Source organism: Bidens hawaiensis, unplaced genomic scaffold (genome assembly GCF_021521415.1).
Source record: "Bidens hawaiensis isolate Kalapana, Puna unplaced genomic scaffold, B.hawaiensis_p1.1 tig00024868_1, whole genome shotgun sequence".
Taxonomy (NCBI): Eukaryota; Viridiplantae; Streptophyta; class Magnoliopsida; order Asterales; family Asteraceae; genus Bidens; species Bidens hawaiensis.
The window spans coordinates 77,224-210,430 of record NW_027493951.1 but is presented as its reverse complement, the minus strand read 5'-3'; the positions used below and the strand labels follow the sequence as shown (position 1 = coordinate 210,430).

The 133,207-nt window shown below is 39.7% G+C and overlaps 6 protein-coding genes and 4 pseudogenes across 6 annotated transcripts; 9 read left to right on the top strand and 1 right to left on the bottom strand.

The window, feature by feature from the left end:
- Positions 1 to 28,798: 28,798 nt before the first annotated feature.
- Positions 28,799 to 53,635, top strand: LOC143570316 (G-type lectin S-receptor-like serine/threonine-protein kinase LECRK3; annotated as a pseudogene).
- On the bottom strand, positions 43,203 to 44,389 carry LOC143570323 (protein TIFY 6B-like; annotated as a pseudogene).
- A 1,774-nt stretch (positions 53,636 to 55,409) lies between the features above and the next one.
- LOC143570317 (G-type lectin S-receptor-like serine/threonine-protein kinase LECRK2) lies at positions 55,410 to 58,595 on the top strand (annotated as a pseudogene).
- A 27,304-nt stretch (positions 58,596 to 85,899) lies between these two features.
- On the top strand, positions 85,900 to 88,394 carry LOC143570315 (G-type lectin S-receptor-like serine/threonine-protein kinase LECRK3). The gene is made up of 2 exons (XM_077055995.1): positions 85,900 to 86,480; positions 86,609 to 88,394. The coding sequence occupies exons 1-2, from the start codon at positions 85,900 to 85,902 to the stop codon at positions 88,392 to 88,394; spliced, it is 2,367 nt and encodes a 788-aa protein (XP_076912110.1).
- A 1,449-nt stretch (positions 88,395 to 89,843) lies between these two features.
- LOC143570314 (G-type lectin S-receptor-like serine/threonine-protein kinase LECRK2) lies at positions 89,844 to 92,221 on the top strand (annotated as a pseudogene).
- A 139-nt stretch (positions 92,222 to 92,360) lies between these two features.
- On the top strand, positions 92,361 to 92,987 carry LOC143570330 (G-type lectin S-receptor-like serine/threonine-protein kinase LECRK2). The gene is made up of 2 exons (XM_077056003.1): positions 92,361 to 92,376; positions 92,428 to 92,987. Exons 1-2 carry the CDS (start codon positions 92,361 to 92,363, stop codon positions 92,985 to 92,987), a joined length of 576 nt encoding a protein of 191 aa, XP_076912118.1.
- A 4,338-nt stretch (positions 92,988 to 97,325) lies between these two features.
- Positions 97,326 to 99,816, top strand: LOC143570313 (G-type lectin S-receptor-like serine/threonine-protein kinase LECRK2). The gene has a single exon (XM_077055994.1). It carries the CDS (start codon positions 97,402 to 97,404, stop codon positions 99,814 to 99,816), a length of 2,415 nt encoding a protein of 804 aa, XP_076912109.1. The 5' UTR covers positions 97,326 to 97,401.
- A 4,033-nt stretch (positions 99,817 to 103,849) lies between these two features.
- On the top strand, positions 103,850 to 106,428 carry LOC143570312 (G-type lectin S-receptor-like serine/threonine-protein kinase LECRK3). The gene has a single exon (XM_077055993.1). The coding sequence runs from the start codon at positions 103,908 to 103,910 to the stop codon at positions 106,302 to 106,304; it is 2,397 nt and encodes a 798-aa protein (XP_076912108.1). The 5' UTR covers positions 103,850 to 103,907; the 3' UTR covers positions 106,305 to 106,428.
- A 2,909-nt stretch (positions 106,429 to 109,337) lies between these two features.
- Positions 109,338 to 124,168, top strand: LOC143570311 (G-type lectin S-receptor-like serine/threonine-protein kinase LECRK3). The gene is made up of 4 exons (XM_077055991.1): positions 109,338 to 109,851; positions 122,286 to 122,810; positions 122,864 to 123,918; positions 124,098 to 124,168. Exons 1-4 carry the CDS (start codon positions 109,353 to 109,355, stop codon positions 124,128 to 124,130), a joined length of 2,112 nt encoding a protein of 703 aa, XP_076912106.1. The 5' UTR covers positions 109,338 to 109,352; the 3' UTR covers positions 124,131 to 124,168.
- A 2,991-nt stretch (positions 124,169 to 127,159) lies between these two features.
- Positions 127,160 to 128,209, top strand: LOC143570328 (G-type lectin S-receptor-like serine/threonine-protein kinase LECRK2). The gene is made up of 2 exons (XM_077056002.1): positions 127,160 to 128,026; positions 128,081 to 128,209. The coding sequence occupies exons 1-2, from the start codon at positions 127,160 to 127,162 to the stop codon at positions 128,207 to 128,209; spliced, it is 996 nt and encodes a 331-aa protein (XP_076912117.1).
- Positions 128,210 to 133,207: the final 4,998 nt, after the last annotated feature.

Sequence of the window (133,207 nt, the reverse complement as noted above, 5' to 3'; positions counted from 1 at the left end):
ATTATTTCCCTTGGGCCTATACATTCAAAACTAACAACTAAAGCCCAAAACATAATAAACACAATACAAAAGACTAATATAATAAAATGGGACTAACAATCTCCCTCTAGTCTTTAGTATTGGAACCCATCGGTGTCGTAATCCAGCCAGCCGTCCTCGGGTAGTGGAAGCTCAACAACTCTTTTAACAAACTTGTTGAAGGCTTCAATTATCCGGTCTGTGTTCTGACAACCAATATCCTCGACGTTTCCCAGGGGAGAGTTGTAGAGCTTCTTGATATCTTCTATATGCAGCCCCATTAGCTCGTGCTCGTCAAATACGCGAATCTCAGGCAGATCTTTGCAGCGTATGACGGCCTCCCCGGTCGTGTTGTCGAATTCCCAGCCAATGAAGTCTCGGAGGATGTTAGGAATAAAGGGTTCACCATGGTAGATGATATGACAGTTCTTTGGTGCCCTGTATCTCTACATTGTTCGCGGCTCTCCAGTGGCTAGGTCTATCTCCCTTGGGTTCTTGTACTTCCGACCCTTTTTCGGCTCAAAATCTTTGTAGTCGACTTTCGATTGTCGATGAAGATAATCCGGGATCCAACTCTCCAACGTACTCCCAACCGCACCATGGCCTAGAGCCTTTCGAAGATAATTAATGTCAAGCTCTAGTAACGACTTGAGCTCACGGTGGTTGAGATAGATCAGATCACCACTATATCGTCTGATAGCCCAACACGCGTTCTCCTTATTTCGCATAGACAATCAGCGAATCGTCGTGGTAAGGGTAGATGAGCTCGCGTGCGCATGAACGACTTGACACAATATGATTCTTCCTATTCTTCTTTGGTGGTTCCTGTGTCAAGTCGGCAGTTTGATTGAAGACGGGATCAGCAGCAGGAGTCTCTGAAGCTTGAACTTGAGCAGGAGGAGTGTCTGGATTAGATGAGTAGTTGATGTAGTCATCTTCAACCCCTTCCTCTGTATTCTGTTCAACAAGTTGCTCCAAGTTCTTTCCCGCTTCAATAAAGTCATCCATAACACCTGCAAAGTCATCAGGAAATAAATCTTTATACATATCAGCAATTTGTGTGTCGTGTTGCCTGACTTTGCCGGCTGAGTCGCGATTAGCAGGGTTTTGAACTTCATATTGAGCGTGTGGAGGTGATTGAGTGTTAAATCCACCTCCACCTCCCACTGATCCGGCCCCTCTATCTCCTCCATTTCCACTATCATCGTCACCATCGTCATCCTCACATAACTATCATGAACGTCATCATCGTCTTCTTCATCATCATCCTCATTCTCATCTTTGTCATCACCATCATTACTACCACCAACATCGCTAGACTGGCCGCCCTGTTGTACCAAACGACCAACAGTCGCCTCACCTTCAGACACTCCCACCCTAACTCCTCGCAAGGCCACACTCGGACCTGCGGTAGGCTGTGAACCACCAGCCTGAGAAGTCTCTCCCGACCTTCTCCAACTCTTGAAAACCTTATCAAGTCGATCCTCTAGACCATGAAAGTCATCCTCATGAATACCCATAAGGTCTGAGGCCGCTTGATACTTGCTTACCAGCTCCTCATTCGTTTTCAGCTGAAGCTCATTGAGATGATCATGTTCCTTGATCTTCTCTTGAACAACCTCCATTTCGGCTCTGTGTGTATCGAGGGAAGCGGATGAAGCGAGCTGATTCTCTAAGTTTGTGACTTTGGAGTTTGTAGCTTCATTCTCAACATCCCATCTTCGAGTGGCATCTTCAATCTTCTTGTTGACACTAGTCCTGAGAGCACTTGCAGATGGCAGGTTTCTTTCAAGAGTGGCCAATCTGTCTCCAAGTCTTGAATTATCTGCTCTTAGGTTTGCGTTTTCCGAAGCTTCTCGGTTCATTAGTACTTGAAGATTCTGGATTCGGGTGTGGAAGGAGTTCGTCAATAATCTTTGATTTTCAGCAAGTGCGTCGCTTGCTTCTTTCTACTCTTCCAACACCCTTATCCTTTCCCTCAGAGCCTCCTTCTCTTTCTCATCCTCAACCACCTTCTGTTTCATGTCTTTGATGAATCTGAGGAGCACAATTTCTCGTTCCGCCCTTTTAGCGTTGGATTCATCCAGTGTGACGATCCTATCGAGGATAGGATCGGCGTAAACTGTAGGTGTCGTATACTTTTGATGTGTGTCGGATAACCCTATAACAATAACCCTCACAACTAAGCTTTAAATATAAAACGAAAATCCTAAAACCACAGACAACCGGCAAGTGTACCGATCGCAAGTAGTATAGACCTAGGAAGTCCGAGTATCGAACACGTGGACACGTAAGAACGCTAATGATTACAAACCCTAGACAAGACCTACCTAAGAATAATATTTAGTTGATTTTTGATTTCTTTTAGCTTAACTGAACTAACTAGACTGACTGACAAAAGTTACCTAAAATAGAAAACTTAACGACAAACTAACTGTGTTAACTTAGGATGGAGAAAAACGTCTACCTAGGTCAGAATCAAACTGTAGGCCTAACAAGCTAATTGATTGGATGACATTAAGATACCGGTTCCTAAAGATGACACGACTAAGGATCGCTCAGGCTCACTGGATTACCTCTCGGTCTCACTCAACAAGCCTAAACTACTCAAAATCGACTAAAATGACCAAACCGGGAAACAATTGCTAACGTGTTCTAATGTTGACTCACCTCTTGGTCTCACCAACACTCGACTCCAATGGCAATGAATATTACACAACCAAGGATAGAGGAACAATTCAACTTAAACCAAAATAGATCAACTAATCGCTCAAAACACCTAAACCTGACAAGAAACGAACTCGCTCTCGCGCAATTTTTATTCTAGCATGCAAAGGCAATGAGACAACCCTAACTTCTTATCACCTCTCGGTCTCTAAGAAGGTGTTTAACCGCCGTAATTTAACCTCAAATTCATGCAACAAAACCCGACGGTTGTTCCTACCGCAAACAAACCCTAAACACAAAGTCTAGAATCAAACAAGCACCGATCAATCAATACAAAACTAATCAACCAACACAAGGAGTTTATGCAATGAATTACCAAAATTTTCAGCCCTTAAATACAACCTATTTCATGTCTAAATCAAACTTTACAATAACAATTAAAGTTTATTAATAAAAAAATCCAACAAACTCATCAAACACTGACAATTATCATCATTCCTAGGTAGAACTAACAAGTTTAGCCTCTAATCATATTTGGACAGCCATGAACACTTAATAAAATCATCATATAACTCATCTCAATAATCAATTCAAGCATTCAATGATCAGTACAAATCATAAACAAGTCAATATCTCAAGTAATTGCAAAACAATTCAACAATTAAGCAAGAAACTCAAAGTGTATGAACAATGAAAAAGATGTAAGGATATGAGATATTCCGGGGCTGCTCTCGGCTGTAAAAAACAGTGGTGAATGACCCCGAGGCTTGGTTCTTGTGTCTTCTTCCTTCCCTAGCCGCTACAACCTTCAAACCTTAAGCCGAAATTTTTTTTTCCCTTGCTTTCTTCCTGCCTGCTGCCGATCGCAACCTGCCAACCACTTTGGGTTTTTATTTTTTTTATAATATAATAATGTAAGACTTGGGCCTCCATGATGCATATGGACCGGGCTTTGAGCTTGGTCTTGAAATCGTATGCGTAAACGTCCATTAAGCTCCTCGAAAAGCTCGATTTCTTTCTTTGTTTCACCTAAAATCTACAAAATAATAAAAACTATGTAAAACCTATATAAAACAAGTTAAAACACATAAAATATAATACATAGATAAAAGGCGCGGAAAATAAGTGTGTTTTACAACACATCAAATATCCCCACACTTAAGACTTTTTTTCGTCCCTGAAAAAGAATACTACAAAGGATCATAACCGAGTTCAACCGATAACCCTTGGTTTTATTTATTTATTATTATTAATATATATATATATATATATTTTCTTTTTAAAGTATTAGAACAAGTGACCCGTTACCCAAATATTTCTTCCAACTTTCACCTAATAAGCTAGATCAGGTTGATTGCCGGTATTGCTGTCCACTTAAACCCATGCCCCAATACTTACCGACGCAAATAAGGCATGACAATTCTATTAGTTTGTATGACTAAGTGGAACCCACACCTAAAAGCCCTGCTGCCACTTCACCAATTCCATTATGGTTTTACCGGGCCGAGTCACCCCAACTTGACTTAAACCTATTGCCACATGATTAAAACATTTCGACTCATATACAAACTATAAACTCTAGCTATCTTTCAAGTGCACGCAATTACAAATGTATTTTTTTTTCTTCTGCCTTTTGGCTTTTTGCATTTTTTTTTAAATACTCATAGTACATAGCTTTGCATGAATAGAAACAAACACAAAAGATAAAACAACTAATATACAGACGATCATGTGACTCGAGGCTTGAGTATGACCCGGCTTTTCATTCCAGTCCTGTCACGAGTTTAGTTAAACAAACACAACCCCTAAGATGTTTCCCACTAATGTCAGGCCATTTAAAAGGTTCAATTAGGTCAACAACCAAACCGCCCTTTCATTCTCAGAGGTTGAGCCTACCGACACATCGATTACTGAGTCTAATCCGTTCGGTTACCAAACACTACGTGCGGATCTAATGGGCACTGTTCTTATTTATTATATATATATTTATATTTTTGAAAACACCAAGAAGTTATAAAATAACCACTACTCGGTAATAATATCATTTCCTGTTTAACGTAGAGAAAACAAATTTCAAGGGACTATTTTTTTTCAAATTTTCCAAAATTTTTTTTTCAAAAATTATCTACAACTAAGTAAAATAAACCCCATCCCCACACTTAGAACGAAATCGTCCTCGATGAGAACAAAGAAAACAAATAAAATAAAAATAAAAATAAAAATAAAACAAAAATTAAAAAGATAATATACAAGACTAAAACAAAGAACGGGTTACTCCCCTGGTTTGTGTGTAGAATCCTCAATAGCTGTGTAGTACCCAAACGACCGTAAAGCATTTCATTCGCGGCCGCAACCTCGGGAGAACCTGTTCCAAAACGCCATCGTAGCTACCATGCGCATAATATAACCTGCAAAACTCAAACTCACTCGCATGTAGCGGCGTACAACACGGAAAACCAAAACATAAAGAAATAAACATATTTTTGTGTTTTTGGTTTTTATAATTTTTATTTATTTTCTTTTTTATTAATAATAGAACACCCCTTAAATCGACCGACTCGAATGGAGATTGAGTAAGAGCGGTTTCATCTTGGAAAATCCTGAAATAGACAAAACAAATAAAACAGATAGCACAAACATAAAACAAAATACAAACTCTACAACTCGGGCAGTCTCCGAGTGGTGCATCCATCAGTCTACGTCTCGGAGAGCGAGTCAAGGTAGAATACCTCAACCGTCTGATCAGTCACCGGCTCGCCAATGTAGTGCTTCAGTCTATGATAGTTCACCTTAAACTTCTATCTCAACCGCCTTTATCTTCTATCTCAATCGTGCCATACGGGAAAACCTCAGTGACTGTGAACGGTCCCGACCATCAGGATCTCAACTTTCCCAGGAATAACCTCAACCGGGAATTGTATAATAACACCAAATCCCCACACTTGAACTGCATGTTACCCTTCAACTTTCTATCATGCAGTTCCTTCGTCCGCTCCTTATACCTGAACGACTGGGCGTAGGCGTGATCTCTCAGCTCCTCTAACTCGTGCAACTGGTGGAACCGAGTGGCCTCCGCGGCGGACATATCAAGATTTACCCTCTGTAGGGCCGACGACGCACAGTGCTCTAACTCAACAGGCAGGTGGCAGGCCTTCCCATAGATCATCCGAAATGGTGTGGAACCGGTCGGAGTTTTGTAGGCTGTACAGAAGGCCCACAACGCATAATCCAACTTTTCGGACCAATCCCGACGATTCGAACCAACCGTTTTCTCAAGAATACGTTTGATCCCCCGGTTACTCACTTCTACCTGCCCACTAGTCTGTGGGTGGTTGGCGGTTGCAAGCCGATGGGTCACCCCATAGCGTCGCAACGCCTTCTCCATCTGCGCATTGCAGAAGTGAGTTCCTCTATCACTGATCAACGCCTTCGGGACACCAAAACGAGCAAAAAGGCTATTGAGAAAACGGAGTACAACTCGGGCATCATTCGTGGGTAAGGCTTTGGCCTCAACCCACTTCGAGACATAATCAACAGCCACAAGTATGTACTTGTTCCCACGTGAAGATGGAAACGGTCCCATGAAATCAATGCCTCACACATCGAAAACCTCACAAACCTGAATAGCATTTTGGGGTATTTCATTTCGCGAAGAAATGTTGCCTACCCGCTGGCAACGATCATAACTCCTCACAAACGCGTGCGTATCTTTAAAAATCGAAGGCCAATAAAATCCACAATCAAAAACCTTCTTCGCTGTCAAACTCGCACTGTGGTGACCTCCTGTCGGTCCAACATGGCAATGGCCTAGGATCTGCCATCCCTCCTTAACGTCAACACACCTCCTGATCAACTGGTCAGCACTTATACGAAAGAGATACAGGTCGTCCCACAGATAAAACTTAACATCAGCAAAGAATTTCTTCTTTTGCTGGTAAGACATCTTCGGGTAGTACCCATCCACAAGATAGTTTGCGAAGTCGGCGAACCATGGAAAACCCTCATCCTGAGCCGAAACAAACATGAGACTCTCTGTCGGAAAGTGGTCATTAATCCTGACCCCCGGCTCTCCTAACTCAGCTCCCTCAAGCCGTGAAAGATGATCGCCCGCCACATTCTCGGCCCCCTTTTTATCACGGATTTCAATATCAAACTCTTGAAGCAACAGGATCCATCGGATAAGACGTGGCTTAGCATCCTGTTTGCTAAAGAGAGAACGAATGGCAGAATGATCCGTGTACACAATCGTCTTGGACAGAACAAGATAGGACCTGAATTTATCGAATGCAAACAACACAGCTAAAAGCTCTTTCTCGGTGGTGGTGTAATTCTCTTGGCACCATTCAGGGTCCGGCTAGCATAGTAAATCGGGTGGAAGTGTTTATCCTTCTGCTGTCCAAGAACCGCTCCGACTGCGAAGTCGCTCGCATCACACATCAACTCAAAGGGAAGTGACCAGTCGGGAGCAATCATGATCGGGGCATTAACGAGTTTGTCTTTTAAAATATCAAACGCCTCGATACACTGCTCAGAACACACAAACGGGGCATCCTTCTCCAGAAGTTTGGTCATGGGTCTCTCGATTTTAGAGAAATCTTTAATGAACCAAAGGTAGAACCCAGCGTGACCCAAGAAACTCCGAATGGATCTCACAGAAGTGGGCGGGGGAAGATTAGAAATGGTCTCAACCTTCACTCGGTCGACCTCTATCCCCGCACTCGAAATACGATGCACCAAAATAATGCCCTCGCGTACCATGAAGTGACACTTCTCCCAGTTAAGGACTAGGTTGGTGTCAACGCATCGGGCCAACATCCTCTCAAGGTTGGAGAGACAATGATCAAAAGAGCTCCCAAACACAAAAAAATCATCCATGAACACCTCCATGGAGTCCTCGATCATGTCATGAAATATAGCCACCATGCACCTCTGAAATGTGGCTGGAGCGTTACACAGTCCGAACGGCATACGTCGATAGGCAAACGTACCGTATGGGCAGTTAAACGTGGTTTTCTCCTAGTCATCGGGAGCAATAGGAATCTGAAAGTACCCGGAGAAACCATCTAAGAAGCAGTAGTACTGCTGACCTGCCAAACGCTCCAACATCTGATCGATGAAAGGTAAAGGAAAGTGGTCTTTCCTCGTGGCATCATTCAGTCTGCGGTAATCAATGCAGACTCTCCAACAGGTCACAGTCCTAGTGGGAATGAGCTCGTTCCTCTCATTAGTGACGACAGTCATGCCACCCTTTTTAGGAACCACTTGGACTGGACTAACCCACGAACTATCAAAAATGGGGAAGATGATCCCCGCATCAAGGAGTTTGATAATCTCCTTCTTCACGACCTCCTGCATCTTCGAATTAAGCCGCCGCTGCGGCTAAACGACAGTCCTAAAATTATCCTCCATGAGGATTTTATGCATGCAAAACGAAGGGTTAATACCCTTGATGTCGATAATCTTCCATGCAATGGCCTCCTTGTGCTCTCGAAGCACCCTCAACAATCTCTCTCTCTCTCGACCTCCGTCAAAGCAGATGCAATAATAACCGGCAACTTCCCCTCCTCGTCCAAAAACGCGTACTCCATATGGGTGGGCAAATCCTTAAGATCTAAGGAAGGAGGGGGGCTCTCGATCCAGAAGGTTGGTCCATCGGATCGTCTCGTGCGATCCCAGCAGACACTTCAGACTCAGGGGTATGTAACTCGGTGTCATCCTCCGTTGACTGATCGGTCATGGCAACCATCTCAATCTCCGAAATGTCCCTATCAAGAATCTGAGTGTCGGAGGCAGATCCTCCACAGATCTCGCTGAAAAACTCCCCAACATGCTCCATGATGGTATCAATAAAGTACAAGGAGTCACCAGCAGACTTGGGGTGTTTAAGTGACTGTCGAACGTCAAAGGTGACGTTCTCATCCCCAACTCTCAAAATCAACTTACCATCGTAGACGTCGATCAACGCCTGTGCAGTGACAAGGAATGGTCGGCCAAGAATAAGCGGTAGACTATCATCATCGTTCATGTCCAGAATGACAAAGTCCACCGGGAAGATGAACTTGTCGACACGAACAAACATGTTCTCGACCACCCCTCGAGGGTATTTCACAGAACGATCAGCAAGCTGGATACTCATTCTGGTAGGCCTCGGTTGGCCTAAGCCCAGCTTGCGATACACGACATACGGCATGAGATTAATACTGGCACCAAGATCAGCCAGCGTATGAATAACCGTATCATCACTCAAGATGCAGGGAATCGTGAAACTCCCTGGATCGGCCATCTTTTCTGGTAACTTCCTCTGTAAGACAGCAGAACAGCTAGCACTCAAAGGGATGGAAGCTACCTCAGCTAACTTCTCCTTATTCGAAAGAATATCCTTAAGGAACTTCGCGTGTTTCGACATCTGAGTCAGTGCCTCAAGGAATGGAATATTAAGGTGAAGCTGCTTCAAAGGATCAAGAAATTTAGAATTCTGCTCCTCATCTCTATCTCTGCGGAGTCTCCTGGGGTATGGCACTCTAGGTTTGTAGACTCTCGGCGGCTCGCTCAGTAACTGCTGTCTCTCAACCTGTGCTGAACTCCCTGGGCTGCTCCTCTGATGCACCTGGGTCGGTGGAGACTCCATCTGAATCTTCTCATCCACCTGCTCCTCTACAACTACTGCAGGCTCCTCGACTCCTCCTCCTCTAGACCTCTGCTAAATCCCGGGCCCCTGCACCGCTCCTCGTCGTCACAGCTTTCGCGAATCCCTTTGGGTTCCGCTCGGTGTTACTCGGTAGCGTACCCTGCGGCCTCTCATTCAATCGACTGGCTATCTCCCCCATCTGTCGCTCGAGACTTTGAATCGACGCTCCCTGATTCCTCATGAACTGCTCGTGCTCGCAAAACTTCTCCTGCGTCTTCTTGTGTCGGGAATCCTCACGCGTCATAAGCTGTGACAACATCTGCGTCTGCTGCGCCATAATGTCCTCCAAAGTGGGCTTCTTCTCCCCACTACTCGCTCCCTCACCGGCATCCTGGAATAAACTCTGACGCTGCTGAAAACCGGACTGATTGCCGCTCCTCCAGTTGGAATTCTGATTGCCTCTCCACCCCGATTTATAAGAATTAAAAGAATTTGGATTTCGGTTCGGATTTCCTATAAAGTCTACGGCCTCCTCCTACGAATTGACTGGGCGCTGAACGGTATCATGCTCTCCTCTGCATATCTCGCACAACCTGCTCTTCGTCTACAAGTCCTTCACAATCTGCGATAACGTCTCTACCTGTGCCGTGAGTGCGGTGGTCATGTCCACCGAATGCATGTGACAACTGCCCGAATCCGACCCGACCCAGGTACCCGTTTTCGAATCCGATCCTTTTTATGATTTTAAAGTTTATTTATTAATCTTTATAAATTTAACATTTAATTAAAATCAAATATATATATATATATATATATATATATATATATATATATATATATCACTTACTAATAATAATTTTCCTTTCCGCCGTCCCGCCCCTCTTTCTCTCTTGTCGCCGTCCCGCTCTTTTCTCTCTTGTCGCCGTCCCGCTCTTTTCTCTCTTGTCGCCGTCCCGCTTCTTTCTCTCTTGTCGTCGTCCCACCCCTTTGCTTAACCTTTACGCCTTGAAACCCTTTTTCTCTCAACTCTTTGCTTGTCCTTTAGTTCTTCCCGCCTAAGGATGCCTGCGCAGCTCTACGCACCAGACTCCTTACAAGGAAGCCTGCGTGAAGACCAGTTGTTCCTGCGATACGCGAGGCGAACTGTTCCCGCAGCGCGCTAAGGATTATAGTTCTTCCCGCAGCGCGCTAAGAATTGTAGTTCTTCCCGCGACGCGCTAAGGATTATAGTTCTTCCCGCAGCGCGCTATGGATTGTAGTTCTTCCCGCGACGCGCTAAGGATTTAGTTCTTCCCGCGGCGCGCTAAGAATTGTTCTCTGTCTGCCTTCGCCCTCGCGCGCGCTCGAGTCTTCTCGCGCTAGACTTGTATCTTTTTCTGTTTAGGTCAGCCTGTTTGCTTTTGTGATATCTTATCTTCTGTCTGAATAGTCACTTTCGGCGCAGCATGCGCACCAACCCCATTGGTTGGCAGAGAAAGTGACTGACAATCTTTTGAAATCTTCTTTTGCATGCCTTGAACAGTGTTTTATCTGACTCCTCCCATGCTTTATTCTGTAACCTGTCAGCCCTTTTTCCTGTTCCCCTGCTACCATATCTTTTGAGATCTTTTGCTTTTGGATTCTTGTGCTTTTGATATCTTTTGCTTGAATTGTTAAGATCTTTTCCTCTTTTTAAGGGATTGTGTTCCCTAGGGTTTGCCTATAAATATAGCTATTTTCTTGATAATTAACACTACACACACAACACTTTAACTCTCCCCAAAAATCTTCCTCCTTTGCTCTCTGCCCTAGTTCCTCAGCCGCCTCCATCTCCGTCTTCTCTTCTGTTCTGCCCAGATCTCGGTAAATATAAATATATATTTTTGTTTTAATTTGTTTAACTAACAAGAATCGATACTTACTGCATATAATCAAGACACTAAAACCAATCGTTAAACCAATAACTTCTTATTTATAGGTTAACTTTGCTTGTTTAAAAGTTGGTTCTTGCTTTATCTATCAACATACCGTTCACAAGTGAGTAATCTCGTACCTAATCCCCTTTTATTTTTAATGTTTTGGGATGTTCATGTGTTCGTACAAACTTGAGTCTTAAACTTGTTTATAAGCTTTCGTCGCGCAATATCCCATGTGTTATGGACGTTTACTTGGCTGTTTATTTGTATGTGTGAACCATTAACCGCTTTGACGGCCTATTCCGCAGTTTTCATGGATCCATTAGATGAACACGGGAGACCTATCGTTTATGATTTTCTCTTTTGTTTACACCTGCACAGATTTATTCGTTTTTGTGCTCAATTGGGAGCACGGATTGAACTATGAGCTATGATCTATTTAGGCTTGATCACAATCTGATTACACCCTTGTTAAACACCAGATATACACATGTTGCGCGCAATGTTTATTATTATCTATTTGTATCTATTAAACTTGATTTCTCACCGACACGCAAGTGTTGACGTTTTATTTTAACACATGTTCAGGTTTGCTGTAGCTGTTTCTGGAAGCTTGAGGACACGTAGGATGTTTTCTTTTCTTTTGGACCTAGTTTAAAATGTAACAAGACAAGTTTATGTTATTTGAATATTTTGAGTTATAATATGTTGCTTTATGTTACTTTATGTCATGTTCTGCGCTTGCGCGATAAAATGTATTTATTAAATATTGACACCCAAATAGTGTCGCGAGTAATGAAACAATACGTGGCGCCCCGATGTATAATCCGCCATCGGTCGGGGTGTTACAATGCATGCCGCGTGAAATAGAATCGACGATCTTACCACCCTTTGCGGGTGGTCCGTGGTATCCACTCGTAGCTAACCTGTTAAACAAAGTGATGCACTCATCTGGGTCCTTCGTCGTCAGCAAATTTCCTCCCGCCGCCGTGTCAAGCATGTTTTGCGTCACGTACGTCACTCCATTGCAGAACTTCTCGACAACCGCCCAATCTTGCAAACCGTGGTTCGGGCACAACGCTAACAGATTTTTGAAACGCTCCCATGCCTCGTAGAAACTCTCGGTGTCCTCCATCTGAAAAGAATGAATCTGGTTACGCAAACGAGCGGCCTTAGCCGGAGGATCGTATTTCTCAAGAAATAGGGTCTGCATGGCAGCCCATGCAGCTATGGAGCCCTATGGGAGGAACTCGAGCCACAGACTCGCTTTATCGATGAGCGAGAACGGAAAAACACGGAGTTTCACGGCTTCTTCGGATACGCCGGCAAGATGGAAGGTGTCGTTGATACGCGCGATGCGAGTGAGATGATGATGCGGGTTTTCGTGAAGTAACCCGTGGAACTGAGCAGAATGAGAAATGGTGTTCAGAATATTCGAAGGAATCTGCCAGTTCGCGTTAAGTCCAATGGCGGGTGGTGCGATGCTGGATCTCCCGCCAGCATTGGCCGGTCGGGCCCAGTCTGCAACTGTCCTCCTCGGTGGTGGATGGTCGCCCATGATCCTATCCCTATCGACGAAATCGGAAGATGTAGGTGATGAGGATAAACTGCCAACAGATGATGAAGTGGATGATGGTAACGGTGCGATGTCTTTCACGAAACTCTCTCTCAGGCTCGGGAAATGATTCAGTGTCAGGTGGTCCACGAGATCGAGTCTGTCGCATACAACTATACAAATCAATAAAAGAAGCCAAACTATCCTAATAAATAAACAAAACAAAAAAAAATAATTACAAGTAGCACAAAAAATAAGTACTAACTCAGATTACTCTCAAAACGCCTAAAACCGTGTCCCCGGCAATGGCGCCAAAAACTTGATGTGTGTCGGATAACCCTATAACAATGACCTTCACAACTAAGCTTTAAATATAAAACGAAAATCCTAAAACCACACACAACCGACAAGTGTACCGATCGCAAGTAGTATAGACCTAGGAAGTCCGAGTATCGAACACGTGGACACGTAAGAACGCTAATGATTACAAACCCTAGACAAGACCTACCTAAGAATAATATTTAATTGATTTTTGATTTCTTTTAGCTTAACTGAACTAACTAGATTGACTGGCAAAAGTTACCTAAAATAGAAAATTTAACGACAAACTAACTGTGTTAACTTAGGATGGAGAAAAACATCTACCTAGGTCTGAATCAAACTGTAGGCCTAACAAGTTACTGGATTGGATGACATTAAGACACCGGTTCCAAAAGATGACACGACTAAGGATCGCTCGGGCTCACTGGATTACCTCTCGGTCTCACTCAACAAGCCTAAACTACTCAAAATCGACTAAAACAACCAAACCGGGAAACAATTGCTAACGTGTTCTAATGTTGACTCACCTCTCGGTCTCACCAACACTCGACCCTAATAGCAATGAATACTACACAACCAAGGATAGAGGAACAATTCAACTTAAACAAAAATAGATCAACTAATCGCTCAAAACACCTAAACCTGACAAGAAACGAACTCGCTCTCGCGCAATTCTTATTCTAGCATGCAAAGGCAATGAGACAACCCTAACTTCTTATCACCTCTCGGTCTCTAAGAAGGTGTTTAACCACTGTACTTTAACCTCAAATTCATGCAACAAAACCCTACGGTTGTTCCTACCGCAAACAAACCCTAAACACAAAGTCTAGAATCAAACAAGCACCGATCAATCAATACAAAACTAATCAACCAACACAAGGAGTTTATGCAATGACTTACCAAAATTTCCAGCCCTTAAACACAACCTATTTCATGTCTAAATCAAACTTTACAATAACAATTAAAGTCTATTAATCAAACAATCCAACAAACTCATCAAACACTGACAATTATCATCATTCCTAGGTAGAACTAGCAAGTTTTGCCTCTAATCATATTTGGAAAGCCATGAACACTTAATAAAATCATCATATAACTCATCTCAATAATCAATTCAAGCATTCAATGATCAATACAAATCATAAACAAGTCAATATCTCAAGTAATTGCAAAACAATTCAACAATTAACAAGAAACTCCAAGTGTATGAAAGATGAAAAAGATATAAGGATATGAGATGTTCCGGGGCTGCTCTCGGCTGTAAAAAATAGTGGTGAATGATCCCGAGGCTTGGTTCTTGTGTCTTCTTCCTTCCCTAGCCGCCACAACCTTCAAACCCTAAGCCGAAAAAAAAAATTTCGTTGCTTTCTTCCTGCCTGCTGGTGATCGCAACCTACCAGCCACTTAGGGTTTTTATTTTTTTTATAATATAATATAATGTAAGACTTGGGCCTCCATGATGCATATGGACCGGGCTTTGAGCTTGGTCTTGAAATCGTATGCGTAAAAGTCCATTAAGCTCCTCGAAAAGCTCGGTTTCTTTCTTTGTTTCACCCAAACCTACAAAATAATAAAAATTATGTAAAACCTATATAAACAAGTTAAAACACATAAAATATAATATAATACATAGATAAAAGGCTCAGAAAATAAGTGTGTTTTACAAAACATCAACTTTCCTCGGGAAATGGGTTTGGGTGAGATAATGGTGGATGGTGGTGTGATGGACATTACGGGTTGTGAGGTTGTTTGCAAAGGCAGGGTGATGGGTTGAGTAAGGATTGGTGAAGTTGTAGTGGTGGGTGGCGTTGATTGTGAGACAGGTGGTGTTATGGTTTGGGTTGGGGAAGTTATAACGGTCTGGCTCCATAAGCTTGTTGTTTGGATTGGTGAGCTGAAGACGGATAATGTGATTATGGAGGAAGTTGTTGGTTCGGTGATTGTTTGAGTGAGTGATGTTGTGATTTGGGAAGGTTCGGGGTCGGTTTGGGTTGGTTGTGTTACTGGAGTTGTGGGTTGGTCTTGAGGTGGTGAGGGTGGTATTTGGGGTAGGAAGGTAGATATTGGTTGGTCTTTTGGAGTGGTTTCGGGTGAGGATTCAGGTGAGTCGTGGAGTTAGGTTTTGGTTTTCTTGGATTTGGATTTTTTTCTGGTCTTTGGCTTGTTGTAAGTAGGGATTTGGATTTTTGTTACATCTAAGGCTTTGAGGGCTTCGGCTAGGGCTTCTTTGGTGATTTTGGGTTGGTCAATTGGTTTGTCTTTTGAGGGAATCTTGACAAGAAACTTGGATGACTTCTGGGAGTCCCTAAGTTTCCTCAGACGCTTCAAGGGAGGCTGGTCTTCCTCTTCCTCCTCTAGCTCAATAATCTTTCCCTTCTTAGCCTCCTTCCTTTTTAAATCGTGCTTGGCCTTTGTGCAGTCCTCAAGAGGCTCATCAGACGAATCTTGTTCTGCCTCGACCTCTGGCTCAACATCCTCTTCACTTTCAACAGACGCCTCATCCCCAGTAGGCTCTGTTTCCTCAAACAACCCGAACTTAGGACCCGGCATTAGTCCTTCATATTGATGTCCCCTTCCTTTGGTGCTAAGCAACATACCAAAGATTGACGTCTTGATTTCATTCACATGATATGGCTTGGGAAGATATTTCTTGTCTTTAGCCTTCTTTGACCCCGGCCTTGGAACATCTGGGATCAAATCTTCCAGGAGCATCTGTATGAATCTCGGGTACATAAGCCATGTGGCTCCACTCCTGATGTTCCCCAAGATGCATAGGAATATTCTTCGAGAGTAATTGAACTTCTCTCGAGTCGTTAATGCAAACATGATCCTAACCCAGTCCACACTCATGCTATCAAATCCTCCACGAATATCCACAAAGCAATGAGTGACTATGTGGAATAGAAATCTCCAGTATGGTGGGAGATGTTTCTTCTCAAGGCTCTTCCACTCTGTATCATATCCCATATTCGCCACAAAGTCTTCCAAGTTCTTCCTGTCTCCTTTCTCATATTTGTAATCTGGCTCGTCAGCAATTTTTAACACCCTCCTAATATCTGCTTCAGTGATGGTCAACTCTTTTCTTGCAACCTTTGTTGTGAACGATAGGGAATCATCAGCAATCTTGGCAAATGCCCAGAAATCCAAGACCCACTTGTAGTAAATGGTTGGATCAGCAGATGTAGCATGTGCAAGGGGTGATTGCTTAAGTCCCTTGACCATAGATGTGAACGTTTTGTCCTTTTTAGACTTTGGAAGCTCAAGAGCACAAAATTGATTATGCCCCTAAAATTAATACCACAAGATCATGAGAATCATCATTAGATAAAAGCAAAATAAGATAAGTTGTATACATATGCCTTAAATATTTATCTATTACTTAATTTAATTAATTTGTTATAGTTAATTAATTATTTACATTTTAGACTTAATAAGTTAATAGGTTAATTTTAGTTTATTTATAGGTTCCTGATTCCAATATGTACAAAGTTCAAGTCCAAAACAGTCTGTGAATCCAAACAGTTCAATAGTTCAATATAGTCCAGTGGGTATTAGTCTGAAAACCAAAAACAAATAAAATTGCTAAGTAAGACTTTTTCGCATGGTCTCATTTCGCTTCGCATGAACCCAAGCAAAGCAAAACAGGTTTGTTTCGCTTCGCATGATCCCAAGCGAAGCGAAGCAGAGACTTTATTTCGCTTCGCATGAATCCAAGCGAAACGAAACGGAGACTTCATTTCTCTTCGCATGAACCCAAGCGAAGCGAAACAGATTTGTTTCGCTTCGCATGATCCCAAGCGAAGCGAAACAGAAATCCTATTCGCTTTCCATGAGACCAAGCGAAGCGAAGCAGTGACTTCATTTCGCTTCGCATGAACCCCAGCGAAGCAAAAAAGCCTTTTCATGCGAAAAAGTTTCACTTCGTCCCTTTTGATCTTCTGTACATTTCGCGTGTGTCGCCTAGACCCGAATTGGGTTTCTGGAAAGTTTGAGCCTGGAACTCTTTGGTTTACTTGGTCAATTGAACCTCAGAACCCATGAACAAACCCTATAACTACAAACTGTACAAAATCAAATCTAAAAGTAACAAATAATGATGATAAACATAAATCTAAGGTCCTAAGAACATATTATGACCATGAGAACACCAAAAACCATGAGATCTGTCTTAGATCTAGCCGACGGTTCATAAGAACCGCCGTCTTGATCCAAGAGAACCCAGAAACACATAAGAAAGGATGACTTTAGATGTTTATGATGTTATACCGAAGGAGCATGATCTGGATTCAAAGGCATATTTAATAATGAGGATCGGATCGTTTGAAGAATTTGAAAAGTTAAGGGTTTGAAGGTTTGAAGATGAGAGAGAAGAGAGAGAGTGAAAAGTAAAAGTGTTTGGTGAATAGTGAAAGATATTTTAGATTTCCCTCTTATATAGGGTCAGCCTATCTCGCGATAAGGTCAAAACACCGCGAGTATTCACCGAAAATACACTCTCAGTCCTCGGTCTTAAAAATATTTTGCATTTTCAGACCCGAAAAACATTTACTCACCGAATCCAAACACTTGTTTAATTTTATAGTTTTTCTTTTGTCGGTCCGTTACTGTTAATCTATGCACTAACGATCTCTTAAACATAAGCATAAAATAAAAATAAAAATAAAAATAAAAATAAAATAAAATACTAATAAAGATAAAAAAAATAAAAATTAAGACTTAAAATATTTAAATGTACACGTACTTAAAAATTTTAGAAAACAAAATAAACAAAAACTTTAGATGAAAATAATATTAAATTAATTTGCATAGTTCTTTTCTTATTTAATCTACAAAGAACGATCTTGACATGGAATCATATTGATTTGCAAAGCCCTAGATCACGTCTCCATTTTGAAGTTATTGTGACACAAATTCATCATTGACTGTAGATATTGTCCACCTTTTTAACTTGACAAGTGTTTTGATATCAAAGTGATACATTTGAAGTTCAATTAGGCATGGTACTTATGTGGTCCTCACTTAATCAGACATGTTACTGATTTCATCATATCTCAGGTTTACTTTGTGTTAATATATCACCTCAAATTGACTTAAACCTTTCTTAGTTGATCACAATATTCTTATTAAAACACTAGACACTTTGTCTTTGTACATACGAATCTTTGTACACTTGACTCGATCTAGAAAGATTAAAATAAAGCAAAAGTTCAGGCCATAACAAGCATAATACCATATTATCGAGCAGAGAAAGTCCAAGGCTTGAACAAAAGAAAGAAAATAAAACAAAGTAGAAGACTCAGGGCCTTAACAATCAGATCTTGTATGACTACAAACGTAGAAAGTCCAAGGCTTGAGTCGAAAATAAATGAAGAAATAAAGCAGAAGTTAAAATTCCTAGGACTGACTCTTTTTCTGACCCCTTTTCTTTTGTTTTTCTGACTCTTTTGTTTTTCTTTTTCTTGTTTTTCTTGATGTTTTACTTGACTCAATGAAAATTAGAATTGACACTGACTTTCATAAGACCACTGTGATCAGGTAAAGAGAGCCTTGGGTATGACATGTGTAATTACATTTCTTCCTTCATTGATATGACTTTTATGGAATCATATAACCACTTCTTAAACGTGTAGCCACTAGCAACGACAGTAGTTTAAGTTTATATCTCCCGACACGTACTTGTTTTTCAAACCTATCTACACATCAATGAATGACTTTGTAGCCTTTTGTTCTATTATTTTGACTTGCTAGGATCAACACATAACAATGTACTATCACTTTCCATATGGTCGGATCAAGTTCTTAATTGAAAATCTTAAATATCCGACTCCCTCTACGAAGGAGCTCCTTCTTAACGGGACAATACTTTTAGAGTTTTCTTAATATTTTCTTAAATAGGAGTAAAGATGAAATTAATATTATATAAAATTAAAATCTTTTTGTTAAGTCAAGTGACTAGATTTTTGTTTTACTAAAAGTAAATTTAAAATCTTTTTGGTGAGTTAAGGTTAACTCATTTTCTCCCTCTAAAATTGTGACATATTTGAAAAATATTTACTATTTTAAAACCTAAAAGATAAAATTTTACTCAAAGGAGATCATGCCTAATGACTCAATGAGAAACAAAAATCGGGCACGACTAAAAGCTTTAGTAAAGAGATCTGCAAAGTTATAGTCAGTATGGACCCTTTTTATGTTGACAAGCTTACGATCATAACAATCACGAATAAAGTGTATTCGGATGTCAATGTGCTTAGTCTTTGAGTGTTGGACCGGATTTTTAACAATTGCAACGGCCGCCTCATTATCACATTTGATCGTGGATCAATAAAAATTCAAACCGTAGTCCAGCAGCTGATGCTGGATCCATATCACTTGAGAGCAGCAGCTGGATGCGGCGATGTACTCGGCTTCTGCTGTGGAAGTGGACACGGTGACTTGTTTCTTGCACTGCCATGAGATCAAACGATCTTCCAGGAATTGACATCCACCAGATGTTGACTTTCTATCCAAGTTACATTCCCCATAGTCACTGTCGGTGTAAGCATGAAGTTCCAAGGGTGACTCCTTTGGATACAAAAGACCCAAACTTGGTCTACCCTTCAAGTATCTGAAAATACGCTTGACAGCCGTCATGTGGGATTCTCTCGGGTCAGACTGATATCTGGCACACTAACAAACAGGGAACATAATGTCCGGTCTGCTTGCAGTGAGATACATCAGGGAACCGATCATTGATCTGCAAAGGTGTTGATCGATTGGTTTTCCCAATGGATCAGGAGCGAGAACAGGTCGCGTAGCGATCGGAGTCATGAAAGATGTTGAGTCCTTGAAACCAAATTTCTGAACAATGTCGTGAACGTACTTTTCTTGGTGAATCAAAGTCCCGTCCTTCTTTTGCTCAATTTGTAAGCCCAGGAAGAAAGTCATCTCCCCTAAGGAACTCATTTCAAATAGCTGTTTGCACAGATTCTCATTCGTGAACCCGAAAATGATGTCATCAACATAAACTTGCACTAGAATCAGATCACCCTTGACCTTCTTGACAAAGAGAGTTTGATCAACGATTCCTCTCCTGTATCCATTCTTCACTAAATGATTGGCCAGTGTGGCATACCATGCACGAGGTGCTTGGTGAAGACCATAAAATGCTTTGTTAACGTGGTAAACGTGATCAGGATGATTTGGATCTTCAAGACCTGGAGGTTGACTGACGTAAATCTCTTCTCTTACTTTCCCGTACAAGAAAGCAGTCTTCACATCCATTTGATACACTTTGAAGTTCATGTACGAGGCGTATTCCAGAAAGATGCGAATTGCTTATAGCCTGGTTACCGGTGCATAGACTTCATCGTAATCAAGACCTTCACGTTGCCAAAAACCTTGCACAACAAGCATGGCTTTATTTCTTATGATCACCCCTTGTCATCTTTCTTATTTCAGAACACCCACTTTGTTCCAATCGGTTTCTTATTTTCTGGCTTTTTCACTAGCCTCCAGACATTCAGCTTCTTGAACTGTAACAGCTCTTCTTGTGTGGCTTCAACCCAAGAATTCTCTTTCAGTGCAACTTTGTAGTCCTTGGGTTCCACCTGTGAAATAAAACAAGCAAAAAGACATCTGTTAATGTTACCGGAAGTACTGCGTGTCTGAATGCCGGCGAACGGATATCCAATGATGTTCTTAGTTGGATGTCGACGATGAATTGGTAGCTGTGGAATTTGGTCGACATGCTCGACTGGTGTGGCCTCAAGCTGGATAGTCAGGCTCTCTATGGGATGAGAAACAGTGGTCGTAGGGACGGAAGCACTTGGTTGAGGATCAAATTCACCTTCTTGCTGTTCGACCAAGTGTTCTGGAGCAATGAGACCTTCCCATAGGTTGTCATAGAATGGGACAACTACTACTGGAACAGATGTTGTGTTGGTGTTATCAGAAGCATCATTCGGACATGGTTCAACCTGAACATTTGATGCATTGACCTCTATTGCAGGTCCTTGATTGTCTTCTTCTGAGGGAGGTGTGGGGACAGATTCCACCACACATGGTTCTGCAGGAGGTGGCTCTGCTTGATCAACTTGAACATTTTGATTGTTGTCGGCTGACACATATGAATCAGAATCTGAATCAGTCATGTCTTCAACAACTGGCATTTCAGTGGTGTCGGCAGAGGGCTGCTCATCATTAACCGGGGCTGTTTGATTCTCCATGGGTTGTACATTAAGTATGGGTGCAGCAACAGCTATATCAATATGTCCAAAATCTCTCAATATAGCATGCATCAGGATAGATTGATCATCAGCAGGTTGAACCGGTGGAGAAACAACAGGGGAAACCATTGGTACGTCGGGAGTCATGTACATTCCACGAAATTGCTTGAACAAACTTTCATAATCAAACATCCAGTCAGGACCATTGTGTGCATCAGTAGGGTTCAATTCTTGCCAATCAATGTTGAATGACTCCAACATTACTCTAGTTTTCTTGTTGTAGACCCGATAAGCACATTTGTCAGCAGCATAACCAACAAAATAGCACTCATCCGCCTTTTCAGCAAACTTGAAGGTTGTTCCAGCATTTGTTTCGAGTATGCTACAGGGACATCCAAACGTTCTGAAGAAATTTACCCTTGGCTTCGTTCCATAGAAGACTTCATAAGGAGTCTTGTTCAGCCTTTTGTTCAGAAGCACACGATTCTGGGTAAAACAAGCAGTGTTGATGGATTCACCCCAGAAAATCAATGGTAGTTTGGAATATGAGAGCATTGTACAGTTCCTTCTTTTAGCCACTCCATTTTGTTCGGGAGTGTAAGGTGCGCTGAGTTGATGAACAATTCCCTTGTTGTGACAGAATTCATTCACCACCTTGTTGCAGAACTCTGTGCTGTTGTCACTTCTGATACACTTCACCTTCTTGTTAATTTGATTCTCAACCAACACGATAAACCTGAGCAGAAATTGTGATGTCTCGTCCTTGTGCCCTAACAGAAATGTCCAACTGAAACGCGAAAAGTCATCAATAATAACAAGATAATAGGCTTTTCGACCTATTGCCATTGGTTGAATTGGATCGAAAAGATCCATGTGCAACAACTGAACAGTGGTATTTACAGAATTGACAGTTTTGAGTCTGTGTGGGAGTTTGTGCTGTTTGCATTTAGAGCAAGATAAACATTTTTCAGCATAGTGAAAAGATTTTACTGGTAAACCCCTCACATGGTCACCTTTAACCAGCTTATTCAAGTTCTTAAAGTTTACGTGACCCAAACGTCGATGCCATAAGGATGAATCGTTCTCCGAGGCCTTGGACATCAAACAAGAAGCGGAACACATGGAATAACTGCTTCTCATGTCCAGAATATACACATCGTTGTGCCTCGGAGTACGCAACATGATCCACTCTTCAGGGACCTTAAAACCTGGGTTTTAGAATGAGACATTCATTTTCTGTAAATAGGGTTGAGAATTTCTTATCACAGATTTGAGACACGCTGAGCAGGTTGTGGTTGAGCTGTTCCACCAGATGGACCTCATCGAATGTCAAAGTACCATTCGAGACCTTCCCTTGTTTGGTTATTTCTCCTCCAATGTCGCCGGCAAAAGAAACGTGTCCACCGTCGAATGATTTGATGTCGAACAACAGGGACTCGTCTCCTGTCATGTGTCAGGTGCAGCCACTGTCCAAGTACCAAATACTGTTGACAGGCCGTCCTGGCTGACCCTACACACACGAACAACTAGTTAGTGGAGGGTTTCCCGAGACGTACTTGTCTCGGGAAAATTAAACACAAAATCACCAAGTTTAAATTTATGATTTCTGAAAATGTAGTCTTTTGGTGAGTCAGAATCTGAAGAGCAATCCCTCGAGGAACTTGAATTATGATTTCCTCGGTTTGAAATGGTTTTCTTGATTGCCTTCGTTTTGGTTTAGGCTTAACCACAAAATATTCTTGATTAGCCTTTGAGAAAACCTTTGAAGGGTTCTTGGGCTTTTCAGCTTCAGATCCCTTAGCTAACCTCTTCCTTTCTCTTTGGGTTAGCCAGAAAGATTTCTTGGGTTTTTCAGTTCTTTTGGGTCTTAAATCTGTCTCACTGGCTGAAGTGTAAGTTTGGTTAGGCATTTTCTTATTTTGAGCAGGAAACTTAGAAAATGTATGACCAAACTTACTGTTTAGATCTCTTTGTTGCTTATGCTAGTTTTTGCAATGTCTTGCAAGATGAGACGTATTTCCACAAACAAAACAACGTTTTCTTTGGTTGCATTTATATATATCTTGGTCACTGACATATGTGTGATAGGGTGATGTAGTTGGGTTAACATTTCTATAACTTGTATCTGTCTTATAATGATGAACATTTGAAAATTTTGAAGCAAAATAGTTTGAATGTCTAGGTTTCTATTGAGAATAATAATAGTCACTATCAATCTGATCATAATATTGAGCACTATTGTTAAAACTTGTATATTAGGAAAATGAGGTTTTCTTCGGTGGCACGTATTTACAGGAAGTGCTTGGTTTTTCATTTTCAAATATGGATTTCTCTTTTACTAAGTTCTCAACATTATGATCAGTTGATGAGCAACTCTGACCAGTCTGTTCATTAACCTTGACTTCAATGGTTTCATCAAAAACAGTTTCACATTCTGAATCAGAAGAAGAACATTCACTTTCATTACAAATATTTGTACAACAGTCATCACCAGATGTTTCACAAAACACAGCTTTTGATCCTGACATTAAGCTTCCTAACATTGATTCACACACTTTATTACAAACAGGATTGTTAATCGTTTTTGTTAGATCCACACAAAATTCAAAACGGGGTTCTCATTCTCCTTTTGGTTTACAACCTTGGTTAACCTCCCCACAATCACCACTTACATCACCTGCTACACAAGACACGTTGACGTTAGACTTATCAGATGATGGAATTTGAGCTTTTGATGGAGAGGCAGCAGGAACAAATTTCACTGGTTTTGGTACCTTACCAATCCCATAAGCCATCTCTTCATCAAGAGAAGTATTATAGCTAAAATGGGGTAGGCAAGTGTAATTATCATTCATTGGTGGAGGCACCGCTGAATAATCATAACCTAGCCTCGATTTAACTTTAGTACTTCTCTGAGCTCCAATAAGGTCATCTAATTGCTCAGATGATGATTCAAATCTTTCAACTTGTTTTTCTTTTTCTTGTTTATTAGAAATATCAAGTTTCAACATTTGAATCTCATCTTTTAAATTATTAATTATGTTCTTATAATAGATGACATTGTGCTCCTTTTGAAAGATTTTAAGTTTAAGATTTGCAACTTCATCGTGATGAGTTTTAATCTTTTCAACATAGATCTTGTCAGGCTTTACATATTCAGTATTTAGTTGACGAAGTTTTGCATTTTCTTTCAAAACTTCATCCTGAAGATATCTATAATATGTAACTTTATTCACGCAAGCTTGAGAGCAAAGATTTTTATTTACCTCATCAGAGGGTGACGCATCAGAACTTGCAGCAGTAGACGAAGAAGCTTCATTGTTTGTTGTGAAAGCCATGCCAGCCATGTTGAGAGGATTCTGCAGCTCTTGGAATTGATCATCCCAATCCATACCAGTTTGGACCTCCGTTTGGGAGACAAGGGCCCTTGTGTTTGAGTTTGAATTGCCCTTGTGTGGATGATTGCCAATTCTTGGAGCTGAGCTGTTTGGCTTCTGTACCTCATGCTTCTTTCTAGCAGCTTTACTGTTTTCTTCCTCAGTCACACGAATGTCATTGGCTGGTTGTGTTGGATTCGTGCATTCTCGTGAGAAGTGACCCATTTCACCACAGTTGTAACACCTCAGCTGTAACACCTCAGCTTTGACTTATTGAAACCGATCCTCTTCCTGTCTGAATCCTCGAAGCTGTCTTTCTCGTACATCTTCATGATGTTTGTTGCTCTTTGCACAGCCATTTCCATCTGGTATTTGATATCCATCTTGTCAAGATCCTTTTGTTTGATATCTCTCATGTCCCCGATCTCAAATTGTGGTGGCAATAGATTTCCTTGCAACAACTCTTCATGGCTCGACAGAAAAGCATGAACTATTGAGACATTTGAATCATTTAGCAATGGAAGAGCTTCACAGTAACTTGAAGGTTTGCTTGGTTGAGGTTTTGAAGATGAGGAAATCCCTTGAGCTTTTAATGCCTGGGCAACCGCACTGTCGACTGCCTTTTGAAATGAACTTGTACTGGAAGAATCTGATTGATTGCTGGTTGAGATGAAAGCAGTTGGTTGTGAAGGCACACTTGGTGAGTACTTAAGAGTGGTCACAGGATACACATTCTGTTGAGTCTTGCTTATGAAGGTAGTTGGCATTGACGATGCAGTACTCACCCCAGTTTGATTCAGAGAACTCAGATGATTATTCATTCTCATTTGTTCATCCATTTCAAATGATTTGATAGTAGAAATCAAATCACTGTTTGTCATGGCATTTAGATTTGTAGTTCTCTTGATTGTGATTGTGTTTTTACTCCAACTGTAGGGCAACGAATTCATCAACTTGTGATTGACCTCAGACTTGGTTATGTTGACACTGGCAGCTCTGACTCTAACCATCAGCTTCTCAAATCTCTTTACCAAATCCAATACAGCTTCACCTTGTCGATGGTTGAACATATTGAACTCTTACTTCAATAGGGCCTTCTTTTTTTCCCTAATTTCAGCATTGCCCTCAATCTTATCAACAAGTGCTTCCCACAAACCCTTGGCACTTGTGTGTTCACGAAGAGTCTCAGTGATCTCATTTGAAAGACAGACGGTTAAAATGAGATAGGCTTTCTTGTCTTGTGCTAATAAGTCTTTGTCTGCTTGATCATAGTTGTCAACAGTCTTAAGTTGTTCCCCAGCATCAGTGCAAGTCACAGAAATATGTGGACCTTGTTCAAAACATCTCATTAGGTCAGTTTCAGTCAATGAGATGTAGTTCATGAACCTCCATTTGAAGTCGGCAAAGTTGTCATCTAAGGTCATAAACTTAGGAGGCTTCTGAGGGGTTTCCACTTGGTTTTCCAACAGCAAATAACCCTTTAACAACTCAGAATCAGTGCTCGTCATGGTCTTGGCAGTCTCAAACACTTAATAAACCTAAAAAAAACTTAAATTTTAAGACAGTCAACTTTTTCGCGCGAAACAGCTTTCAAGCGAAGCGAAAAAGTTGAGCAAGCGAAGCGAAAAAAATGAACAGTAACGCGAAGCGAAAAAAGTTCCAAGCGAAGCGAAAAACCAAGCGAAGCGAAAAAGTAGGCGATGCGAAACCCCAAGCGATGCGAAAAACTATGTGAAGCGAAAAAGTTCAGTTTTCTAGAAGAAATCTTTCTTGGGATCTGTTCCACCTAACTTGTCAGTACTAGGTCAAAGGTTGGTATACTGATTTTGATGCCATGAGAAGTGAAATTCTTAGCTTGTTAATTTTAACACTTTTCAACAACCCGTAACACCAAAATTTATCACTTTTAAGCCTAAGACTTTTTAGATTTAGAACTTGAATGCTTGTTATCTTCACCAAGAACACTTTCAAAGACATTTTATGAACTTGAAGCCGAATCTTTTTGTAGTTTTCTTGTTAAGAACACTTGTTTTCTTCTTCTCAAGATCAAAACCCAAGGCTGTGATCCAAAACCCTCAACTAGTGAGCCGATGGCTCTGATACCAATTGTAGGTCCCAACGCAGGTGGATCTAACAATAATCTTGGATCAACCGAGCTTAATGCTAGCAGAAATCACACTAAGCCACCTAAGCGGTCTCGGATCTTGAGAGGTTATTTTCGGTTGGTTAGAGAGAAAGAGGGAAAGCCGAGAGAGAATGAGAGTTTGGCAAAAATGTTTTTTTTTATTAACAATGAACCACCAACTCTCATGGCATGCGTCCTATATATATAGGAAAGCATGCATGAGAAGTAAGTCATATCAAATGCCCAATGGGCTTTACAACATTATTTCTCTTGAGCCTATACATTCAAAACTAACAACTAAAGCCCAAAACATAATAAACACAATACAAAAGACTAATATAACAAAATGGGACTAACACCTTGTAACTATGTTACATGTTTTCGATGTTATATTTCTCTGTTTTTATCATGCACTCTTTCACCACATACCGTTTTATTTGTAGCTGCCTATATACACACATACAAACACACACCTCATGTTTTTTTATATCTATTGCATGTTTTTTGAGTCGAGGGTTTCTCTGGAAACAACCTCTCTATCCCCATGGATAAAGGTAAGACTTGCTTACACATCCCACTCTGCCCAGACCCCATCAATAGCTTCACTATTTATCGAATTTAATAGGTTTGGTTGTTGTTGTAGCTTGCACTTATAAACCCTAGTCATCACATACAATCTAACAACAATAGCGATCGGAAACCCTAGCTGCCACCTCATGCCACTTCCCACAACAGCCATAATAACATATGGTTCACATTATGAAACAAAGATCGAAACTATAGAAAGTTGTCATATCACCATCCATAAAGTCATGTTGGATTTCATCTGAAAATAAATCTCTTTTGACTGTCGTCCATTTTTAACGTCCATACATTGCCTCGATTCTGTTATCTATTTCTAAACCCCCAAAACAATCTCTTTATGTTCCCAGCTACAAGCTTGCGAAAGAATTTTGTAATAGTTATATAATATTATATTTTGAAGGTATCCAAGTACATAAAGCTCATATGTATAACCATATTATACACAATATATATATATAGTTATTCTTTCTAGTTTACATAGGGATGCCAATGAGACGGATAGTTTAATGGTAATCCTAGTCCTATACCGACCCAATACCTCTAGCATTTCAGGTATTACTGCTAGTATCGGTTATACTCATTATTAGTTTATATTAGCCGATATTTGTATATCTAATATCTTGTATTGTTTTATATTATCTGGTATAACCAATGAAATGCAAAACATAAAAACAAGTTATGACTGGATTACTAGATTACTCAATTACATAAAAACATATATAAATAAAAGTAAAAACTGTTTACATATATAGTTTTGCGTATGTATGTTTTGGGCAAAAGGACTGATTATCATCTAATACCATACCCGTCCCATACCCACAATTTTTTAATAAGAACTAGTATTTGGTCCCATACCCAATGCTCGTTTAAATGTTACAAATGTACAAGATTTCAAATTTACCCTTCTTGAATCTTTCGGGTTTTGGGGAACATTATATTGAATAATGAAGACATATTCAATCAAACTTTCATAAGTGAGACCTAGTTAACAACTTCGTGAAGTTAATAAAAGTTATATAGAAATCAATAAGTTGGAAAAACTGATGACATGATGTGAGGTGTTACAATATTTAATACAAAATCAATATAAAATAGAAAATTACATAATCATTCATTAATCCTTACGTGGTTTTCCTGCAGAATTAATAAACATGCCATAAAATATGGTTTACCCTTTTTTTGTGGAACTTTGGTTTAAGTCTCGATCACCTTTTTACAATTTTGACTAATTCATAGGACGCCATATTGTTATAACATGATTGGATTTTCTTAATAAATTAGCCATCAGTACATAGAAACTGGCCAATATACTTGTTTACAATATGCTAGCTAGAGGCTATTTAATTGAAGTAGAAGTCTTAGTGTTATATAACACAAGACACGATATCTTTACGACTTTATAATCTTTATCTTTATCATTATCTTTTTGCAGTCGATCGTCTAGTTTTTACTGTTTTACAATGCAAAGAGTCTCATCACTCATATGTCTGATATCATTAACACTTTTCCTTCCATTTTTAGTTTCTTCACAACGAACAAATGTTGCTATACGCGTCGATGCATCACTAAAAGCAGCACCAGATGTCAGGCCATGGCTTTCATCTTCTGGTGAATTCGCCTTTGGTTTCCGACAAACCCAAGGGAATGATAGCTTCTTGTTATCCGTATGGTATGAAAGAATACCCAAAAAGACCATCATCTGGTATCCGGAAGGCGGTCCAAAAGTGTCTGCAGGATCAAAACTTGAGTTAACTAGTGGAAGTGGGCTTCTACTAGGTGATCCTCAAGGAAGAAACATATGGACTTCAGGGCCTGCTTCAGATATCGTGTATGCTGTTATGAATGATACAGGCAACTTTATGTTTTTGGTAATGATTCTCGCAAGATATGGGATAGTTTCAATTTTTCAGCAGATACAATGTTGCGAACTCAAGTTTTGGAGAGAAATGGAGTTGTTTATTCAAAAATGAGCGAAGTAAACTTTTCTAGAGGAAGGTTCCAACTTCGTCTGCTTCAAGACGGGAATCTTGTTCTTAATACACGAGATATAGCATCCGGTTATGCTTATACTGATTATTATTCCACCAAAACCAATGATCCTGCAAATGAATCAAACTCTGGTGAGCAGTTGATCTTTGATTCAACAGGGTACTTGTATATAGTTACTAGAAATGGAAAAAGATTTGATCTTACTCCAAAACAAGAACTTCCATTTGGAAGTTATTACCATAGAGTTACACTAGATTTTAATGGGGGTTTGACTCAATATTATCACCCGAAAGACCCCACTGCCAATTCGAGTTGGGGAATTGTATCACTACTAGAAAATTGAGCAATTGCGACCAAAATTTGATACTGAAAAAAACCGGTAGCAAATTTAGCGACCGATTTAGTAAATTTGCTACCGAAATTGCCAATTACTTGATATGGTGGCTAAGCGGTCGAAGTTTTTGCAACCGGTGGCTAGGCGGTAGGATTTTTTGCAACCGATGGCTAGGCGGTCAGAGTTTTTTGCAACCGGTGGCTAGGTGGTCGGAGTTTTTTGCAACCGGTGGGTAGGTGGTTGGAGTTTTTTTGCAACCGGTGGCTAGGCGGTAGGAGTTTTTGCAACCGGTGGGTAGGTGGTTGGAGTTTTTTTGCAACCGGTGGCTAGGCGGTCGGAGTTTTTGCAACCGGTGGCTAGGCGGTCGGAGTTTTTTAAACCTTTTACTTAAAAAAATTGATTTGAGGTCGTTGTCTTAGCGGTAGCAATAGGTTATTATTAATTAAACAGCGCACACTGAACAAACTGATTTCACAAAAGATGGAAACTCCATTGCCATGCGCGCCCCTTGATTCAGCAGTTTACACTTTACAGCATACCTTCATCTACAACAATTTGTGTTTTTATGAGATGTGCATTGATTGTATTGGCTTAAGTGACAGAAATTACTTTGTTTTTTCACTTGATTCAATCGCGAATACCAGATGTATGATGGAATGAATGCCCAAGTGATATTTTGAATCAGAAAATGTTGTGAAAGAAACATTATTCAGGCCAAGAAATCTAAATATTCTAAGGGGAATATGGGAAAAGGGTAGTCAGGGGTATTTTGGTCGTTTAGAATAACTCAGATAATATACTAATTGTTAAAAGTCAACAGCTACGCTAGGGCAATGGTATTGGATGAAGTGTTTTCTGGTATTTTGGTAAGGCTAAAGAGATTAGAGGAAAACTTGTAAGGAAAGTCAAACTATTTGGTCTTAAATGCCAAATGTCAACAACTAAGTCAATGGTATTTGAAGAAACACTAACCTGACCCCGGGCAGATTACTGGTAACCTGGGGGTTGGATAGCTGTTTCCCACGAGGGGTTGGACCCTGAGAAGATGGTTCTTCTGATAACCTGCAAAACAGACACCGTGAGCTCGTCACTGAGAAGGGGGGGGGGTTCCTCCTTGTGACCACCCTCCGGCGTGAGAATCAGACTAGATTGCTCTTTAAATATAAAAGTATATTAAGAGATTGCTAGAGCAGATATCAGGTATAATATGATGATATAAGATAAGATGTTATGATAATGTGATAAGATATGATAAGATGAGATGGTCATACCATTTGTGGTATTTATAGCCGAAGGTAGGTTTCCAAGGAGGTATGGCCGGCTGCAACAGTGTTCCTGTTCCACCAACAGTAGCCTACGCACGTGCCCTGCTGGTAGTTGGTGGGTAGGTAGCGGCTGATAGCGACCAGGCCTGCTGTATACTATTCCTTTTCCACCAACTGCCGGCTACGCACGTGGTATGACAGGAGTTGGTGAGTAGGCAGCGGCTAATAGTGACATACAGTGTAGGAGCATGCTGCTCGCCATACTGTTGTCCATAAGCTGTCCTCTTTAGTCAGATCTTTTTCCCATACCTCGTCAGGTACAGTACAGAAGATCTTCCCGTATCGTACGGACTGGCTTATTTGGGCGGGAGTATTCCCCCTCCCGCCCTTGTGCGGGATTGTTCCCGGCTTCGCTCATTCCTTCAGGTGACACTGAATGAGAGCTAAGTGCCTTGTGCGTGTAGCCTTGCTGCGCGGGTGGCCTTCCCTAATGGCTTGTATCCGAGGCTGCGGGGACAGGCGGAGTCCTTCACCATTGGGAGGCATTTCCTGCGGGACCAGCTTGCGTACTGCGCGTGAGGAGGTCACGTCTCTGAGCATGGTTGGTCCTGCAGATCCAGTTGGTTTCTGCGCAGACGTTCCTGTTTAAGGTGAGTCTTGCAGGTCCAACTGGGCTCTGCTGGGACCTACCTCTTCAAGTCCCCCCAGTCCAATGTTCTTCTCAGGCGTGTTTAATAAAGTGAGGTGAACTTTTGGACTTAAGCAAAGGGTTTTGAAAAGGGTTTTTTAAGGTTTTCCATGGGGATTCTTCCCGCGGAAGTCCTTGTCACTTGCAGAAATTCCCGAGTTTCCTGCTTGGTCTTTGGGTATGATGCGGGTAGGTCTGTAACCTCCTCGCAAGTCAGGAGCGTTGAGTCCCACTTGTGTGGACTTTCCATGAGGTTTTGGTAGTTTTGAACATAGTGATCAATTATGTTAAAACCACCAATTCCATCCTTGAGCTTCCAACAACGTAGTTCTCGACGTTCCCGCTATGCGGGGATGTTATTTCCGTTTCCGCAAGCATTGCCCAGAAGATCCTTCTTGGTTTCAATTCCCAGCGGAGCGCTAGGTATGTGAAGGGTTTTGCCTTAACACTGTACCAGCGCTCGTCTTACGGTTACTTTACTTCCAAGGTATTCCTGGCGTCAATTCCCTGCGGGTGCTAGGTATGTGAAGGGTTTTGCTTTTACACTGTACCCGCACCCGTCTTATAGTTACTTGGTTGCCGAGGAATGTTTGGCTTCAATTCCCTGCGGGTGCTAGGTATGTGAAGGGTTTTGCCTTTACACTGTACCCGCATCCGTCTTACGGTTATTTGTTCGCCAAAGTTGGCTTCAATTCCCTGCGGATGCTAGGTATGTGAAGGGTTTTGCCTTTACACTGTACCCGCATCCGTCTTACGGTTACTTGTTTGCCAAGGTTTTACTTGGCTTCAATTCCCTGCGGGTGCTAGGTGCGTGAAGGGTTTTGCCTTTACACTGTACCCGCATCCGTCTTACGGTTACTTGTTTGCCAAGGTTTTACTTGGCTTCAATTCCCTGCGGGTGCTAGGTGCGTGAAGGGTTTTGCCTTTACACTGTACCCGCATCCGTCTTACGGTTACTTGTTTGCCAAGGTTTTACTTGGCTTCAATTCCCTGCGGGTGCTAGGTATGTGAAGGGTTTTGCCTTTACACTGTACCCGCATCCGTCTTACGGTTACTTGTTTGCCAAGGGGTATTTTCCCGCTTACTTTTAATATTTTTAAATTTTGAATTTTGAAATTCGAAAGGTTGGTGGAAAGATAGGAACAGTCCAAACCTCTGAAACGTCGTGCGACGGTTTCTTCTGACTGTGTCAGGACGTGCAGGAAGTTATGGTGACGTGACATTATATGGTCATTCCAGACGCTTTTTCAGGCGCGTGGGCGCGATTTTTCGGGCGCGTGGCCGCGAAATTACTGGTACACGTCCTTTCAACAGCTGTTTCCAGCTTGCTTTTTGCCACGTGTCATAGTTTCATTGCACCTTCGATTTCTCTCTCCTCCGCATTAAATTCACCGCATTAATTGCGATTACTATATAAAGGGGGAGAGGGTTCTTTGTAATCCACACTTTCACCCTTCTCTTCTTCTTCTTAGCGATTTCCGGCAAATACTCCCCTTTTCAGGCAAGCATTTTCCCGAAATAGTTTTCTTCTTCCTCTGCAATATGTCTTCCCATGATGCTGAAGCTGTAGCCGACGATAGGAGTACTGCTGGCGAGTGCCAGTGTGCTCTACCTGTCGATCAGTACCAGTATGTCGTCAGGAAATTCATGCTTGAGTCTCTTGAGCCTGAGTTTCCTGAACCCCACCAGACTGTGTACGATGCCCCCAGTGGCAAGATCGGGGTATATGCTGCATTCTTTGTTTATGGGAACCTTAGGTTCCCATTGACAAAGTTTGTGTACCGTGTCTTGGAGAGGCACGGTGTGCACCTGACCGAGGTGCATCCGATGGCGATTGCCAAGATCCGGCACTTCGAGTGGGTGTGCCGGATTCTGGGTATTGAGCCCTATGTGGATCTCCTGATGACCTTCTATACTTGGAGGTGCATCCAGGGGTGGTACACCCTGACAACCCGTATTAAGGGTTTGAAGATCTGCGTGACCGAGCGCAGTCTCCGATCGTGGAAGCGGGAGTTCTTCTACATTTCTGCCCGCGCCATCCCCATTGCCATGAAGTTTAAGAAGGGACAAGCGCTTCCGAGCCTTCACGCTTCCAGCTACCAGGAGGCGGAATGGTTCGCGAAGATATCCCGGGTCCAATCTCTGGTTTACCGGTTTGCGGAGTCCGGGATGGTGATGCTGGGGATGAGCCGGGTATGGAAGGATGCGTCTCGGTTTCCCATCCTTCTCGAATACGGTTTGAACTCTATTCCTTATGGTATGTCTTGTCTTTCTTGCTGATATGAGTTTGTCTTCTAACCGTTTCTTTTCTTTCAGAGGGGAACGATTTGGAGTCGCTCCTGTACCCGCGGGAAGCTGACGGTCCCGTGCGGGTGGGCACTCGTGCTCTAGACGAGAACGAGTTGCCCATCCTGGAGCAAACGGCGGATCGGTTTGTGGAGGTCTATCCGCTGGGCCACGAGATCCTGAGCCAACGGCGGCCAGGTAAGGCGATACTCTATCCTCAACCCCTCAATGCTGTACCCGCTGCTGGAATTCCTGACATCCTGTCTTCTTCTGAGGAATCCGCAGATGGTCCTCCGCTGGTGCGGAAGAAGAAGGCTGCCGGCGGGAAAGGGAAGGAGAAGGTGGCCTCCACAGCTGATCCGGTGCTCCTATCTGACACCGAGTCAGATAGTGAAGAGGTGGCGGGGAACCCCGGTGGTGAGAAGACCACTGCTCCGGAGGCTACGACTGTTACCTCCGGAGAACCAACGACGACGACGGTGACCGGCATCAAGAGACCGGCTCCATCGGGATCGTCCCCGCCCGTCCGTACGTTCAGGCTCAAGAAAACCCGTAAGTACAAACATCCTTGTTTTTGTAGATTTATCATACTTCATAAATTTATTGTTAACACTTATCTTCTTGTGCAGGCGTGGATGTTGACGCATTCCAGGGTGGGGCGCAGAGGAGTACCTCTCCGCCGATGACGGTAGGCTTGGTCAGCCTACCTGAGGCGTCGACCCAGGCGCCTGCGCCTGCTCCCGCTGGTTCAGTTGCCCACTCTGAGCCGACTGATCCAGCCGAGTTGACGTCACCGCCGGCCGTGAGTGCGATTTTTACAGCATCCTTCACCGAGCCGGCGGTTACGATTGCTGCGGATTCTGCTGCGGCAGCGACTGCGGCGGCTGCCACCATGCCCCCGCCACCGGCACCGACGGCCGGCCCATCAGGTACGCATGGGAGTACTCGCCAATCTTTGCCACCTTCCCATCTGCCTGACCTTTTGGATGGGTTTCCTTTGGGTTCAGGTGATGGGTTCGGCGGCTATAGGCCTGTTGTAGACCCTACAGGTGCGTAGGGTTCCTTTGGCCCTTTTTCACTTTTATTTTTTATCATCTTTTTCCTAACTGCTTTTTTGTTTTTTTTTTGAAGTGTCGGATTCCAATGAAGTGTATGTTCCGCGATGGAACATACGCCGAGGAACAACCCTTCGTACCCCTGTGGAGTGTGTGGAATGGGCTCGCCACGCTGCTCCCCATGGTGCGTTGGGGGAAGCCATGGCTAGCTACCAGGAGGGTAGGCTAACCAATGAGCTTCGGGTTCTCCAGGCCCGGATGCAGCCGCGCGTCGAGCTGCTTTGTCGTGAAAACGACAAGTTAAAAGCAGCTCGCGCCAAGGAAGTATCTCAAGCGCGGGCTCTTCGGGAGGAGAACCAAAAGTTGGCCGCAGCTGCTGCGGAGAAGGAGAAGGCCTTCAAGGCCCTCGAGGTTGAGGTTCAAGCGCGACTCGAGGCCCGCTCCAAGGCTGCCCAAGCTGTTAACGAACAGCTTCGGCTGGCTAAGGAGACTGCGAGGAACGCAACCGAGAGGGCCACCAAGGCTGAAGCCGTTGCTGAGCCTTTACGCGTGGAGAACGAGGAGCTCAAGGCCAAATTGGAGGCTCTCCAACGTGCTCATGATGCCTTGGCGATGGAAGATGCCAAGAAGCTCCAAGAGATCCTGGACCAGAGGGGCGTGCTTGATCACACCGAGCGGAAGCTTAAGGGCGTTGAAGAGGCTGCTGCAAAGGAAGTGCTACTTGCCAACCTTAACAAAAGCGAAGCCGAACGCGCCCGCACCCAAGCTCAAGCCGCCCTCCAAGAAGCTCTGGTTGCCAAGGAATGGCTTCTTCGAGAAGCGTTGCCTCAGGTAATGTTTAGCTTTACGTCTTCACGCTTTCCTTTGTACATAGAAAAGGTGTTTGACACTTATATTTTCTTTTGTAGGTTGTGCATCGGGTCTTCTCAGAGACATCCTACGACGATGCTATGAGCGCAGCCCTCAACGCTTCTCACGAGGATGGGGAACGGGCCGGCTTCCTGCTTGGTCTAGGGTTCGTTGAGAAAGGCTTCCCGCCTTCCAACTTCCCTTTGTACAATGTTGATACTGAAGCCATATATGACCAAGCAGTAAATCAATACGCCGCCTTCCCGCATCCAGTGGTGGAGAAGGTGAACCAAGTAGCTGCTGCTGATGATGGGTTAGCTATCCTTAAAGCTTTCCTCGAACCGCCCCGTTCTTCTGATGGAGCGGGTCCAAGTGGAAGCGGCCCTGAAGCTTGATCCTGAAGATCCCTTCCCATTGCTAGGATAGTCTTGTACAGATGTATTTATTTTCTTTTCGTAGGCCGGGTAATTCTTGTAATAATTCGTTTGTGAAATATTAATCTTTTTGCGTATAAGATTGTTATTTCCTTCTTTGGGTTTCTTGCTTTATAAACTTATGACTTGCATACTTAGTTTAAATTAGCAATTTTCCAAGTGTAGAATAAGTTAACCTGTTGAACATGGTTGATAATGGGTTAAAGTTTTGCTTCCTCTTTCGTGATTGTGCGGGTAGAACCGTCACTTGCACTTAGTAAGATGGCTAAACTTTAACCTTCATCTGACCTGCGTGTAGGTTTTCCTCATCTTTTGAGGATAAGTTAACCTTTGAACGTGGTTGATAATAGGTGTGAAGTTTTGCTTCCTCTTTCGTGATTGTGCGGGTAGAACCGTCACTTGCACTTAGTAGGATGGCAAAACTTTACCCTTATCTGACATGCGTGTAGGTTTTCCTCATCTTTTGAGGATAAGTTAACCTTTGAACGTGGTTGATAATAGGTGTGAAGTTTTGCTTCCTCTTTCGTGATTGTGCGGGTAGAACCGTCACTTGCACTTAGTAGGATGGCAAAACTTTACCCTTATCTGACCTGCGTGTAGGTTTTCCTCATCCTTTTAAGAATTTTGTTTTGGACCGTTCGACGCGCGGTTGTCAATAGGTTAGTGTTCAGTTTCCTTTCATGATTCATGCGGATAGACCGGCACTTTCATTTAGTGGGATAATTGAACTCTTCCCCTTCAACTGACCTGCGTGAAGGTTTGTCACGTTATTGGGTTGTGCGGGTAGGACCGCCTTCCCACGCAACGACTTCACGTAATGTGAATGCCGTCACCAGTGTTGCATAGTTTAACCGTTCGACGCGCGGTTGTGGATAGGTTATTGTTCAGTTTCCTCATTATGATTCGTGCGGATAGACCGGCACTTTCATTTTTGGGTGCTGAACTTTTCCCCTTCAACTGACCTGCGTGAAGGTTTTGTCCTTTTTGGGTTTATGCGGTCTTTTGCCGTCTTCCCCATACCACGATTCTTCACGTAATTATGCGGTGAAAGCCGGCATATTAGTGTTCAGAAAAGTATAAATGTAAAATCATCAGCTTCGATGTTCTAAAGAGAATCATTTCCATTAGAAGTGGCTCTTGGCCTTTTCTTTACAAATTGGAATTGATTTACATGCAAACTGTGTAAATGAGCTCCCTTCCATGTTGTTGGGATGGGAGTGCCATCGAGCCGATACGCACCTGGTTCGGGATCTCGTTCTTTACGCAGCATGTAGTCTCGACATTGAAGCTGGAATTTTTATTCGTGTTTTCCCCAGCTGGGGCTCTACACGCACCCGCCTGCTCAGCCTTTATTGCGCCACGAGGTGCGCGAGCGTCCCATCTCTGACAAATGCTTCGACCATGTCTTTTACGTCTATGCATTCTTCAGTGTTGTGGACTTTTGTCTTGTGAAAGTCACAGTATTTGCTCCGATCAGCATCGTGACGATGTCGGATTATTGGAGGCTTTGGCCACGGGAGCGTCTCAGTGGCGAATATCTCAGTGACGCTTTTGGTGAGTGGCGTCCATCTGGAGTTCTGGTGCGGCTGTACATTATCCCTTCCGCCCAATCGATGTTGCAAGCCGGATGAGGTGTCAAAGTTTACCCTTGACTGCCAAATGCCTAGCTTCCGCTTTTTATTTAATCGGGCGGTGAGGACGTTGTCTTATCTCGTCTTCTGAGTGTAGAGGTTTGTGCTCTGTGGGAGATCTCTACCCAGTTGCTTCTCCGTTTCCGCATAGCGTTTTGCTGCTGTCATGATGGCATCCCATGTGAATGGCATGCCATCTTTACCCGTTAGGGTGCGGATGAGCTCTGGGTCATGCGCTCCCTGGATGAAGGCAGCGCGAACAAGATCTTCGCTGATATTGCCCAAACTTAGCTTCTTTGAGTTGAAGCGAGTGATGAAGTTTGGCAGAGATTCATCTTCTTCTCGTATGCATTTGAGGATTGTCCATTGCTCCTCGGTATACTTCCGTTGCTGGCTGAAGTGTTGGCTAAACTTCTGCTGGAAGTCTGCCCAGTCGTAGATGTGGTTGACCGGTAGACGATCAAACCAAGCTCTAGCAGCCCCAACAAGCGTCATTTGGAACATGTAACACCACGTGGGTTCCGTCCAATTGCTGACGGTTGCCCCCGCTATGAACCTGTTCAAATGATCGTCTGGATCAGATATACCGTCATATGTGCCTATGTTAGGCATTTGTTTGGCACTCTTTGGGGCGATTGCTTCCGCAATGTCCCTTGCAAATTTGGACGTTCCTGCATTTGCAACGTTTGGTTCGAACGTTTTGGAGAAGTCTCGTGGACTTCCACCTGTGCTTTTTGGTTTGAAGGCTTGTCCAAAATGCCTTTTCGGTTGGGATTCCATTTCCTTACGCTTCCCTTTTGCCCTATGGCGAGGGTTCGCGTCGGAGTCGGATTCCTCCGAGTCATCCTCCCAGTATTCGAATTCGTCGGCCTGTTGTACGGAACGCAAGCGTTCGTCCAACTCAGCCTGGAATTCCTTTTGTCGTGCCTCCGCCCATGCCTTAACTTCATCGAGAGTTTGGCGGGGGAGTCTTCGTTTCTCAACCTGGGTATCAGTGGATCCCAGTAGGCGATCATTTACTGCACTTGCCCCAGCATGAGTAACTGGGGTAGTGTTCGTAAAATTTACTTCACTTGCCCCGGCTTGGGTAACCGGGGTAGTGTTTGTAAAAACTGTGTTACCGGTATTCCCCCCAGTAGCTGGGGTTGTGGTTACCGGAATTTCTCTAACCATCTTTGTAGAAGTTTGAAAAAACTGGAGAAAAATGTAGTTCTAGCTTTATGCACGGATGGCGCCAATGAAGAAACACTAACCTGACCCCGGGCAGATTACTGGTAACCTGGGAGTTGGATAGCTGTTTCCCACGAGGGGTTGGACCCTGAGAAGATGGTTCTTCTGATAACCTGCAAACAGACACCGTGAGCTCGTCACTGAGAAGGGGGGGGGTTCCTCCTTGTGACCACCCTCCGGCGTGAGAATCAGACTAGATTGCTCTTTAAATATAAAAGTATATTAAGAGATTGCTAGAGCAGATATCAGGTATAATATGATGATATAAGATAAGATGTTATGATAATGTGATAAGATATGATAAGATGAGATGGTCATACCATTTGTGGTATTTATAGCCGAAGGTAGGTTTCCAAGGAGGTATGGCCGGCTGCAACAGTGTTCCTGTTCCACCAATAGTAGCCTACGCACGTGCCCTGCTGGTAGTTGGTGGGTAGGTAGCGGCTGATAGCGACCAGGCCTGCTGTATACTATTCCTTTTCCACCAACTGCCGGCTACGCACGTGGTATGACAGGAGTTGGTGAGTAGGCAGCGGCTAATAGTGACATACAGTGTAGGAGCATGCTGCTCGCCATACTGTTGTCCATAAGCTGTCCTCTTTAGTCAGATCTTTTTCCCATACTTCGTCAGGTACAGTACAGAAGATCTTCCCGTATCGTACGGACTAGCTTATTTGGGCGGGAGTATTCCCCCTCCCGCCCTTGTGCGGGATTGTTCCCGGCTTCGCTCATTCCTTCAGGTGACACTGAATGAGAGCTAAGTGCCTTGTGCGTGTAGCCTTGTTGCGCGAGTGGCCTTCCCTAATGGCTTGTATCCGAGGCTGCGGGGACAGGCGGAGTCCTTCACCATTGGGAGGCATTTCCTGCGGGACCAGCTTGCGTACTGCGCGTGAGGACGTCACGTCTCTGAGCATGGTTGGTCCTGCGGATCCAGTTGGTTTCTGCGCAGACGTTCCTGTTTAAGGTGAGTCTTGCAGGTCCAACTGGGCTCTGCTGGGACCTACCTCTTCAGTATTGGATTGTTGGAAGTGTTTTCTGGTTAAATGTTAACCAGGGGTATTTCTGGTATTTTGGTAAGGCTAAAGAGATTAGAGGAAAAGCTTATAAGGAAACTAAGGATCAAATGTCAAAAGTGTTGCAATAAGCAAGGTCAATTGGGCAGATGTTTGTTAATACCATTTGTGAGGCTGCCAATTATTAATAATTAGGGGCATTTACATATATCCCCTTACTAACCATATTAATTACATATATATCCAACCTAAAAAATTAATTACATATATGCCCTTGCTTAAGTCTAAAAGTATCAAATTTATCCATTCTAGTTTATCTTATTAAATATATACAATGAACTGACCAATTTACCTCTTTATAACTTCTTTCTTGGTTATTTTTTCTGTTCTTCTATTTTCACTTCCCTTTTCTTTTCTCTTTCTTCCAGAAGTTAGAAAAGATCCATAACCTTTTATTTATTCTTCATCCGTAGCCTACCAGTTGAGTAATTTGTTTTAGTAATAATCTAAGTAAATCAAAAGGTGTTTCGATCGTACAAAAGGAGGTCTGAATCGCTTCATAAAAAACGCAGCAGAAACCATCATCCATAATAACAGTTCTAATCTGGACTCGAAAATTAGTTGCAATATGAACACGATTCATGTTATAATCTGAACTCGAAATTTGTTGCTGGTTAGAATTGCCGACACCGGCAAGTGTTAGATTTCTATGCAAATCCGTTGATTGGAATTGTCGGCGCTAGAGTTAGGTTTCTATGGAAAACTGTTAACTGGAATCGCCGGCATCGTTGGTTAAAATCTCAGACTTCGGTTAGCCTGTGTTCCCGAGTCTCATTTAACAAGGGGAGGGGAAAGAAAAGAAAGGAAAATATTAAAAAACCATGTTCTAGAGATTTTTTAAGAAGGGATGGGGAGGGGAAGGGAGGGAAAATGATAGAAAATTTAAACATATATCATCCTCCCAAATTGGAGAGATTATGAGAGAAAATATTTTTGTCTTATAATAACTTCCTATTAATTCCTAAATTACCATCATATCTAACTCCCTAATATAGTTTAATTAAAGGGTATAATAGGAAAATTATATCTTTCCTTTCCTTTCCTTTCCTCTTAACTCAAGAACACCTAAAATGTTTAATTTCCTTTCTCTTCCTCTCATTTTCATTAAACTCGGAAACACGAAATAAAGTCACACATTTTCCTTCCCCTACATTTCTTTCTTGTCCTAATTCTCCTCCCTTCCCCTCCCATCGTTAAACGAGACTCGGAAACACAGTGTAAGAGTTGGGTTTCTATGGAGAAGATAATTGATTGCTGATTGGTTTCAGATTTTACAAGGGTAGTTTAGCCATTATGTGTAATTTTAATTAATGAGGGGATAGATGTAATTAAGGTTTATAGTTGGGTATATATGTAATTAAGTAAGTAAATAAGGGGATATATGTAAATCTCCCTAATTAAAACATATAAAAATAATAAGCTTGTTTAGGCTCGCAAGCAGACTCAAGTTCGACAAGTGAAGCTCGGGTTCGTTTAGGCACGGCTCGTTCGAGCTTTTTCACGAGCCGATCTCAAGTAGCATGCGAGCGGCTGGCTCGTTTGCACCTATAGTTAAAACATGTCACTTTTTATTTTGTAATCGAATTTTGTCAATTGTCACCACATAAAGTACTTTAAAGGTTATTATTACTATATAACAAATAAGAAGTTTGGTGCCACAAGTGTTTTATTGGGCCACATGGCTGCACTGAACTGTTCCGCAAATTTTCTTTTTGTTTTCTTTTTCCAGTTCAGTCATCGTAACGAACGTAACAAAAACTGATTGAACGCCAACTTTTTTTTATTTTTTTTTTCAGTTCCGGTACCATAAAGAACGTGGCGGTAACCGACCGAATTCCCATAGACTCACTGCCTCACGCCCGATATCGACAACGGTCAGGTTTTACCAACGCTCAAGTTTTACCGACCGACGCAACCCCATTGGTACACCTCAATTTTTATAATTTTTTTTGTTTTATATTTGGTTCTAATTTTGGTACACTAACACACATCACCAAACCGGCTGCTCAATGCATGGTTTTACCACCATCTGAGTTTAATCGAATTGACAGGCGCAATGCGCGGGATAAAAAGTTAGTTTCCATATAACTATCAGTTTGTTACTTCGTTGTTTCTAAAACTTGTAGGGGTATATTATTAAATTATCAAAAAGTATAAGGTGTAACTTCTAAAGTTTATATCAATTAAATTAAACTATCAGCTCATTTCCTCATTATTCCGTCATCGCCACCGCTACTCCCGTCCACGACGATCACCGCCACCGCTGCCGTAAAACATCACTCCGACGATCATCACCACCACTTCATCCGTTAATTCATCTGGTCTGTTTTCTCATCACTCACTCTCACTAACAATCGGTTAATTGAACATTTGTTAGTGTTAACGATTATATTGATTGCTCAGTAGTATAATCGATTAGGTTAGATTGTTAAATCAGTAGTATAATTGATTGTTTAGTATTGCCGGTTATTGTTAGATTGTTAAATTAGTAGCATAAACGGTTAGATTAGATTGTTAAATCAGTAGTATAATCGGTTAGGTTAGTTTGCTGATTAGTTATTTTTATTGAGGCTATTGGCTAGCAGTTTAACGTTTTTTGGTAAGTTATTTACAACTAGTTTATTGATTAGCTTTCATAGGTTTGGTCTCGTTTGGAGATGCACACCAAGTGCTCGATGAAATGCTTCATCCAAGTTTTCGAGATGTAGATTACTGGCCTCTTCCATATTATCACTCTATTTTGGATGTAATTATAATTATTTACTAACTTGTATTTTTCCCGTCCGGTGGACGGGAATATCAATGCAGGAATGTGATGCTACACTATTCAATAAAATGAACGATAACTATACTTACTAAATTCCCATAAAGATACTTGGCAAAAAAATAACTATATATCATATAATTGAAAGTGGTTCAATACACCACAAAGAAAGTAGATTACAAGTTTGCATGAGAACAAAACATTAAAAAAAAATAATAGTAATCTACTAATCTTGTGCAACAGTAGATTTCATAATTTCTTCCAGTGAACTAATAACTCTTGGGCTATCCACTTTGCTAACATGTAAACATGAGCCGCCGAACGTTGTAGCACCTTCATCTTTGTAAGTGGGGCCAAGAGGGTGTGAGGACACCGACATCAGGCTCGAGATGGCTAAGCAAGGCTGCGGGTTAACCGGTTGGGTCACATAAACCGCGTTTCCTACGGGTGTTCCTGAAACTGGCACCTGGGCTTGAACCCTTGCCTGAGGTGTGCTTGTGGATGCACCATTTTCTACCAACAACATAATAGGTTGAGCCTAAATAAAATAGTCAAGAAGATAATAAAGATAATAAAGACTCAAAAGTTTTTTTCATCAAGATTTAATTTTTGACAATAAAGATTTGATTTATATACCTTCTCAGGGGAGATATCATCATACGCATTCACCATCCTGCCATAAAAGATGGTTAGTTGAGCGGGAGCACAAGAAACCTTGGAATTATTATACCTTCAATTGACCCAAAAATAATAATTAAAAAACCATCATCTCAAAATGGAATAAATGTATAAAACAACACAAAATTCATACCAAGGTTCGGTGGTTCCAGCAAGAAAGAAACCAGTAGATGGAACCGGAACTCCATGCTACTTAAAGGATGCACTGTCAAACTTTGACAAAGCTCGGTAGAACGGGTGGCTCACGAGTACAGGAATTGCTTGCTTACCAATGCTTTTCAGAAAATAGTAAAATGAAAACGTAAGCAATAAATATATATTAGTTGCTTAATATATCGAATAATGTTGTACTAATTATTTTGTAACTTATAATATTATTTCAAGAAAATCTTTTAATGAAAGATCAAAAACTAACCTGAAGTTCACTAGTTTAACGGTTTCTCATGCCTTCAGAACCATCTGCACGCACCTGATTATACATCAATCAACCAAAAAAAGTTAGTTTCAACTGTTCATAAGGTTCATTAACAACCTTAAAATGCATTCAACTATTTGAGAATGTTTTTACAGTTTAGACAAAGATCTTTGCCTGATAGAGACCATTTGACTGCAGAGTTCTTTTGAGTATGAAGTACGGACTTGGAAAGCCTGCGTAAGGACTTGGAAATGCAGAATAGCTGCAGCCTTATCAATCACCAACACGGCCCGAATCAACCCAAACAAAGATAGAACCATTTGACTCGCTTTAGCACACGTTTGAGATTGAACACAACCCAAATCAACCCAAAATTCAACAGCCCAATATTGGTTGGTTAACTTGTATCAGATGGTGAATACCTTGTAATGCCTTTTAGCTCTGAAACCCATAAAATAAAAAATAGAATCATATTTCTATAAATTTTTATGGAACTTTGAAATGTGTCACGTAAACAAAGAATTATATCGTTCAAATGATAATCTAACTTTGAAAATTAAAAACCATGAGTATTCTATGCGTTAAAAATACACTTTTGGCAAGTTTATCATTGTAGTGTTTCATTTTATCTTTCTATATTATTTGGTTTTTATGTTAACCTAATTTAGAAAAAAACAGAAAAGAAAGAAAAAAGATTTATGAGTTTTTATGCATTAAAAATACACCTTTCCGCAGCGTTCGACCCATTTGACCCAATTCCTTTTAAGCTTACATTTCTGATTTTCCTGGTGAAGATAAGTCAAAATTGCCACCACAAAACTAATTCTTGACGTCAAGTGACATCTCTAAATTGATTTAAGGAGCACATAAGTACTTACTTTCTTCGCGTCTAACTTCCCCCGCTGCAAAAACTTTAGGACAAATGTCACTTCTTAGTTACTTGCAGAACAGGTACAAAAAAAAAAAAAAAAACAGCCACCGATACTTACCTCCAAATCTACGTGTATTTTCCATAAAAACCCGTTGACAGCATCACATATAAGTTCTGGTACAAGAAAAGTTCTATCATCACCATTTAAATTAAGTGTTGCACAATTTGTCAGTACGATTCTGAACTTTGTGTGTTTCTCCTAGTGAAATAAATGCACCATTTTACTTCTGCCATTTTCTTAATTAGCTTTTATACTTCCGCCAAGTTGAACACTCTAATCCTCCGTATATTCAAACTGAGCTTTGGTAAACAAAATTTAAATAGCTATGATCATATAAGTTGAAAATAAAGATAATTAAATAGATTTTAGTTGTTGACGTCACATGGCTCCTTGAGTTTAGTTCGCTAGAATCACTTATATTTGGAAGAAAGAAAAAATATATATTGGATAATTAACCAAACTTAACCAAACCGACCCGTAACCGAGGGTTAACTCATCATTTATGGTTATGGTTAAGCAGACTTCTTTAACCGAAGCTTGGTTATGGTTAATTAGTAGTGTATTTTTAATGAATTTTCAGTATGCATACCCTTTTGTTCTGTGAGTGATTGTAGCCGCTTCTAGAATGAGCTATCCTTTTATATAAGCCGGTTAGAAAGTAGCACTGTTTACTCACAACATGCGTTCTTCACCCGGATTTTGAGACGATAATTGGAGGAAATTAAGTCGGAGATGCAAGATAAGGTAGGAACATCAAACATCCGTTAAGAATGAAGGATTGCAAATGATGACGATAAACATACAAAATTAATGAATACAATATGGATTAAATTAGTAAACCAAAATCGGTAACACAAACCTTTTTAATGTCTTCATTTCTTCCTGTCATTTTCACATGGGTAGGGTAGTTGATAAATTTGGTTGAGGTCCCCCTAGCCTATTGAAATTAAAACCATTAGTCAACTAATTACAATACAAAATAACAATACCAAATCCGAAATGAACACCAATGTCTCTCAAACGGATTTGCCTTAGAAAATTTGAGTTTGTAAAGATTTAGACACACTGAATTGTACCTTCATCAATTCTACATCATGTCATGGCCTCTTATCTGATCTAAGACATCCACCTTCCTTCAGGCATGAACCCGAATTGCCAAGAAAATTTGGCAAATGCACAAGAAAAACTGAAACAAAGATGCAGATGGTCAACTTTAATCACACGAAAAAAATCAATCTGTCAACTTTAAAACATCTATCATATCACAAAAATTATCAGGTCATTTGTTTACTTTAAAATTTTAATGTTTCATGAATCAAACAAATTGGGTCAAAGAAGAATATACGTGGGGCAGTTTAGCAAATTAGAACCAAGATTGTTTCTGTGACATTCGTCAATTTCGGGTCTTGTTTGTATTCGTTTTTGTATTTGTTTATTATGTAAACCGACCCGATTTGTAAACCGAAGCTTATGTTATAATCAAAATGATGGATTTATGTTACAATATTGTTTCACACTTGTTGGGTCTTGAAAACATCCTACCTTTATTTTTATTTTTATTTATTTATTTATTTTTTTGTTGTTTTGTGTTTTTGTCTTGATCCATTTTGCATGAAAACTCTTGTGTCTCACACCCATATTTGACCACCAACATTACACTATATATACACCACATTTCCTTTTTATTTTCCCTTGCTACAACTCAAAAAAAAAAAAAAAAAAAAAAAACTCTCTCAAACATTAAAGATTCAAGGTTATCTTCTTAAGTGTTCTTGAAGGTTTTTAGTCTTTCATCTTAATTAGTTTATGTAGCCTTATTAATACTTGTTTATGGTTGTGCAACATATATATAATATACACCCCTTGTTTACCTTTGGTAGTTACTTCTCCGATTCCGGTCGGTGAGGTTTCGGACCTCATAAGGCAAGGCTTCATGGAGGACTTCGTGTCATTGATATATATACATCTATATAACTTGTTCATAAATATTAATCTTGCTTATTTTAGTTTGTTGGTCATGTTTACAAGTTCCATGGTTATGGGTTTTTAAGAGTCCATGCTTCGGTTTAACCGTAAATATTCTAAACCGTAAACCAAACTTTGTTACTAGTTTTGTTAAATAATTGTTTAAACATACTTATTGTTAGATCTAAGTTTCTAAAATCATTTTTACAAATTCTATGGTTATGGTTTTGTAGAATCTTACCTCGGTTTTAACCCGAAACACGATCCGAACCGAAAACCGAACTTTTGTTTAAAGACTTTATTGTTAACTTTTGGTTGTAAAACTTAAAGTATTTGTTTTATTTGTACATTATTATACAAGTTCTTTAGTGGTTGGACATGTGGAAACCAAACCGATTCTTACTCGCTTAAGACACACAAGTGTATTTTTTTAGCCATCAAGACTTGTATATTTCTTTAAAAATAGTTACAAATTGATTTTTAAATATTTTCTTAAGTACTTGGAAATGTTGGATCCAACTTGATCTCATAACAAAGTTTGGACCGACAAAACCGAACACTTGCTTAACGTGTATTGTTAGTTCTAAAACAATGGAACTACATACATGGTTAAGTCTTATTAAATTTTATTGAGTTATCTCATAACATTCAATATTTTGGAAAGTTGACTTTGGGTTTGACCAATTATCAAGACCCGAACCGACAACCCGAACACTCGATAAAAAAAACCGTTTTAGTATCTTTATTCCAAAGGGATTTGCATTCTTGCATTTTACCCACCTTATTACTTAACATCAGTTGAGTAAATATTAAGGTTAGATACTTTAACCCGGTTTCGAGCAAACTTACATTTTTAAAGGGTTATTATTATAAATTCTTAAATAGTTACATTTTAAACCTTGAACTTTAATTATTTACATTTCTCAACATTTATTTTGTTTAAAGACCTTCAAGACGACCTTTTTAAATTCAAGACTTCTTTTTTTTTTCGGCATTGTGCGTTAAACTCGTCGTTCCGACAAATCTCCAAATTATCATCTTTCAAGTTTACTACTTGAAGGTGAGTACTTCATACCACATTTTCCATCTTTTATTTTGGGGGTGACATTTCATACTTATTCAACAAAATGCTTTATATTTGAATCTTAAACCACAAACGTAGTTGTATACTTTACCTAAATAATTGCTCGATTTGGTGTTCTATGCTTATATGCCTATGTGTTTATCGCTTTTGGTTGGTGGAACTATAAAATCCTAGACTATTTGGCATCCCCTTATAGCAAGGTGTCGTTAACGTAATGCAATTAACGATAACTATAAAATCCTAGACTATTTGGCATCCCCTTATAGCTAGGTGTCGCTAATGTGTTTAGCGATATCTATTTATCCAAATTACCACTTTTATTTATCGCTTTGTATGCAAGTTTTGTGGCTATCTTTATTATATACTAATATGATTAAACTTATGAATTTCTCACCAACCTTTGTGTTGACAAACTTTATTTTATGAAATGTTACAGGTTTGCATCTTGGTTGATTTATGATTGTGAAGAAAACGACATCAAAGACCTTAGGATATTAGTAAAAATGAACAATATCAAATTTGCCATATTTTGTGATATCTTGTTTATGGTTATTTTATGGATAATTGTTATATGACATTTTCGATGTTGTGAAATGAAATGAGTTTATTAAATACTGTCACTTTAATTAGTGTCATGTGCTTATGGACAATCGTTACACCTCGGCATGTTCCGCTGCCTTTAGTCGGGGTGTGACAGTTTCAACTAATTGATTGACTAACTGACTGAGACTTGTAATACCTTCCTTAACAAAATTAGGGTGAAAGCAGATTTGAACAGACATAATTAGGAAAACATAATTATGAACACCCAAAGTAATGATACCTGAAAGTTTGAGAACTGAGAACATAATTCGAATTAGAACTTTAATTTCATGCTCTTCCTCTCTGGCATCATCAATCAAAATATATCACACATTGGAAAAACCTTTTAAGACCGATCCATCAAGTGTACAAAATTAATCCAAAATTAAATATCAGAATCATCAAACAAACACCAATTTCTCAATGAAAACAGAGCCCTAAATCAAATGGTTGTTTCCGATTGTCGGCGGTTAAAGCGATCACCTTCCGGCCGCAATTTGGGTTAGCTACGGAATTGAAGGATTGACGGTGGGTGTAGCAAAACTGAATTTGGAAGATGAATGAATGTGAATTGATTATACGTCGATTAGGATTCTGAGATATGAATATGCCATGGATGCCGGAGCAAAATATGGGGGTGGGGTGGGGGAAAACCGCTGGTAACTGCAGTAAACCTGATAACACGTAGAGGGAAAAAAACTGTTTTTTTTTTTATCTTATCGGAGGGCTAAGAATCAATCTTGGTTCTTATCGGACGGTCAAATTTAACTTTCACTATAGGCTTATCGGAGGGCTGAGAATGAATCTTGAATTTTTATCCAATGGTCAGGTTTAAATTACACTATATGGTAACCTATTATATTAATTTTTTTTATTTATAAATGCATCTTGTGCATAGATTAATGGTAAAAGTGTCGTTTATCTACAGAGAGGAGAATGCTTTTAAACTAGGCCTTCATGTCTATGCTCAATCAGGCTAATGATAGCCAATGCTTAGGTAAAACATTTTACATTTTGATTTTCTAACACCACAGCTCAAATGCAAAGAAAAGTTGCAGAGTATGCCGCCTATATGTAACAAATATTTTGTTTTATGAATGTTAGGACTTAGAGAGTTTTTCTAACACATGGTTTTACTTCATCTGCAACAAATCGTACTCCATGCTTGGCTTGTGAATGTTTATGCTTTGTTTTAATGTGGTTACTTTTACAATATTATTTTTAACAAGGAAAAACTGAATTATAATATATAAAACTGGACACACACACCTTTTCTTTTACAAATATTGTTTTTACATTTCGATTAGTTTTTTCAATATAAATCGACTGTAGTACCTCAAATATATTATGTTTATGAGTTACTTTTACAATTCCCATTTTGTACATTTTTTAGTTGTATTGATATATGAACTGATATGTTATTTGCAGTTTGCAGCTTAATTTCAATATTTAAAAGCCAATGAAGAACAACCTGTTACATGGACATGAGCATTCGAAATCAATTGGTGTGTAGGCCATATGTGAAAAGCCTCAAGGTTTGTATGTAAAGATTTTACTAGAACGGAAAAAATATCCCTTCATTATAAGAACTAATAACCACAAACAAGAGAATTTAGAACTCAAAATAGTAATGCTGGAGTTTATAAGTTTGTCTTAGGTGTTAAAATTCGGTGTTATTGCGTTAGGCTAATTCTGAATTATATGATATGTTGTTATTTTAGGAAACCAAAAAAGGTTGGAAACTTAGTATAATGCATTGACCAATGACCATGACCAATGCAACTTTGTGTTCTTTAATGCAAACAACACAAACAGTTATACGTATATTATACCTGCATATGTTTATGCGTTAGGATAATTCTGAATTAAATTTGTTTATGCGTATATAATACCTGCATATGTTTATGTGTGTGCTGCATTCTTGATTTGATACTGTTAGATTTTGATTATTGTTGCATGTTTTAGGTACATGTGTTGTTAATCGGTTTAAATTTTTGATTGGAGATTGAAACTGGTAGGGTTTAGCTAAAGGAGTTGGAGGTGAAGGTGATTATGCAGAAGCAATTGTTGGCCAGGTATTTCTAATGTTATTGTAATTATCATATTCAAGTGCACAATAATTGGGTTCATGCTAAACGAGCCCAACTAGGCTCGAGCTCGGCTCTTTTATGATTTATTATTTAGTTTATATATGTTTTTAATTACTTTTATATATTTTGAAAAAAACTTAAAATGAGTCTAAGCTTGGCTCGAGCTCGTCAGTACCTTAAACGAGTTAAAGATCGACTCTAGCTCAAATTTATGACTTCTCAGGTTATTTTAATCATTAATTTAGTTATTTAGTAGTATTTTAGTGTTTGTTATAAACTTCACCATGTATTTGGACTAATGATTTGGTCTCATGGTTTTCAGTTGCAAGTTTATGAAAGAAGCAAAACCTGTTCTATTCTTTGCAATCTTTCAGTGCTTTTTGGTTCTTAAGATGTGTCTCAACTTTTAACTCATGCAATAATAATGAAAACCATAAAAAGATTTAGTCTTTATAGGGTGGTCTAAGTGATGGATACAAGAATTTTACATCTATGAAGGTCGCATTTAGTACCAAGGTTTACCATCCAAACATTAACAACACGGTAGCATATTTTAGATACTCTCAAGGAACAATGGAGCCCAGCAGTAACATTCTCCAAGGTTTGATCTATAGCTCCATTTCTTCATTTGTGTAATATTTTAAACTCATTAGAATTAATAGGTTTGGCTTAATGTATGTAATAACACGGAGTATGTGTTTGGCAGGATTGCTTTCCATCTTAACAGATCCAAACGGGTTGACTAGTTGGTGCCAAAAGTTGCTCATAGTTAACTAGTAACTAGATACAGTAGAGTGCAGTTAGTTGCTCATATGTAACTAGTAACTAGTAACATGGAGTATGTGTTTGGCAGGTATTGCTAGAATACTATTTTATTTAATTTGTTTATAGATCTTGAATAACGTTTTGATAGAGATTTTAGTTTCATTTGTGTATATGATTATATAAATATTTGTGTGTGTTTGTGTGTATATTGCGATGTTTTTTTTTGGGAAAAAGCTTTTGATGGCCTTACGACCAAAAAGTGGTCGCATAAAGAAGCAAAGCGGTAGCAAAATTTCCGACTGCAGCAGCGGTCGCAGACTTTCCGACTGCAGCGGCGGTCGCAGACTTTCCGACTGCAGCAGTGGTCGCAAGATTTCTGACCGCAACACGATTTCTGACAGCTGTTGCGGTCGTAATGAAACAGCAGTCGCAAAATGGTAGCAATAGAGCAATTGCGACCTGTAATTTTCTGACCGCATTTTTTGTTGCAAAGCAGTCGCAACAGAGCAATTGGCGACCGGAAAAATGGTCACAAATGCCTAGTTTTCTAGTAGTGTATGGTCATATCCTGAAAACATATGCCATAGTTTTCATGGTTCTGAAGATAGCGGTGCTTGCGGGTTTAACAACGTTTGCAGCCTTAGTCGGTAGTCGACCGAAATGTGAGTGCCCGAAAGGGTTTTCATTGGTTGATCCCAGTAATCCATATGGTGACTGCAAGCCATATTTCATTCCAAACTGTCAGGAAGGTGGGCCCAAGGGGGCTGATTTCGATTTCATTGAGCTCACGGATATCGATTGGCCGTATGCTGATTATTCCATCTTGAACCCAACTAGTGAAACCGACTGCAAAAGTTCCTGCTTGAATGATTGTTTATGTGCTGTTGCAATTTACAGAGGGAATAAATGTTGGAAGAAGAAGATTCCACTCTCCAATGGAAAAGTTGACTATTCATTTCGAGTCAAAGCTTTTGTGAAATTCCCAAAAGGAGATATTAATCCTCCGGGAAGCACTCACTTTCCGCGACCGAAAAATGATCGACAAAGTTTGATAATTGTGGGATCAACCCTCTTGGGTACTTCTGTGCTTGTTAACATTGTTTTAATTGTTGCAATTTGTGTTGGTATGTTCCTAATCTACAATAAAAATATTAGAAAGTTCGACCGAGGCGTTGAAACGAATCTGGTTCGTTTTACATATAAAGAACTTGTTCAAGCTGCTAACGGGTTCAAGGATGAACTCGGGAAAGGGGCGTTTGGAATAGTGTATAAAGGGGTAATACGGACAAAGACCGTGGCAGTTAAGAAACTAGACAGAATGGTTCAAGATGGTGAGAAGGAATTCAGAACAGAAGTGAATATTATCGCAAGAACTCATCACAAAAACTTGGTTCAACTGCTTGGGTTTTGTGACGATGGCGAGCATCGACTACTAGTTTATGAGTACATGAGTAATGGAACCGTAGCAAGCTTTCTTTTTGGAAGCATGAGACCTGGTTGGAACCCACGGTGCAATATAGCATTAGGAACAGCAAAGGGGCTATCATACCTTCATGAAGAGTTTAGTACACAGATCATTCATTGTGACATAAAGCCTCAGAATATACTTCTTGATGAATATTATAATGCTCGGATTTCTGATTTTGGATTAGCAAAGCTGTTGTTGATGAATCAGAGCCGAACGAATACGGGAATAAGAGGAACAAAAGGATATGTTGCTCCCGAGTGGTTTAGGAACACACCTGTTACGGTAATGGTCGATGTGTATAGCTTTGGTGTGTTGTTGTTAGAGATAATATCTTGTAGAAAGAGTGTGAAGGAGAATGAAAGTGGTGATGAGTATGGAGCAATATTGACTGACTGGGCGTGGGATTGCTATCAAGAAAAGAGATTGGATTTGTTTGTTGAGAATGATGAGGAGGCTTTAGATGATGCTAAGAAACTAAAAAGCTTTTTAATGGTTGGTCTTTGGTGTGTACAAGAAAATCCTTCTTTGAGGCCAACCATGAGGAAAGTAATCCAGATGCTTGAAGGAGTTGTGGAAGTGAACGAACCTCCTTGCCCGTACCCTAACATTGTATAACTGTTTTTATTTATCGTTTAGTCTGTTATGGTCGTCTATGTAAATATGTCAAAGTACGTTTAGTTAGTATTTATCATATATGTAATTAGAAGGGGTAAACTTGTAAAACATCAATCAGTATGTTCTGAACCGATGTGTTGCTTATAAAGGTGTCGATACAATCACAATCCATGGAATTATCATACCTTTTTTTGCAAATTGTTTTATTGTTATTATTGTCAATCTTCTTGAGATAATTTTACTTGGACAACACCATCTAAACCAGTTAGCAGATTAAAGGTTTAATGTGCATTTGGTCTGTTATTGTGACAACTTTGTTAATAGAGTATTGATATTTTTTTATCTGTTTGAGCTGCCACTAATGTTTTCGTTTACCTTCCAGAACCTGCACTTAGGATGATTATTTTAAAATCGCGGGTTGAGTACTTGAAACTCTCTTCTTCACTCAAAGGTGTGTTGCTTTGAATTGGTTTACGAAATGATGAATAATTTTGCACTCAAACCTGAAGTCTTTTACTTGATTTGGTAACTAAAGAGAATTTATAGGTTTCTTTTTATCAATTTTAAAGGGCTCTAAACTTCAGGAATTTCTTTTAAAATGTGCAAAAGAATTATGTGGTTTTGAAAAGTGACACCAAATATGACAACTGGAAGGATCCAAGAAAATGACACGTAGATGTTACAAAAGAATCATGTTCAGTTTTGTTCAATTCCCAGATGATTGGCCAATGAATAAACATTAATAATTGAGCTAAGATTTTGACTACTTTTAAGTGCTGCTGATATCTAGGGTGTAAATGTGGGCAGGTTGAACTAGAACTGTTATATCCAAATTGGACGTATCAATTCTGCTCAACAGAAAGGTTGCATATGTGTCAAATGTGTTGGTGGGTTGTAATCAATGGTTTAGATGAGTTGTATGCAAGATTTGGTATAGCCTTTATGTGAATTTATCAAAGAAAATTGCAAGAACAAGAGATAGTCGAATGGAATCGTTTAATTAATTGAATGACTGACACCATGCTCAAACTATTACTGAGATAATTTTCGACTTTGGAATGCAATGAATAAACTAAAACTGAACATAATTAAATAAAAGATAGCCTAACGCTCACAAAGTAGACGTTGAAGCTTCTAACCTGGTCATTCAACTAACATTGTAATTGGGCTGATGTTACAGTTTTAAGTTATAACTTAAAATGGGCTGTTTTAAGTAAACAAGTTGATCAAACACTATGGTTACATGACAACCAAGTCTGAGAAACTTCAATGTGAGAAACTTCAAAAGCCTCATAACCGTAGATTTTATTTTCCACAAGAATTTTAGATTCTTCATCTAGAACCAAACGGAAATTCATCGCATGCACACAAGTGTTTAAAAGTCTTTCAGTTGACTTAAAAGCAATCATCTTTATTATTTAAAATTCTTATTACTGTTATTGCTGTTAACCGTTTAAGCATTTTCCTATGGCCTTAGCCTCAATTTGTCTCATCATCTTTCTATCTATATTGCTACGTTTTGTAGCAGCAGAGCAGACTGATGGTTATGTATCTGTTGGGGCATCACTCACAGCTATACCAGATGCCAAACCATGGCTCTCATCGTCTGGTGAATTTGCCTTTGGGTTCCAGCAAGTTCAAGGCCAAGATAACTTCTTGTTATCCATATGGTATGACAAGACACCTGAGAAAACCATCATCTGGTACCCAGAAGGTGGTCGAACAGTGGCTACAGGATCCAAAGTTGATCTGGTTGATAGGCGTGGGCTTGTACTCTCTGATCCTCTAGGCAACAAGGTATGGAGTTCTGGGAACTTTTTGGATTTTGCGTATGGTTGTATGAACGACACGGGCAACTTTGTAATTTTGGGTAGCAATTCTAGCAATATATGGGAGAGTTTTAATTATCCTGCAGATACCATACTGCCTACTCAGGTTATGGATTTAGGTGGAGTAATCAACTCCAAAATGGGCGAAACAGATTTTACTGGTGGAAGATACCAGTTACGTCTGCTTCCAGATGGGAATCTTGTTCTTAATACTCGAGATATGTTTTCGGGCTCTGCTGGTAATGCTTACTTTGTTAGTGGCACACGTGATGTATCCAATTCAACGAATTCTGGTTTCCAGCTGGTTTTTGATGCAATGGGATACATGTATGTACTGAGAAGAAATAGAGAAAGAGTTAATCTTACTACTGAAGGCTCGCTTCCTTCGGGAGATTACTATCACAGAGCTACTCTTGATTCTGATGGGGTTTTTACTCAATACTACTACCCCAAGAATCCGACTGAAGACACAAGCTGGAAAGTTGTATGGTTTGTGCCAGAAGACATATGTATAAGTCAATATAGTAAAGCTTGTGGGACAAACAGTTTTTGCAGTTTAGATGGCAATCGACCAAACTGTGAATGCCCACCGGGGGCAGGGTTCTCATTGATTGATCCCAATTATCCAACTAGCGGCTGCGCACGGGATTTCAGACCAATCTGTAATCACATGGGAGATGTGATAGATTTCATTGAGCTGACAAATATTGATTGGCCAGGATCTGACTATGAGACCCTGAACCCCAGTGATGAACAAACCTGTAGAAATTCCTGCTTGAAAGACTGTATATGTGAAGTGGCAATTTATAGGGACAACCAATGTTGGAAGAAGCAGCTTCCACTTAACAATGGGTTTAAAGACCTTCCGTCTAATGTGAAGGCCATCATAAAAATTAGGAAAAATGATGGTTCTTCTGTATCTGTTGGTGCATCACTCACAGCTACACCTGATGCCAAACCATGGCTTTCATCTTCTGGTGAATTTGCCTTGGGGTTCAAACAAGTTCAAGGCAGACATAGCTTTTTGTTATCCATATGGTATGACAAGATACCTGAGAAAACCATCATCTGGTATCCAGAAGGTGGTCCAACTGTGGCTACAGGATCCAAAGTTGAACTGCTTGATAAGCGTGGTCTCGTACTCAGTGATCCTCAAGGCATAGAGGTATGGAGATCTGGGCCTATATCTGATCTTGCATATGCTTATATGAATGATACTAGTAACTTTGTGATCGTGGGTAGCAATTCTTCAAATATATGGGAAAGTTTTAAGCATCCAGCAGATACTATGTTGCCTACTCAGGTTATGGCTAAAGGTGGAGTAATCAACTCCAGAATGGGCGAAACAAACTTCACTGGTGGAAAGTTCCAGTTACGTCTGCTTCAAGACGGGGATCTTGTTCTTAATACTAGAGATAAGTTTACTGGATCTCCTGATAATGCTTACTATAGTAGTAAGACAGGTAACAACTCCAATGAAATGAATTCTGGTTCCCAACTGGTTTTTGATGCATCAGGATACATGTATATATTAAAAGGAAATGGCAAAAGTGTTAATCTTACAAAAGCCTTACTTCCTTCTGAAGATTTCTATTTCAGAGCTACTCTTGATTCGGATGGGGTTTTTACTCAATACTACTATCTCAAGAATCAGACCGAGGCTACAAACTGGAAGGTTTTATGGGTTGAGCCAGAAAATATATGTACTACTAGAGATAGCAAAGCTTGTGGGCTAAACAATGTTTGCAGCCTTAATGGCAATCGGCCAAAGTGTGAATGCCCACAGGGTTTCTCATTGCTTGATCCCAACGCTCCAAATGGTGACTGCAAGCTTAATTTCACTCCGAGCTATGACGAAAACGAGTCAGGTCATGGTGGAGATGTGTTTGATTTCATCGAATTCACTAACATCGATTGGCTATCATCTTACTATGTGAGCCTGAACATGAGTAACGAACAAAACTGTAGAAGTTCCTGCTTGAAAGATTGTTTTTGTGAAGTTGTAATTTACAAGGACAACCAATGTCGGAAGAAGAAGCTTCCACTTTCCAATGGGTATAAAAATTCTTCATATAATGTGAAGGCTTTCCTGAAATTTAAGAAAATCCCGTCTGGAACAGGAGAGAAAAAAATTGGAAGAATTTTGATATTCGTAGGATCAGTCCTCGTAGGTACATCTGTGTTAGGAATTCTCGTAGTGACTGGTATGATTTATGTGTGTTCCGTTCAAATACACAAGCAGAAAGCGGTAAATTCATTTCCAGATGGTACAACTTGTAAAACTAATCTGCCTCGTTTTACATATCAAGAACTAGTCAAAGCGACTAATGGGTTCAAGGATGAACTGGGAAAGGGGGCTTTCGGGATAGTATATAAAGGTGTAATAGGGACAAAGATCGTGGCGGTCAAGTAACTGGAAACTATGCAGGTTAAAGACGGCCAAAAAGAATTTGAAACTGAGGTCAGCGCGATTGCAAGAACTCATCACAGGAATTTGGTGCAGCTTCTGGGCTATTGTGATGATAGTGAGCAGCGGCTATTGGTTTATGAATATTTGAGTAATGGCACTTCGTCATTTTTTCTTTTTGGAAACATGATCAGACCTAGTTGGAAACATAGGAGTTATATAGCTGTTGGCATTGCAAAGGGACTCGCATACCTCCATGAAGATTGTAGCAATCAGATCATCCACTGTGACATAAAGCCTCAGAATATACTTCTTGATGATTACTACAATGCTAAGATTGCAGACTTTGGATTGGCGAAGCTGTTGATGATTAATCAAAGTCGGACGCAGACTGGAATTAGAGGAACAAAAGGATATGTTGCTCCTGAATGGTTTAGGAACACCCCTGTCACATTCAAGGTTGATGTCTATAGCTTTGGTGTCTTGCTATTAGAGATCATTTCATGCCGAAAGAGTCTGGTTTTTGATGATGATGCCGAAGATGTGTCAGTTTTAACGGATATGGCGTGGGATTGCTATCAAGAAGGCAGACTGGATGCACTTGTAGAGAATGATTTGGAGGCCTTAGGTGATTTCAAGAAACTTACAACATTTATGATGGTTGGTCTTTGGTGTGTACAAGAAAACCCTTCATTGAGACCAACCATGAAAAAGGTCACCCGGATGCTTGAAGGAGGAATTGAAGTGCCCAAACCTCCATGTCCATTTCCTTTGTCTGTTCCATTCTAATCTTTAAATCTATATATCTGCCATGTTTTTGTACGTCGTTCTATATATTTTTTCCTTATGCATAATTCATGCCAATTCTAATCCATAAATAAAGATGGTTAAATATGATTTGGTCTATGGACTTCATTATCACATCTTGAGAGTTATACTATCTCATGATTACGAATGTATGTATTCATGTTTTCTCTATATTAGTTATAATTTTCCATTCTCATTTTAACCCGGGTTTATTAGTTTTTAGTAAGACATAGATAATCAGAGTATGGCGGTAGTAATTTTATGCGAACATTTATGGCAATAGTGGAATGGGGGCGGTGAAGCCTTGTGTCTTGTAGTGTCATGCATATTTCCCTTACTCAACCACACTTGCTAGTTGCTAGTGTAGTTTATGCACATAAGTTCAGTAAAAAATGTTCCGCAAAGATATAGTTGTGAGTCTTTTAAAGAAAGTAATGTTAGTATACTAGAGATCTGTTTAGAAATTGAATCATATTGAAGAACTTTGATTTCTTTTGATGCTGGTCCTATACGAAAGAAGATAAGCTTTTAGCTATTATATTTATATGTGTGTGATCTACTAAACATTTTCATAGAATGAAAGGTGCTTGTTTTGAAGAACAAATAAATATTTGGTAGAATGGTTTGAAAGGTATACGTTTCTAGTCCATGAATATTATCGTGATTTATTAACCCAAGTTTAAATGTTAAATAGCGGTTAAAACTTTTATTCAGGTAATATTCGTTTGTTACTTTTTAAAATTCTTTTATTAGTTATTAGATAACCACTTTGAGGGACCCGACTGGTCAATTTGCAATGTAGTATGGTATGAGTAGAGTAATTTAAGTATACTCGTATCACTAAAACTCAATCCACTTGAGGATATTGTTTAAAAAATCGATACATTTTATTTTCGTAATAATTTATAAAAATGCAAGTGTTTATGATTTATACGGGTATAAGGGTTATTATTTGCTCCTTTGATTATGATGTTTATTTTGCATTGCTATGATGATTAAGTTGTCTTTCCCACTTTATATGCTACATGATACTTTATAAGTTACGAGAAAGTTGATGGCCTCAAAAGATTAAAGAAAGACTTAATGAAGATATTTAAACTTTTAAAGAAGAATAAACAAACCAGGAATAAGTACTAGTGGGGATGGGTTTCTCAATAAAGATCTGTAGGTCCCAACGTGGGTGGATCTAGCAATAGTCTTGGATCAATCGAGCTTAGTGCTAGCGGAAATCACACTAAGCCACCTAAGCGGTCTTGGATCTTGAGATGTTATTTTCGATTGGTTTGAGAGAAGGAGAGAGAGAGCCGAGAGAAAGTGAGAGAGTATTTGTATCAAAAGGTTTTTCTTTTAGACTATCAACAACCAACCTACTTCTCATGGCATGCTTCCTATTTATAGGGAAGCATGCATGAGAAGTAGGATACATCAAAAGCCTAATGGGCTTCTTTACACTTTTTCTCTTGGGCCTAAAATACACAAAGTAAACAAAATGGCCCATTACATAATCACCAATACAAAAGACTAATATAAACAAAAAGAGACCTAACAATCTCCCTCTAGTCTTTAGTATTGGAACCCGTCGGTGTCGTAGACCAAGCATTCGTCCTCGGATAGTGGAAATTCAACAAGTCTTCGAACGAACTTGTTGAAGGCTTCAACTATCAGGTCTGTATTTTGACGTCCCAAGTCCTCGACGGTTCCCAGTAGTTTATTGTAGAGCTTTTTCACATCTTCAATGTGTAGACCCATAAGCTCATGCATATCACGGCAGTGGATGACGGCCTCACCGGTTTTATTATCAAACTCCCAGTCAATGAAATCTCAGAGAGTGTTGGGAAGATAAGGCTCGCCGTGATAAATCTCGTGACAGTCTTTCGGTGCCCTGTATCTCCACATGGTGCGAGGCTCTCCGGTAGCTGGATCTATCTCCTTTGGGTTCTTGTATTTGCGATCCTTATTCGGCTCGAAATCTTTGTAGTCCACCCTTGATTGACGATGGAGATAGTCTAGGACCCAGCTTTCTAACGTACCCCCAATAGCACAATGGCCTAGAGCTTGACGGCGATAATTGATGTCAAGCTCTGGTAGCGATTTCAGCTCATGGTGGTTGAGATAGATCAGATCTCCGCTATATCTTCTAATGGCCCAACAGTTGTTTCGCTTATCATAATTCACGTAGACAATTAGTGAATCGTCATGATAAGGATAGTTGAGCACACGGGCACACGCACGACTTGACACAATGTGCGTCTTTCTCTTCTTCTTTGGTGGTTCTTGTGTCAAGTCGGCGGTTGGATCGGAGATGGGAGCAACGACAGGAGTCTCTGGAGCTTGAACTTGAGCTGGAGGCGTATCTGGATTTGGCGAGTAGTTGATGTAGTCGTCTTCTACTGCCTCCTCCGTGTTAGCTGTAATAATCTGTTCCGAGTTCAATCCAGCCTCTATGAAATCGTCCATAACACCTGCAAAATCATCAGGAAATAAATCTTTATACATGTCAGTGATCTGTGTATCATGCTCCCTGACTTTGCCAGCTGAGTCGTGAGCAGCAGGGTCTTGAACGTCATGTTGAGCTGGAGGAGGTGATTGAGTGTTATCTCCACCTCCACCTCCTGCTGCCCGGCCCCTCCATTTCCTCCATTTCCCCATCATCATCACCGTCGTCAACATCATCAAAACTATCATGAACGTCATCATCGTCATCGTCTTCTTCATCATCATCATCATCTTCGTCATCACCATCGTCACTTTCAACATCAACACCTTCCTTCTCACCCTCATTACTACCACCAACACCGCTAGATTGGCCGCCCTGTTGTACTAACCAACCAACAGTCGCCTCACCTTCAGACGCCTCAACCCTAACTCCTCGCAAGGCCACACTCGGACCTGCGGTAGGCTGCGAACCACCAGCCTGAGAAGTCTCACCAGACCTTCTCCAAGCCCCAAACACTGCGTCCAGCCTATCCTCCAGACCATGAAATTCATCTTCTTGAATGCCCATAAGGTCTGAGGCCGCCTGGTACTTACTCACCATGTCTTCATTCGTCTTGAGTTGTAGCTCATTCAGACGATCTTGCTCCTTTATCTTTTCTTGTATAGCCTCCATCTCTGTTTGCAGTGTATCGAGAGAGGCGGATGAAGCAAGCTGATTTTCTAAACTTGTAACTCGGAAGTTTGTAGCTTCTTTTTCAACATTCCATTTCCTATTAGCATCATCAATCTTCTTATTTAAACTTGATCTGATGGCACTGGCACTTGGTAAGTCTCTTTCAATCGTAGCCAATCTGTCACCTAGTCTTGAATGATCTGCTCTCAAATTCGCGTTATCAGAGGCTTCACGGTTCATAAGTGCTTGCAGATTCTGGATTCGAGTGTGGAAGGTGTTGGTCAATAATCTCTGATTTTCAGCAAGTGCATCGCTTGCTTCCTTTTGCTCTTCCAACACTCTTATCCTTTCCCTCAGAGCCGCTTTCTCTTCCTCATCCACCAACGCCTTCTGTTTCATTTCTTTAATGAACTTGAGGAGCACAATTTCTCGCTCCGACCTCTTAGCGTTGGATTCCTCCAGTGCGACGATCCTATCGAGGATAGGATCGGCGTACACTGGAGGTGTCGAAGACATTCCTCGGGAAATGGGTTTGGGTAAGATAATGGTGGATGGTGGGGTGGTGGATATTATGGGTGGTGAGGTTGTTGGCAAAGGTAGGGTGATGGCTTGGGTAAGGATTGGTGAAGTTGTAGTGGTGGGTAGTGTTGGTTGTGTTATAGATGGTGTGACGGTTTGGGTTGGGGAAGTTATAACGGTTTTTCTCTATAAGCTTGTTGTTTGTATTGGTGAGCTGAAGACTGATGAAGTGAATATGGATGAGGTTGGTTGGGTAGGTGGTGTTGTGATTTGAGAAGGTTCGGGTTGGGTTCGCTGTTGTGGTGGTGAGGGTGGTGAGGATGGTATTTGGGGTAGGAAAGTTGATATGGGTTGGTCTATTGGTGAAGGTTCGGGTGAGGATTCTGGTGAGTCGTGGAGTAGGGTTTTGGTTTTCTTGGCTTTGGTTTTCTTCCTAGTTTTTGGTTTCTTGTAGGTGGGAATTTGTATCTTGGTTACGTCTAATGCTTTGAGGGCTTGGGCTAGGGCTTCTTTGGTTATTTTCGGTTGGTCAGATGGTTTGTCTTGAGAGGGAATATTGACAAGAAACTTGGTTGACTTCTGGGAGTCCCCAAGCTTCCTCAAACGCTTCAAGGGCGGCTGGTCTTCCTCTTCCTCCTCAAGCTCAATGATCTTCCCCTTCTCAGCCTCCTTTCTCTTTAAATTGTGCTTTACCTTTGTGCGATCCTCGGCCGGCTCATCACTAGAATCTTGTTCTGCCCCGACCTCTGGCTCATCCTCCTCTTCACTTTCAACAGATGCCTCATCCCCAGTAGGCTCTGTTTCCTCAAATAATCCAAATTTAGGACCCGGCCTTGGTCCTTCATACTGGTGTCCCCTTCCTTTGGTGCTAAGCAATACACCAAAAAATGACATCTTGATCTCATTCACATGATAAGGCTCGGGATAAGACTTCTTGTCCTTAGCTTTCTTTGACCCCGGCCTTGGAACATCTGGGATCAGATCATCCAGGAGCATCTGTACGAACCTCGGGTACATAAGCGATGTGGCTCCACTCCTGATATTCCCCAACATGCATAGGAATATCCTTCGAGAGTAATTGAACTTCTCTCGAGTCGTCAGTGCAAACATAATGCGGACCCAGTTAGTACTCATGCTATCAAGCCCTCCTCTTATGTCTGCAAAGCAGTGAGTCACGATGTGAAACAGAAATCTCCAGTATGGAGGGAGATGCTTATTCTCTAAACTCCTCCATTCAGTGTCGTATCCCATACTCATCACAAAATCCTCTAACTTCTTCCTGTCACCCCTTTCATACTTATAATCTGGCTCGTCAGCTATCTTCAATACCCGTCTAATATCAGCTTCAGTAATCGTTAATTCCTTCCCAGCAACCTTCGTAGTAAAGGACAGAGAATCATCAGCAACCTTCCCAAAGGCCCAGAAATCCAAAATCCACTTGTAATATATAGCTGGGTTGGCTGTAATTGCATGTACAAGGGGTGATTGCTTGAGCCCCTTGACCATAGACGTGAAAACTTTATCCTTCTTGGCCTTTGGTAACTCGAGAGCACAAAACAAATTGTGACCTGAAATCAGACCATATGATCATGAGAATCATCATTAAAACAAACAGAACAAATAAGTTATATATATCTATAAGCTTTAAATATGTATACATTATATAATTTAATTAATTACTAGTAGTTAATTAATTATGTACATTATATAAGTTACTTAGTCCAATATTTACAATTATGAAGTCCAAGACAGTTCAAAAGTCCAATCAGTCCAGTAGCAGAAAAAAAAAATTTCAAGTGTGACTTTTTCGCATGGGTCCAGTTTCGCTTCGCATGGTCATGCGAAGAGAAACATAAATCATTTCGCTTCGCATGGCATGCGAAGCAAAACAGAAATCATTTCGCTTCGCATGGGCATGCGAAGCGAAACATAAATCATTTCGCTTCGCACGGGCATGCGAAGCGAAAAAAAATGCCCTTTCGCTTCACATGGGTATGCAAAGCGAAAAACCTCTTATGCGAAAAAATCCAACTTGTCAATTTTGTTTCCTTTTCCATCCATTGAAGTCGCCTAGCCCTGAATTGGGTTTCTGGAAGGTTTGAACCAGAAACCCTTTGGTTTGCTTGGTCAATTGAACCATTGAAAACATAAAATAAACCTAGATCTACAATCTGTACACAAAACACATCTAAAAACTAAAACTAATGATGATGAACATGAATTGAAAGTCTAATATCAGTTTCTAAATGTGAAAACAACACAAATTTTGAGATCTGATCTCCAGATCTGGCCAGCGGTTCATATTAACCGCCGCCTCGATTTAAGTGAACCCAGAAACACAGAAGAAGGGATGATCTAAGGAAATTATGAAGTTATACCGAGGGTGGATAATCATTATTCAACGGCATGTTTGATAATGAAGGGTCGGATCGTTGAAGAATTTGAAAAATTTAAAGGTTTGAAGGTTTGAAGATGAGAGAGAAGAGAGAGAGTGAAAAGTAAAAAATGTTTGGTGAATAGTGAAAGATATTTTAGGTTTCCTACATATATAGGGTCAGCCTATCTCGCGATAAGATCAAAACATCGCGAGTATACACCGAAAATACACTCTCAGTCCTCGGTCTTTAAAGATATTTGCATTTTCAAACCCGAAAACCATTTACCCATTGAATCCGAGCACTTGTTTACTTTTTATGATTTTCTTTTGTCAGTCCGTTACTTATTAAACTTTGCGCTGTCGATCTCTTTGACAAAACATAATAATACAATAAAAGAAGACAATAAAGTGAAATGAAAAATAAAATTAAAATTAAAATTAAATTAAATTAAATTAAAAATAAAACTTAAAATATTAAACTGTACAGGTACTTAATATTTTAGAAAACAAAACAAAATAAAATAAAATAAAATTTAAAATATTTTGAATTTAAATATAATACTTAATTAATATATATAGATCTATTCTTTATTTAATTTACAAAGAACGATCACGACATGGAATCATATTGATTTGCAAAACCCTAGATCGCGTTTCCATTTTGAAATTATTATGACACAAGTTCATCATTGACTGTAGATATTGTCCACCTTTTTAACTTGACAAGTGTTTTGATGCTAGAGTGATACATTTGAGGTTCGATTAGGCACGGTGCTTATGTGGTCCCCACTTATTCAGACATGTTACTGATTCCATCATATCTCAGGCTTACTTTGTGTTAACATATCACCTCAACTTGACTTAAACCTTTCTTAGTTAATCACGGTACACTTATTAACATACTTGACTTATTGTTCACTGTACACATTACACTTTGTGCTTTGCACACTTGACTCGATCTAGAAAGATTAAAATAAAGCAGAAATTCAGGCCATAACAATCAGGTCGGATAATACCATATTATCACGCAGAGAAAGTCCAAGGCTTGAACAAAAGAAAGAAAATAAAACAAATCAGAAGACTCAGTGCCTTAACAATCAGATCTTGTATGACTACAAATGTTGAAAGTCCAAGGCTTGAGTCGAAAATAAATGAAGAAGTTAAAATTCCTAGGACTGACTCCTTTTCTGACTCTTTTTCTTTCGTTTTTCTGACTCTTTTGTTTTCTTTTTCTTGGTTTTCTTGACTTTTTACTTGACTCTTTTCTTGACTCAATGAAAATTTAAAATTGACACTAACTTTCATAAGACTACTGTGATCAGGTAAAAAGAGGCTTGGATATGACATGTATAATTACATTTTTGCCTTCATGAATATGACTTTACGAAATCATGCAGCCGCTTCTTAAACGTGTATCCACTGGCAACGGCATTAGTTTAAGTTTATATCACCCAACACTTACTTGTTTGTCAAGCCTACCTACACATCTATGAATGATCTTGTAGCCTCTTGTTCTACTCTTTTAACGCGCTAGAATCATTACATACCAACGTACTATCACTTTCCAAAGGCGGTCGGATCAAATTCTTAATTGAAAATTTTAAAATAACCGACTCCCTCTATGAAGGAGCTCCCTCTAAGCAGGACAACACTTTTTTAATTTTCTTAAGTTTTTCTTAAATAGGAGTAAGGATGAAATTAATATTATATATAAAAATTAAAATCTTTTTGTTAAGTCAAATGACTTGATTTTTGTTTTACTAAAAGTAAATTTAAAATCTTTTTGGTGAGTTAAAGTTAACTCATTTTCTCCCTCTAAAATTGTGACATATTTGAAAAATATTTACAGTTTTAAAAACTAAAAGATAAGATTTACTCAAAAGAAATCATGCCCAAAGAATCAACGAGAAACAAAAATCGAGCACGACTAAAAGCTTTGGTAAAGAGATCTGCAAAGTTATAGTCAGTATGGACCCTTTTTATGTCGACAAGCTTACGATCATAACAATCACAAATGAAATGTATTCGGATGTCAATGTGCTTAGTCTTTGAGTGCTGGACCGGGTTATTAACAATAGCAACGGCCACCTCATTATCACATTTGATCGTGGATCCATAGAAATTCAAATCGTAATCCAGCAGCTGATGCTGGATCCAAATCACTTGAGAGCAGCAGCTGGATGCAGCAATGTACTCGGCTTCTGTTGTTGAGGTGGACACGGTGACTTGTTTCTTGCACTGCCATGAGATCAACCGATCTTCCAGGAATTGAAATCCACCCGATGTAGATTTTCTGTCCAAGTTGCATCCCCCATAATCACTGTCGGTGTAAGCATGAAGTTCCAAGGAAGACTCCTTTGGATACCAAAGACCCAAACGTGGTCTACCCTTCAAGTATCTGAAAATACGCTTGACAGCCGTCATATGGGATTCTCTCGGGTCAGACTGATATCTGGCACACTGACAAACAGGGAACATGATGTCCGGTCTGCTTGCAGTGAGATACATCAGGGAACCAATCATTAACATGTACAGGTGTTGATCGACTAGTTTTCCTGATGGATCAGGAGCTAGAACGGGTCGCGTGGCGATTGGTGTCATGAAAGATGATGAGTCCTTGAAACCAAATTTCTGAACAATGTCTTGAACGTACTTTTCTTGGTGAATCAAAGTCCCGTACTTCTTTTGCTCAACTTGTAAGCCCAGGAAGAAAGTCATCTCCCCTACGGAACTCATCTCAAATCGTTGTTGCATGACCTCAGAGAACTCCTTGCACAGATCCTCATTCGTGGACCCGAAGATGATGTCATCGACATAAACTTGTACCAAAATCAAATCACCGTTGACCTTCTTGACAAAGAGAGTTTGATCGATGATTCCTCTCTTGTAACCATTTTTCACTAAATGATCAGCCAGTGTGGCATACCATGCACGAGGTGCTTGGTGAAGACCATAAAGTGCTTTGTCAAGGCGGTAAACATAATCAGGATGAGTTGGATCTTCAAAGCCTGGAGGTTGACTAACGTAGATTTCTTCCTTTACTTTCCCGTTCAAGAAAGCAGTCTTCAAGTCCATTTGGTATACTTTGAAGTTCATGTACGAGACGTATGCCAGAAAGATGCGAATTGCTTATAGTCTGGCTACTGGTGCATAGACTTCATCGTAATTAAGACCTTCACGTTGCCAAAAACCTTGTACAACAAGCCGGGCTTTATTTCTAATGATCACCCCCTTGTCATCCTTTTTATTTCGGAATACCCATTTCGTTCCGATAGGCCTTTTATTTTCTGGTTTCTTCACTAGCCTCCAAACATTTAGCTTCTTAAACTGTAACAGCTCTTCTTGCATGGCTTCTACCCAGGAATTGTCTTTCAGTGCAACTTTGTAGTCCTTGGGTTCCACCTGTGAAATAAAGAAAGCAAAAAGACATCTGTTAATGTTACCGGAAGTACTGCGTGTTTAGATGCCAGCGGACGGATCTCCGATGATGTTCTCAGTCAGATGTCGACGATGAATCGGTAACTGTGGAATTTGCTCGACATGCTCGACTAGTGTTGCTTCAAGTTGAATGGTCATGTTCTCTATGGGATGGAAGACAGTGGTCGCAGGGACAGAAACACTTGGTTGAGGATTAGTTTCATCTTCTTGCGGTTCAACCAAATGTTCTGGAGCAATGGGACCTTCCCATAGGTTGTCATAGAATAGAACAGCTACTGCTGGAACAGAGGTAGTGTTGGTGTCATCAGAAGCATCATTTGGACTTGGTTCAACCTGGTCATTTGATGCATTCACCTCCATTCCAGATCCCTGATTGTCTTCTTCTTAGGGAGGTGTAGGGACAGATTCCACCACACTTAGTTCTGCAGGAGGTGGCTCTGCTTGATCTACTTGAACATTTTGATTGTTGTCGGCTAACACGTATGAATCTGAATCAGTCATGTCTTCAACAACTGGCATTTCAGTGGTGTCGGCAGAGCGCTGTTCATCAATAACCGGGGCTTGTTGATTAGCCACGGGTTGTACATTAAGTATAGGTGCAGCAGCAGCTATCTCAACATGTCCAAGATCTTTCAAAACAGCATGCATCAGGATAGACTGATCATCATCAGGTTGAACAGGTGGAGAAACAACAGGGGAAACCATTGGTGCAGTTGGTGTTATGTACATTCCACGAAATTGCTTGAACAGGCCTTTATAATCAAACATCCAGTCCGGACCATTGTATGCATCAGTAAGGTTCAATTCTTGCCAATCAATGTTGAAAGACTCCAAGATTACTCTAGTTTTCTTGTTGTAGACCCAATAAGCATATTTGTCAGCAGTGTGACATCTGCCCTGATCCGACCCGACCCAGGTACCCGTTTCTCTGACCCGATCTCTTTCTTTTATGATTTAGTATTTATACTTTATTTTTAATGTATTTTCCTTCCCGCCTTTCGTTTCCTTCCCGCTGTCCCGTCCCTCTCCTCTCTTTCCGCCTTCTTTTCCCTCTTGTCGCCGTCCCGCCCTTACGCCTTGTTTCCCTCTTTCTTCTAACTCTTTGCTTGTCCTTTGTTCCTTCCCGCCTAAGGTTGTCTGCGCAGCTTCACGCGCCAGACTCCTTACAAGGAAGCCTGCGTGAAGACCATCTGTTCCTGCGATACGCGAGACGAACGCTTCCCGCGACGCGCTAAGGATTTGTAGTTCCCTCGACGCGCGAAGAATTATAGTTCTTCCCGCAGCGCGCTAGGAATCTTAGTTCCTCCCGCGGCGCGCTAAGAAATGTGGTTCTTCCCGCAGTGCGCATGGAAATATAGTTCTTTCCGCGACGCGTTAAGGTTGTTTTTGTCTGCCTTCGCGCTCGCGCTCTCTTGACCTTCTGTGTCTGCCTTCGCGCCTTAGCCTTCTCGCGTTAAACCCTTTGAGTTTTCTTCTGTTTAAGCTAGCCGTTGCTTTTGAGTTGTCTTATCTTTTGAGCTGTTGACCTAATCTGCTTTATGTCTGAAAAGTTACCTTCGGCGCAGCATGCGTACCAACCCCATTGGTTGACAGATAAAGTGACTGACATAATCTTTTGAGATCTGCTTTTGCCATGCTTGACCAGTACCTTTATCTGATCCGCCCATGCTTTTTACTGTTCCCTGTCAGCTTTATCTTGCCCCCTGCAGCTGCCATATCTTTTGATATCTTTACTTTTCAGAACTTTTTACCGTTGATATCTTTTCTTTTACTTTTTGAGATCTTTTCCCCTTTTTCTAGGGTTTGTGTCTCCTAGGGTTTTCCTATATATAATAATAATATTTTCATAACACATCACACACAAACACTTAATCTCTCCTGTTCTCTTGCTCCTTGCTCTCTCTGCCGTCTTCCTCTCTGCCTCCGTCTTCCTCCCTGTCCTGCCCTGCTTTTCCGGTAATATATATATATTATATAATAATTTACTTATTAATTATGCTAACTTATTATCAAGACTTAAAACAGATCGTTAAAACAATAATCTTAATTATAGGTTAACTTTGCTTGTTTAAGAGTTGATTCTTGCATATCTTTCACCGCATCGTTTATCAAGTGAGTTATCTCGTATCTAATCCCTTTTTATTTTAAATGCTTTGGGATGTTCATGTGTTCATACAAAACTTGAGTCTTAAACTGTTTATGAACTTTAGTCGCGCAGTATCCCATGTGTTGAGGACGTAGACTTGGCTGTTTATTTGTATGTGTGGATCATTAACCGTATGGACGGTCTATTCCGCAGTTTTCATGGTACCATTAGATGAACACGGGAGAACATTCGTTTATGATTTTCTCTTTTGTTTACACATGCACAGTTAGTCTTGTTTGTGAGCTCAATTGTGAGCACTGGCAGTCTTGTCTCTTAGAGTTGGTCCCGATCAGATTACACCCTTGTTGAAAACCAGACATACACATGTTGCGCGCAGATTTATTGTTATCTATGTATTGTATTAAACTTGATTTCTCACCAACACGCAAGTGTTTGACGTTTATTTTAACACATGTTCAGGTTTGCAGTAGCTGTTTTGGAGCTTGTGGACACGTAGGACGTTTTTACTTTTGGACCTAGAATTAAAATGTATCAGGACAAGTTAATGATGTTTGAATGTTATAATTTATAATATATTGATTTATGTTTGATTTATGTTCTTTATTTTCCCCGCTGCGCGTGCGCGATAAAATGTGTATTAATAAATATTGACACCAATAGTGTCGCGAGTAATGAAGCAATATGTGGCGCCCCGATGTATAATCCGCCTTTGGTCGGGGTGTTACAGATTGGTATCAGAGCTCGTTGACTTTAGGATAGGTGGTTAGACGTAACGGCCTAGAATACCTAAGAGTCCCTTCTCGCGCATGAGAGAAATCTCATGTTTGCGCGCTTATTGTTAATTACTCGTTATTTATAAATATGCTCGCACTTGCGCAGTATATGATTTTATGTTTTATTTCGCGATATTTCGATTTTTGTTGAATTTCGATTTTTATTGATTTTTCTTACATATTCGTTTGTTGGGATTGAAAATCCGAAAAGTCATGGTGATACGTGAATAGTTGATTTTCAATTTCCATTTACGATTATGTTCTGAGGTTGGAGACTTGAAAAGTCATGGTGATACATGAATTGTCAACCTCCAATACTCGTTTTCTTGTATGTTTTATATTGAAGATTGAAAAGTCATGGTGATACATGAATCGTCAATCTCCAATACTCGTTTGCTCGTATATTTTAAATTGGGAATTCGGAAAGTCATGGTGATACATGAATTGTCGATTCTTGATTCGAATTTGTTACCTTTATTAAGTCTGCATTTAGGGTCATTTATTTTACTTTAACTTTTGACAGTAACTAACTCCGTGAAACCAAGCTTTATAAGATTAAAACTTTGCGCTAAAACCAAGATATTAACTAAAATTAAAAACTTTTATAGAATGCCTCCGCTATCTCGCCGATTTCAGAGAAGAGAAGCCTCGCGCATGCGTAGACAGCAACGTTCCCAGGAAATGGCCGCCGCAATAGCCCAAGCCTTGAGCCAAAACAATACCCCCAGTTATAACATTAAATCCTTCAACGCGGGTAACCCTCCAAAGTTCACAGGTCTTGAAGGAGCCACCGTGATGCTCCAATGGCTCGAGAAGATTGAAAACACTTTCCTCCATACCCAATGCCCCTCAGACAGACGAACCCTATATGCTTCCAGTGTCCTGGAATCCAGAGCGCTTACATGGTGGAATGGAGTAGCTCATGCGCGTGGCGCAGAGGCTGCTTCTAGCATGACATGGGAGGAATTCAAGGAAATTCTTACGCGAGAATTCTGCCCTCCCAACGAAGTTAAGCGCCTGGAGGAAGAATTCTGGAACTTGAAGCAATACAGTGGCGAAGCGCGCGAGTACGCGACGCGCTTCCACGAGCTAAGCTTACTGGTCCCTCACCTTGTTACCCCTTCACGCCGAGCAATCGAGAAATTCCTTGGGGGTCTCCCCATGGAAATTCAAGATTCTGTATGGGCCAGAAACCCAGTAACCCTCTCTGACGCCATCGAATTGGCCGCTGTGCTCAGCGACAACCATGTCAGAGCAGGAACCCTGTTCCTGCGGGGAACAGAGAAGACCAAACCCACCAAGACTGTCCCTGAACCAACAGAAACCAAACCTGAACCCTCAAACCATAACCAGAAACGTAGGCGCAGACAAGCCTATGCGCTTACCAACCCGCCCATTGTCCAGCAACCCGTTTACCAACCCCCAGTTTACGCGCCTAACCCACTGTCAACCTACCCAGCACCTCCTGTAGTCCATAACTATGCCTTAACCAATCCAGCACTCCCTGCCCCGCCTCCTAAGAAACCTTACACAGGAAACCATCCCTTTTGCCCAACCTGTAGATTTCACCACCCAACCCAAACCCCGTGTCGACTTTGCAACCGATGTGGCCGCGCTGGTCACACTGCTGAAAACTGTAGAGTCCTTCCCGCCAATCCAATTGTACCAACACCACCAGTCTACCCGCAGAACCCACAACCAACCTACCAAAACCCACGACCCAGATCGTGCTTTAACTGCGGTGATCCCAGTCATTTCCGGAACGCGTGCCCGAGACTACAAGTTCAGATTACACAGGCGAATCCGGTGAACCAGATTTCAAACCAAGTGACGCGTGGACGAGCTTTTAATATAACCGCGCACCAAGCGCAAGCGAATAATGACGTAGTTAATGGTACATTTTTACTTAACGGATTTTATGCTTCTGTACTTTTTGATACTGGCGCCGATCGAAGCTTTATCTCTCGCGCCTTCGAGCAGAAGCTTGCGCGACCGCGCAACGATTTAAAAGAAGATTTTTCAGTTGAATTGGCTAATGGTGAAATTATTTTAATTAACTCAGTGATTAAAGATTGTACGCTTAATCTTAACGAAAACGATTTTCTAATCGACCTCATCCCTATGCCCCTTGGAAGCTTTGATGTTATTATTGGTATGGACTGGCTCTCGCATAATCGCGCCGAAGTTATTTGCGCCAAGAAATTGATTCGCATACCTCGAGAAAATGGTGATCTTCATATCTACGGCGAAAAACCCTCCAGTGGTCTTAAACTTATGTCTTGCGCCGAAGCCCAAAGACTCATGCGGAAGAAGTGTATTGCATTTCTAGCCCATGTGGTTAAACCTGCTGAAGAAAAGAAGCTTCGCGATATCCCCGTCGTGCGTGATTTCCCTGAAGTTTTTCCTGATGATCTTCCTGGTATCCCTCCCGCTCGTGAAGTCGAGTTCCGTATTGATCTTGTCCCTGGTGCTTCCCCCGTAGCTAAATCTCCTTATCGTCTTGCACCCGCTGAGATGCAAGAATTGGCCAGCCAACTTCAAGAGTTGACTGCTAAAGGATTCATTCGCCCTAGCTCTTCGCCCTGGGGTGCTCCGGTGTTGTTCGTTAAAAAGAAAGATGGATCGTTTCGCATGTGTATTGATTACCGCGAGTTGAACAAACTCACCATTAAAAACCGGTATCCCTTACCGCGTATTGACGACCTCTTTGATCAACTCCAAGGTGCCTCTTGTTTCTCGAAGATTGATCTCCGCTCTGGCTATCACCAGTTGCGCATCCGCGATGAAGATGTTCCGAAGACTGCTTTTCGAACTCGTTATGGCCATTTTGAATTCTTGGTCATGTCCTTCGGTTTAACCAACGCACCCGCCGTTTTCATGGATCTAATGAATCGGGTGTGTAGGCCTTTCTTGGATAAATTCGTGATTGTGTTTATCGATGATGTTCTGGTGTATTCTAAGACCAAGGCCGAGCATGAGCAACATCTTCGGTTGGTGTTGCAAAAGCTTAAAGCTGAGCAACTCTATGCTAAGCTTTCCAAGTGTGAATTCTGGTCTGATGAAGTACAGTTTCTTGGTCATGTTGTTAACAAGATGGGTATTCATGTCGACCCATCCAAGATTGAAGCAATCAAGAACTGGATTACGCCATCCTCTCCTTCTGAGATCCGTTCCTTTCTGGGCTTAGCTGGTTATTACCGGCGCTTCATTTCGAACTTCTCGAAGATCGCTTTGCCTTTAACAGCTCTTACGCACAAAGGTAAACCGTATATTTGGGGCTCGAAGCAAGAAGAAGCCTTTCTAACGCTCAAGCGTCTGTTGTGTGAAGCTCCTGTTCTTGCGCTACCTGAGGGTAATGATGATTTTGTCGTGTATTGCGATGCATCCAACCAAGGTCTCGGTTGTGTTCTTATGCAACGAGGCAAGGTTATCGCTTACGCATCAAGGCAACTTAAGGTTCACGAAAAGAATTATACAACTCACGACCTCGAGCTTGGTGCAGTAGTTTTTGCCTTGAAGATCTGGAGACACTACCTTTATGGTACTAAGTGCATCCTCTACACTGACCATAAAAGCCTTCAGCATATCTTTGATCAAAAGGAACTTAACATGAGGCAACGCCGATGGAACGAACTCATCAGCGATTACGATTGTGAGATCCGGTATCATCCTGGTAAGGCTAATGTGGTAGCCGATGCGCTCAGCCGAAAACCCTGCCAACTTAACTGTATCTTGCCGCGCACCCAGCTTCACTTCGCGCCGATTCAAAGCAACCTTGAATCGCGTATTCGTGACGCGCAGCGCGCATCCATCAGTAATGGTAACCTTCGCGCCGAGTTAGCGTGTGGCGCGGAAGCGCATTTTGTCCCTAATCTGAGTGGAATTCTCTGCTATCTCAATCGCATCTGGATTCCCTTTGATGAGAATCTTCGCGCTGATATCCTGAGTGAAGCGCATAAATCTCGATATTCTATTCATCCTGGCGCTGATAAGATGTACAAGGATTTGCGCATTACTTATTGGTGGCCCGGTATGAAAAAGGATATTGCTGTGTTCGTAGCTAAATGTCTGACTTGTTCTAAAGTAAAAGCTGAACACCAACGCCCATCTGGTTTGCTCGAACAACCAGAAATTCCTACGTGGAAATGGGAATGTGTAGCGATGGACTTTATTACCAAGTTACCTTTGACAGCAAGCAAACATGATAGCATTTGGGTAATAGTGGATCGATTGACTAAGTCTGCTCACTTTCTGCCCATTCGTGAAAACTACCGTGTTGAGCAACTCGCGCAGCTTTATGTCAAGGAAATTGTCTGCCGCCATGGTACTCCTTTGAGCATCATATCCGATCGCGATGGCCGTTTTATATCTCGCTTTTGGAAATCCCTCCAATCTGCGCTAGGAACTCGCTTGGACATGAGTACGGCGTATCATCCTCAGACTGACGGTCAGTCTGAGCGAACTATTCAAACTCTTGAGGATATGCTCCGATCTTGTGTTCTTGATTTTGGAGGTAATTGGGATTCGCACCTGCCTTTGATCGAGTTCTCTTATAATAACAGCTATCATTCCAGTATCGGTATGGCCCCATTTGAAGCACTTTACGGTCGTAAGTGCCGCTCCCCGATTTGTTGGAGCGAAGTGGGTGAAGCTCAAATCACAGGACCCGAACTTGTTCAAGAGACAACCGATAAAATCGCCAAGATCCGTGATCATCTGCTGACTGCCAGAAGCCGACAGAAGAGTTACGCAGATCGTAGGCGAAAGCCTCTCGAATTTCAAGTTGGTGATCTTGTTCTCCTCAAAGTGTCGCCTTGGAAAGGTGTTGTCCGCTTTGGGAAGAAGGGTAAGCTTGCTCCTCGTTATGTTGGTCCATTTAAGATCATCGCGCGTGTAGGAAAAGTTGCCTACAGACTTGACCTGCCGCCCGCTCTCAGTAATGTGCATCCAACGTTCCATGTATCCAATCTCAAGAAGTGTTTAGCTGACGAGAACCTTCACATTCCACTTGATGAAGTTCAAGTTGATGAAACTATGCATTTTATTGAGAAGCCTGTTGAGGTTATGGATCGCGAGGTTAAGCAAACCAAGCGCAGTCGTATCCCTATCGTGAAAGTTCGCTGGGAGTCCAAGCGCGGAGCCGAGTTTACATGGGAAAGGGAAGATCAAATGAAGATCAAGTACCCGCACCTGTTCTCTGCGCAACCTACTTCGAGATAAATTTCGGGACGAAATTTCTTAAAGTAGGGGAGACTGTGACATCTGCCCTGATCCGACCCGACCCAGGTACCCGTTTCTCTGACCCGATCTCTTTCTTTTATGATTTAGTATTTATACTTTATTTTTAATGTATTTTCCTTCCCGCCTTTCGTTTCCTTCCCGCTGTCCCGTCCCTCTCCTCTCTTTCCGCCTTCTTTTCCCTCTTGTCGCCGTCCCGCCCTTACGCCTTGTTTCCCTCTTTCTTCTAACTCTTTGCTTGTCCTTTGTTCCTTCCCGCCTAAGGTTGTCTGCGCAGCTTCACGCGCCAGACTCCTTACAAGGAAGCCTGCGTGAAGACCATCTGTTCCTGCGATACGCGAGACGAACGCTTCCCGCGACGCGCTAAGGATTTGTAGTTCCCTCGACGCGCGAAGAATTATAGTTCTTCCCGCAGCGCGCTAGGAATCTTAGTTCCTCCCGCGGCGCGCTAAGAAATGTGGTTCTTCCCGCAGTGCGCATGGAAATATAGTTCTTTCCGCGACGCGTTAAGGTTGTTTTTGTCTGCCTTCGCGCTCGCGCTCTCTTGACCTTCTGTGTCTGCCTTCGCGCCTTAGCCTTCTCGCGTTAAACCCTTTGAGTTTTCTTCTGTTTAAGCTAGCCGTTGCTTTTGAGTTGTCTTATCTTTTGAGCTGTTGACCTAATCTGCTTTATGTCTGAAAAGTTACCTTCGGCGCAGCATGCGTACCAACCCCATTGGTTGACAGATAAAGTGACTGACATAATCTTTTGAGATCTGCTTTTGCCATGCTTGACCAGTACCTTTATCTGATCCGCCCATGCTTTTTACTGTTCCCTGTCAGCTTTATCTTGCCCCCTGCAGCTGCCATATCTTTTGATATCTTTACTTTTCAGAACTTTTTACCGTTGATATCTTTTCTTTTACTTTTTGAGATCTTTTCCCCTTTTTCTAGGGTTTGTGTCTCCTAGGGTTTTCCTATATATAATAATAATATTTTCATAACACATCACACACAAACACTTAATCTCTCCTGTTCTCTTGCTCCTTGCTCTCTCTGCCGTCTTCCTCTCTGCCTCCGTCTTCCTCCCTGTCCTGCCCTGCTTTTCCGGTAATATATATATATTATATAATAATTTACTTATTAATTATGCTAACTTATTATCAAGACTTAAAACAGATCGTTAAAACAATAATCTTAATTATAGGTTAACTTTGCTTGTTTAAGAGTTGATTCTTGCATATCTTTCACCGCATCGTTTATCAAGTGAGTTATCTCGTATCTAATCCCTTTTTATTTTAAATGCTTTGGGATGTTCATGTGTTCATACAAAACTTGAGTCTTAAACTGTTTATGAACTTTAGTCGCGCAGTATCCCATGTGTTGAGGACGTAGACTTGGCTGTTTATTTGTATGTGTGGATCATTAACCGTATGGACGGTCTATTCCGCAGTTTTCATGGTACCATTAGATGAACACGGGAGAACATTCGTTTATGATTTTCTCTTTTGTTTACACATGCACAGTTAGTCTTGTTTGTGAGCTCAATTGTGAGCACTGGCAGTCTTGTCTCTTAGAGTTGGTCCCGATCAGATTACACCCTTGTTGAAAACCAGACATACACATGTTGCGCGCAGATTTATTGTTATCTATGTATTGTATTAAACTTGATTTCTCACCAACACGCAAGTGTTTGACGTTTATTTTAACACATGTTCAGGTTTGCAGTAGCTGTTTTGGAGCTTGTGGACACGTAGGACGTTTTTACTTTTGGACCTAGAATTAAAATGTATCAGGACAAGTTAATGATGTTTGAATGTTATAATTTATAATATATTGATTTATGTTTGATTTATGTTCTTTATTTTCCCCGCTGCGCGTGCGCGATAAAATGTGTATTAATAAATATTGACACCAATAGTGTCGCGAGTAATGAAGCAATATGTGGCGCCCCGATGTATAATCCGCCTTTGGTCGGGGTGTTACAAGCAGCATAACCAACAAAATAGCACTCATCCGCCTTTTCAGCAAACTTGGAGATTGTTCTAGCATTTGTTTGGAGTATGGTACAGGGACATCCAAACGGTCTGAAGAAATTTACCCTTGGCTTCGTTCCATAGAAGACTTCATAAGGAGTCTTGTTTAGTCTTTTGTTTAGAAGCACACGATTCTGGGTAAAGCAAGCAGCGTTGATAGCTTCACCCCAGAAAATCAATGGTAGTTTGGAATATGAGAGCATTGTTCTAGCGGCTTCCACCAAAGTACGGTTTCTTCTCTCAGCCACCCCATTTTGTTCGGGAGTGTAAGGTGTGCTGAGTTAATGAATAATTCCCTTGTTGTGACAGAATTCATTCACTACCTTGTTGCAAAACTCTGTGCCGTTGTCACTTCTGATACACTTCACCTTCTTGTCAGTTTGATTCTCAACCAACACAATAAACCTTAGCAAAAAATGTGACGTCTCGTCCTTGTGCCCTAAAAGAAATGTCCAACTGAAACGCGAAAAGTCATCAGTAATAACCAGACAATAGGCTTTTCGACCTATTGCCATTGGTTGAATTGGACCGAAAAGATCCATGTGCAACAACTGAAGAGTGGAATTGACATAATTTATAGTTTTGGGTCTATGTGGAAGTTTGTGCTGTTTGCATTTAGAGCAAGATAAACATTTATCAGCACAGTGAAAAGATTTTACTGGTAAACCCCTCACATGTTCACCTTTAACCAACTTATTTAAGTTCTTAAAGTTGACGTGACCCAAACGTCGATGCCATAAAGATGAATCATTCTCTGAGGCCTTGGACATCAAGCAAGAAGCAGAACGCATGGAATAATTGCTTCTCATGTCCAGAATGTAGGCATCGTTGTGCCTCGGAGTACGCATCATAATCCACTCCTCAAGGACTTTAAAACCTGGTTTCAGAATGAGACATTCATTTTCAGTAAATAGGGTTGAGAATTTCTTATCACAGATCTGAGAGACGCTGAGCAGGTTGTGGTTTAGCTGTTCCACCAGATTGACTTCATCGAAAGTCAAAGTACCATTCGAGACCTTCCCTTGTTTTGTTATCTCTCCTCCAATGTCACCGGCAAAAGAAACATGACCACCGTTGAATGGTTTGATGTCGAACAACAGCGACTCGTCTCCTGTCATGTGTCGGGTGCAGCCACTGTCTAAGTACCAAATACTGTTGACAGGCCGTCCAGGCTGACCCTACACACACGAACAACCAGTTAGTGGAGGGTTTCCCGAGACGCACTTTTCTCGGGAAAATTAAACACAAAATCCAAGTTTAATCTTATGATTTCTGAAAATATAATCCTTTGGTGAATCAGAATCTGAAGAGCAATCCCTCGAGGAACTTGAATTATAATTTCCTCGGTTTTGGAAAGGTTTTCTGGATTGCCTTTGCTTTTGTTTTGGCATAACCATAAAATCCCTTTGATCAGCCTTGGTGAAAACCTTTGAAGGGTTCTTGGGCTTTACAGCTTCAGACCTCTTTGCTAACCTTTTTCTTTCTCTTTGGGTTAGCCAAATGGTTTCTTTGGTTTCTCACTTCTTTTGGACTTGAAATCCGGCTTACTGGTAGTGAAGTGAGTTTGGTTAGACATTTTCTTAGGTTGACTCTTAGGAAATGTCTGACCAAACCCACTGTTTAGATCCTTTTGTTGTTTGTGCCAGTTCTTGCAATGTCTCGCAAGATGAGATGGATTTCCACAAACGAAGCAACATTTTCTTTGGTTGCATTTATAGACCTCTTGCTCACTGAGATATGTGGGATAAGATAATGTAGTTGAGTTAACATGTTGGTGTCCTCTATCTGACTGATAATTGTAAGCATTTGAATGATGAGTTGCAAAATAATTTGATTGCCTAGGTTTCTGTCGAGAGTCGTAATAGGCGCTATCAAATTGATCATATTATTGAGAACTATAGTTATAATTTGTATTTTGAGAAAATGAAGTTTTCTTGGGTGGCACATATTTACAGGAAGTGCTTGGTTTTTCATTCACAAAACTAATTTTCTCTTTTAATAAGTTCTCAGCATTATGAACAGTTGACAAGCAACTCTGACTAGTCTGTTCATTAACCTTGACTTCAATGGTTTCATCAAAAACGGTTTCACATTCTGAATCAGAAGAGGAACAATCACTTTCATTGCAAACATTTATACAACTGTCATCACTTGATGATTCACAAAATACATCCTTTGATCTAGACATTAAACTTCCTAACATTGAATCACACACTTTGTTACAAACAGGATTGTTAATTGATTTTGTTAGACCCACACAAGACTCAAAATGGGGTTCTAACTTTCCTTTTGGCTTACAACCCTGGTTAACCTTCCCACAATCACCATTTAAATCATCTGCTACACAAGACACGTTGACATTAGACTTATCAGATGATGGAATTTGAGCAGTTGATGAAGAAGCAGCAGAAACAAATTTTACTGGTTTTGGTACTCTACCAATACCATAGGCCATCTCTTCATCAGGAGAAGTATTATAGCTAAAATGGGGTAGGCAAGTGTAATTATCATTCATTGGTGGAGGCACCGCTGAATAATCATAACCTAGCCCCGTTTTGACTTTAGCACTTCTCTGAGCTCCAATAAGATCATCTAATTTCTCAGATGATGCTTTAAATCTTTCAACTTGTTTTTCCTGTTCTTGTTTATCAGAAAGGTCAAGTTTTAACTTTTCAATCTCAGCATTTAGTTGACGAAGTTTTGCATTTTCTTTCAAAACTTCGTCCTGAAGATATCTATAATAAGTAACTTTATTCACACAAGTTTGAGAGCAAAGATTTTTATTTACCTCATCAGAAGGTGATTCATCAGAACTTGCAGCAGTGGATGAGGATGCTCCTTCATTTGCTGTGAAAGCCATGCCTGCCATGTTGAGAGAGTTCTGCAACTCTTGAAATTGATCATCCCAATCCATACCAGTTTGGACCTCCGATTGGGAGACAAGGGCCTTTGAGTTTGAGCTTGAGTTGCCCTTGTGTGGATGACCTCCAATTCTTTGAGATGAGCTGCTTGGCTTCTGCACCTCATGTCTTTTTCCTGCTGCCTTGCTGTTCTCTTCCTCTGTCACCTCAGTCACAGGAATATCATTTGCGGGTTTTGATGGATTCGTGCATTCTCGGGAGAAATGACCCATCTCACCACAATTGTAGCATCGTAGCTTTGACTTATCGAACTCGATCCTTTTTCTGTCAGAATCATTGAAGCTATCTTTCCCGTACGTCTTCATGAAGTTTGTAGCTCTTTGCACCGCCATTGCCATTTGGTACTTGATATCCATCTTTTCAAGATCCTTTTGATTGATATCTCTTAAATCCTCAGCCTCAAACTGTGGTGGCAATAGATTTCCTTGCATCAACTCTTCATGGCTGACAGAAAAGCGTGAACTATTGCAATGTTGGAGTCATTCAACATGGGTAGTGCTTCACAAAAACTTGAAGGTTTGCTTGGTTGAGGTTTTGAAGATGAGGAAATCCCTTGAGCTTTTAATGCTTGGGCAACCGCACTGTCGACTGCCTTTTGAAACGAACTTGTACTTGAGGAGTCTGATGGATTGCTGGTTGCGATGAAAGCAGTTGGTTGTGAAGGCACACTCTGGGAGTACTTAGGAGTGGTCACGGGATACACATTCTGTTGAGTTTTGCTTATGAAAGCAGTTGGCATTGAGGAAGAAGAACTCACTCCAGCTTGATTTATGGAACTTAGATGATTATTCATTCTCATCTGCTCATCCATCTCAAATGACTTGATTGTGGAGATCAAATCACTGTTTGTCATGGCATTCAGATTTGTAGTTCTTTTTATTGTAGTTGTATTGGTGCTCTAGCTGTATGGTAGTGAATTCATTAACTTGTGATTAACCTCAGCATTTGCAATGTTGACACTTGCAGCCCTAATTCTTACCATCAACTTCTCAAATCTCTTAACCAAATCCAAGACAGCTTCACCTTGACGATGATTAAACATATTGAATTCTTCTTTTAATATGGCCTTCTTGTTTTCCCTAATTTCTGCATTGCCCTCAACTTTCTCAACAAGTGCTTCCCACAGACCCTTGGCACTTGTGTGTTCACGAAGAGTTTCAGTGATCTCATTTGAAAGGGAAACAGTTAAAATGAGATAGGCTTTCTTGTCTTGTGCTAACAGGTCCCTGTCTGCTTGATCATAGTTTTCAGGAGTCTTAAGTTGTTCCCCAGCATCAGTGCGAGTCACGGGAACATGAGGACCTTGTTCAAAACATCTCATCAAATCAGTCTCAGTCAATGAGATATAGTTCATGAATCTCCATTTGAAGTCTGCAAAGTTATCATCCAAGGTCATATACTTTGGTGGCTTTGTAGGTGTTCCCACTTAGTTTTCCAACAACAAATACCCCTTCAACAGTTCAGAATCTGTGCTTGTCATGATTTCAGAAGTCTCAAACACTTAGCAACCTTCAAACAGCTTAAAAATCAACACATGCAACTTTTTCGCACGAAAGAGTGTCTCAAGTGAAGTGAAAAGGAACAGTGATGCGAAGCGAAAAGATGAGAGAGGCGAAAAAGTATGCGAAGCGAAAAACTAAGCGAAGAGAAAAAGTGAAGCGACGCAAAACAGTGAACAGTAAAGCGAAGTGAAAAAGTTCTATGCGAAGCGAAAATGGTTCAAGCGAAGCGAAAAAAATGAACACTGATGCGAAGCGAAAAAGATTCTATGCGAAGCGAAAATGGTTCAAGCGAAGCGAAAAACTTTTAAGCTTCCAAAAGCAATCTTTCTTGGGATCTGTTCCGCCTAACTTGTCAGTACAAGGTCAAAGGTTGGTATACTAATTTTGATGCAATGAGAAGCGAAAATTTTAACTTGTCAAATTTAACACTTTTCAACAACCCGTGACACCAAAACTAATCACTTTTAAGCCTAAAACCTTTTAGATCTAAAACTTGAACACTTGTTATCTTCACCAAGAACACTTTCTAAAACTTTTATGAAGATTTTGCTCGATTCTTTTTGTATTTTTCTTGTTTTGTGGTTTTTGTGAACTTTCTTGCAAGAACACTTGTTATCTTCTTCTCAAGATCAAAACCCAATGTTATGATCCAAAAATTCTCAACTAGTGAGCCGAAGCTCTGATACCAATTGTGGGTCCCAACGTGGGTGGATCTAACAATAGTCTTGGATCAATCGAGCTTAGTGCTAGCGGAAATCACACTAAGCCACCTAAGCAGTCTCGGATCTTGAGATGTTATTTTCGATTGGTTTGAGAGAAGGAGAGAGAGAGCCGAGAGAGAGTGAGATAGTGTTTGTATCAAAAGGTTTTTCTTTTAGACTATCAACAACCAACCTACTTCTCATGGCATGCTTCCTATTTATAGGGAAGCATGCATGAGAAGTAGGATACATCAAAAGCCTAATGGGCTTCTTTACACTTTTTCTATTGGGCCTAAAATACACAAAGTAAACAAAATGGCCCATTACATAATCACCAATACAAAAGACTAATATAAACAAATAGGGACCTAACAAGACCCAAGTTTTATCCCCACTCACAGCACTTTGAAGGGATATCGGTGGCTCAATGAAGGAAGATTGGGATCATTAATGTTATCTCCAATTCTATCCTGAGAGCGTTCGGGTTTTACCACCAATAGGTCTTTGGATAGGCGGGTTTCCCCGTTACTGAAGATAAATTGGAGATGCTTAAGAGCTCCGTATGGCTGGGTTGGGCCAGCTGGCGCTGGCATTTTGCCATTGGATCATCCCGTACGGAGTACCTAGGCATTCTATGTTTGTTGGCATTTAAAAGAAAGACTGAGAATAAGTACAAACCATGGATCAACCCCCATGACTTGGTGTGGGTATGACTGTGTGCATGTACTCATCAGGACGCACTGTGCAACCCTTAATTTTTAAAGACATGCTTGCAAGCCTCACATGCGAAGTGTCAAGCGATGCGAATTCTCAAGCGATGCAAATTCTTTGTTATCTTCTAGAAGCAATCTTTCTAGGGATCTGTTTTGTACATCACCTAACCTGTCATTCTTGTCCAAGGTTAGTACAACTACTCCTTTGGTACATGCGAATGCGAATACACAAAATCACAATTTTGAACAACTTTTAACACCCGAATGCTTGAAATTCAACACTTTTGATGTTTATGATTTTCACCAAGAACACTTTTAAACCATTTTGTAGCTTTCTTAACCCGAATATTTTTGTATTTTTGTAGATTTTCTTAGCAAGAACCCGTGAAAACACAAGTTCAAACAATACTTTCTTATGCACTTTCACAAGATCAAAACCCAAGGTTGTGATTCAAAACCTCAACTAGCTGAGCCAAAGCTCTGATATCAATTGTAGGTCCCGAAGGGTGGATCTAACAACTATCTTGGAGAAACCAAACTCGGTGCTAGCGAAATATCACACCAAGTCACCTTTGGTCTCGGATCTTATGGGTTTATTTTCGGCTTTTTATATGTGAGAGTGAGAGAGAATGAGAGGATAAGAGTTGATCAAAAAGCTTGTATTCTCATACCATGCTTCTCTATTTATAGGAAGCATGCATGAGAATGCATTTCATATCATCACATGCCCAATGGGCTTCTTTACATGGCCTTAGGCTCCATTACATACATATAACATATAAAAGCCCAAAAGATAACTAACAATACAAAAGACTCTAAATACATAAAACGAGGCCCAACACTCTACAACTTAGAGTTCACTGGTTTTGGTGGAACCCGTTGCTAGCGGAGAATCCGTCGTCAGTGCATGTCCATATTAAGGTTGGCGTATCAAATCAGTAATTGGTTTATTTTGTATTAGCGAAAACTTCTTTGTGCACATACTTGAATATGTCGCGCGTGTGCATACTGTGTTATGTGCGCATACTTTGTTATGCTTACACTAGGAGTATGTGCAGATTGTGCACATACTTGATGCACATGAGACCCAAGCACTATTCTCTATATGGTTTGTTAAATATTCTTTTGGCGTGGTTTTGAAACCATGTCTAAAAATGATTAAAAGAAAATACTACACCTTTTTGGCGCGGTTTAGTGGGCATTTGACGTGGTTTCCAAAAGCCGACTAAACACCTAACTATCTTTTGTGTCACCATTTTTTTTCCACAATCTAAAACCACATCTAAAAAGGACATTTCTACTAGTGCGCCTGCACTCGGGCCTACTTAAGCTCGACTTTTTTACACCCTAGATTGGTTTGGTGAATCCAAACACGGCCTATATATTTATTCGTGTCAAAGGCATCAATCATCACCCGAACACACTTAAAATGGTTTAAATGGCGATGCAAATGAGTCAAATGAGTTGGGGGTACTTGCAATAAAAGGTTTAAATGGGTCGAATACATGGGTCGATCTTATAGTTTTTTATTATAAATTTAAATGAGTTGTTTAACTAAACGTACAAGCTAAACAAACAAGGTTATGCATTACAACCTAAAGCCTAAAATTTTCATGTCGTGTAAGGAATTATTGTCATGGTTCTAAATTTCCACGTACATTGAATGCCTCCTGCCGTGTTCGAGATTCTTCATATGGAACAAAATGAAAATCAATCACAAGGAAATTGTGGCCACATAAGTCTAGTCATTATGTTAGGATCTTTTGTGACCACAAAAGACATCCTCTTCAAAAGTCTTTTAGTTGACTTAAAATCAATCATCTTATTTAACTCCAATTTTTGTTTCTGCTCTAAACCATTCAAGCATTTTTCCTATGACCTTAATCCCAATTCATTTCATCTCTCTAGCTATTTTGCTACATTTTGTAGCAGCACAACAAAATAATGGTTCTGTATCGGTTGGTGCTTCACTCATAGCAACACCCGATGCAAAACCATGGCTCTCATCATCTGGTGAATTTGCCTTTGGGTTCCAACAAGTTCAAGGCAAAGATAGCTTCTTGTTATCCGTATGGTACGACAAGATACCTAATAAAACTATCATCTGGTATCCAAAAGGAGGTCCAACGGTGTCCACAGGATCCAAAGTTGACCTGGTTGATAGGCGTGGGCTCGTACTCTCTGATCCTCAAGGCAATGAGGTATGGAGTTCTGGGAACTTTTCGGATTTTGCTTATGGTTATATGAATGATACTGGTAACTTCGCGATTATAGATAGAAATTCTGACAATGTATGGGAAAGTTTTAGCTATCCAGCAGATACCATATTACCTACTCAGGTTATCAATTTGGGTGGAGTAATTAACTCCAGAATGGGCGAAACAGATTTCACCGGTGGAAAATTCCAGTTACGTCTGCTTCAAAATGGGAATCTTGTTCTTAACACTATTGATATGTTTTCGGGTTCTGCTGGTAATGCGATTCAAAAAGGGGTAGCGGCGCAGCTTGTTGCCCGCTTGCCTTCTGTTTCGATGTAATCCAATGAACATGATTGTTTTAACAAAAAAAAAAAAATAAAAATAGGGACACAAGTGATGAATCCAATTCAACGAATTCTGGTTTCCAGCTGGTTTTTGATGCAACGGGATACATGTATATATTGAGAAGAAATAGCGAAAAAGCTAATCTTACTACCGAAGGCTCACTTCCTTCTGGAGATTACTATCATAGAGCTACACTTGATTCTGATGGGGTTTTAACTCAATACTACTACCCCAAGAATCCGACTAAAGACACAAGCTGGAAAGTTGTATGGTTTGTGACAGAAGACATATGTAAAGCTATAGACAGCAAAGCGTGTGGGCTAAATAATGTTTGTAGCCTTGATGACAATCGGCCATACTGTGAATGCCCACAGGGGTTCTCATTGCTTGATCCCAAGGCTCCAAATGGAGACTGCAAGCCTGATTTCACTCTGAGTTGTGATGAAGGTGAGTTAAATCATGGAGGAGATGTGTTTGATTTCATCGAGCTGAATAATATTGATTGGCCTATGTCCGACTATGTGCACATGAACCCGAGTAATGAACAAGCCTGCAGAACATCCTGCTTGAACGATTGTTTCTGTGCTGTTGCAATTTACAGGGACAGCCAGTGTTGGAAGAAGCAGCTTCCACTTTCAAATGGACATAAAGACCCTTCAAAAAATGTGAAGGCTCTCCTGAAATTTAGGAAAATCGATGGTCCTTCTGGAACAGGAGGAAATAACAGCAGAGAAGGAGAAGATAAAAGTGGAACTGGAGAATATATAAGTAGAAGAAGTTTCATATTCATGGGATCCGCTCTAATAGGTATATCTGTGATAGGAATTTTTGCATTCATTGGTGTGATTAATATGTGTTTCTTTCAAAGCCACAAGAAGAAGGCTGGAACTCCGATTCTAAGTAGTACAACTGTTGAAACTAATCTGCCTCGTTTTACTTATCAAGAACTAGTAAAAGCTACCGATGGCTTCAAGGATGAATTGGGAAGTGGGGCTTTTGGGACAGTCTATAAAGGTGTGATAGGGACAAAGATTGTGGCGGTTAATAAACTGGAAACTATGGTTCAAGATAGCCAGAAGGAATTCAAAACTGAGGTCAACACGATTGCAAGAACTCATCACAAGAATTTGGTGCAGCTTCTTGGCTATTGTGATGATGGTGAGAAGCGGTTATTGATTTACGAATACATGCGCAATAGAACTTTGGCATTCTACCTTTTTAAAGACAAGAGGCCTAATTGGAAACACAGGATTTCTATTGCAATAGGTGTTGCAAAGGGACTCACATACCTCCATGAAGATTGTAGCAACCAGATCATCCACTGTGACATAAAGCCTCAGAATATTCTTCTTGATGATTACTACAATGCTAAGATTGCTAATTTTGGATTGGCAAAACTTTTAATGATCAATCAAAGTAAAACGAATACCGGAATTAAAGGAACAAAGGGATATGTTGCTCCTGAATGGTTTAGGAACACCGCTGTCACAACCAAGGTTGATGTCTATAGCTTTGGTGTCTTGTTATTAGAGATCATTTCATGCCGAAAGACTGTGGTTTTCGATGATGATGCTGAAGATGCGGCAGTTTTGACAGATATGGCATGGGATTGCTACCAAGAAGGCAGACTAGATGCATTTGTCGAGAATGATTCGGAGACCTTAGATGATTTTGAGAAACTAATAACATTTGTGATGGTTGGTCTTTGGTGTGTACAAGAAAACCCTTCAATGAGGCCAACTATGAAAAAGGTTATCCAGATGCTTGAAGGAGAAATTGAAGTGATCGAGCCTCCTTGCCCATGCCCTTTCTCTGTTACCTCCTAATCTTCAAATTTATCTTCAATGTTTTCGTACCTCGGTCTATATGTCATTTCTTAAGCTTAGTTTATGTAATGGTGACTTCAAAACCATAAATAAACAATTAAAATGTACAATTTTAATACCTCTACTTTGTCGCATATCTGATATCAGCAAGTCACGTGAATAGCTTTGATCAGAGTTGTGCATTTGAGATATTATTTAGGGCCATCCTTGTCTAGCCATGTAACCCATAAACGAGTTCATAAGTGGGGAGAGCCCCGTAAAGCATCAACAAGCCGAAGAAGGGGGGGTGACAAAGTAAACGTGTTCTACATATAAAAACCATTAACAAACACAATATTAAGCATTATTATTTAGCCCAATCATCACACAAGCTAGACTCGTTTAATTTTTGTGAACTCGAGCTCTCCTCGTTTTGAACTTCGTATATCGAGCTCAATCATGGATCGGATTTACTAAATATTCATTATATTCATGTGTAATTTTTTTATATTTTTATTATTAAAATTTTTATTAAGTTATTTTTCTCATAACTTTATATTTAATAGTATTTCTTATGTAATTGCATATTTAATACACACACACACACATAGGATCAGGATCATAAGAGAAATTTTTTGGAATTAAGAACCATGAGAATCATTTTGGACTTAAAAAAACCCACAAATAAAAAAAATCATAAAACAAAAGAAAACACGAAAATAAAAATAGTAAAAAAAACAATTTCTTATTTTATCATCCTCGTTTCATAAAAAACAAATTCTCGTTTTAGCTAAATTATCTATATATATATATAATGTGAATCGATTAGTGCGAAAGAAAAGAAGAAGGTGGTGCTGGTGGTCTTTATGGTCACAATGTGGATCGTTTAGAAATGTTGGAATGAAGAACTTTTCGAAGGTTGGAAGTATCGGAAAGAAGAATAGTGGGGATAGTAAAGGAGGGAGCCGACTTTCTTGACGGAACACAAGCCTTCTCCGTAATTTTCTTTTGTTTGTTTTATTTAGTTGGGGCAGGTGATGGTAAATTTTTGTAAATGTAACTGTGTTGTGTTGGTTGTTGTCCCTGCTCATCTTTTTGGTCACAGTGGTGTTGTTTTCTTTTTTATAAAAGCATAGCCATTCGGGGGGGAAAAAGTATGGAATTACCATGGTTTGAAGCCAGATAAACTTCAATTTTAGAAATTTCAAAAGCTTCATAAACCTAGTTCTAAAATTCCACAATGCCGTGTACGAGAGAATTTGTGACTCTTCATGTAGAACCAAATGAAAATTAATCACAAGGAAATTGTGACCACAGAAAGGTAAGGACTTTTGTGACCACAAAAGACTTCCAAGTCTTTTAGTTGACTAAAAGGCAATCTTCTTATTTAACTCCTATTTCTGTTAATGTTCTAAACCATTCGCCTCGTCTCACTTGCAATTTAACTCCTATATCTGTAACCATTTTCCTATGGCCTTAGTCCCAATTCGTCTCATCTCTCTAGCAATTTTGCTACACGCTGTAGCAGCACAACAGACTAATGGTTCTGTACGAGTTGGTGCATCAATTTCAGCAACACCTGATGCCAAACCATGGCTTTCATCTTCAGGTGAATTTGCCTTCGGGTTCTAACAAGTTCAAGGCAGTGAAAACTTCTTGTTATCTGTATGGTACGACAAGATACCTAATAAAACCATCGTCTGGTATCCAAAAGGTGGTCCAATAGTGTCTACAGGATCCAAAGTTGATCTGGTTGATAGGCGCGGGCTAGTACTCTATGATCCTCAAGGCAACGAGGTATGGAGTTCTGGCCGGAACTTTTCGGATATTGCGCATGGTTATATGAATGATACTGGTAACTTCGCGATTGTGGGTCGCAATCCTCCCAATGTATGGGAAAGTTTTAAAAATCCAGCAGATACCATATTACCTACTCAGGTTATTGATATAGGTGTTGAAATCAACTCTAAATTGAGTAAAACAAATTTCAGTGATGGAAGATTCCAGTTACGTCTGATTCCGGATGGGAATCTTGTTCTTAATACTCGTGACCTGTTTACTGGTGCTCCTGATAATGCTTACAATACAAGTGACACCAACAATTCAACGAATCCTGGTTTCCAACTGATTTTTTATGTGGGGGGATACATGTATATATCGAGAAGAAATGGCGAAAGATTTAATCTCACGAGAGACTCACTTCCTACTGGAAATTTCTATCACCGAGCTACTCTTGATTCTGATGGGGTTTTAACTCAATACTACCATCCCAAGAATCCCACTGAGGGTAAAAGCTGGGAAATTGCATGGTTTGTGCCCGAAGACATATGTATTAATCAAAAAAGCAAAGCTTGTGGGCTAAACAGCATTTGCATCCTTGAAAACAATCGACCAAAATGTGAATGCCCACAGGGGTTCTCATGGCTTGACCCCAATATTACAAATGGTGGCTGCAAGCCTAATTTAACTCTGAGCTGTGATGATGGCGATGGAGGAGATATGTTTGATTTCAACGAGCTCACAAACACTGATTGGCCAGGATCCGACTTTGTGAGCTTGAATCCGAGTGACGAACAAACCTGTAGAACTTCCTGCTTGAAAGATTGTTTATGTGCAGTGGCAATTTACAGGGACAACCGATGTTGGAAGAAACAGCTTCCACTTGCAAATGGGTTTAGAGACCCTTCATATAACGTGAAGGCCTTAATAAAATTTAAGAAAGTTGATGGTCCTTCTGGAACAGGAGGAAATAAAAGCCCAACAGGAGAAGATAAAAGTGGAACCGAAGAAGATAAAAGTAGAAGTTTGATATTCATGGGTGCCTTCATAGGCACATCTGTGGTAGGAATTTTTGCATTAATTGGTGTGATTTATATGTATTTTTTTGAAACCCACAAGAAGGCCGGAACTCCACTCTTATGTAATACAACTGTTGAAACTAATCTGCCTCGTTTACTTATCAAGAACTAGTAATAGCTACTGATGGCTTCAAGGATGTATTGGGAAAGGGGGCTTTTGGGACAGTCTATAAAGGTGTGATAGGGACAAAGATCGTGGCAGTTAAAAAACTGGAAACTGTGGTTCAAGATGGCCAAAAGGAATTTAAAACAGAGGTCAACACGATTGCAAGGACACATCACAAGAATTTGGTGCAGCTTCTTGGCTATTGTGATGATGGTGAGGAGCGGTTATTGATTTACGAATACATGCGCAATAGAACTTTGGCATTCTACCTTTTTGAAGACAAGAGGCCTAATTGGAAACACAGGATTTCTATTGCAATAGGTGTTGCAAAGGGACTCACATACCTCCATGAAGATTGTAGCAACCAGATCATCCACTGTGACATAAAGCCTCAGAATATTCTTCTTGATGATTACTACAATGCTAAGATTGCGGACTTTGGATTGGCAAAACTTTTGATGATCAATCAAAGTAAAACGAATACCGGAATTAGAGGAACAAAGGGATATGTTGCTCCTGAATGGTTTAGGAACACCGCTGTCACAACCAAGGTTGATGTCTATAGCTTTGGCGTCTTGTTATTAGAGATCATTTCATGCCGAAAGAGTGTGGTTTTCAATGATGATGCTGAAGATGCGGCAGTTTTAACAGATATGGCATGGGATTGCTACCAAGAAGGCAGACTGGATGCATTCGTCGAGAATGATTCGGAGGCCTTAAATGATTTGGAGAAACTAACAACATTTATAATGGTTGGTCTTTGGTGTGTACAAGAAAACCCTTTGGTGAGGCCAACCATGAAAAGGGTCATTCAAATGCTTGAAGGAGGAATTGAAGTGACCGAACCTCCTTGTCCATGCCCTTTCTCTGTTACCATGTGCTAATCTTCAAATTAATCAACCAGCATTTGTAGTATTGGGAGGTATACCAAGTAGAGGATATAGAATGTATCAAATTTTTCTCTATAATATTGTTTTCTTCTTATTTTTAAATAAAAAATTTGTTTTAAGTTCTTATGTGCAAATGGCCATGGATACGTGTTGCAAAGGGACTCTTATTTTTACATAAAAAATTTCTTCTATTGCAATAGGTGTTGCAAAGGGACTCACATACCTCCATGAAGATTGTAGCAACCAGATCATCCATTGTGACATAAAGCCTCAGAATATACTTCTTGATGATTACTACAATGCTAAGATTGCTGATTTTGGATTGGCAAAACTTTTGATGATCAATCAAAGTAAAACGAATACCGGAATTAGAGGAACAAAGGGATATGTTGCTCCTGAATGGTTTAGGAACACCGCTGTCACAACCAAGGTTGATGTCTATAGCTTTGGCGTCTTGTTATTAGAGATAATTTCATGCCGAAAGAGTGTGGTTTTCGATGATGATGCTGAAGATGCGGCAGTTTTAACAGATATGGCATGGGATTGCTACCAAGATGGGAGACTAGATGCATTCGTCGAGAATGATTCGGAGGCCTTAGATGATTTAGAGAAACTAACAACATTTGTGATGGTTGGTCTTTGGTGTGTACAAGAAAACCCGTCGCTGATGCCAACCATGAAAAAGGTCATCCAGATGCTTGAAGGAGGAATTGAAGTGACCAAACCTCCATGTCCATTTCCTTTGTCTGTTACAGTCTAATCTTTAAATCTATCTGCCATGATTTTGTAGGTCGTTCTATATTTACTTTTCCTTAAGCGTAATTCATGCCTTGTTGAGTTCTAATCCATAAATAAAGATTGTTAAATATGATTTGGTTTATGGACTTCATTATCACATCTTGAGAGTTATACTATCTACATGATTACGAATGTATGTATTCATGTTTTCTCTGTATTAATTACAGTTTCCCATTCTCATTATAGCCCAGGTTTATTAGTTTTTAGAAAGAGATAGATAGTCAGACTATGGCGGTATTGGTGCTATGTGAACATTTATGGCAACAATGAAATGGGGGAGGTGAAGTCTTGTATCTTGTAGTGTAATGCATATTTCCGTGATTCAACCACACTTGCTAGTGTATTTTATGCACATAAGTTCAAACAAGAACTTCTGCAAAGGTAAAGTGAGTCTTTTAAAGAAAGTAATGTTTGTCTGTGTGCTAGAGATCAGTTTAGAAATTATACTCGTATGACAAAAACTCAATCCACTTGATGATATTGTTTAAAAAATTGATACATTTTAAATGCAATTTTCGTAATGATTTATAAAAATGCAAGTATTTATGATATATACAGGTATAAAGGTTATTATTTGCGTGTTGGGAAGGTCTAAGTTAACATTGCATCTAATATGATATATATCATGGTTGTTTAGTTATGATGTTTATTTGATGTGGGTATGTTCACATGCATGTCTCTTCAGGACGCATGCAAGCCACACATGCGAAGTACTTGCTCGTTGTTGTTTATGGACGATATTGGCAAATGACGCTTGTGTACTTCTTCACTTAGCTGATATATTGTTTTCCACCGATTAGTCTACTTGATGCACATGAGACCCAAGGGCTATCCTCTATGTGGTTTTACGGCGGTTGAAAGATTATGATGAAAGACAAAAGATGAGTGATACTCAATAAAACCCAGATATTAAACATAAAAAAAAAAAATTCTAGAATAGGGAGTTTTACAAAATTGTAAGGCCAAAATGTGACTTGCAATATCAAAGTACAAAACAGGTTATATATTTATGGTCAAGATAATATTTAATGTCGGCGAGCAAAACTAGACACGAGACGAGAACTTCGACACACGTTTAAGTTTAACGAAAATGCTTCTACAATGTTTTTAGTTTAGCTATAAACAGGACTTTATTGTTAGTTTATTTGTGTTTTCCATGGTGTAAGTCATCCACCCAAGGGGAGCTTACCTTGGGTGGGTCGGTTTGTTTATTAATATATTAAATCTTTCAACCAATAACGAGATCATTCAGATACTTTATATTGTCTTTATATTATGTTCGGTCGTTTGATTTACCGCACCCGTCTCGAGCTCCTATCAAGAACAAAGCCGTTCATTATCGGATCCGATTTCGGGACCTTAAGCCAAACATATGGTGTTTCGCTTCGCATGGACATGCGAAGCGAAAACCTACGCGAAAAAGGTTACTTAGCCTATTTTTGCTTCCTTTTCTTTTCTTGGGTGTCGCCCAGACTCTAATTTGGTTTCTGGAGAGTTTGAAGGAGAAACCCTTTGGTTTGCTTGGTCAATCAAACTCTTTAACATAAGAACTAACCTAGATCTACAAACTTTATAAAATAAACTTTAAAAGCTAACAATTAATGATGATTAAGTAGCTCTAAAGTCCTAATAGCAGTTTATAATCAAGATTATGACACCAAATTTGAAGATCTATCCACAGATCTAGTCCGACGGTTCATTAGAACCCCGTCTAGATAAGTGTGAACCCAGAAAATAAGATGAACGGAGGAATCATGGTGTTTATGAAGTTATACCGAGGGTGTGGGATCTGGATTCATCATCAAATATGATATAGAGGGCCGGATTTTGAAGATTTTGAAGAAAAAGTTAGGGTTTTGATGATAGAGAGGAGAGAGAAGAGAGAGTGAAATGTGTAAAGTGTTTGGTGAACAGTGAAAGATATTTTAGGTTGCCCTTATATATAGGGTCAGCCTATCTCGCGATAAGGTCAAAACATCGCGAGTACTCACCGAAAATTACACTCTCGGTCCTCGGTCTTTAAAAACATTTGTATATTCAAACCCGAAAACATTTATCCACCGAATCCAAACACTCATTTATTTTTCTTAATTTTCTTTTGTCGGTTCGTAACTGTCAACATTTGCACTGACGATCTCTTTAGCAAAACAAAGCAACATAAAATAGAAGTTTATGAAAATTTTAAAATAAAAATAAAATAGGAATAAAAATAAAAGGTAAAAATTAAAATAAAATAAAAATTAAAAACTAAAAATAAAATTAAAAAGAAAATAAAATTAAAATATTTATATACATAAATTAAAAAGTGATTTTAGGTAAATTACGTGAAATCTCTATATGAGATAGCGGGGGTCTAGAACTAATCATTTTTTTATCATTTTGACACACTTCGCAGCCCCCGAACTGTATCACACATAATGGTTGAATAGTTTGTGTGTAATAATTATCGTTTTAAAAGAAATGTTTTGTACTTTGAATTATTATTTTATTGTAAATTATTATTTAAAGAATAAGGTGAAGAAATTATAAAATAGGTAATATAAAAATTTACTAAATAATAATAATAATAGCAATAACATATAACAATAATATTATGATAAAGATCATAAACTAATGATAATATTTGTAATAATTATAATAATAAAATTAGAAAGAATAAATATAATATGTACTAATAAATTTTCCAAAAAAGTAGTAAATTAACCTTAACAATAGTCTCAGTATACTTATTTAAATATGTGATATGTTAAAATCATTTAACAATTTATGAAATGCAATACAAGACAATTAAACTACAATTAGGGGGTGCTAACAACCCGAGCTTGAGTTTGGCTCGTTTCAATCTTTCTTTCTAAACTCGAGCTCGTCGTGAATTGTATTTTATGTTTTTTCAATATATAATTTTATACATAACATAATATATATTATTTAGTTACTTTTTTTCATAACATTATTTATATATATTATATATTAATATTATATATATTATTAAAATTATAAAAATGGTTGGTTCATAACCCGCTATCTTAGACAGAGTGTTCTACATGTCTTGTCACCTCAAAAGGTAGCTTACAAAGTAGAACAATATAGATTGCCACTTGGAAAGGTAGATGATGTATCACCTTAATCCGTTCCCTGAAACAACAGCTTATCTAAAATCACTTAAAAGAAAGACAAACATCAAAAACCACTTTTTATTTTACAAAACTACCTATTTACAAAACCACTTTAAACGATAAACATGACCTTGAAATGAGCTGTTTGATTATGAGGTGTTAGCGTGTTGTGAAACTGAAAAGAACATTGCAAATGATCACTACTAAAGAAAAGGGTATGAACAACTACTCAATTCCGTAGCTAAATACACGTGGATCACATTAAATAAAAAAGACCTCGGCAACTTAGAGTTCACTGGTTTTGGTCCGATCCCCTTGCAGGTCCATATGAAGGTCGACGTATCAAATGAATACTTGTTGGCTTATTTTATATTAGCGAATACTTCTTTGTGCACATACTTGTATACATTGTGTGCAATTGTGTTATGTGTGCATACTTTGTTGTGCGTATACTGAGAGTATATGCAGATTGTGCGCATACTCAATGCATGGTTAAATATTCTTTTGACGTGGTTTCGAAACCACGTCTAAAAATGATTAAAAGAAAACACGACACCATTTTTGGCATGGTTTAGTAGGCATTTGACGCGGTTCCACAACCGCGAAAAAACACCTAATTATCTTTTGCGTCATCATTTTTTGCCTCAGTCTAAAATCGCGTCTAAAAAGCATTTTTCAACTAGTGACCTGCACTCGGGCTTGCATAGGATCGACTTGTTTACACCTTGGATTTGTATGATGAATCCAAACATGGCCTATATATTTATTCGTGTCAAAGGCATCAACCATCACCTGAACACACTTAAAATCGTATAAAGAGCATGACGCTATAAATGAGTCAAATGAGTTCGGGGGTTGTAATAAAAGGTTTTAATGAGTCGTACGTATACAAGTCGATCTTATAGTTTTTTATTAAAATTTTAAATGAGTTGTTTACCTAAACAAGCTAAACAAACAAGGTTATGCAATACAACCTAAAGCCTAAAATTTTTCGTGTCGTTTAAGGAATTATTGGCATGGTTCTACATTTCCACATTGAATGCCTCCTGCCGTGTACGAGAATTTAAGATTCTTCATATGGAACCAAATGAAAATCAATCACTAAGGAAATTGTGGCCACATAAGTCTATGTCATTATGTTAGGAATTTTTTGTGACCACAAAAGACTTCCTCTTCAAAAGTCTTTTAGTTGACTTAAAATCAATCATCTTATTTAACTCCTATTTTTGTTTCTGCTCTAAACCATTGAAGCATTTTCCTATGGCCTTAATCCCAATTCATCTCATCTCTCTAGCTATTTTGCTACATTTCGTAGCGGCACAACAGAATAATGGTTTCGTAGCAGTACAACAGAATAATGGTTTTGTATCAATTGGTGCTTCACTCGCAGCAACACCTGATGCCAAACCGTGGCTCTCATCATCTGGTGAATTTGCCTTTGGGTTCCAACAATTTCAAGGAAAAGATAGCTTCTTGTTATCCGTATGGTATGAAAAGATACCTAATAAAACCATCATCTGGTATCCAAAAGGCGGTCCAATAGTGTCTACAGGATCCAAAGTTGACCTAGTTGATAGGCGTGGGCTCGTGCTCTCTGATCCTCAAGGCAACGAGGTATGGAGTTTTGGGAACTTTTCGGATTTTGCGTATGGTTATATGAATGATACCGGTAACTTCGCGATTGTGGGTAGCAATTCTCTCAATGTATGGGAAAGTTTTAAAGATCCAGTAGATACCATATTACCTACTCAGGTTATTGATATAGGTGTGGAAATCAACTCTAAATTGAGTAAAACAAATTTCAGTGATGGAAGATTCCAGTTACGTCTCATTCCGGATGGGAATCTTGTTCTTAATACCCGTGACCTGTTTACGGATACTCCTGATAATGCTTACTATGTAAGTGGCACTCGTGATGCCGACAATTCATCGAATTCTGGTTTCCAACTAATTTTTGATGTGGGAGGATACATGTATGTATTGAGAAGAAATGGCAAAAGAGTTAATCTTACGGAAGACTCACTTCCTTCTGGAGATTTCTATCACCGAGCTACTCTTGATTCTGATGGGGTATTTACTCAATACTCCCATCCCAAGAATCCCACTGAAGGAACAAGCTGGAGAGTTTCATGGTTTATGCCAGAAGACATATGTACTAAAGATAGCAAAGCTTGTGGGCTAAACAGTGTTTGCAACCTTGATAACAATCGACCAAACTGTGAATGCCCGCCAGGGTTCTCATTGCTTGATCCCAATACTACAAATGCTGGTTGCAAGCCTAATTTAACTCTGAGTTGTGATGAAGGCAATGGGGGAGATGTGTTTGATTTCATCGAGATCACAAACACTGATTGGCCAGGGTCCGACTTTGTGAGCTTGAATCCGAGTGGCGAACAAACCTGTAGAACTTCCTGCTTGAAAGATTGTTTATGTGCAGTTGCAATTTACGGGGACAACCGATGTTGGAAGAAGCAGCTTCCACTTGCCAATGGATATAAAGACGCTTCAAATAATGTGAAGGCATTCCTGAAATTTAAGAAAGTTGATAGTCCTTCTGGAACAGGAGGAAGTAAAAGCCCAACAGGAGAAGATAAAAATGGAACTGGAGAAGATGAAAGTAGAAGTTTGAAATTCATGAGATCAGACCTCATAGGTACATCTGTGATAGGAATTTTTGCATTCATTGGTGTGATTTATATGTGTTTCCTTCAAAGCCACAAGAAGAAGGCTGGAACTCCGCTTCTAAGTAGTACAACCGTTGAAACTAATCTGCCTCGTTTTACTTATCAAGAACTAGTAAAAGCTACCGATGGCTTCAAGGATGAATTGGGAAAGGGGGCTTTTGGAACAGTCTATAAAGGTGTGATAGGGACAAAGATTGTGGCGGTTAAGAAACTGGAAACTGTGGTTCAAGATGGCCAGAAGGAATTTAAAACTGAGGTCAACACGATTGCAAGGACTCATCACAAGAATTTGGTGCAGCTTCTTGGCTATTGTGATGATGGTGAGAAGCAGTTATTGATTTACGAATACATGAGCAATGGAACTTTGGCATTCTATCTTTTTGAAGACAAGAGACCTAGTTGGAATCACAGGAGTTCTATCGCCGTAGGTGTTGCAAAGGGACTCACATACCTCCATGAAGATTGTAGCAACCAGATCATCCACTGTGACATAAAGCCTCAGAATATTCTTCTTGATGATTACTACAATGCTAAGATTGCGGACTTTGGATTGGCAAAACTTTTGATGATCAATCAAAGTAAAACCAATACCGGAATTAGAGGAACAAAGGGATATGTTGCTCCTGAATGGTTTAGGAACACCGCTGTCACAACCAAGGTTGATGTCTATAGCTTTGGCATCTTGTTATTAGAGATCATTTCATGCCGAAAGAGTGTGGTTTTCAATGATGATGCTGAAGATGCGGCAGTTTTAACAGATATGGCATGGGATTGCTACCAAGAAGGCAGACTGGATGCATTCGTCGAGAATGATTCGGAGGCCTTAAATGATTTGGAGAAACTAACAACATTTATAATGGTTGGTCTTTGGTGTGTACAAGAAAACCCTTTGGTGAGGCCAACCATGAAAAGGGTCATTCAAATGCTTGAAGGAGGAATTGAAGTGACCGAACCTCCTTGTCCATGCCCTTTCTCTGTTACCATGTGCTAATCTTCAAATTAATCAACCAGCATTTGTAGTATTGGGAGGTATACCATGTAGAGGATATAGAATGTATCAAATTTTTCTCTATAATATTGTTTTCTTCTTATTTTTAAATAAAAAATTTGTTTTAAGTTCTTATGTGCAAATGGCCATGGATACGTAATGTTAATGATACCGATATGTTTCCTGCATGAATAAAAATTAGAAAATTGTTTCAAGTTATCCTCTCATTCTTCATCAAACTGGATCATAAAGTGCTTTCAAGTTGTCCTCTCGTCACTAGCCAAATCACCACTAGTCTCGGTATCATCATCAAATCTGTTCTTTCCATCGGTTGCAGACCCAAAAAAAAATTTCATGTGGATCCGAAATTTTTTAGGGTAGATTGTCTATCTCTAAGTATTAGTTTTTCAATTCAGCACAGATCGGTTCATATCACACACAAAAAGAAAATTCAAACTTTTCCGTCTAACTTTTATTTAAAAAAATCATTTCATCACACTATATTTCCTAAATTACAAAGACTCATCTCAAGAATTTGGTGCAGCTTCTTGGCTATTGTGATAGTGGTGAGAAGCGGTTATTAAGTTATGAAGACACAACCAAAGGCGCTTGGCGGTCTTTCTTTTTGGAGTTTAATTAACCACACTTGGTGTCAATCAATAGTGTCAGGTAAGCAAACCAAATAAGAGGTGTCAACGTGATGGTTGAGTTGGAGCTCATCTAATCTTGTGCTCGATCGACTTGTTTAAGGGATATCAAGAGACTAAGCCCCAACATCAGAGATAACATAAAAATCTAGATGTGATGGATCATCTTCATAAGGGTTATGGTAGTCTTCTCTAGAATCATATTCTTCTGTTGGGTCTGGTTTGATGTTGGGGAGTTATTTTACCAGAGCTCAAGATCTTTTCGTTTTTAGATATGTGTTGGAGTTGAAGCTCAGCTTAGTTGATAATTTTCCAAAGTTAAGCTTGAATTTGATTTACTGAATATTTAATTATATAAATATATAACTTTTTATTAAAGCTTTATTTATATAACAAACGTTATACTATTTAGTTATTTCGTCATAAATTTATATAAAATAATAGTTATGCAATAAAATAAAATCTATAAACTTATATATAACTAGCTCGTTTAGACTTGTGGGTTAAATTAGTTGGTGTGTGAAGCGTGCCCATTAATTAAATGAGTTTTAGCTTTGGCTTGGGTTAGTGCTTGCTTAAGCTTGGCTCGTTTACACCAATAGGTTGATTGATATGTCACACCCCAACCTAAGACGGAAATGCCGGGGCATGATCCGATTGCTCACAGCTCGAGGATACTATCATAATATAAAAGTGGCAGTATCTAATTAATTATTCTATTCAAAGTATACACATATTATTCAATTACAACAAGCAATTTAAATACATGAATATAAGCTCAAATAATGATTATCTTGATTATATCCTAAGGTCTTGTCTACGTGTCCAAACTTCAATCTTCAATACAAGCAACCAGCATATGCGTAGAAAATGGAGTTTGTCAACATAAAGTTGAGTGAGAATATCACCAGTTTTTCATGTTAATATAAATAAGAATAACGTGATAAAAGCGGTAATATAATCAAACCATAAACAAGTATGTAGACCGTTGTCAAGCGAATCGGGCGTTAGTCAATAGCATGAAAACCCAATACATGAGAGTATGATGGACCCCTCCGAATATACGAATGAATATTAACAAAATATACGAATGAATGAATATTAACACAAGTAAGCATGTAACACGTATATTTAATTAAGTCACTCACAATTACACGTATGTATTTGTTTGATATATATATACTATGAAATACGGATAGATACGCATATGTCCCCAAAACATTTAGAAAAGTTGGTAAAATAGGGGAATGATAAACTCATCTTAGATTAATGACAAACGAATATAAACACGATTAAGCGAGTTAATGAATAAGCGAGTCGTCCACTACTTGTCAAATGATATAAACAATTCAGAAACTGAGATTTTAGGATATGATAATATAAATAAAAACAAACTCGATGCCGCTGAAATCAATCCAAACGGACGTTTAGAATTCAAGCTATGTTTGTTTTAAGATTTAAGCGAGCTAGTACTGACCAGAATCCGAACAGCAAGTCGGAAGTCGGATTTGGGTCAGTAGCCTTAAAATTTCGTTACAAGAATAAAATTCTTCTGGACCGAACGTTGAATCCGATCAGAAGTATGAGAAAACGTTAAGTCAAACTAGTTGACTATTTTATCCTTTAACGAGTGTTAAACCATTTGACCAGTCAACACCCTTCAACCACCGAAATTGATTGAAGGTTATTGAATAGGGAATATATATGAATGATTTCTATGTTTACAACTTACCCGGAAAGTGAAAGAATCAACAGAAACGATGAGTCAAAGATCCACACGTAAGCAAAGTCAAACGAACAAGCTTGTATCTTCAACAATAATGCAAAAACCGAAGGATTTTATGAGCCATAGAGAGGGGTGACGACTGAGAATGCTTCTTAGGGTTTAGGTAAAGTTTTTGGCAGAGATTATGAGTCTTGTTTATATAAGAATATCAAAAACGAACCATAGTTGGAAGATTTACTCGTTTAAGTAACTAAATACGATATTAATGACCAAATCAATGAAATAAGTTGTAGATTTCGTGCATGATCAGTAATTTATAAATATGGACTTGTACTTTAGTTATAATCATTTTCTTGGACCTTAATTTACTAGATTTATGCCAAAAATAATCGATTTAGATGCTAAAAACAAATTAGGAAACAAAATAAGCTATTTAATGAGAAAATCTAGTACAATAACTAACAAAATTTGGCTTGGACACCAAGAAAACGAAATTGGACCAGCTATAACATTTCTTGGAGTTTAAGTTTCATTAAGTTAATCGAAAATAGGAAAGAATTGACAATATTAGTCCTTATAGTTCTCGAAAATGCGATCTTTAGCCGTTTTAAGCGATTTTAATGGTTTCTAAGGATTATTTGGCATGATTGAAAGTTATGGAATTATAAAATAAGTTAAAACAAGTTAAATACAAGTTTTAATCAGCTCAAAAGATCCGAATTACATTCTCGAATCGGTTTAAACAAACACGAAAAATCCGAGATGTTACATGAAACGAATAGAATCACATGTTTATTTGTGTCCTTGAGCACACTTAAAATCGGGTTACTGATAGTAACCCATAACCCATTAATTTAATTAATCAAATGAGTGCGCCGATTGCAATAAATGGTTAAAAGGGTCTAAAGCGTCGGGTTGATCGTGAGAGTTTTTTATTCTAATTTTGAATGTATGTCCTATATATGATCAGGATCAAACAACTAAGTTCTTGGATCAATCTCCTTAGAGGCTAGCGGAAATCACCTCTAAGTAACCGAGATCTCGTATCTTCTTGTTTATATTATTGCTGAGAAAGGAAGGTAGGAGAGAAAGTGGAACAGTTGTTGAGAGGATAAAGGTTATGGTTATGAGAAAAGTCTCATGCACTTTGTTTTATTTCATGGGCCCAATAGGCTTTGTTTACAAATAGCCTTAGGCCCAAACATACAAGCAAGATAAAAGGCGATTACATACGAGCGTAAATAAACAAGATAATACAAAAGACTTAGTATACAAAATAGGGCCTAGCATTAAACGAAATGTTTAACTAATAAATTTAAACAAATGGGATAAACATGACAACCTAAAATCTAATCGTTTTCAGTTCTTATAAAGAATTACCATCCCTATAGAAAACTTTCGGTGAGAAAATTCAAACGCATAGGTTTTGATATTTTAGTCTAGATGGTCTCTAGCGTGGAACAATCCCACATTGAATGCTTCAAAGGTTCACAGCTTTATGTAGGACCAAATGAAATTTCAGGGAAATTGTCCAAAATTAATTACAAAGAAAATACGACCATATTAGTCACATTCATTAGGTACCTAACTTTTTGTCACCATAAAAGACTTTATGTATATATATAGATAAATGACTGATCACTTGAAAAGTCTTTCAGTTGACTTAAAAGCAATCATCATTTACAACTCCTATTTATGTTACTGTACATTCTTAACCATTCATGCATTTTCCTATGGCCTTAGTCCCAATTTGTCTCATCTCTCTATCTATTTTGCTACATTATGTAGCAGCACAACAGACTAATGGTTCTGTATCTGTTGGTGCATCACTCACGGCAACACCGAATGCGAAACCCTGGCTTTCATCTTCAGGTGAATTTGCCTTCGGGTTCAAACAACTTCAAGGTAGAGATGGCTTCTTGTTATCCATCTGGTATGAAAAGATACCTGACCAAACCATTATCTGGTATCCAGATGGCGGTCTGATAATGTCTACAGGATCCAAAGTTGACCTGGTAGATGGGCGTGGGCTCGTACTCAGTGATCCTCAAGGCAAAGAGGTATGGAGTTCTGGATCCATTTCTGATCTTGCATATGGTTATATAAACGATACGGGTAACTTTGTTATCGTTGGTAGTAATTCTCGCAATATATGGGAGAGTTTTGATCATCCGGCAGATACCTTGTTGCCTACTCAGGTTATGGCCAGAGGTGGAGAAATTAACTCCAAAATGAGCAAAACAAACTACACTGGTGGAAAATTCCAATTACGCCTGCTTCAAGATGGGAATCTTGTTCTTAATACTCGAGATGTTTTTACTGACACCCCTGATAATGCTTACTACATTAGTGGCACTCGTGATGCCGACAATTCATCGAATTCTGGTGACCAGTTGATCTTTGATCCAAAGGGGTACATGTATATATTGAGAAGAAATGGCGAAAGAGCTAATCTTACAGGAGACTCACTTCCTTCTGGAGATTACTATCACAGAGCCACACTTGATTCTGATGGCGTTTTTACTCAATACTACCATCCCAAGAATCCCACTGATGGTACAAGCTGGGAAATTGCATGGTTTGTACCAGAAAACATGTGTCGGACTAGTGATGGCAAAGCTTGTGGGCTAAACAATGTTTGCATCCTTGATAACAATCGACCAACCTGTGAATGTCCACGAGGATTCTCGTTGCTTGATCCTAATAGTCGAAATGGTGACTGCAAGCCTTATTTCACTCCGAGCTGTGACGAAGGTGAGTCAAATAACGGGGAAGATGTGTTTGATTTCATCGAGCTCACAAACACTGATTGGCCAGGATCCGACTTTGTGAGCTTGAATCCGAGTGACGAACAAACCTGTAGAACTTCCTGCTTGAAAGATTGTTTCTGTGCAGTTGCAATTTACAGGGACAATCGATGTTGGAAGAAGCAGCTTCCGCTTACCAACGGATATAAAGATCCTGCATATAATGTGAAGGCCCTCCTGAAGTTTAGGAAATTTGATGGTCCTGTTCCAGGAGAAAATAAAAGTGGAACTGGAGAAGATAAAAGTGAAAAAAGTTTGATATTGGTGGGATCTGTTCTCTTAGGTGCCTCTGTGTTAGTAATTGTTGTATTGATTGGTGTGATTTATGTGCATCTATTTAAAACCAAAAAGAAGGGAACTCCACTTCTAAGTAGTGCAACTGTTGAAACGAATCTGCCTCGTTTTACATATCAAGAACTAGTTGAAGCTACTAATGGGTTCAAATATGAATTGGGAAAAGGGGCTTTTGGAACAGTATACAAAGGTGAAATAGGGACAAAGGTCGCGGCGATTAAGAAACTAGAAACTGTGGTCCAAGATGGCCAAAAGGAATTCATAACCGAGGTCAACACAATTGCAAGGACTCATCACAAGAATTTGGTGCAGCTTCTTGGCTATTGTGATGCTGGTGAGAAGCGGCTATTGATTTATGAATACATGGCAAATGGCACTTTGGCAGACTTTCTATTTGGAGGAATGAGACCTAGTTGGAAACAGAGGAGTTATATCGCCTTAGGTGTTGCAAAGGGGCTCACATACCTTCACGAAGAGTGTAGCAACCAGATCATCCACTGTGACATAAAGCCTCAGAATATTCTTCTTGATGATTACTACAATGCTAAGATTGCTGACTTTGGACTGGCAAAGCTTTTATTGATTAATCAAAGTCGAACAAATACTGGAATTAGAGGAACAAAAGGATATATTGCTCCTGAATGGTTTAGGAACACCCCTGTCACATTCAAGGTAGATGTCTATAGCTTTGGCGTCTTGCTATTAGAGATCATTTCATGCCGAAAGAGTGTGGTTTTTGATGATGATGCCGAAGATGTGGCAGTTTTGACGGATATGGCATGGGATTGCCATCAAGACGGCAGACTGGATGCATTCGTCGAGAATGATTTGGAGGCCTTGGATGATTTGGAGAAACTGACAACATTTATGATGGTTGGTCTTTGGTGTGTTCAAGAAAACCCTTCACTAAGGCCAACCATGAAAAAGGTCATCCAGATGCTTGAAGGAGGAATTGAAGTGACCGAACCTCCTTGTCCATGCCCTTTGTCTGTTACCTCTTTCTCATCTTCAAATTGAACTACTTTGTTCTTGTACCTCGTTATATATATTGTTTGTTAACTATAGTTAATGCAAGATTGAGTTCTAAACCATAAATAACTGAATAAAGATTGTAGAATATGATTTGATCTATGTATCTTTATTATCACATCTTTAGAGTTTACTATCTTAATTTAGATTATCAATCTTAAAGCGCTCTTTTAGTATAGACTTCATGGGTTGTGTAGGTCCCGAAACCGGATCCGACAAACAAACGACTTTGTTCTTGATAAACTCTCGAGACGGGTGCGGTATAAACAAACGATCGAACAAATATATAAAGATAATATTGAACGACTCCGTAACCGGTAACAAAAGATTTATAACATAAAACGAACCGATCCCACCCAAGGTGAGCTCCCCTTGGGTGGTTGTTTACACACTACAAAACACACACACAAATGACAAATACAAGTCCTATTTATAGCCTAACATATTGTTTCTAGAAGTTTTCTCGTTAAACTTGAACGTGTGTCGAAGTTCTCGTTTAGTGTCCGGATTTCTCGCCGATATGTATCATTAACTTGACCGTAAATATATAATAGGTTTCGTAATTTGATATCGCAAGTCACAACATTTTGGCCTTACAGGTTGCTTTTAAATGGTACGTGCAAAAGATTTATATGGTAAAGTATGACAACTGGAAGGATCCAAGAAAAGGATAAGTATTGTTAATAACTAGGGTGCAAATCTTGTCTGGTAGCGGACTGAATTAGGGGGTGTAAATGAGTCAAGTCCGAGCTTGCCTAAGCTCGAGCTATACTCATTTATTTATCGAAAGGCCGGGCTATCTTCATTTTGAGCGTTATGTATAGAGCTCTAGCTTGGATTGGATTTACTCAATAAATAGTTATTTTATTTATATACAAACAGAATATTTTTACATTTTTTTATTAAAAATTGTAGTTATTTTTATAATAATTTTATATATAATAGTTTTTCTTACGTAATTATATTATTATATATAATATATAGAAACTATAATATGTATGCAAATAACATACTCATTTAGGATCGCGAGCATAGTCAAGCCTATATGTGAAGCTCCAAATTGAGCTCGTCTGAGTTTTAGTTTAGGCTCGCACTCGCTTACACCCTAGATTGGATTGTTGAATCCAAACATGACCCATATATTTATTCGTGTCAAATACAATCATAAGCCGAAAACCTTAAAATCATGTAATCTGGACACGAAGTTATAAATGAGTCAAACGAGTTAGTGATAAATGGTTTAAATGAGTCGTAATCGGGTTGATCTTATATTTTTATTACAGTTTTAAATGGGTACTTTAATTAAACAGAGTAACAAAAAACAAACACGATTACATGAGTATTTAAAACACTCTTCTTTACCTTGAATAGGTGTTGCCTTGAATTGATTTAAAATATGACAGATGAATTTTGCATGCCTGTCTTTTGCTTGATTTAGTAGTGAAGACAATTTATAGGTATTTAACTTTTTATCAAACTTAGGATTCTTATGAAAACAATATGGCAACTGGAATGTTCCAAAAAAAGATATTTTTTTTATTTTTTTTTTATTTTTATTTTTATTTTTATTTTTATTTTTCGAATGGCACTCCTAGATGATTTAGACCGGGAAAGGAACACTTGGCCAGTTATAATCTCACAACTTGAGGCATATAGCCCAATGAATGAACATCAATAATTGAGCTGCCACCTGCCAACATTTTATTATTTTCAACCACTCTTCGTGTCAATCAATCCTGTTGGGTAAGCAAGTTGAATCAGGATGTGTGAACGAGCTGACTTGAATCGGAGCTCGTCTTAAGCTTGAACTCGGCTCGTTTAATTTACCGGAGCTTGAGATATCTTTGTTTTGATCTCTATGTCGGAGCTGGAGCTCAACTAGCTTGTTAATAACTTTCAGAACTTTAGTTAGAATCTGATTTATTGAACATTTAATTATATACGTAACTTTTTTAATATTTTTTTACAATTAGAACTATATTTAACTATGTAACAAAGTATATAATATGAAGTTACTTTTGTCATGAGTTAATATAATAGTTGTAACGCATTTATATAAAATAAGATCTATAACAAAGCTCGTTTAGACTTGTGAGAATGGTTATGCTTGGTGTGTCATACATGCCCATTTATTAAATGAGTTTTAGTTTTGGCTTGGGCATGGGCTTGTTAAGCTCGGCTGCTTACACCCGGCCCTAAATTATTGATGAACCCGAGCAGGATTCACGACATGCTTATTCATGTCCTTGAACACACTTAAAATCATGTTTCTAGCTAGAACGTGGCCCATAACCCATTAATTTAAATAATTAAATAAGCTAGCGGGTTGCAATAAATGGTTAAAATGATCTGAAACGGGTTTATCTTAAAGAATCTTCTATTCTAGTTTTAAGCAAGTTGTTTAATTTATCTAACCAAGTTAAAAAAAATGTGATATAGATGAAAGCCTAAAACCTAATCATTTTAGTCATTTTAAGGTTGTGTAAGTAATCTACACCCCTTTGAATATGGTTTCAATGGTTTCGATAAAATATGAGATACTTCAATGCGAAAAACTTCAAAAGTTTCATAATAGTTATAATGTTTTAGTCCTTAGTCTATAGCGTGGAACATAGTTTCCACATTGAATGCGTCACAACTATACGTAAATTAGGTGAGCAACTATTTGTTGCCCCAAAAGACTCCTGTGCATGGATTGACTTGAAAGTCTTTCAGGTGACTTAGTAGCAAGCATCCTTCAAAACTCCTATTTTTGTTACTGTTCTAAACCATTCAAGCATGCCTTAATCCCAATTCGTCTCATTTCTCTTACTATTTTGTTACATTTTGTAGCAGCACAACAGCCTAATGGTTCTGTATTCTGTTGGTGCATCACTTTCCGCAACACCTGATGCCAAACCATGGCTTTCATCTTCAGGTGAATTTGCCTTCAGGTTCCAACAAGTTCAAGGCATCGATAACTTCTACTTGTTATCCATATGGTATGACAAGATACCTGATAAAACCATCGTATGGTATCCAGAAGGCGGTCCAACAATGTCTACAGGATCCAAAGTTGATCTGGTTGATAGGCGTGGACTTGTACTCAGTGATCCTCAAGGCAGAGAGTTATGGAGTACTGGCTCCATTTCTGATCTTGCATATGGTTATATGAATGATACGGGTAACTTTGTAATTGTGGGTAACAATTCTCACAATATATGGGAGAGTTTTGATCATCCCGCGGATACCATGTTGCCTACTCAGGTTATGGCCAGAGGTGGAGTAATCAACTCTAAAATGGGCAAAACGAACTTCAGTGGTGGACGATACCAATTACGTCTGCTTCCAGATGGGAATCTTGTTCTTAATACTCGAGATGTGGTTACTGGAACTCCTGATGCTGCTTACTATGTAAGCGGCACATATGACGCCGCCAATTCAACGAATTCTGGTTTCCAACTGCTTTTTGAGGCCACAGGATACATTTTTGTTGTGAGAGCGAGCGGAGAAAGAATTTATTTTACTCGAAAAGACTCTCTTCCTTCTGGAGATTACTATCTGTAGGTTCCCAGCCGGATCTACACGAGATATCACGTACTACGCAGGTGCGGAATCCCTACGTAAGACGTTACGAGTATAGAAAACAATACGATTAACACACGATAATCAAACACGTTGTATACCAACCTTAAATACGTGATACGAAGATCACTTGATTACAGACTCTCTCTGACTCGAATACACGAAAACTGTAAAACTGAATTAATCTCTTTTTCTTAAGCCGTAACAGATGGCTTATATAATCACGACAACTTCGCCTGGCATGTTCAGGCGAAGTTGTCACTAACTTCGCTTGACTAACAAGTTCGCCCATATCAGCGAACTTGTTAGCAACTTCGCTTATACAAAACATAAAATATTACAAACGCGATTACAGACACTAGACACTGAACTACTGACATTATGCACCAACAGACTCCCCCTTGGCAGTAGCTTCATCTCTTTAGCTTCAAACACGTATCTTGTAATCTTCAACCTTGTATCTTCACGCATGCACTCCTTCTCGAACACAAACCGACACAACTCTTTGATATTTCCTCGCTTCGTCTTTCCAAGCAGGAATATAAAAGATTTTCTTCTCATTGAGCACCTGCAGATCAGCTTGCGATAAGTTTACCAAATGCATCGGATCGTAAACTCTTAGTACCTCTTGCTCATCCTCGTCTTCCATCACCGCCTCAGCTGTCTCACAATCTACAAACCACCACTTTAGGTCTTTAAGCACATCCTTGGGCATAAGCTTCATCGGTACTTCTTTCAAACACCGGATCGGTTTATACTTCATGACCATCCAAGGCTTTCCATCAGCTCTCAAACCTCTATCCTTGTCTTCAACAAGTTTTCCCTTTTGTGGCTTCAACAGCTCAAACTTCTTCTCTTTTATACTCTCTTTCCATACAATTTTCCCAATGACTAGCCATATTATCATCACTTCGATTGATTAACCCCAATCTGGCTAAATCTTTCACTTCACATTCCGACAGTGTATTCAACGATCTTAACATTCTTTTAAAATACTGAACACCGTCATACCTTTTAATCACGAAGAGCCTCAACTGCTCATCATAGATCCAGCATATAATCCATTTCTTCGCTTCAGCATAGCCTTTAATGTTGTAACTCTTTTTAAACATTGTAGGTACCACTGGCTTCTTCGTTTTGATAAACCAATGAGCATAGCCTTCCTTCCATCTAGGCTGCTCCTCCCATTCTGTATCATCAACTACTGTATCTTCACATACATTCGACTTCTCAACGGTTGGAAGCTCGTGTTCAACATTCTCCTCTACAATTTCACCTTCTTCAACATCATCTTCTATCACTATCTGTGCACCAATCTTCTCAATTTCTTCTAATGGCAGCACATAATCATCACACACATCATCAACATCTAACATATCATCATCCAACTCCTTCAAGGCATCGATCACATCATCTCCCATCTCCTCGTCATCTACCATCACCACCTCATCACCACCAGAACCGCCAGCTGCACCTGCAGACTCCCCCTGAGCTGTGGTTGTCCCAAGAGCTTGAGTAGTTCTTGGCAACTCATCACCTGCACCTTTCGATGCATTGGGATCATCATCTCTGTCATTCTTCTTCTTTGTCCTGAGCTCGTCGCCTTTACAGCTCGTCTCCCCCTGAGATGCCAAGAACTCCTTCATAGCATCTATAATTTTTCCATGTTCAACCAGGAGGGACGACTGTAGTTGATTTTCTGCTACTAGGCGCTGAATAGCCTGGGTCTGGATAAGATATATCCTAGATTGCTCTGCCACGACCCGTTCTAGTGCAGCTATTCTTTCCGAGTCTGATAGGGTTGCATCGAAATCGAACCTCATGTGAGATATGGCTTGAGTATACTGTGGAGGGATTTCGAATGAAACCGGGACATCAGAAGTAGCTGTGGACGTAACCGCAGGTGGTATCGTGACCGACAACCCTGCAGTGTGAACCACTGTCGACTCAATAACCTGTGCAACAACCTCCGACGGAGTAAGCGTTGGAGGCGGGCAACGATACAATATCTGGAGTCGTCAGCTGGAGTGTGATGGATGGGAGGCCAACAGATGATGATGTAGCCACCATGGGAACGTCCGTGGCGCTTGGCCTTGTGACCTGTAATGGTGTAGGGACAATTGACATACCGGACAGTGTGAGCGGAGCGAAACGTATGACTCTAGAGCTCTCACCAGCTCCCCTACCTGCACCTGTCCTGTCCCTTCTTGAACGTCTGATCAACTTATGAATGTCTTCTTCTTCTTCTGACTCACTGTCGTCATCTGTCCTCTTTCTCTTCCCATACGTCCTCTCTTGAGTCACCATCATACGTCTTGCCTCATCCATTACATCATCAAAATCTGAGTCATCCACCGTCGTAGCTGCTCTAGTAACATTTACTCCCGTACTCTGTGGAACCGAGACCTGTATATTTTCTTGAAGATCAACTCGGTCCATGTCAAAAAATCCTTGGCCGCCAAAAGCAGCGTCAAGGTCTACCTCTTCTTCAGCTGACACAACAGGCGCAGCAGGTACAGCTTGAGGTGCTCCCGCCTGTTGTGTTTGAGGATCTCTAAACTCGTCCCCATTAGCAGGAACATACTCCGGGTTGATTAAATACCCAAACAGTGGAGTATGCCTAGGACGCAGTTCAGGCTTGCTTCTAGCACTCGAAGTTCTACATTGAGCAAAGATACGCTTGTTCACACTCTCCACGTATCTGATAGGGCGACGTTGAGGCAACGTGGGAGCAACATGATTCAAGATCATTTGGAGAAATCTTGGATACATGATGAATCTCTCACGCCCCATCGCCCTTCGCTATCGATCAATCTCATAGAAGACCATCTGACTCAAGCTGTAACGCTTGTTATAAGTCAGAGCAGTCATCGCCGACTGCAAGGTCGCGCCCATCCCGTCAGTGCCCGCCTTCCTCCCTGACATGCAGACAATCATTACGTGCATGAGGAAGCGCCACTGATCGAGCAAGAAATCTTTCCTTCTTTGTGTATCCCCTAAGGGACCAGAATATCCCATTCGTAGAAATGCTCCATCACGAAACGGAGCAACAAACTCTGTCGGGTCGTCCCTCGTCTCCTCTCCGAATTGCAAAGCCACCCGGATTTGTTCGGACGAGAACTGAACATCCTGACCATTTACCGTTGCACGCATCACCGGGGGGTCGACGCGGCAGTCATATTCCACCGTCTGCCAGAAATCCTCAATGTTGGGCAAGGAAATCGGCAGAGTTGTCGTAATGGCGTGGAATATCCGCGAGCGTAGCAGGAATGTGATGATTTCGCGGAAATCATCTACTCCACTCGCGTCTGGGTCAAGTGTGATATACATGTTATGACCCGGAAAGAATTGTCTCTCATTATCTCCTCCATCATCTCCTCCAGCACCTCCAGCACCTGCTACTGAAGCCATATCTGCAACAAACAGATCAAGTTAGATGACCGTCAAGGCAAACCACAAGTTCGCCTGTTACCATGAGCGAAGTTGTGATTATTCTGTATAGGCGAAGTTAAAGGTGGGGCGAAGTTGGTAAACGGCGAAGTTGGTAAACAACTTCGCTTCAACTGTAACTTCGTCTATTAACTTTTAAGTAAAAGGTCCAGGCGAAGTTAATGATAACTTCGCCTAACCACAACATCGCCTCATATACTGTTGCATAATTCATTATCAGGCGAAGTTAAACCTTAGGCGAAGTTACGGATAACTTCGCTTAACCTATAAGTTCGCCTGAATATGAATCGGCGACAGTAAGCAGATTCAAACTCAGAAATCTGATGTTTCATGGTTAGTTTGACGATTGAGGGGTCCGAAACACATGATTTTAAGGTTATTTAGACGATCAAACTGATTAGAACCACGTAAAACAATTTTTGAAAAATCCGATTGAACGGTCCAACGGTCCGAGGTCCATAACCGGGTCGAAACGACCACTGATTAACATCGGAGAACAAGGATTATACGATATAATGACAACACACACCTTGAAATCGAAACGGAAACTGGAAAAATAAGCACAAGGATCGAAAAAAAACGATAAGTTCGCTGGAAAACGGACAAGTTCGCTGGATTAATCGAGAGAATAAGTTCGCCGAATTTCAGAAAATAATGAACTGTTTGACCTTAAGTATTCTTTATATAGGGGCGGAGTTACACAGGCGAAATTGTGGATAACTTCGCCTAGGGCGAAGTTATTCACAAGTTTGCCGATTTTACAAAATAAACCCCTATAGTTTGAACATTTTGCAATTAAGTTTTAAAAACTTCCCTTTAAGAATTAAATGACACGATCAAGTCCAAGTAACCAGTTATAAAATCATAAACTACCTAAGTACGAAACACTTTTAAAAATTAAAGTACAAGGGATCAAATTTCAGTCTTGACAGGGACTACTACGTTTTAGAAAAGATCCGAACAGAAATTATACTAATTACGTGACTGTCACATAGATCCGTGTTTAGCTGTATTATGACATAAAGAAACAGGTTGTAGGCAGGTAAATAACTTAAGATGGTTTTCATCGTTTCTGTGATACGAGTTAAGTTCAATTAAGCTAAAAAATTAAGTGGGCAACAACTCAGAGATTATGATGCCTCCTATCTATTCTCAAAGCGTATTTGGCTTTCCCCAAGTCACCCCGAATTGACTTCGACCCGTAGTGTCTGATTAAGTTGTAAGTATTCTTCGATCTTTAGACTCTGCTTCCCGTTCTCTTTCTTACATCATGATTGACATTTCAAGTTAAAGAATGTCTCAATGACTTATAAATTTTTTTTTTTATTTTTTTATTTTTTGTTTTTTTATCAAACACATTGAGAACAACTGCAAGTCCCGAATCTGGATCACTGCAGTCTCTTGACACGCTTTCTTCACGGGAATCAGAACACTAACAGGCTCGTGTATGACTGGGTAATCGCTTTTCTGCCTATCATTCGGAAAGATATATATGAAGACATGCAGAATTCTTAAGAAGTTTCCACATAAAATCGAGTAGATTTAGTTAGTATCACTTCTACTTTTACGCACCATAAAAAGCTACCATGACATACAATGACTGTTCTAAAGCCTTTTAAGCCTAATAACTTCACTAGTTAAGCACACAGAATCAGTAAATCTATCATTTTCCAAGGTTGGATCAATTTTCTGTTAAAACATAGTAACAGAACTTCTTACGAAGTAGTAGACTTGAAAAATAATTTCATTTCCCTAAAAAAAATTTTTTGACTTCAATCGCCCCGATCAGTTCAAAGTCTTCAGGTAAACGGTTATCATGAGGATCCAATGGATCCGCTGGACCGACCACATACAAGTATGTGTCCTTCTAACTAAGTATGAACGACTAATTTTCAGCGAAAGAATAAAAACACATCATAAACCGCCCCGGTCACATTCAGTCATCTGGTTAATGGCAACCCTCAAACTCTACAAGTAGAAAATGAGGACCAAACATATCCGAGGATATGTCCTTCAAACTGAGGTAACCGACATAATTTTAAGCGATAGTGACATTTTTTTTTATATATATGCACAAAAAGCATGGTTACTCGGGACTGATCATCCCATTCAACTCAACAAGGTTTTGAAATCTTGATTTGTCAAACGCTTTAGTATATAAATCAGCGAAATTATCAAGCGTATCCACCTTTTCAAGCACAATCAGTTTCTTCTCAGCACAATCCCGTATAAAATGATGACATATGTCAATATGTTTAGTTTTACTGTGCTTTACGGGATTATTAGTTACTGAGATCGCAGCAGTGTTATCAATACAAATTGGAGTAAGTGAGAAATTCAGACCATAGTCGCGTAACTGTTGTTGAATCCACAGAACCTGGGAGCAGCAGTTGGATGCTGCCATGTATTCTGCCTCACATGTTGAAATGGCGACTGATGTCTGCTTCTTGCATTGCCAGGACACTAATCTGCCTCCTAGAAACTGACATCCTCCAGTAGTTGACTTCCGACTCTGATTGCACCCTCCATAATCAGAATCTGTGTAAGCTACCAACTCCAAGTCTCCTCCCTTCGCGTACCACAACCCCAGCTTAGGTTTGCCTTTGAGATATCGCAAGATCCTCTTCACACCCTTCATGTGAGATTCCTTTGGGTTTGCCTGAAAACGAGCACAAAGACAAACTGCAAACATAATATCAGGCCTAGAAGCAGTTAAGTACATTAAAGAACCTATAATAGCCCGATACTGAGTTGGGTCCACATCTGCGTCATTGTCTGTCTCAGCACCCAATTTATGGTTGACGCAGATTGGAGTATCGAATGGAGTGCTGTCCTCCATCTTGAAGCGTTTGAGCACATCATGGACATACTTGGTCTGATGAATGAACATCCCATCCTTCTTCTGATCAACCTGCAATCCTAAAAATAAAGTTAGTTCACCCATAGCACTCATTTCAAACCTTTTCTTCATGACGGCCTCAAACTCCTGACACATGGAGACTTTTGATGCAGCAAAGATAATGTCATCCACGTAGACTTGCACCAGCAGGAAGTCGATTCCTTCTCTCTTGAAGAACAACGTGCTATCTATCTTCCCTCTTTCAAACCCATTTTCAAGCAAGTAATCTGATAAGGTTGAGTACCAGGCACGAGGTGCCTGATGTAGTCCATACAATGCCTTGCTTAACTTGTACACGTGGTCTGGAAAGTCTGGGTCAGGAAAACCCGGAGGTTGCTCAACGTACACAACCTCATCAACTTTCCCATTTAGGAACGCACTTTTCACGTCTAACTGAAATACCTTCATCTTCTTATAAGCAGCAAATGCCAAAAACAATCTAATGGCTTCCAATCTTGCCACAGGAGCGAACACTTCATTATAATCAATCCCCTCTTGTTGATTAAAACCTTTAACGACTAGCCTCGCCTTGTTTCTTATAATAATCCCTTTCTCATCTCTCTTGCACTTAAAAACCCATTTTGTGCCTATCGCATGCACATTCTTTGGTTTTTCAATCAAAGTCCAAACTTCCATTTTCTTGAATTGAGCCAGCTCTTCTTGCATGGCTTCGACCCACGAGCTGTCCTTTAGAGCCATTTGATAATTCTTTGGTTCAATCTGGCTGATAAAGCAGGTGTACAAGCATTCGTTGATTATGCCTGTCTCCTTAATGCTTGTGTAAACACAGGTGTGCTCATTCAAGCTACGTCTTGTTTGTACACCGGAGGACACATCACCAATCACATTCTCCAAAGGGTGATCTTTATGAATTCTCGTGGTCGGAACCGAACCGACATGCAAATTGTCTTCCAAGTTAGAAGAGAGCTCGTCAATGGTTGTTCCTTGCTGAGAGTGAAACGGATTGAAAAATTCTTCTTCAGGAGAGGCAGCAGGGGTATCGATAGCATTTGATGAGGAAGGTTGACATTTATCAAACAGCTGTCTTTGCACTAGATTTTCTTCCTCATCAAGGATCATCTTCGTAGCAACTCTTTCTTCTACTTCTGCACTATCCAAATAAGGTATGTTAAAAGACTTAAAAAGTCTATCATAGTCGAAAAACTCAGCAGGTCCGTTGCTTGGTTTTGGCGGTTTGTAACTTGTGATATTGGTGTTACACACCACCTCAACCTTGCCGGTCGATGTATTAAAGACACGTCTGTTGGGAGTCCCAACAACATAACCGACTAAGATTCCTTCATCGGCTACTTCACCAAATTTAGAATTTGTCTTTAAAATCGAACAAGGGGACCCGAATGGTTCAAGACCACTCAAGTTGGGCTTCCTCCCATGCATAAGCTCATAACACGTTTTATTAAGTCTTTTAACAGTCAAGACTCTATTCAGGATACAACAGGCTGTAGCAACAGCTTCAGCCAGAACACCACAGGAAGCTTCGAATCAGCCAGCATAGTTCTGGCTCCTTCAATTAACGTTCTATTCTTCCTCTCAGCCACTCCATTCTGTTGCGGAGTATACGGAGCGCTGTACTGGTGCTCAATCCCTTTCTGAAGGCAGAAGATCTCCATTTCATAATTCTTGAACTCCGTTCCATTGTCACTCCTGATGAACTTAACCCTTTTATCCATAACGTTCTCAACTTTGGTAATCAAATCCTTCACCATCTGAGCCGTTTCATCTTTTGATTTCAGGAAATATACCCACGAATATCGTGAGTAATCATCAGTGATCACCAAGCAATAAGAAGTACCTCCTAGACTTTTTGCATTCACGGGACCGAAGAGATCCATGTGAAGCAATTCTAGAGTACTGACAATAGAATTGACCTTCTTGGTGTGATGGGATTTCTTGTGCTGCTTTCCCTTCTTGCACGCTAGACATTTGTCTTCAAAGTTGAAACTTTTCAAGGGAACGCCCAGCACAAGTCCATTCTTGACAATGTGGTTCATCTTCCGAAGATGAATGTGCCCCATTCTCCTATGCCACAATTCGGACTCCGATTCGCTCGCTTTTGTCATAAGGCATGATTCTTCCGTGGCCATTTCAGTCGACCTCATATCCATAATATACGTATTCCTCTCACGTGGAGCCTTCATCACAATCCACTCCTCTGGTATCTGAAAACCAGGATGCAACACAATCGCCTCATTCTTTGTAAAATGTACGGTGTACTCCTTATCACAGATCTGCGACACACTCAGCAGATTGTGCTTCAATTCTTCGACAAAGTTTACTTTCTCTAGAGTCATCTTTCCATTAGACACCGTTCCCATTCCTGTAATCTTGCCTCCACTTTCTCCAGCAAAGCTCACTCTCCCTCCTTGAACAGGTTTCAAATCGTGTAACAAGATTTTGTTACCCGTCATGTGCCGGGAACAGCCGCTATCCACAACCCAAAGATTATTGGCAGCCCTGTTCAACTGTTCCTGCACGATTAAAGCAAAAGATTAGAATCTAGGGACCCAAGACCAATTGGTCTTGGATCTATACATCCCGAACTTTGGCTTTCCAAAGTTAGTCTCTGTATAATTCCTGTAAGTCCTATTAGTATACCTCCTTGTAGATTGATTGTGAGGCCTTCCAAACCTTTGTGAATTGAAAGAATTATAACTTACTGCTTGGTTATCAGCAGTGTGAAACTGAGATTGGTTTCTTTGAAAACCTGAATTAGTCTGATTTCTGAATTTTGAATGGTTTTCACTTTTACCAGTATTATAATTACCATTAGGCTTAGTCTCAGTTTTGGTATGCCTCACACCTCTGAATCGCTGCTTCAGAGGGCAATCTGCAACTAGGTGCCCTAATTGATTACACCTAAAACAACACCTATGCTCAACTTTCTTTTCAACAGTTGTTTTGGATGTCGAGGCTGTACTACCGCCCGTTCGTCTCACATATGGTGGGACATAAGGGTTTAGCGGAGAACTCTTTTTAGTTGTTTTATCTTTCTCTCCACTATTTGGTAATACAACCTCCTCCTTTGTCTTACCCGACTCGAATGACTTATCCGAATCTGATGAGACCGGACTCGGAATAGAAATTTTAACACTTGACACAGGCGGACTTGTTTCGCCTCTACTAACATCTGGTTCTTTACTAGTTACCTTAATTGGAACTGTCTGAACAACCTCAAAGTCAACAGATTTCTGATTACTAGGATTAAAAGTGTAATTGTGATTATAAGGTGGTGGAACCTCATGATAACCAATTCCTCCCCTCTTAACTGAGGAACCTTGATCACTAACAAGGTGATCAAGAATAGCAGAGGAATTTCTGAACTGCTCAAGTTTTCTATTCAGTTCCACCACTTTCACCTGGTGATCAGCAATCTGTTTTTCTCTTTCAGCTATTAGTTTGGTTTTTTCTTCTAAAACTTCATAGCTTAGATCAATCACTTGAATTTTTTCAGCAAGTTTTGCTTTTAGACTTTTAATATCTTTTTCACAAGCTTTTATTTTAACTTTATAGCTATTTTCTCTTGCTTTTGTAAAATGATGATCTTCTTTTAGAGTTTTAAACTCAGCATCCAAACTAACATACTGATCAGTTATAGTTGCTAATTGCTCAGACAAGTTTTCACATTTAGAACAAGTAGGTTTAGAACATACCTCGGAGAGCTGGTCTTTAGCATCAGCCATGAAAGCTTTTTCTTCCCCAGTAGCTTTCTCACCTTCTTCATTTTCCACATTCGCCAAATTTGCTTGTTCAAAGATTTCTTCAGAATGCAGGTTCCAGTTATATTCACCATCTTCTCTGGAAATCATGGCACTATAATCTTTACTACCCCCATTATGCTGTGTAGACTTGCCTTGACCACGTTCTACACGCTCATTTCTGCACTCCTTAGCAAAGTGGCCGTTTTGCTGACAGTTGTAGCATCTTACCTTCGTCTTGTCAAACCCTGGCCTTCCACCGACAAACTTTCTTCCGGTCTTTTTCATAAACCGTTTCACTCTTCTCACGATCATAGCCATCTGCCATTGCAGATCCATTTCTTCCAGATCATCAGCATCAATCTGGTCATAGTCTTCATCCAACATAGCTGGATCAACAATCTTCCCCTGAATGTAGTTCTCATAGGAAGCAATAAAAGAAGCATAGAGAGCAAACTGCTCTTCAGCAGATTTGACACTCATGGGCATCTTAGAGTAGTTGTTGCTAGGAATACTTGGAGAGCAACTACTCTTGCTTGCTTGCGGTTTAGATGCACTAGATCCACCTGCTACAAAGCAAACATCACCATTCGTGTTGACTGACACATGCCCCTCATGTGATGAGTTGGCGCCCGACTCTCCCTTCGAGTAGTAGGCAGCTGATTCAGTCTTCGAACCTGAACTAGAGTTGACTTTAGCACCATACATACCTGGATCTTGAACCTGATCCGTAGGTGTCTCCTTTCTAACCATGTTAAGCTCAAAGGTTCGGAGCTTGTTAACTGCTGTCTCAAGGTCATAGTCAGCAAAGTCTTTATCTTCTCTCATCAACACAGTATACATCTCCCATTTTGGTGGGAGAGCATCAAGAAGCTTCTCAACAATCTCATCTTCTTTGTATGCAATTGAATAGTTGCTGAGTTCAGTCATCAGATGATAATATCTGGTGATGATATCATCAAGTGATTCGTTTTTCAGATACTTGAAGACTGAGAATTGATTTTTGAGCAATTTGATCTTCGAAGCACGGATTCCCACATTTCCTTCAAACCGGTTCTCAAGAGCTTTCCAAAGCTCTCTTGCTGTCTTGTACTTTCTAAAAGTATGAAGGATCTCTTGTGGAAGAGCCATAGTGATAGCAGCATGAGCCTTGCTCTCGGCCTCATACATCTTTTTCTCTTCTTCTTCCATTTTGTTGTACTTTTTAATCTGATCACGACCTTCGTACTCCATAGTTGGTGGAATATAACCATCTTGTATACACACCCACATCTTGGCATCTTGATACTTGACATATTGTTCAAAACGATCTTTCCACGCTACATAATCCGTTTTCTTAAGCATCTTGGGTGCCTTTGTAGCCGAACCTGCTTCTACTTCCATCTTTACTAGTTCAGTCTTGTTTATCGAAGACATCTTCTCTAAACTCAAAGAAATCCGAAAATAAAAATTTTATTTTCAAACAGCACTGTTGGCGAAGTTGTGGATAACTTCGCTTAAAGCTTAACTTCGCGTGAATTTGTAACGTCGCTCACTTTCTTAAATTCGCTGGATTGGCGAACTTGAGAATAACTTCGCTTAAGTTGAGCGAACTTGGGAGGTAGGCGAAGTTGTGGGTAACTTCGCTTGAGGTAAGCGAACTTGAAGAGGTAGGCGAAGTTGTGGATAACTTCGCTTAACCTTATATCTTCGCCGTAACCCTAGTAACAGTGACGGCAACTTCGCCTGATGAACACGAAGCTTCTGCAGATTAGATTTCTGGGTTTTTCGAGGTTTGTGAAGGTGTTATGGGTTGTTTAAGCTTGTAGGAGGAGAGTATAACACTAAAACTCAGAAAACTCGTCCCGCGAATAGTCGAACGGAACGATTTCTATACCCGCGTGATAATCACGAACCACACAATCGAGCAAATGCTCTGATACCAATTCTAGGTTCCCAGCCGGATCTACACGAGATATCACGTACTACGCAGGTGCGGAATCCCTACGTAAGACGTTACGAGTATAGAAAACAATACGATTAACACACGATAATCAAACACGTTGTATACCAACCTTAAACACGTGATACGAAGATCACTTGATTACAGACTCTCTCTGACTCGAATACACGAAAACTGTAAAACTGAATTAATCTCTTTTTCTTAAGCCGTAACAGATGGCTTATATAATCACGACAACTTCGACTGGCATGTTCAAGCGAAGTTGTCACTAACTTCGCTTGACTAACAAGTTCGCCCATATCAGCGAACTTGTTAGCAACTTCGCTTATACAAAACATAAAATATTACAAACGCGATTACAGACACTAGACACTGAACTACTGACATTATGCACCAACACTATCACAGAGCTACTCTTGATTTTGATGGGATTTTTACTCAATACTACTATCCCAAGAATACCACTGAGCCTAAAAGTTGGAAAGTTATATATTTTGAGCCCGTGGGAAACATATGTACGATTAAATATAGCAAAGCTTGCGGGTTAAACAATATTTGCAGCCTTGATGGCAATCGGCCAAACTGTGAATGTCCACAGGGGTTCTCATTGGTTGATCCCAATATTCCAAATGGTGACTGCAAGCCGTATTTCACTCCGAGCTGTGATGAAAGCAAGTCAAGTCATGGGGAAGATGTGTTTGATTTCATCGAGCTCACAAATATTGATTGGCCGGGATCCAACTTTGTGAGCCTGGGCCCAAGTAACGAACAAACCTGTAGAACTTCCTGCTTGGAAGATTGTTTTTGTGCAGTTGCGATTCACAAGGACATCGTATGTGGGAAGAAGCAGCTTCCACTTTACAATGGATATAAAGATCCTTCAAATAATGTGAAGGCCTTCATCAAATTTAGGAAAATTGATGGTCCTTCTGGAACAGGAGGAAATAAAAATGGAACAAATATAAAAGTGGATCAGGAGAAGATAAAAGTGGAAGAAATTTGATATATGTGGGATCAGCCCTCTTAGGTACTTTTGTCTTAGGAGTTGTTGTTTTGACTGGTGTGATTTATGCGGGTTTCTTTCAAATTTACAAGAAGGGCGTAAATCCATTTTCATGTAGCGCAACTGTTGAAACTAACCTGCCTCGTTTTACTTATCAAGAACTAGTCACAGCTACCGATGGGTTCAAGGATGAATTGGGAATGGGGGCATTCGGGATAGTCTATAAAGGTGTAATAGGGACAAATATCGTGGCGGTTAAGAAGCTGGAAACTACTGTGGTTCAAGATGGACAAAAGGAATTCAAAGCTGAGGTTAACACGATAGCAAGGACTCATCACAAGAATTTGGTGCAGGTTCTTGGCTATTGTGATGATGGTGAGCAGAGGCTATTGATTTATGAATACATGACCAATGGCACTTTGGCAGGCTTTCTATTTGGAGGCACGAGACCTAGTTGGAAACAAAGGAGTTATATCGCTATTGGTGTCGCAAAGGGACTCACATACCTCCATGAAGATTGTAGCAACCAAATCATCCATTGTGACATACAGCCTCAGAATATTCTTCTTGATAAATACTACAATGCTAAGATTGCTGACTTCGGATTGGCAAAACTTTTGAAGATTAATCAAAGTAAAACCAATACCGGAATTAGAGGAACAAAGGGATATGTTGCTCCTGAATGGTTTAGGAACACCGCTGTCACAACCAAGGTTGATGTCTATAGCTTTGGCGTCTTGTTATTAGAGATCATTTCATGCCGAAAGAGTGTGGTTTTCAATGATGATGCTGAAGATGCGGCAGTTTTAACAGATATGGCATGGGATTGCTACCAAGAAGGCAGACTGGATGCATTCGTCGAGAATGATTCGGAGGCCTTAAATGATTTGGAGAAACTAACAACATTTATAATGGTTGGTCTTTGGTGTGTACAAGAAAACCCTTTGGTGAGGCCAACCATGAAAAGGGTCATTCAAATGCTTGAAGGAGGAATTGAAGTGACCGAACCTCCTTGTCCATGCCCTTTGGTGAGGCCAACCATGAAAAGGGTCATTCAACCTTGTTCAGATTTGGCATGGGATTGCTATCAAGCCGGCAGACTGAATGCATTTGTTGAGAATGATTTGGAGGCCTTAGATGATTTGGAGAAATTAACAACATTTATGATGGTTGGTCTTTGGTGTGTACAAGAAAACCCTTCAGTAAGGCCAACCATGAAAAAGGTCATCCTGATGCTTGAAGGAGAAATTGAAGTGACCGGACCTCCATGTCCATACCATCTCTCTGCTACCACCTGCTAATCTTAAATTTGATCTGCCATGTTTTGGTACTTCTTTCTTTGTGTTGTTTCTAAGGCTTAGTTCTAAGCCATAAATAAACAATAAAGATTGTAAAATATGATTTGACCTATGCAGCTTCATTATTATATCTTGAGCACTATGTAGTTAATATCAATTGTATCAAAGTCTTCCTTATATTAATTTTTTATCTCAGTTTAAAATGAAAAATCTGTTACAGTTCTTAGAAACCAAAATTCTATGCATTCAAGTTGGTAAATATAAAACGCTGTACAAGTGGGCATAGATACTTAATGATGCCCATGTAGGTCATGTGATGAACAACATACACAAGCCAAGCATCTTGGTAGTCATGCAGTAGATTATTTGCATTTTCTAGTTAGTAGGACAAGTAGCGGGTTAGTTCATTTTGAGCCATATTAGCAATAGCAAGTACAGGTTGGTTGTTTGTATGGTATTTATTGCCGGTTAGTATTTGTTTCCTGCATGAATCAGAATTAGAAAATTGTTTCAAGTTATCCTCTCATGCATTCTTCCTCTAACAGGATCATATAGTGCTTTCAAGATGTCCTCTTGTTCTTCACTAGCCGAATCACCACCAGCCTCAGTTTGCGCCATCTCTACACCCTAACTCTAAGTCACGGGTCCATCCGACCACCACTGAAGTCATGTTCGAAGACAACAAAGACTTTTGGGATCAAGTCATCCAACTTTCATAGAAATTTCCATGTAAAGACTTTTGGGATCAAATCCAATCAACGGACTCATATGCAGTATTTATGATTATGCCAGATACCATGGACACTTTCAATCGTTTGAAATTGAGTCAACCATTACCAGTCTTCTAAAGAGATGGTTCAAAAATTGGATCGAGATTCATATTTGATATTTAAACTAGCCCAAACAAGAACATTAGGAATTCAGAAGCATCCGGTCACTGTAATGGCACCCCACTTATTACGCAAGCGTACACAAAGTACTATACTACAACTAACTGAACGAACGAACACGAACATAGGCCATGTTCGTCCAATTGTGTCGGTGAACATTTGATAATGTGTATGTTTACGTTCATTTACGTTCGTTAATTTTTTTAGTTTATGTTTATTCATTAAAGGTTTTTAGGTTTTTCTTTTTTCTATCTTATAATATAGATTTAAGCAAAATATAAAGTATAAAACAAAAATATATATATGAGTATCATGTGGTTAATTATATATAATAATTGATAAGTTTGCTGCCGCTAAGCTCTGATTGGGCCACTTGGCGGCAGCATACTTGTCAATTATTTTGTTCTTTTTTATGGTTTTTTTTTCAATTTGTTTTATGTTTTTTTATTGTTTATTTTGTTTTATTTCTAGTATCGTAACGAAATAAGCCAACCAAACGTCAATTTTATGGTTTTTTGTTTGATAGAATTTTGGTACCATAACAAACATGATGGAAACCGACAGATTCTGCCTAGACTCATCGCCTCAACGTCCGAGACCGACAACGCTCGAATTTACCGATGGACACCACCCCATTCGTGCACCTCAAATTTTATATTATATGTTTTTTCTCTCTGATACCATAACGAAAATTATTCAAGTGCCAATTTTGTTTTTTTTTAGTTTCGGTATCCTAACGAACGTGACGGAAACCGACCGAATTCACGTAGACCGCATTTTGTTTTATAGTACCATAACAAACGTGACGAAAACCAGTTGAATTTGCGTACACTCACCGTCTCAACGCCCGGTGTCAACAACGATCGAGTCTTCATAACATCCGGTTTTAGTGACCGGCGCCACCTATTGGTCCACCTCAATTTTTATATTTTTCCCGTTTTATTTTTGGTTTTTAGTTACAATATCATAACGCACGACGCCAAAACCGATCGAATTCACGTCGACTTATTGCCTCAACAACCGGGACCGACAACACTTGGATTTACCAACCTGCCCGGCGCAACGCGTCGGTAAAACCCTAGTTTATCTATAAATTAACAAATGGATATGAACGTAAAACCTAACACCAACACAACGTTGGTAGCCGGACGTTACTGAATTGCTGACACCGATCATTCTAGGTTAGCCAAATCAAAGAAAACATTGTTTGTGTTCATTTGTGCTCCTAAACCATTCACTAATAAGTTCATTTCCTTAATGAATTGACACGAAAAAGAAATGTTGTTTGGTTACGTACCGTTCAGTTGTCCAATAATGACTTAATGAACGAATATGGCCAAGGCCTTATCCGGTTCGGTTAGTTTATAACCCTGTTGTATCATCCCTCGTTAACAAATTACTAAATTAGAAGTTAACGGACCAACCTTCAAAAAAAAAAAAGAAGTTGAACGGGCCAGAAAAGACAATTAATTGAACACCACCATATTGGACTTTCCTCTTATTTTTACCATTAGGTTACTACACAAATGATCCCAATGGTTTGGCTAAAGTCACATCATGTTTATTTCGACCGAACCTTCAACCTCTTATTAAGGGGCATTCTTGACACCACTAGACCAAAAACCAATAACGTTTTTGGAAGTTTTATCAAGGAAATGAATTCTCAGAGGATTCTAATGAAAACAAGTATTAATTAGTTCAGTGGCTATTTTATATATTGTCCGTTTTACATTAATGCAAAAAAATTATGTCATCCGGAATATCCAAGAAAAAGACTTTCATGTTCAACTTTATTAATTCCACAATTTCGGGCTTTTGTTCAATCAACTAACAACTTTATTATCTTCAAGAGTGTGATAACAGTTTTGAAATTTTGTTCTCAGGCATGGAACATTTCCACGTTGAATACTTTCCGCCAAAAGCACTTACGAGGAAATAAGAGCCCAGAAGCGTATTCATTAGGCTATGGAATACTTTGCTCCACAAAAGACTTCCTCTATAATGGGTAGACTTCAAAAGTCCGTTATTTATTATTTAAACTCCTAATTGAGTTACTGATGTAAATCAATAATCGTTGTCATATGGCATTAGCTCCACTGCATCTCATCATCTTTCTATCTATTTTGCTACATTTTGTAGTTGCACAACAGATTAATGGTTCTGTGTCAGTTGGTGCATCACTCACAGCAACACCCAATGCCGAACCATGGCTTTCATCTTCTGGTGAATTTGCCTTCGGGTTCAAACAAGTTCAAGGCAAAGATAACTTCTTGTTATCCATATGGTATGACAAGATACCTGACAAAACCATTATCTGGTATCCAGAAGGTGGTCCAATAGTGTCTACAGGATCCAATGTAGAACTGGTTGATAGGCGTGGGCTCGTACTTAGTGATACTCAAGGCAAAGAGTTATGGAGCTCTAGGTCCATATGTGATCTTGCATATGGTTATATGAACAATACTGGTAACTTTGTAATCGTGGGTAGCAATTCTCACAATATACGGGAGAGTTTTGATCATCCAGCAGATACCATGTTGCCTACTCAGGTTATGGCTAGTGGTGGAGTAATCAACTCTAAAATGAGCAAAACAAGCTTCACCGGTGGAAGATTCCAATTACGTTTGCTTCAAGATGGAAATCTTGTTCTTAATACTCTTGATATGTTTTCTGGTACTCCTGCTAATGCTTACTATAATAGTGGCACATGTGACAGCTCTAATTCTATAAATTCCGGTTTCCAGCTGGTTTTTGATGAGACAGGACACATGTATATATTGAGAAAAAACGGGAATAGAGTTGATCTTACTATAAAAAACTCCCTTGACTCCGATGGCGTGTTTACACAATACTACTACCCCAAGAATCCCACTGAAGCTACAAGCTGGAAAGTTATATGGTTTGTGCCTGAAAACATATGTGCAACTAGAGATAGCAAAGCGTATGAAGTAAACAATGTGTGTAGCCTTGATGACAATCGACCAAACTGCTAATGCCCACAGGGGTTCTCATTGCTTGATCCCAGTTCTCCTAGTGGTGACTGCAAGCCTGATTTTCCTCTAAATTGTGATGGAGAGTCGAATCATGGAGGAGATGTGTTTGATTTTGTGGAGCTCACTAATACCGATTAAAGGATAATCTTGAACTATCAATAAAGTTGAGAGTTTGTTTTGTAAGTTTATTTTAATATGGATTATTCTAGAATAAGTTTGCCTTGTTTCCTAAGTTAGGTTTAGCTTGGAGAGCAAGTTTAGTAGATTTATAAATAGAGTCTAGATTATTAGATTTATTTGAGAGAGTCAAGAGAAGTCTCTTCTTCTTGGATGTTCGTGAAGTTATGCTTGTTTGATAAGTTCGTTTGGTTATATGAAAAGAGTCGAGGGTTGTTACCCCAATATCTTGTGTTTGTTTGTTTGTTTGATCTGATTGTTTGATCTGTCTGGGCCAACAATTGGTATCAGAGCTTAGGCTCATTAAATGCGCGGTTGGTTGCACGGGAAACGATTCATTGTTTGGTTTGTTCAGTCTGAAGATTGACCGCCGATTTAAGTTGCTGCGGTCCGGTGGTTTTGAAAAAAAGAACCGTGAGTGGCAAGTTATAGCTGTTCGAAAGTCAAAGGTGTCGAAAGAAAATCTCGCTCAACTTAAATTATTTGAAGCAAGCTTCCAGGTGAATAATATTAGTCTACTTTGAATTAAGTCGGTGGAATTAATTCAAAGTTCATTTAAGGTGAAGTGGGGCTTGAAAACAATAAGCCAATAAGAAAAGTGAGGACGTAGGAATTGAAACTAATTTGAAATCTATATCTTTTGTGAACGACCAGAGGTCATACTTTTTTCGAATGTTTATCGTTCAATAGGAAGACCGAAAGCAACTTTATTGCTTTGTTTATTTTTAGCCACTTTTTGATTGGAAAGAAATCAAAGAATAGTTTGATTATTGAGTCATGCCCAGTGATAAAGAAGCAGGGAGCTCAGGAACAATGAAAGAATCGATAGGTGGTTTTGTTTTGCAAGCACCGAAGTTAACTCCGACCAACTACGCATCATGGTCGGTTATGGTGAAAATTATTTTGGGTGCGAACGGTTTGCATGATGCGATTGATAAAGAAAAGGGGACTGGAATTGAAGAAAGAAAGAAGTTTATGGCGTTAGGTGTTATCTTCCAAACCCTACCTGAAGACGTGATGCTTCAGATGTCCAAGTATTCAGAACCGAAAGATGTTTGGAAAGCGTTAAGAGTTCGTAATCTTGGTGCAGAAAGAACTCAGAAAGCTCGTGTTCAAATGCTAAGAGCCGAGTTAAATGGATTGAAGATGGGGAGACAGAAAGTATTGATGATTATGCAGTGAAGTTGGGTGGAGTACAGTCAAAGTACAAGAGCTTGGGAGCGTTACTTGAAGAAGAGGTTTTGGTAAGAAAATTCTTGAACTCTATGCCAGATAAATATTTACCTGTTGTTTCTTCTATGGAGCTACTCGCAAACATCGAAACAATGGCGTTTGAAGATACGGTTGGACGTTTAAAAGCGTATGAAGAAAGAAACAAGTTCAAGAATGTGAATGGACGTTCATCCCAAAGTCAGCTCAAGTTCACCTAAACCGAAAAGAAAGTTGAAAACTACCGAGGACGTGGTAGAGACCGTGGAAGATATAATGGACGAGGAAGAGGAAATCCAAGATGGAATGATGAACGTGAGAATGATGAACGGGTTGAATACTGGAAAAGGAACCCAGGAGAATGGCAAGATAGGAGGAAGTATGTAACGTGCTACAACTATGATAAGATTGGGCACTACTCGAATGAATGTAAAGAACCAAGCAAAGGGAAAGAAGAAGTGAATTTGACAAAGAAAGAAGATGATGTTGATCCTTCTTTGTTCATGGCAGTTTGTTCAATAAAGAGAGTAAGTTTGAATGAAGAGAGGGTTATCCCTTGTGTGTTTGAAAAGGATGAAAAGAATGAAGGAACGTGGTACTTAGACAATGGTGCAAGTCATCATATGTCAGGAAAGCAAGAGTTTTTTACTACCTTAGATGAACGATTTTCGGGTCAAGTAAAGTTTGGTGATGGATCCGTGATTGAAATCAAAGGTAAAGGTAATGTGACTGTGGTAAGTAAGACTGGTGAAAAGAAAACGTTTTGTGATGTTTTGTATATGCCTAAGTTGAAGACCAATCTTCTTAGCTTGTGTCAGTTAGATGAAGAAGGATGTAAGATTGAAATAGCCAATGGGATATTGAAGCTATATGATCAGAAAGAGAGATTGTTGATGAAGATTCAAAGAAATCCGAATAGGATGTACAACATCAAGCTTCAGGTATGTTGTAATCCTAACAACTTTGAAGTTGAAAAGAAAGAAAGTTATGATGTGAAACAGATTATGAAAGTGAAGGATATTCGGTTTGGAACGATTCCAAAGATTTGTTTGGAGTTCGTGAAAGTGTTGGTCAAGAATGAATTGATGAGAAGAATCGAGTTGAGAAAGAAAATGGCAATATGGCTTCAAAGTTAAGCACGAAAGGAACGGATGCTAAGTTTGTGGAATTGGTGAAGCAAGTATGTTATGGTCAGCTGAAAATAAGGAATAAAAGCTAGAAGAGGAACAATTCAAGATTAAGGGGGGGTGAATAAAGGATAATCTTGAATTATCAATAAAGTTGAGGGTTTGCTTTGTAAGTTTATTTTAATATGGATTATTCTAGAATAAGTTTGCCTTGTTTCCTAAGTTAGGTTTGGCTTGGAGAGCAAGTTTAGTAGATCTATAAATAGAGTCTAGATTATTAGATTTATTTGAGAGAGTCAAGAGAAGTCTCTTCTCCTTGGATGTTCGTGAAGTTATGTTTGTTTGATAAGTTCGTTTGGTTATATGAAAAGAGTCGAGGGTTGTTACCCCAATATCTCGTGTTTGTTTGTTTGATCTGATTGTTTGATCCATCTGGGCCAACACCGATTGGCCATCTTCAGACTATGTGCACATGAACCCAAGTAACGAACAAACCTGTAGAACGTCCTGCTTGAACGATTGTTTCTGTGCAGTTGCAATTCACAGGGACAACCAATGTCGGAAAAAGCAGCTTCCACTTGCCAATGGAATAAAAGATTCGTCGCGAAATGTGAAGGCCTTCCTGAAATTTAGGAAACTTGATCGTCGTTCTAGAACACGAAGAAATAGATGTGGAACAAGAGAAAGTAAAAGTCTAAGAACTTTTATATTTGTGGGATTGGCCCTCTTAAGCAGCTCTTGGTTATGAATGTAGAAAATTAAATTGGGTCTTCTTCAATTAACATAAAATAAAGATACTCTTTTTACGCGTAAAAACTAATGTGATACAATATGCATGATTTAAAAAACAAATTATAATAAATATATAATGCATACTTCAAACAAAGATAATGTCTCTTAAAACATCTATACACGACGTCCTAACAGGAGGATTCTGGTATCGCGCATGCGTTTGAGTTGAAGTAAAACAAAACGAAAGAAGCTGGCCAAGCATATTGGCTTGTTACTTATAAATGAGGAAAAATGAAGCTCGACTGATTCACTCTAAGCACCAAAGAATAAGGGTTTGTTTGATATGGCATAATGTAATGGACGAGGAATTAAATTAATAGACTAGGAAATGAAATGGATTAATACCAATCCCTTGTTCGATTTGGATAACTTTTGGGAATAGACTGAATCTAAACTATTACTCTGTATCTTTTGGTAGGCAGATTAGACAAAGGAATGAAATATAAATGACAAAAACACCCATACCTCAAAATAAAGAAAATTTACCAAAAAAAAAATGGTAAAGGTGATGGTGGTGGTGACGATGATGGTGGTGGCGGCGGTAGTGGTGGCAGTGGCGATAGTGGTGGTGGGTGAGGTGGTGATGGTGGCAGTAGTGGTGGGGGTGGTCAGGTGGTGGTTGTTATTAGACAAAGATTATATGGTTGTTTGTTTATATGTATTTGTATTAAACTTTGTGATTGTAAGGAGATATTGATGTATTAGTGTGCTTAGGTTAACAAAATCAAATAACGGGTTGTGGTAGTTTCTATATGTTGTACTAAGTTATTAACCCGTGCATGACACGGACGGAAATATAAAAATCGTCAGGTAAACACATATAATTTCAGACGACAAGTTATTCTTTAATATACTTTTGAGATAGCAACATGATTTTTAATTGCAATTCATATTCATACGCAAACAAAGTATTGAAATACATAAACTTATAAAGAATGACTTTCCATAGTAACATAGTAGATTGTTTCCGAAAAAAATTTAAAACTTTATAAACTTTAAAAAATAATAGGGATTTTCTAATCTGTGCCCTAAGGGCACATGTAATAAGCATTTATTATGTGAATATTCTTGTTGAAAGTATGTAAGAAACATTTATTATGTGGATATTCTTGTTGAAAGTATAATTGTATATTAATTACATTGATCTAATAATAACTACCATATTTAACATTTTATTATTTCCTCCTAAATTTTCCTTTCATTCATGACTAATAAATAGAATTTTTCTAATTTCTCTAAAATTACTCTTTCATCACTTTTAATTTTCCATCATTTTTCTATAAGTATTCATATTAAACAACCACTTTTATTACCTTTCTATCTATTTTTTTAAGATTAAATAACATAAAGCATTACTAGTATTCTACAAATTAGGGCTGAGCATGGTTCGGTTATTAGGGGAAACCCAAACCGAAACCGAAGTAATCGGTTATTTGAATATGCAAACCATTCGGTTTTCGGTTTTTCTGTTTTTCCGGTTTTCGGTTTTTCGATTAATTTCGGTTTTGGTTCGGTTATTTTCGGTTTTTTCCAATTATGTGTTGACATTTTTAAGTTTGTATAAGAACGTGTTAGAGTTCGACAGTCCACATATATATTGAATTTTAAAAACAAAATTAGGCGCATGTTGCGTGGAATTATACGAATACAAAGTTGCTAAATAGAGTTTAAAAGTTAAAAAGTATTAAAAGTTTAGTCTCGATCTTCATTCATCATCTTATTTATTTATCTTAAAAGTTTAGTCCATTCCTCATCATCATGATAGTCTTTATCATCATCAATCGGTTCGGTTTGGTTTTTTTGGGTTTTTAAAAATGGATAACCGAATATA

Bases quoted from the DNA above. Each gene is read 5' to 3' on its own strand.
- LOC143570328 (XM_077056002.1), top strand. From the start codon at position 127,160: ATGGCATTAGCTCCACTGCATCTCATCATCTTTCTATCTATTTTGCTA. The intron at 128,027-128,080 runs GTAAACAATGTG...TAATGCCCACAG, and splicing joins GAGATAGCAAAGCGTATGAA to GGGTTCTCATTGCTTGATCC.
- LOC143570315 (XM_077055995.1), top strand. From the start codon at position 85,900: ATGACCTTAATCCCAATTCATTTCATCTCTCTAGCTATTTTGCTACAT. The intron at 86,481-86,608 runs GTTTTCGGGTTC...AAATAAAAATAG, and splicing joins GTTCTTAACACTATTGATAT to GGACACAAGTGATGAATCCA.
- LOC143570311 (XM_077055991.1), top strand. From the start codon at position 109,353: ATGTCTACAGGATCCAAAGTTGATCTGGTTGATAGGCGTGGACTTGTA. The intron at 109,852-122,285 runs ACTATCTGTAGG...TTATGCACCAAC, and splicing joins CTCTCTTCCTTCTGGAGATT to ACTATCACAGAGCTACTCTT. The intron at 122,811-122,863 runs GTCCTTCTGGAA...AAAGTGGATCAG, and splicing joins CAAATTTAGGAAAATTGATG to GAGAAGATAAAAGTGGAAGA.
- LOC143570312 (XM_077055993.1), top strand. From the start codon at position 103,908: ATGCATTTTCCTATGGCCTTAGTCCCAATTTGTCTCATCTCTCTATCT.
- LOC143570313 (XM_077055994.1), top strand. From the start codon at position 97,402: ATGGCCTTAATCCCAATTCATCTCATCTCTCTAGCTATTTTGCTACAT.